Source organism: Mustela nivalis (assembly GCF_964662115.1).
Source record: "Mustela nivalis genome assembly, chromosome: 13".
NCBI lineage: Eukaryota > Metazoa > Chordata > Mammalia > Carnivora > Mustelidae > Mustela > Mustela nivalis.
This window is the reverse complement of record NC_139032.1, coordinates 47,039,702-47,176,731: the sequence shown is the minus strand read 5'-3', so window position 1 is coordinate 47,176,731 and position 137,030 is coordinate 47,039,702. Positions and strand designations below refer to the sequence as shown.

At 42.6% G+C, this 137,030-nt stretch overlaps 3 protein-coding genes and 2 long non-coding RNA genes across 7 annotated transcripts; 3 read left to right on the top strand and 2 right to left on the bottom strand.

The window, feature by feature from the left end:
• Nucleotides 1-1,615: 1,615 nt before the first annotated feature.
• CDKN2B (cyclin dependent kinase inhibitor 2B) lies at nucleotides 1,616-7,270 on the top strand. The gene is made up of 2 exons (XM_082695393.1): nucleotides 1,616-2,252; nucleotides 4,776-7,270. Exons 1-2 carry the CDS (start codon nucleotides 2,097-2,099, stop codon nucleotides 5,034-5,036), a joined length of 417 nt encoding a protein of 138 aa, XP_082551519.1. The 5' UTR covers nucleotides 1,616-2,096; the 3' UTR covers nucleotides 5,037-7,270.
• An 8,664-nt stretch (nucleotides 7,271-15,934) lies between these two features.
• Nucleotides 15,935-42,124, top strand: LOC309846484 (tumor suppressor ARF-like). The gene is made up of 3 exons (XM_082695392.1): nucleotides 15,935-16,239; nucleotides 39,510-39,816; nucleotides 41,986-42,124. The coding sequence occupies exons 1-2, from the start codon at nucleotides 15,990-15,992 to the stop codon at nucleotides 39,713-39,715; spliced, it is 456 nt and encodes a 151-aa protein (XP_082551518.1). The 5' UTR covers nucleotides 15,935-15,989; the 3' UTR covers nucleotides 39,716-39,816; nucleotides 41,986-42,124.
• Nucleotides 19,870-46,561, bottom strand: LOC309846496. 2 transcript variants are annotated; one of them, XR_014301960.1, is made up of 5 exons: nucleotides 46,472-46,561; nucleotides 28,342-28,411; nucleotides 23,252-23,455; nucleotides 22,845-22,959; nucleotides 19,870-20,740 (listed from the first exon to the last, which is right to left on the bottom strand). It is a non-coding gene; the product is annotated as an uncharacterized lncRNA (long non-coding RNA). The 2 variants fall into 2 exon arrangements; XR_014301961.1 differs by having other exon boundaries at nucleotides 19,870-20,737.
• An 86-nt stretch (nucleotides 46,562-46,647) lies between these two features.
• On the top strand, nucleotides 46,648-71,413 carry LOC309846493. Of its 2 annotated transcripts, XR_014301957.1 has the most exons (4): nucleotides 46,648-46,736; nucleotides 47,756-47,858; nucleotides 55,757-55,900; nucleotides 71,344-71,413. It is a non-coding gene; the product is annotated as an uncharacterized lncRNA (long non-coding RNA). The 2 variants fall into 2 exon arrangements; XR_014301956.1 differs by lacking the exon at nucleotides 55,757-55,900.
• On the bottom strand, nucleotides 65,936-109,979 carry MTAP (methylthioadenosine phosphorylase). The gene is made up of 8 exons (XM_082695382.1): nucleotides 109,417-109,979; nucleotides 97,618-97,704; nucleotides 96,069-96,127; nucleotides 92,737-92,904; nucleotides 78,584-78,686; nucleotides 73,852-74,091; nucleotides 69,439-69,561; nucleotides 65,936-66,857 (listed from the first exon to the last, which is right to left on the bottom strand). Exons 1-8 carry the CDS (start codon nucleotides 109,447-109,449, stop codon nucleotides 66,819-66,821), a joined length of 852 nt encoding a protein of 283 aa, XP_082551508.1. The 5' UTR covers nucleotides 109,450-109,979; the 3' UTR covers nucleotides 65,936-66,818.
• Between the last annotated feature and the right edge of the window lie 27,051 nt (nucleotides 109,980-137,030).

The window sequence follows — 137,030 nt, the reverse complement described above, 5'->3', positions numbered from 1 at the left end:
GAGCAGAGAGCTCCATGCAGGGCTCAATCCCAGGACCCTGAGACCATGACCCGAGCCAAAGGCAGAGGCTTAACCCACTGAGCCACCCAGGTGCCCCTATGCTTTTCAACCAGAAGTAGACTTCTATTCCTCTGGCCAGACCAAGGAACGGAGCCACCATCAACAAATAAAAGGACTTTTCTCTTTCAGATAAGAATAGAGGTTCAAATAAGAGGGAAAGATAGAGAAATTAAGAAACTGAAAACTAAGAAATGAGGGTAAGGTGAGAGGAAAAAATGGTTATTAATGCTGCCTCCTTCCCTTCCCTATCTGGGTGGATTTCAACTGTGTCTCTGTCAGTAGATCTTCATCCCTAACCACCACTTCTATGGGCTCCCCTATCTTTAAAGAGCGCATCCTTATTCTTCAATGGAATGGGAAGGGGGAGTCCAAGCTAAGGTATGCTAGAAGAAACATGTGAAACAAACTCTCATTTATGAGTAAGCAAGCAATTGCTCTTCCTTAGGCACTCCTCTGCACTCTGAACCAAAATTAATTTGTAAATAAGAACTGTTCCATGTTAGAAGAAGCTCAGTCTAATATAGTTCCACACCAAAGCTTTCAGGCAACAGATACATAACTTGTGGTTCTCTTCCTATTTTAATCAAACATCTGTCATAGTTTTTTAAATCTTTAAAGCAATGCATATGTTAATTCAAACTCACCTAGGAAGATTGGGAAGAAAAGCAATTGGCCTTTAAATCTTCAGAAGAGGATTTAATGACAGGTTCGGCCTGTTTAATGACAGGCCCAGCACCACACCTCTGTTTTATTATGCTTCATTATTACTGCATAAATTTCCTTTATTACTCATTATAAATAAAAATCAAATACTTGCGAAGTGGGTTTAAGTAGGTAAGAGTGCAAACAAAAATAATACTATTCAAATATCATGAAACTGGAATCTCAGGTTCTTAAAATATGTATTTATATTTTTTAAATGTCTCACATGTACCAGGTTGACATTGTCATTCTCAAACTAGGTTCGTTTTTTGGTGTTGTGTATGTGTGTATCCATTATTCAAAGATGAAAAGAATAAAAAGCACATTCAAAACAGGATTCTCAGGATTTTTCACTGTGACTGACTTTTCACTAATTCAACTAAGAAAACACAACCAAAAGAGAAGTGCTAAACTTGATGCAAGATGCGAAGCTACTGAAATTCAAATACTCCCTGGGGATGAATTTAACCGGCATGACAGGTGCAAAACTGTCATTTTCAGAAATCTTAAGGGAGACAAAGTTACTTTAAATGCCTTTCTCTTAGCCAGTCATTCAATTGCACAAGGAACGACTAAAGTTTCCAGAGTGAAACCACCTGGCACCGGATTGAAGGAATAGAAATCCTCTGCTCCGCCTGCTGGAGGGAGGGGATTAGGAGCCGAGTGCATTGATTCAACTTTTCCGAAACCTTGGCTAAGGTCTTTGCTGGACGCTGGGCGAGCAGGACTGCCGGCTCGGCGCGCCCGTGTCTGGCGCATGCGTCCCAGGACCGTCTGGCCAGGCTACCGTCCCCCTCCCGCCCCTCCCATCGGGCCCCCGCCGCGTCCCCACCCCCCCTGCCGCTTGCCACGGCCTCGTCCCTGTAACGTCATCTGCAGGCCCGGCCTCCCTTCCCGCACAGTGGGAAGTGCCTGCGCTGGCCAGCCTGACGGGAGGCGGAGCCTAAGGGGGTGGGGAATGCCCTGCCCGGCCGCCCGCCTGGAAACGGATTCATTCCCAGCCGGCTCTCCACCTAGCCGGAGCAGGCTCCGCGGAGAGGACGCTGCGACGCGCCCGCGCTCGGCGGCCGGAGGCGCCCTACGCTCGGCTGCGGCCACGGGAGGCGCTTTTTCCCGGGAGCCAGCCGGGAAAAGCCCAGTTTAACCACGAGTGGCTAGGCCATTGCACGGGCCTCCCAGCGACAGAAGGACAGCGAAAGAGGGCTGAAGCTGACCCGAGCTTTCCCACGCAGGGGAGAGGGCGCCAGGGCGAGGAGGGGAACAAGGGAGGAGTGTGGCGAAGCTCACGGCCAGCGGTGGATTATCCTGGCCGGTCTGCGTTTGTGGGCTGCGAAATGCGCGAGGAGGACAAGGGCATGCTGGGTGGTGGCGGCGACGACGCGGGCCTGGCCAGCGCCTCCGCACGGGGGCAAGTGGAGACCGTGCGGCAGCTCCTGGAAGCCGGTGCGGATCCCAACGGAGTCAACCGCTTCGGGAGGCGGCCGATCCAGGTAGCTGGGGCCCTGGGGCCTTGCCGGCAGGGGGCGCATGAACAAAGGGGAGCGGCCTCCGTGGGACGCGGCTGGGACCGAGACCTTCACCAACGTATCTGTGTCTCTCTTCGTTGAGGTGTGGAGCCCAGGTGTAAAGCAGGTTCTCCCCCACCAAGGATTCTAAAGAAACGGATTGAAAGAAACAGCTTCTTCAGTTTGTTTTTCTTTTTAGTAGCGCGAAAAATGTCCATATTCTCTCTCCCATCTTATGATCACAAACGCAAGGGAGAGGTTCAACTGGGGAGAAAAGGAGAGGTTATTTGGGGAGGAAACCCTTTGTCTTCTCTGTCCTTCAGTAAATATTCTGTCAACTTGCATTGATAGAGATAATCAAATGACAAATTATACAATCTGGATTAGATTTGAGGAATCACGCAGAATCATAGTGCATCAAAAAAAATTACCGTGCACTTCTCGGCTGCAATATGAAATTCTTTGTATTCTTTTCTCATAGAGGCAAACTGAATACAAAGAGATAAGTCAGGATTCCTCGACCACAGTACTTAATCCTTCCTACGTTAGCAGTGTCTCGAGTGTTACATGAGAAAAAATATGCTTCTATAGATTTTTGCTTAATTATCAGTGATTAGGTTACAAAAGCATGCTGCAGCAACTGTTAGGCAGAGGGTCTACATACATAATTAGCCTCTTAATTATTAAAATCCTTTATTCAATATATTTATGAATCCCTTTAATTAGTACTGGCATTTTTTAATTCTTTTAAAACCCAAGGTAATATTTTGTGCTTCACTGTTGAGTATAATGGTTAGTATTCATCTCAATGTCACATTCTAGAACCAAGCTGTTATTAAGGAATCTTATTATGTAGATTTTTAAAGAAATATATGTTCATTTCTTTCGCATTCTTAGAAAAGTGTTATAAGAAATGAGGGACAGCTTGGGGTGCTTGGGTGTCTCAGTCGGTAAAGCATCTGACTTCTCCTGGGGTCATGATCTTAGGGTCCTAAAATCAAACCCTGCCTCTGCTCCCTTCTCAGCAAATGTCTGGTTCTTACTCTCCCTCTGTCTCTCCCCCTCTCCAACCTCCCCTGCGTGTGTGTGTGTGTGTGTGTGTGTGTGTGTGTGTTCAAGTGCACACACACGAGTCCTCACTCTCTCTCTCTCTCAAATAAGTTGATAAAATCTTGGGGAAAAAAAGAAATGAGGAATAGTTTAAAGCAGCATAAATATTGTAAAGTAGTTCTTAAAGACTTCAAATGATATTAATAATTTCAAAAGAGATTTTAATTATAGTTTTAATCCATCATTCTCTGAGATACTCAGAACAACTTTTTCTTCCCTCTATATGTGAAATATCTGATACACATCACTAGTGGAAATGATAACATATCACGGTTTTTAAGGGAGGAAATGGATGTTTCTAATATTCATGAAACAAAAAGTACTATCTTAAATTACATGGCACATTTTTAAATACGTAAGCTCACAAGAACAAATAACTCCATTTTGGATATTTAGTTATCAAAAACTGTTTTATTTTTAAAATAAAAAAGTAAATGCTTGTATAATGTACATATACACAAGTGGATGCTACAGGTTTACAGCTCCAAAACATCTTTTTTTCTAAATAATGTATTGCTCTGATTTGACTAACATCTGAGCTCTTTTTTACATAGCAAATTATTTAGTATCTAACATTATAAAATCCTATTACATTATAAAATCCTGTACAATGTAAATATAGTGTTTATGTTACATGTTTGTTTACAAGGAAAAACTAAACAACTTAAAACATTGTTTCTACTCTAAAAAAACATTTTTTCTACTCTAAAGCATTATTCTCTCAAAAATATCAGCTCACTGCCCTCCTAAATATTTTTAGATCCAGATTATGGCTGATGTGGAAGAGACATCAAGGGAAATAATCTAATTCTGTAAAAACTTTTTCTTTCTTTCTTTCTTTTTTTTTTTTTTAAGATTTCATTTATTTGACAGAGACACAGCTAGAGAGAGAACACAAGTAGGGGGAGTGAGAGACGGAGAAGCAGGCCTCCACCGATCAAGGAGCCCAATGCAGGCCCAAATCCAGGACGCCAGAACTATGGCCCCAGCCAAAAGCAGAAATTCAATGACTGAGCCACCTAGGCGCCCCGTAAAAGCTTTTAAACTTAAATCCGCCCATAAATTATTTAACAAAATGTATTCCCCTGTTCTGCCGGAAATCAAAATTTTCTTTTTCACACAACAACTATTAGCGCTCTATTATCAGCTCTTGCTTGTCCCTGCAGCTTGGAGAAAAATGAAACCCAATTAGGGCTGAGTAAAGAGTTATAAGGGCGGGGTGGGGGACGGTGTCGGGATTTCATCAAAACAGGAAGCATAACCAGACTCCTGAGACTTGTAAGCGCCCCTGCATTAGGTGGCTACTCCGTGAACAGGTATTTATTTGAAATGGTTCTACCTGTCCCGGCCCAGGCCTTCATCTCACTGCCCTGACCACTCTGCTCTCTCTCTCTGCAGGTCATGATGATGGGCAGCACCCGCGTGGCCGAGCTGCTGCTGCTCTATGGCGCGGAGCCCAACTGTGCGGACGAAGCCACCCTCACCCGACCTGTGCACGACGCGGCCCGGGAGGGCTTCCTGGACACGCTCGTGGTACTGCACCGAGCCGGGGCGCAGCTGGACGTGCGCGATGCCTGGGGCCGCCTGCCCGTGGACCTGGCTGAGGAGCGGGGCCACCGCGCTGTCGCCCGGTACCTGCGCGCAGCTGCAGGAGACTGATGACAGGTACCCCCAGCCGCCCACAACATTTCTTTTCTCCCCTGTTCCCCACCCCCAACTTAGTGCATGGGAGGCTACAAAAGTGGAGCGGCGGAAAGCCTGAAAGCCTTCCAGGAGACTTGACTCACCGTCCCGGAGGAGAAGCAGACAGTGAATACAATTTTTTTTTTTTTTTTTTTTTTTTGTCTTTGTTCTTTTCCTCTGGATCCTGCCCTCACACTCACGGCGCAGCCAAACGCAGAGGTGATGCAAATGGACTTCCAGAGAGATTCAAGAGCTGAATGTGAAGCTCCCGGGTGTCGGGTGTCGTTTACTTTTCGGGGTTTTCTGGCAAAAAGCGGCCCATTAAGTCCCTAACGACCCCAGGTGTTTGCCAAACTTCACTGGAAAGACGCTGGCGGCAGAGTGGGAGGCGGCCATGATAGGCATTTGAGCTCGAGGCCGAAGACACGTTTGTCCCACTGACCTTGAAAGAGGGTACTGGAAGCCCCTACTTTAGGTCTGAGGCGCCTGGGGCTAGAAGGAGAACTCTGAAGACTGAGATGACAACGAAGATGCTGAAGATGAGTTCGACAGTAGACAGCATCAGCAGGTGCCCAGGGCTTTACAGGCTGTGTGTTGCCATCCAAGTCCCCTGCGAAGCCCTGGGGACTTGCACCCAGCTCCGCCGGATAGTGACGGGAAAGGAGGATTCCAGAGCCACCTGGAATTTGCCCACAGGTTCTAGGATCCCTGGGTCAAGAAGACACAGAACAGCTCTGGAGAGGGGCGGCTGCCAGCTGTTTGTTACTCAATCCACGGGAGATTCTTGGAGAGTTCAGAAGTCAGCGCACAGGGTGATGTGGTGGATTGCAGTAAGAGCGACTGTCACGATTAACTGTAACGATTTGCTCCATCTATATACGATAGGATAAAGGACTTCCCTCCCCCATGAGATGAAAAGATTTTGCAATATTTTGTATTTATGAGTTGTTCTTCAGTAACAATCTTACTGGGGAGGCTTTAAATAACAAAGTAACTTGCGCCTGGGGGTAAAGAACTATAGCTTTTAAATCAAGCTCTGGCACAATGCCAAAGCTTAGACCCTTTCATCCTTAACCTATTTATTTCTTTGTTAAATTTTCTGACTGTATCCTTTACTAGAGTGTGTCAGAGGATCAAACTATGAAATATTCCAATTATCTTGTAGAAAACTGATGCACTTACCCAGTAAACTCTCTTGGGGTATTTCCCAAAGTGTGGCTGAAAGAGTAAATTGAATATAAAACTGTTGAAAATAGATGATGATGGCTCACAGAATGTCTTCATATCTGCAGAACAAACTAAAAGTGCACGGCTTTGAGATTTAATGTCCAGTGTTGCTTGATTCCTTACGGCATTGGAACAACTGATACATCAATGCTTTAATAAACAAAAACAGTAGATTGGATTCTAAGATGTGGATATTTTGGTTTAAAAATGTATGATCATGGATTTACCACTAATTCCTGAGAAATGTTAAAGACTCAAAGAGGTTCATTTCTCTCACTCTTTGTAATAATTATTGATAAATGATACCAGCAACAATTGATTTTAAAACACTGCTATATATACTAGGAAAAGGTTTATGAATTGTGGGAGAGAGAGAGAGAAACAGAAGAAAAAAAACTAATTTGAGAGACCAAAAGAAGGGGATTCATTAAATTGAATTTAAAAATCTTTACTTCCCCATCAGTTCTTTATACCCAGATGAACACATTACTGGGGAAAGTTAGTTGAGAATCAGAGCATTTCTTATTGGGAAAAATGTGGAAGCACTTATTGATGTTAACTTGTTCCAGGCATATATTAAAATACATTTGTTCATTTAATATTTAAACCTGATAGATGTCATTTTCCAGATGAGAACAAGATAGAGAAATATTAGTTGATAATTTTTTTATAATAGGGTATAATTTTTCCAATGTTCAAGACATGGTTCAAGATTCTACCTGAAGAAGAGCAAGTAGAATTGGTGATCTGGAAAAATGATAGAAGTCATCTGAAAAAGCAATTCTGTGGACTGCCTTATGTAGAAAATACAAAAGTCATTGTCACTTAAAATATAAAAGGTCTGAGGTGCCTCATTGGCTCAGTTGGTAGAGCATGTGACTCTTGATCTTGGGGTCATGAGTTCAAGTACCACACTGGATGCAGAGATTTGATTTAATTAATTTATTTTTAAAACTGAAATAAAAGAGTTCTGCTTCCGTGTATATGTTAGCAGCTAATTACTCCAAATTCTGACATCCAAAGTTTTCATTATTAACAACCTATTGAGTCTTCTGTGAAAACTTGAATAATTTGAGGGCTGGTATAATTTCTTAGTGTTCAATTCACTAAGCTGCAAATAGACATGAACATGGAGATGACAGATGATAGATCATATGTAAGAAGATACAATTTTAATTTTTAATTTTAAAAATTAGTTGAAGGAGCAACAATGTCACAATACTTTCCATGATCTTCTCCTGTTCTACTTATAATGCCAGGGAAGAAAAAGGGAATGTAGTTAGGACCTGATTGGAAAATGGAAGACCTGGGTCCCAGTATTAATTCTCCAACTACACAACCTGAGTCTTGTGACTTAGATTAGTCTCAATTTCCCTCCTTTATAAAAGATAGGCATTAGACTAGAGTACTCCAAAGTTCCCTACCATCACTAAGGCTTTACCCCTTTATGAATTTGTGGCATAGATGACTGATTGAGGTCTTATATTTTATTAGTAATAATTGTGCCATATCACAAGTCGAGGAAAGATATATAGAAGAATAGAGAGGAAAGAATTCTGGAGCCCTGGGAGGGGGGAAAAATCTTATTTAAGCACCACCTCCACCAGTTACTTGAAAAATTACAGATAAATTTGTAAGAACTAGGAGCAGAAAGAATGCTTTGCAAATTAATAGTTTGAAAGTTAATGTCTTTCTCACTTTGTTTTCACCTCTCATTTTCCCTGTTGCTTTCTGCATTTCTCTTATGCCAATGGAAGCCACTAGAGGAATTAATTTATTAAAATGAGATAAGCAAGTAGAACAAATAGATTTATAAAGTAATACTGAAGTAGGCAATACAAACTAATATAAATGTTCTGAAAGAAAAAGTGGTTTTGGGGTTTTTTTTTTTAAGATTATTTATTTATTTATTTGACAGACAGAGATCACAAGTAGGCAGAGAGGCAGGCAGAGAGAGAGAGGAGGAAGCAGGCTCCCCGCTGAGCAGAGAGCCCGATGTGGGGCTCGATCCCAGGACCCTGGGATCATGACCTGAGCTGAAGGCAGAGGCTTAACCACTGAACCACCCAGGCACCCCTCTTATTTTTTTTTTAAGATTTATTATTTATTTGACAGATCACAAGTAGGCAGAGGCAGGCAGAGAGAGAGGAGAAAGCAGGCTCCCTGCTGAGCAGAGCAGAGATGGGGCTTAATCCCAGGACCCTGGGATCAGGACCCTGGGATCACGACCTGAGCTGAAGGCAGAGTCTTTAACCCACTGAGCCACCCAGGTACCTCTTGATTTCTGAGTCTTGATCTTGGGGTGGTGAATTCAAGCCCCAGGCTGGGCTGTAGAGCTTACTTAAAAAAAGGGAGAGAGAGAAAGTGTGTGCGCACGCCCGCGCGCGCGCGTGTGTTTGTGTGTGTGTGTGTGTGTGTGTGTGTGAGAGAGAGAGAGAGAGAGAGAGAGAGGGTACCAGAAAGAATAAAGTGCTAAAGGCGAGAAAATGCTAAAATATGTAGTCATTAGAAAGATAAGTAACTCCGGAAACAGCTGTCATGGATCTGACAGACCCATTTCTAAGGATCTGTACTTTCTGGTTTGTTTCTCTTGGATTCCTTGAAACTTTAGGTCCTTAAATTTTGCCTAGGAGATTGTAGAAACCAGCTGGTTGGGGAAGACGTCTATATCACCTAAATGTGCACCTGCCAGCTCTCCAGGAGGGCAGAGAAGAAGATGAAAGCAACAAAAGGAATACAAGGAGGAACTGCCCGGTGGTGTTTTGTGGAAGAAGGGCCAGTAATTCAAGAGAATTAATCAAATCAAAACAAAACAAACTTGTTTGATCTACATATTGATGGGAATTGTGAAATGATCCCAGGCCTAAAATAATGAGAATCTGCTCATTGCCTACTGCCTTGGTTTTCTATAAAACTTGTTTCAAGTTCAGCTATGACAAATAGGATGGCTCCTTTCTTGCCTCTTGACTCCTGTACTCAGATTTTACTATCATTCCTTGTATAAGGAAAAGAATTACTTTACTTTTAGAAGTGGTACAATTTGTATATCATTTATATTTAGTTATAGAATTATGCATAATATGTATCATGTATAATATATATAACTCTAAATTTAAGTATTTAAATTTATATGTATTTAATTTTAAAATTTTAAGTTAACTATAAATTTAAATATTTAAATTTACATATATTTATAACTTCATTATTAATTTTATCACAAATTTGCCTTGAAACTAGTGCTACTAGTGAAATGATACATAACTAGCATGGATTACATACTAAGCTCACTAATATAAGTCAACTGGTACCTCAAAACTGAGCATCCAACTCTGATTCACTAATTTTAAGTTTGAAATAAATAGAAACCAAAGGTTTTGCTGGGGAAAAAACCCTGAGAGACGCATGAAGATGACATGCCTACTCACAGCTATCCGTGTTATAGTGGAGGTGTACAAAGGAAGCCCAAACACCTGTTGATCCCTTTTCCACTCAGAAGCCCTGGGCATTAGATTTCCAGCGCCTGTGGGTCTGAGTTGCTGGGTTCCACCACCTCTCCTCGGGCACAGGAGAAACTCTGTAACCCCTGTATCTCCTCCCAAAATGCCACCTGGAGTTATAAACACTAACCTTGTCTAAAATATTTGGCCATCTTTGATTACTCTCTAATCTCTGGACTGCCTTTAATAGAGTTACCACAGACAGATCTATCCAGGATTGCAGGAGCCTTTTGATCTGCTGAAATCTCACCATATACAACAACAACAACAAAAGTAATGTCATCCCCTCTCTAGAAAAAAATTAAATGACATTTCATTTTACATTCACCTCAGGTATTATTTATATCTTTACAAAGATAGTGCTGTCCCTGCCAGTCATTGGAGACCTGTAAAGATAGGGACATGGTTCTCAATCTTGGCTCCATTTGAGAATCATCTACATAGAGAAATGTTTTAAAATTTAGATGTACTAACCATCAGGTCTACAGAATTAGCATCTCTAGGTGTGAGCTGTCCTTGGTGGTTACTTTAAAATGTTTGCTTGTGGTACACTTTCAAACAGTACAAAAAATAAACTTAAGTAAAAATCTCCTAAAATCTCATTACCCCTCCCCATTCTCACTACCAAGGGGTAATGACTATTTTTAAATTTTTTAAATTAACCTTCCAGAAATATACGTACATACAATTGCAAACACCTCTCACCCAATGCACACATTTGGAAAACATAAATGGGACCATACTATTCCACAACTTGTGGTTTTTTTTTAATTAGTAATAGATCTTTGACAACTTCCATTATCAGTACAGATAGATGCCCTTCATTTTTTTATGGCTGTATAATTTTATATTTTATGGATGAAACCCAGTTTAAAAAAGAAATTTATTGACAAACACATAATTTATCTCCTTTTTCCTTTCTTGCTTTTTTTTTTTTTTTGCTACTATATATGGCGCTATAAGGAATATTTTTGGCATCCTTACATGAACAATCTACAGAAATTTATAGGAGACAAACTTCAAGGGTTAAGAATACATCTCTCTCCAAAAAAAAGGAATACATCTCTCTCTCACACACCCATGCACACAAAGTGTGTGCATATGTGTGTCTTTGTGTCAAATCTTTCCAAACTTCTATGTGCATGTGTATATGTGTATGTCTGTATATCTTCAATATTACATATGAGTGTGTGTGTCTATATATATACACATATATATGTATACATACCTGCTGGTATGAGTTATTGAGTTGAAGTGCTGAGTTAAAGGGACATATATCTTTATATGTGTGTATAAACATTTATCCATATATATAAAAATACAAATATAAATACAAATACATGCATGCATGCATATCCCTTTCCATACATATATATCACTGTACATATATGGTATATCTATTTCTAACATGTTTATGTATGTGTATCTTTGCATACTTACATGAGTTATAGGAGAGGAATTGCTAAGTCAAAGGGACATATATGCATGTTCAATTTTTATAAATACTCTGAAGTTGCCCTCCAAAACAATCACACCAAGTTACAATAGTGTGAGTGATTGTTTCCTGATGACTTTACCAACATTAACACTCCTTTTTAAATTTTTGCCACACCCATAGATAGTCACCGTTTCTGTTACCTTTCTTTACAAATGAGTAAAACTGAGTATCTTTTCATATATTTTTCTAACCATTCGTATATGCTCCACTATAAGCTACCCATTGTATTCTTTGCTCATTTTTCTACTGGTTTACCTTTTTGTTCCTATATGTATTTATTTATATATTCTAAAACTTAATCTTTTGTCATACGTTCAATGATAGTTTTTAAATCTTGCTTATGGTGACTTTTGTCTTTTATCTTTGGGGTGTTCAGTTTGAACATGTGCAATATTATGGAAGTTTCTCATGAATCTGATCATCAGGAGTTACCTGAGAGAAGAAATTAATATACTGTACACGATGCGAAGGGGAGGCAAGTGGTACAAAACAAGTCATATTAAGTAAAATATGCTCTTCTATCTCTGCCTGTGCTGATCCAAAATAGAAAATAATTTTCCTCCATTAAAAAAATCTAAGATCTATGCCCTAAACTTATGAATAAGAAAAACACTGAGAGAGATCCATTATTTAGGCCAAAGGAAAAGAGCAAAGAAAATAAATCACATTCGGTGATTCTCTATTTGCACAAATGACCCACTGATAGCTCAGTCCCTATTGACTCCAGCCTTTAGTACAACAGAAGGAACACAAGGCTTGTAGGGCAAAAACCTTCTTGATGATTCCAGCCCTAGCACTTGCTGGCCATAGACTGTCCAAGATTTGAGCCCCTCTGGGCCTCAGTTTTCTCACCTGTAAAATGGAAGTAGTAATCCCAAATTCAAAGGGCCACTGTGAGGATACAATAAGTAATACAGGTAAAAGTGTGTGCACATACTAATGCTCAGTCCTTGATCATACATTTTTTTGAAGAGCACACAGCCAAAAGTCATTTGGAATTCCAAAAGTCTTTGTAATGCCACAAATTGGTTGTTTTGCTAAAGATTCATCTTCATAATTGTATTCTCATTAGTCTACTATTAAAACTGCATAGAATTGCCCCTGCATGCCACAACTTACAAAACACAGGTGTTGGGCAGCAGGGGAAAATCAAGATGGAATGTAAGTTTAAATTTTAAAACTTATATTCATTGAACGTGGAGCTTATTATAATGACCTTACTTAATGCTCTTACTCAAACGGCATTTCTCTGAAGTGGGCAACTTCCCTATGCCCAGAACAAGTCTGGGTGGAGATGATAGGGCTACAGGTTTTGCATCAACATGGGACTGGAGGAGATTATGCTAAGAGAAATAAGTCAAACAGACAAAGTCAATTATATGATTTCACTTATTTGTGGAGCATAAGGAATAACACGGAGGACATTAGAAGGAAGGGGAAAATGAAGGAGGAGAAATCGGAGTGGGAGAGGAACCATAAGAGACTATGGTCTCTGGGAGACAAAATGAGGGTTTTAGAAGGGAGGGGGTGGGGGGTGAGTGAGCCTGATGATGGGTATTAAGGAGGGCACGGATCTCATGGAGCACTGAGCCTTATAGCAAACAATGAATCATGGAACACTACATCAAAAACTAACGATGTACTACTGTATGGGGACTAACATAACATAATTTCTTTTCAAAGTTATACAGGCCCAATCAATACAGACAGATTCCTGAATTTAAATTTGTCAGCAGCCCCCACAGACATAATGGGATTATATGATATTTAATATTCAGTTGTCACCTGGGCTAGGTTACAGTACCAGCTGTTTTGTCAAACACCAATCAAGATGTTGCTGGGAAGGTACTTTTTAGGTACAATTGACATTTAAATACATAGACTTTGAAGAAGGCAGATTACCCTCCTTAATGTGTGCAGAACTGACCAAGGCCTTAAGTGAAAAGACAGGCTTTCCAAAGAAGAAACAATTCTTTCTCCAGGCGGCTTGACTCAAAACTGCAGCCTCAGCTCCTCCCTGGGTCTCCAGCCTCACCAGCCTGTCCTGCAGATTTCAGACTTGCCAGCCCCTATAATCAGGTTCGCTAGTTCCTTAGAATAGATCATACACACAGGCACATGCACACCCATCCTGTTGGTTATGTTTCTCTGGAGAACACTAATAGTTTCAAGAGATGTGCAACACATGTCTTCTTCCATGGTTTACATGGTTTACTGACAGAGCTAATCCCATGCCTGGAAACCCTCATTCTTTCACTTCTCCAAGGTTCCTTCAACCTTGGGAGTTCCTTCCCAATGCTCCCCTGTTCCAGCCCTACCTGGAACTGGAACAGGGCTGGGCTGGAAGAGGGGAGCATTTTTCCTCTGAGATGCTTTCTCTGAACTACCCACCCTCTAAAGTGCCCCTTCTCTGGGCCATAAAATAAAATCCCCTCACTATGATTGTATATTTTTACTAATTCATCTCTCCTCTGAAGTATTTTGGGGGGCATATTTTTTTGGTATATTTGGTATATTTTAGGGGGTATTCAGAGTATTTTGGGGGGTAGGGTCGTCGGTGTAGCGCAAGAGCGCAGGATTTGCTTCCCACGGAGTTTACAGACTACTGTAGGAGACAAAACCACAAACAAACAATTACATAGGATAATTTCTGTCCGCTAAATACAGGAAAAACAAAACCCATGATGATAATATGGGGCCTGATAGAGGGAGAGTCTCGGAGCAGGGAAACTTGAGAAGAGATCTGAAGGAGAAAGAGCTAGCCTTATGAAGAGCGAGAGGGGTTTCACTCCGGACCCAGGAGGGCCGAGTAGCCCCAGCAAAGAGCACGGTGTTCGGGAAATCCCGAGTGAATCCTACAGAAGAGCGGAGAGGTGCGTTTGTGAAGATCTAGACATTTGGAACAGCTATTTAAAACTGTACCTAAGTCTCACTTCGACCAGCCGGCCCGATCGACGGCTAAGTCCTGCGATGTGGGGAGGGATGGGGAAGGGGAAGAAGCCTGTCGACAGACCCGGCCTCTCGGGAGTGTGCGGCGGCTCGGGCAATGCAAACCTCCCTTCCTTCAAGTACCGCGGGGCTTGGCACCTGATCCCTAAGGCCCTGTCGGCTCTGGTGCTGCGGATCCTCGTCTGCAACTCAGCCACCAGGCCCGGGCACAAGTAGAAGCCGCAGCGCGGCAGGCCACCGTTAAGGTTCCGCGAAGGCTGGGCCTAGCTAGTCCCACATCCTCTGCCACACGCCCAGCCGGCCAGGCCGCGCCGGCAGCCAGCGACGCTCTAGATCGATCGCGACTGACTGCAGGCCGGGGAGGTTGGGGCACCGGGTCAGCGCCGCCCGCCTGAAAGCCGCGTCCTGCGCTCGACCTCCCGCCTTCGGGGAGCCAGCGAGCCCGCTTCCGAGCTCCATCCAGCCCGGCCGCCGGGGACCTGCCGCACTGCGCTCGGGAGCTGAGCTCCGCGTCCTCAGGCCGCCTCTGTATCCTCGACTCACCCCTCCTTTATGCTGCCGCTTCCTTTCCTTCCCCCGCTTTTCCTGTGCGGAGTGGACCACGGCGGGGAAGGGGGAGGGGGAGAAGGGACGGTGGCGGGCAGTAAATAATCCGTGGCGTGGAAGACGAGAGGCGGCGGCGGAGCAAGGGAGGAGCGCGGGGGAGCGACCACGCTGAGGAGTCTGGCGGCAAGAGCGAACGGAGCGGAGCGCAGGGAGGATGGCGGCGGAGGAGGAGGGCCGCGGGCCGGGAAACCGTGGCTGCGGGGAAACCGGGAAAAGCGGGGAGCAGCCCGTGGGGGAGGGGAGTGCCGCGGGCGGAGGAAAGAGGAAGAAGCGTTCTGATGTTGCGCTGCTTGTCGAAGGTTAAAACCGAAAATAAAAACTGCCTGGCTTCTCCGCCCAGCCCCGCGCCCTCGGCGACGCGGGGAGCGGAGAGTGGAAGGGGCGCCCCCGACCCAGCAGGGACCCCGGCGTTGGGGTTCGGCTCCACCTACCTGGTGGGGCGCCCGGCCCGCTTGCTCCCGCGGCGCCAGCGCCACTCAGTGTCCAGATGTCGCTTCGGCTGCAGGCAGCGGTTTCCTTTAATTTCGCTCGTTTCCCAAATGTAGAAGTGGAGCTTAGCGCCATTTCTTTCAAAACCAACATCCAGCCTCCTGAATGGCTGATGCGGCGCGGAGATGACCTTGCTTTTCCTTTCTTTTTCTCTTTTAAATAATCCGGTTTGGAGAGATGGAAGAGCCTTAGCCAGTGGCGCGAGGGATGAAAGAAGGCGGGTAGGGGAACCGGGGCGCGAGCAGGACTGGGAGCCGCCGCGAGGCGGTGGTTCCTGCTTACGACCGTGTCAGGTGACAAATGTTGCGAGGGGGCGGGGGCCTGGAGATGCGTTCTGGCGACAGGCCCTTGAGCTGTCACCTCGTGGGGCGCCGGCGCGGAGGGTGGGAAGGTGGGGGAGAGCGCGGATCGGGCGGGAAAGAGGAGGAGGAGCGGAGGCAAGCCTTGGGTGCTTGCGGCCCGCGCGCGCGCAGCCCTCGGGCTCCACCGCCGGCTTTTCCCGCGCGCGCCGGGCGCTGAACGGTTCTGAGCCCGGGGGAGGTCGGGGGGCGCGCGAGGGCGCGCAGGGAACGCGGGGGCGCGCCTGCGGGGCGGGGAGGGGCGGGGGGCGGTGCGTGGGTCCCCTAGGCAATCGGGGGGCGGACGCGGCTCTGCCTACCTCTGATGCCAAAAGGCGGCGCAGCTGTCGCGGAGCACAGCGGAGGTGGCGGCAGCGAGAGTATGGTGCGCGCGTTTTTGATCACAGTGCGGATTCGGCGCGCTGGTGGCCCGCCGCGAGTGAGGGCTTTCGTGGTGCGGATCACGCGGCCAGCGGGTGAGTGGGCAGAGCCGGGTGTGCGGGCCGCTGCGGCCCTGGTGTTAAAGCTAGTGAGGAGCCGTCGCCGAGCGCAGCAGCCGCATCCTGGAAGAGCAGGTAAGAAAGGCCTCGAAAAGTCCCGGGCGCAGTCGGCCCTTGGAAGAATTTGTTTGTTATGATTTAATACAGATAAACCATCTTCCGGACCAGGATAGGAGGAGGAGGTTTTTAGGGGTGGGAGCTCTCTCCTCTCTTTCCCCATTCGGGTTACAGTTACTTAGGGGTGTATGGCTCCCGATATATTGAGCCCAGAGCCCCCTTCACACGCCTCCTCAATCCCATGAAAACTCCCGGGAGAACCGGGAGATTCTATTCCACCCTAGAAGTCAGGCACTCCTGAATTTCCTGGGTGGGAGTCAGTAAACACACACACACACACACACTGAAGATGTATTTCTACGGCGCTTTACTTCGCCCTAGAGGAAAGTATTACTAACGGTCTCGGTTTTATGGGGGCCACCTGTTTTCTCCCCAGCCAGGTTAACCCTCTCGGCTTACAGTAGATGGAGGATGTTTTTTTTTGGGGGGGGGGGTCCGCACATGGCTTGACTTCCCTAAATAGCAACACTGATCGGAGGAGCAGACACTTGCCTTTGAGGTCAGTAGAGAGTTGGGCTTTGGTAGTAAGGTGGAGATCATATTTGGAGCCCTAACAGATTCAGACTGCTCGGGATGATACTTAGCAAAATGTTTAGCAAAAAATAGACCTTCAGTGGTGAATATGAGAAATCACAACCCATCACGTTCTAATCATCTCAGGCCACAATCAACACTTTTTTTAAAAATGAGGCCTACTTCTTGAAAAACAAAATCCTAGGTAGTTTTGTCCTCACATCAGACAAATTTTTACTCCGTGTAATTTCCTATGACCAGAATAATTGAAAATATATATTGCTACAATATCCAGACTCTTAGTTAGAATCTGGATATAAATCTAAAAGCAGCTTAATGAGGTTTCATTTTTGTGACCTTACTTGGGGCATCCATTTTCCCGGGAATAGATGTTTTGAAAAAACAAAGGCCAGGGGAGGGGGAATTATTTTTTTATTGTAACGTTAATAGGCCTTTGTCATATAAATGTAAAGCTTAAAACTGGGGGGTGTTTAGTTAGGTGCCTCAATTTACAAAAATTTCCAAGCAGGGGCACGTGGCTGGCTCTGTCCATAGAGCAGGCAACTCTTGATCTGGGGGTTGTAAGTTCGAGCCCCATGTTTGTGTAGAAATTACTTAAAAATAAATCTTTTAGAACATTTACAAACAACTTATAGAGTAAATACTTACTTTCTTTTTCATATTATTATGAAACTTCAGGTTTTTTTAAGAATTAGTAAGAGCTTGAAAAGAGCTTGAAAAACATGCTATGTTGCTGGACTTCATTTTATTATTTTTTAAAAGATTTTATTTATTTATTTGGCAGAGAAAGAGATCACAAGTAGGCAGAGAGGCAGGCAGAGAGAGAGGAGGAAGCAGGCTCCCTGCTGAGCAGAGAGCCTGATGGGGCTCTATCCCAGGACCCTGAGATCATGACCTAAGCTGAAGGCAGAGGCTTAACCCACTGAGCCACCCAGATGCCCCTTCACTTCATTTTAAAACATTAACAAGACTTTGTTTGTTCGCTTGTTTGTTTTAGGTGCTTTATTCTGACCAGCAAACGTTTAGCCACCGTATTTTTTTAATATCAGAGTTGTTACTCTTACTCTCTACTTAAAGCTATGTTACTTAAACTGTTAGGTTGCTTCTTGAAATCTGTAATAACAAAGTAGAAAATTTTAATCTATGTAATCTTAGTTATGTGTTTTCTATTTTTAGGAATACACAATGTAATAGAACTACTTTAAGTTAGATACAGTATTCATTTTATATTTTTTGAGATGTTAAAAATAGAAAAATAATAGTTTCATTGAAAGTATCCATTTATTTCTTGTTACTTGATTATAAATCAATTTTCAAGGATAACATGTGAAATTATTTTAAAAATGCATTGGCTATTTAAAAAGCCCAATTTTTAGTAAATATCTGGTCCAATTTTTAGTTAGGTGCCTCAATTTACAAAAATTGGAACTTAGAATGCAACTTAGAATAGCATATGTCTTAAAAAGATGTGCAGGGCACCTGGGTGGCTCAGATGGTTGGGCGTCTGCCTTTGGCTCAGGTCATATTTCCAGGGTCCTCAGATCAAGCCCCATACAGGGGCTCCCTGCTTGGCGGGAAGGCTGCTTCTGTCTCTCCCACTCCCCCTGCTTGTGTTCCTGCCCTCGCTGTCTCTCTTTCCATCAAATAAATAAATAAAATCTTTTTTTTTTAAGTTGTGCAATTACCCAACTTTATTTGTGAAATTATACACTATATGTGACATATGGAATTATTAATTATAAATGTTTGATTATATTTCAATAAATATATATTATGCCTCTGGCTATACTGACTTAAAAATATATATGGATGGTAATTACGTTGGGACTCATTCAGTTTCTTAAGAGCAATGCTAAAAATTATTTGTATGAATTAATACAAATATATAAGGTGTAATTATTTTTTATTTTTAAGGGTTCTGCAACTATGTTAATTATGACTTTTTATTTTTATTTTTATGTGACTAGAAAATGTATATAATAAAATTATATATAATATATATAACTAGTTTCTTATTCACACATGCCTGATGAATTACATTAATTGATTTGTTACTTCTATCTTGGTGTGTTTACAAAACAGTCATATTTTTGTGGCATGAAGTATTTATTTGTTTACTCCTATTTGGGAACCCTTAGGGTGTTTTTTTTTTAATCACCTTTAACAGCATAGAGTTCTCTCAAGGTAGGCACTGTACAGCTAGCATAAACCATTATTCCCAATGTGTTCGTGATCCCCAGGTTGTATGATGTTCTAAAGAAACAATGACATTTTGAGTAACCAAAATTGAATATCCATATACTTCTTTGGGGACTCTTGAATTTTAAAAAGTCCATTGTCATCCTAAGATAGAGAGGACATAACTTGGTCTATGTCCATAATATTTTATATGTCTCTTTAATTACATGTTAGTTCATCATTTGTAACGACTATGCTAGAGTTAAGCTAAACCATTTTTCCAACATGTGAATGACTCCTGTTAGTAAAGTGATCCAAACTATCTCAAAAATACTTTCTTAAATAAGGCTGAATATTTGACCCAGTATTTTTATTCTTTTTAGTTTTTATCCTTTTTGAGAAGCTTAACAATCTCACATCCCCCCTACATATTAAAACACCTTAGGCCAGAGAATCCTTCTATCTGCTACAAAATCTAACTTGAGAATTATTATTTCTGCATGAGAACTATTATTTCTACATGAGAATTATTATTTCTACAGTTTAAGTTATGTAAACAATGGGTATACTTTCACTTTCTAAATATAAAATTATAGTATTGAATAGCTTTTTTAAAAAAGCTACAGATTTCAAAATTCTCATTCTCACATCATGATCACTAATATTGTATCTGTTTATTGACTAATGAGCTTCATGCACTTGTTAAACACCCTACTGGCAAGGACAGTCTTATTGTAGGTATGAGGAACTTTTAAAATATTCATACATTTTTGGAGGCACCGTGGTTGGCTCAGTCCCAACGACACAGGACTCTTGATCTTGGGGTCCCATAAGTTCAAGCTCCACACAGGGCATAGAGTTTACTTTAAAAAAAAGTTTTTTAATCAGAAAAAAAATTCAAACATTTTATTCAGTTACTCTCTGGGTAGGTATTATCCAACAAAAGAAAGATTATGACAAAGATCAATGGACAAATAGTAGCAAGAATTTAAAAATCCCTTGAATACTAGCAATAAGATGATAAATTGCTGCACAAAACTATGCACTGGAATAATGGTCTGGAATATTCTAGACTCTGGACTATTATGGACAATCATTTTTGAAGAATGTTTAATGGACTGTGAAATGATGGCATTAAAGAGTAGGTGATTTTTCAAGATTTAAAACAGTAAACAATTCTTAGTATTGCTTTTCTTCTTTTTCTCTCTCAGAACACACACACACACTCACACACACACACCCTGTTTATGTACGAAAATATTTTGCTACAGTGCTTTCCTTAGATGGGCGGGGGTGGGGGGACTGGGAATGGTAATCTATAATTTCTTCGTTATACTTTTCGAGTTTTCCAAAGTGTCCTGACCATCACCAGTAAAAAAAATATATAGGTCATTTTCAAAGCCTGAAATGATCCGTGTATTACGGATGAACTAGAGCCTGCTTAGCGTTAGATTGGGGGAGGCAGTAAGGAAACTTGAGTTGTGCAAGTATCATGTGTAAGAAGGTTCTTGTAAAGTCTGGAGACAAAGCTGTGGCTTACAAGCCGCTTACAAGCTTCGTTTTTACCTAGAGGTTAGATGCATAGCTGTGCCTTTTTTCCCAAGGGCCTGGGTGTTAGGCCTCCTGTCACATACTTCCAGCCGGCTTCTAGGACTCCCTCTCACGGGTCCTCTCCCGACCACTTCACGCCGAGGCTCACCGCCTCCCAGAGCCGGGTGAGGGTTGCAGCGGGCCTCCCGAGGACCTGCTGGGGAGAAATGGCCCGCCAGCTAGCAGGAAGCGAGACTCGAGTCGAAGCTGCTGCAACCTCGCCTCCTCTGCCTCCCGGCTGCAACCAGCCTCCGGACCTTACCTCCTCCCCACCCGCTCAATTCCTAGGGACGCTGCGGATGCCGGAAATTTGATTGGCAGCTGGGGTAGAGCCCTCGAAACAAGAGTTGAGAGGCGGAGCCCACTGATCACCCCACTCCGCGAATGCACCCCTTCTGCTTTCAGCCGCCCCTGGGCCTCGTCTCACACCCCAATATTTCCTCAAGTAGGATTTGGTCAGAATAACACAAGGGATTACACGTTGAGCGGGAATGGGGCTTCACTAGGTGAAGGAGGAAGTGGGGGCAGGCAGAGGCTGAGGTGGTCTCCTGGTCTTGCACCAGGAGAGGCGCAAGGTAGGACAGAGGATGTCTCTTGGTCACCGCTCCAGCTAGGAACTGGCTAGCCCTTTCTTCTGGAAGGGAAGATCAGGGAGTGGGTCAGGTTGATTCTGAGACGCCGTGGGGAAAATGTCCAAAACTCTCGGCAGCCAATCCCTTCTGTGCCAGGTGGCGCCCAAAGAGAACTACTGAAAAACTCCCTCCTTGTTACTCTGTCTGCGGTACAAGACGGTAAGGAGAATGACCCCTAGTATTTTTCCAGTGATGAAGAATTTGCCTCAAATTCTTCTCTCAACTGTTTTTTTCTCATACTGCAGCTTTCCTCCTGTTTGAGAACTTTCCCTCCGTTAAAAAAAAAAAAAAAAAAAGTATTAATACAAGATCAACTTCTATGACGGTAAGCCAACAAATGGAGAAAACCTTGGGAATAAATAAAGGTTTTGTTCAGTAAGGGAAAGAAGGCCTCTCTATAAGGCTTTCCTCCAGCCTGGAAAATACCCACCGACTGGGGACCTGCACAGATTCACCAGGTCCTACTTCATGCTATTTCAATGTATTCAGCAAAAGCATTTACATTGACAATTGTTGAACTTACTAAGGGTCAGTAGCATTTGTTTTTTAGAGAAAGGAAAATTGAAGAAAATCTTTGTTTCTCATTGCAGGCTTTATAAAAAAGAAAATATAAAAATTTTTATCACAAGTGACTTAATTCTTCAACAAGATCATAGTTTTTCCCTTCACCTCAAAAAAAAAAAAAAAACCCTCAGAATTTATTTAAATACTTTTAAAGCCAGTAAGAAGAAAGGTTTTGTAGTGGTTCAGAACTACATGAACAAAGATATGTAATCTCTTAAACAAACTGAAACTAATAAAATTGTGCAATCAGAGTGGTGTAAATAAATATCCCTTTACTTTCTCAATTTAAGCATGAGATTAGTGAGAAGTCAAGGAACTAAGGCAAGACTTATTAACAGCATCATTACCTGAACGGCTGTTTAAAATATACACTTCTGGGGCTCACTCCCAGAAAATCTGATATAGCATATTCGATGTAAGTCTCAAGAATCTGCATTTTATTTTATTTTTTTAAGATTTTATTTTTATTTATTTGACAGATCACAAGTAGGCAGAGAGGCAGGCAGAGAGAGGGAGAAGCAGGCTCCCCACTGAGCAGAAATCCAGAAATCTGGATCCCAGGACCCAGAGAACATGACCTGAGCCAAGGCAAAGGCTTAACCCACTGAGTACCCAGGCACCCAAGAATCTGCATTTTAAGAAGCCCTTGAGGGGGAGTCTGTTACAGGTGCCCTTTCTGCAACATCATTGGCAAATATGGACAGTGTTGCTTTTTAAACCTTATTTTTGCTTATTTATTTTTAAATCAAGGCTTTGGCCTTTTAGGTAAGATTTAAATTTTAGAATTGGTCAAGTCACACTTTGAGTCCCAGGAAGGATACTGAGAGTCTGAGTAATCAATGAAGGAGCTAATTTCCTAAAAAAAAAAAAAGGAGACTTTTTATTATTATGTGATCCTTCATCTGAATTGGAAGATTATCTCTTAGATGCCAGATTTTTGGTGTCAGAACATATTCTGGGGCAAAGGATGTAGTAGAATATAATTATACTTGTGTGTTAAAGCCCTAGACAGAAAATTTCCACATAAACATTTATGATTTTTTTTGAAACACTGTACATACTTACCCCTGCTTACATTGTTGAATAATTCAAGATGGATAGGTAGATAGATAGAATATAAGGGGTTTCTTTCAGTTCATTTTATTATCCGAACAGAAACCAGGCTGGTAAAACCAACAACCTAAAATTATGTAAGAGAGGAAAAACAAAACAAATGTTTCACAGGTTTAAATGACATTTATCGATCACAGCAAAATCACAGTAAAATGTAGACGTAACAGAATAAAGCACTTGTGGATACAGAAATTAGGAGTCTCTGTATCTGTGTAACAGTACAATGACCAGAGAAGAAATATATGTAACTAATGCAAGCTAAAAAAATCATTAGCCATTATAAGAAAAACTAAATTATTATGCCTTCCAAATTATAATTTTCTGCATCTAAAGTACATTTTGTCTAATGTCATACTTACTTTGCTGGTGTATTAGGGAAGCTTCTGTTTTGCTTTCTTTTCTTTTCTCTCTTTTTTTTTTTTGAATGCCACCATTTTCTTGCTCTGAAATCTCGAGGCTGCCAGATGAACTGACTCAGCAACCGTACAACTCTTTCACCCAATTTAAAGAAACAGCAGCCATCCAAAGAACAATGACTCCCCCCAGATGCAAATCTTTCTTACCTGTGGAAGAAATAGTATATTTTAACTTTGAAATGATTGTTAAATGTCCACAGAACATGGGACACCTTGAATTTCACTCCATTCAGTTTACATTACATGCTGAATAACTGAAGCTGAATATATTTTATCTAACATATGATTTTTAAAAGAAGTTTATTGAAACTTTCTTCCAAAGGTTTGCTTCCTCTGTTCCTTCAAAATAATTATAAAGAGCTTAACAGTAATAGAGCACATCAACTCACATCATCTCCTTCAATTGTCACATTATCCTTCTGTTTTAGAGATTTTTATTTTCTCATTTTATACACTGGAGACTGGGGTTCAGATAAGTTGTTTTATGATCTGCTAAAAGTCATTCACTAGTAATATGCGTACAGTTGGACTGGGTTTGCTTCTTGTCCCCAAATGTCTCCACTTACAACTTTAATATATATATATATGTGTGTATATATACATATATATATATATATATATATATATATATATATATATAAGTATACATTATTTCCACTATGACTCAAGAGCAATAAATGGGAAACCTGTGCACAAGCATAGGACTCACTTAAAGCATGAGGTAGAAAAGTCACTTCCTTGGAATACATGACCTGGGATTAGATTGTTTCCTTTACTTACTAGTTGCACAGTGTTAAATACTCCATGTTTCCATTTCCTCATCTGTAAACCTGAGCCTGTAGCCTATAGCATTCATCTAATGAAAACTAGATGTAATAGTATATGTAAAGATACATTAAGAACTTTCAGTTGGCATGTATTTGCCAGTTGTTGTTAAAGTGCCAAATGAAACTATGCCCTTAAAAGCACATTAGTTTACTTTTACAGTAAATGCCTACTTAATTTGACTTTAATTATCCAGATTAGCTGGAAATTTCTGAACTCCATTTTAAAGAATGTACATATTATAATAAAAATATATTTATTAATTCAAATCCCTGCCATGTGAAATCAGTGTAAATTTGCCTACTTTTTTAAAACCCATACCTGTACAGAAGCCCTATATTATGGCCTTTATAGTAGGATTCTGAACTATAGTATTCATGAGCATTAAGTAGATATTAAATAATATTCATGAAGCTCTGTTTTCTAAGATGAGATATCAAATTAATTTTAAAAAGCTGAAAAAAATTTATTGATCTTCCTTCAATTATCAAAAAAAACTCAATATAACAATAATTTTGGGAGGGAGCACTGAGATCGTAGACTCTTAATTCCTCCAGAAGGTTGCTACCAGTTTGACATCTGAATCAATAGTCTTGGCATAGTGTTTTGTAAAAAGAAAAAAAAAAAATAGTATAAAGAATTTTGTGTGTGAGAGAGAAAGAGAATACAAGGAAAGAGGAATAGAAACATTAAAGTCATCCTCAGAACCTTCAGCATCTCTGCCTTGGAAGGTGGCATGCAGTTATTTAAATTTAGAAGGATAACAAAAAGGTTAAATATATTATGTTAACTTCCTTAAGGCAAAATTGACTTAGGTGTATAAAATTGGGGCAAAGTAACAAATGTATTATATTGTCATTACCAATTTATTTATTTTGTTTTATTTTTTAAAAGATTTTATTTATTTATTTGACAGAGAGAGCAAGAGACACAAACAGGCAGAGCAGCAGAAGGAGAAGCAGGCTCCCCACTGAGCAGAGAGCCAGATGCGGGACTCAATTCCAGGACCCTGAGATCATTGAGCTGAAGGCAGATGCTTAAGCAACTAAGCCACCCAGGCACTCCTCATTGCTATTTTAAAAATGGAGTTTAGAGGTTATCATCTCACCCATAAGAAAGAAAAATGTAAGGCTGTACTTTTAACCCAAAGACTCAAAGGAGAATGTGAGTGGAGATGTTACATCTGTAAGTAAAAGGTGCTAAACATGAATAGGAATCATTTCCTGATTTATTCAGAATTCATACATATGCATTATGAGGTTAATTCCTCCTAAAGGGCTTTAATCAAAAATTATTTCTTATAACAAAAATTATTTCTTATAATCTTTTATTATATCAGGTGACATTTTGGCTTCAGAAATCCAGGGAAAGAAAAAAAAAATGTTTGAACATAACAGTAGGACTATAGATCCCCCAAGAAAGCAGGCTACTCTTAAAGAGGGCAACCAGTTCTCCATTTGAAGAAGAAAGCTTCAACTTAGATGATTCCCCCTGAAATTAGAATATCCAAAGTCACTGTTAAACCCAATCAACCATGAACAATCAATTCCCACCCCCAAGAGTGAAAAATTTAATACAATATTATTTCTCTGTGAGTTTCAACTGTTGTTGAAACTGTTGTTCAACTGTTGTTCCCACTGTACCTGGTCTTGGACCTGCACACCAAGGAGTGCCGGTGGGTGGTAGTGAGTGAAAGGAAAGCACTGAACACTCACACACTTTGTTGTTACTTCCCATGATTTAATGAAGGTTTTGTGCAAGTTTTGTTTTAACACAGCTCTGTTCTCAGGAGGTTAGAATTCAAAGAAGACAAAATTAATCATACCTTGTGGAAGGGAGTTGGCTTGTTCAAACCACAGGTACCCACCAGAATGTGTAGTAACCACGACAGAAATACCCCAGAAGAAATTGACTTTGATGGCCTAAATCAGTAACATGAGATAGTAAATGTCAACTAGTGTCCAAGAAAGGAGGTTCTATTTAGTAAGAGTCTACTGTATGCTTAGATTTTTATATATCTGACATTCTTTATTCTTTATAATAGATTTATATATAATATAATATAGATTTATGTCTATAAATCTATAAAATAGATTTATATATAATATATAATGTAATATATTATATTATGATATAATATAATACCCTATGAGGTAAGCTTTGTTTTCCCCCCTTTTGAGAGGTGGGAAGATAGAATCTCATGATATAATGAGCATTGGGTGTTATATACAACTGATGAATCACTGAACTCTACCTCTGAAACTACTAATACATTATATGTTTATTAACCGAACTTAAATTTTTAAAAAGTTTCCATACTTGTTCAAGCCCACAGAGCTAGTAAAGGAAAGGTCAGGTCTATGAGGGTATTGAGACAGATTGTCTCATTACCATGCTTCATTTGTGTTCACTTCCAAGACAATTAAGGATATGTTGGACATTCTCACCAACCATGTCTGTCCAAGTCAGAGTAAGTAGCTGTAGCCACAGAAGAATTATGGAGAGAGGATTAATTTCAAGACTGCAACTAATATTTATTAACTGTGCTACAATGGTAATGTGCCACCCTTCCATTTTCTTATTTATAAATCAAGGGGGTAACTTTTTGAAAAGCAAATTTGCAATATGTGGCAAGAGCTCTTATACTTTTGGAAAAACTGCAATACTCTTTATTGTACCAATTAGAAACCCCTAAAATATCTGATATCACTAAGTAAACTATAGTATTATCTCAATAGAATGTGTTGCAACTGTTAAAAGTAGTGTTTATGAAGTGATTTTTTAAGAGAATTTAGGGAAATGTTCTAATGATAGGTGAGAGGAAAAGCTTATTTCAGAATTGTACTATATCTGCAAGAACTAATCAAGGAAAAAAAGAAAATATTTCAAAATTTTAACAGTTATTGCTTCTGCGCAGTGTAATTTTTCATTTTCTTTATTTATCTCATTCCTTTAAAAATTTTGATACATGGGAACTATAATCAGGAAAAAATTATTTAAAAATCATGGAGTGACTTTGAAAGGACATGAAAGTCCAAATTTCTATCATTATATGTATTATTAACCACCAATACGCCACTCAGAAACACAGTAGTTCCTGAAATGGAGATCCTGTCACCTCAGTCCAGGATTTGCCACCTGCTGGTGGGCAAAATTCTCAAAGAAAAGAAAACATTGCTTAGTTGCCCACCCCATACTCTACAAATCAATCAACAGGGAGACACACCAGGAAGAGTGTGGACCACTCAGACACAACTGTTGACCTTGAGCTCAAATTCTATCTCCTTGTGCATTGTTCCTTAAGCACTCTGGGCTTTTTTTTTTTTTTTTTTTTTTTTTTTTTTTTTTTTTAGATTTTATTTATTTATTTGACACACAGAGAGATTACAAATAGGCAGGCAGAGAGAGAGGGGGAAGCAGGCTCCTTGCCAAGCAGAGAGCCCGATGCAAGGCTCCATCCCAGGACCCTGAGATCATGACCTGAGCCAAAGGCAGAGGCTCAATCCACTGAGCCACCCAGGTGCCCCTGGGCTTTTCTTTTCTGATCTATGAAGGAGGGGTAATACCCTCTATCCCACAGGACAGTTTTGGGATTAGAATTGATATATGTAAAGCTGTTTAATGCTTGTCACATAGTTGGAGTTCAATAAATGGTAGCCATTGTGATTTTCTTGGCAATTTTGAATGAATTTCCTATTATCCCTATTTCTCTTAATTATATGCCGTATTACTTATTTTATTCCTCAGGATGAGGCGAATTCTCAAAATCTGTGCAAGTAAACAAATTATACACACAAATACATAGTATAGATAGATAGATGTACATATACACACAAGCTATGTTAATGTTTTAGTTTTCTTAACTGGCCAAATAGCAACAGATAGATATAAATAATTCACTTCAGAAACTTCTCAATATGCAAAAGCAGACATTTATAAAACAGCTGAATTCTGGAATGATTGTTTTCATGAGCTGCAAAGATTCCTCATTTCATAAGAATCCACTCTATAGATTCTTTTAACAGTTAACTCCCTACATGGATTTAAAGTCACATTTGTTTTGCACACAATTGGGAAAAGACATCTGCTATATAACATTTACTACACCTCTAAGCCGTCCTCAAAATGATCTTGGGAAGATGACAGATAATGCAGATTCTATACCCAGCTAATACTTTGGAAACTAAAGTTGAAAAATTGTGACTTACCTATAATTATGCATCAAGTTCATTATAAGTGAAGTCATTTTGAGTTTCGTGTTCCTTGCCAAAGTCCTGTCTGAGCAAAAAGAGAAAAATTATAGTAATTCTGAGTGAATGGAGATGTCATGGAGTCCCTAAAAGAATGCCTTACTTATAGCAAATATTCAGTAGTTGTGCTATATTGAATTCAATTAGAGAATATTACAAGGGAGAAGGAAACATCTTCCATCTTGGATCTTCCATAGATCCATCCTGGATCCCCTTTTCTCAGCAAACTTGTTGGAGGTCTGCTCTGTTTTCTCAGGGGTGTTGCTTTCATGTTAATGGTGCCTTTTCTTCTTGTGGGAAAATAAATAAAGGAAAACCTAGTCTTTAATTCTTTACCATTTTTTGTGTAAGGAAAGCCTTGCTTCCCATTTAAAATATCCAGATTGGACACTGAAACCTCAGAATTCTTATGCACGGGTTCTTCAAGGAAGGAGCATGTTTCTTGGTTGAACAGTAATCTTTTGAGGCACAGTCATTAATATACTTGCTTTGTAAATGGGGATATTGAAGCCTGTATAATGTATGGCCTGCTCGAGGTGATAGGTGGTAGAGCTAGGCCCGGGGCTCTCTTTTCCTTACATTATTAATTTCTTCTAAATTAAAGGGGCACATGACATTATTCTCCCATTGCCTTAGTCTTCAAATAATCCTGTCACACCCAGCATTCAATCCTAGAGCCCATCTCTAAAGACTTAACCCAGCTGTGTCCAGAAGCTCTTTTACGGAGCTTACCTTGCTCTGATAAGCTATTTCCTAAGAACCTCTCCTTAATAATGGGATCCTCTCCAGAACCTGAAATACAACATCTTTTCTCTGGTACCACAGGTATGAGGTGTCAGTTGCCAGAGTACATTTTCCTTCTCCTCTATCTTGATGGTAGACTCCCTTCAAGAGCTCATCCTGTTTCAAAACCACCTTCCCCCTCCAGAGAAGCAAACATGTTCATGGTTGTTACCAATACACCCTCTTGACTAAGGACCCTTCTTTTGCACCCCCAGCTTAAAGCCAAGCGCCTGACATACAGTATCTGTCTTCAGTTACTCTTTGTCAAAGTTATGAATGATGGTTTTCAGAAAGGCAAGTCTTGTCTAATAAATGTATCATATTCATTTAATTAATTAGAATGGCTAATGTATGCACATAGTACAAAATTCAAGCATTACAAGTTGCAGAATGTGAAAAAGAAAGTCTGGGGTCCATTCCAGTTCCTCATTTCTTTCCCCCACAGTTAACAGATTTTTCCATATCTTTCCAGAGATGTACTATGTATATTTTATTTTTAACCTCAAACTGTATTTTGGGCAACCATTTAATGGCAATATTAATATTGAATATGGTAAAGAGATTCATGCTTTTAAACACAGCTTTTGTGTGGGTTTCCCTTGATATCATAACCTCAAGAAGTACAAAGAATAGAGCAAGATAGATGTCATTTTAAAGATATGGACATCGAAGCTAAAAATAGTCTCAAAGGAGTTCAGAGTCAAAAAAGCAGTTCACTAGGTACATCAGGACTGTCACTTGGTCTCAATTCAGAGCTACTTCTCCAACAACTTTTATTTTCCAAATAAAGTAATATTATATTATATGTTTGCACACAATGCATATCATACCTTGCCAATCCTGCAATGCCTTGTCAGAATCAGAACCTAATTTCAAGATATTACCTTCTCAAATATCTTTGTATCTCTTTCTGGTGATGTGTTAAAGAGATAGTCACATCTAGAACGACAATCTGAGCAGCCCCTTCCAGGCTCCTCTGAAGGCTTTTTTTTTTTTTTTTTAAAGATTTTATTTATTTGATAGAGAGACATAGCAAAAGAGGGAACACCAGCAGGGGGAGTGGGAGTGGGAGAAGAAGCAGGCTTCCCGATTAGCAGGGAGCCTGATGCGGGGATCCATCCCTGGACCCTGAGACCATGACCTGAGCCAAAGGCAGTCACTTAATGACTGAGCCACCCAGATGCCCCGAAGGCTATTTTTCCATTTTATTTTCCAACTTCTCCCCATACATCCCAGTGAATTATTTTCTTTTCTTTTTTTTAATTAATTTATTTATTTTTAGCATAACAGTATTCATTATTTTTTCACCACACCCAGTGCTCCACACAATCCGTGCCCTCTATAATACCCACCACCTGGTTCCCCCAACCTCCCACCCCCCCGCCACTTCAAACCCCTCAGATTGTTTTTCAGAGTCCATAGTCTCTTGTGATTCACCTCCCCTTCCAATTTACCCCAACTCCCTTCTCCTCTCTAACTCCCCATGTCCTCCATGCTATTTGTTATGCTCCACAAATAAGTGAAACCATATGAATATTGACTCTCTATGCTTGACTTATTTCACTCAGCATAATCTCTTCGAGTCCCATCCATGTTGCTACAAAAGTTGGGTATTCATCTTTTCTGATGGAGGCATAATACTCCATAGTCTATATGGACCACATTTTCCTTATCCATTCGTCCGTTGAAGGGCATCTTGGTTCTTTCCATAGTTTGGTGACCGTGGCCATTTCAGTGAATTATTTTCAGTGTTCCCAAACTTCCCCACCCTTTCCACCAAATCCTTTGATTTGTAGGGTTACTGGGGCAGCACCATTGAGAGGCTTTCTTTAAGTAAAATAGGTTCTCTTGTTGTGTCATGATCTCCACCCTCAGCTGGGTTCTCCAGCCTAATGAAATATTTCTCTAAGTCCTACTCAGCCCATCCCTCTCTCCTCATCACAGATATTCTAAATCTTCACCACTCTCACTTCCTTTTTTAAACGTAATTTTCATTTAAGTTCCAGTTAGTTAACATACAGTGTAATATTAGTTGCAGGTGTACATCTTAGCGATTCACTAATATTAATATTAGTTTCGTGTGTACATTTAGTGATCGTATGATTGCTTACATACAATACCTGGTGCCCATAACAACTGCCCTCCTTAATCCCCATCACCCATTTCATCCATCCCACACCGCCCTCCCCCTGGTAACCATCAGTTTGTTCTCTATACTTAAGAGTCTGTTTCTCTTGGTTTGACTCTCTTTTATTTCCCCTAAGATTTTTTTGTTTCTTAAATTCCACATATGAGTGGAATATATGGTATTTGTCTTTCTCAGACCAACTTATTTCCCTTAGCGTAATACTCTCAAATTCCATCCACATCATTACAAATGCCAAGATTTCATTCTTTTTGATGGCTGAGTAATATTCCAGTGTATGTGTCTGTCTGTATGTCTTTATCCATTCATCAGTTGCTGGACACTTGGCCTCTTTCCATAATTGGCTTTTGCAGATAACACCACTGTAAACATCAGGGTACATGTATCCCTTTGAATTAGAATTTTGTATTCTTTGGGTAAATACCTAGTAGTATGACTGCTGGATCAAAGGGTAATTCTTTCTTTTCTTTCTTTCTTTCTTTCTTTTTCTTTTTCTTTTCTTTTCTTTTTTTTTTTTTTTTTTTAAGAGAGGAAGGGACAGAGGGAGATAGAGAATCTCAAAGCAGACCCTGGAGCCCCATGCAGGGCTCAATCTCACAGCCCTGAGATCATGACCTGAACTGAAATCAAGAGTCCGACATTTAACCAACTGAGCCACCCAGGCACCCCAGGGTAGCTCTATTTTTAACTTTTTGAGGAACCTCCATACTGTTTTCCAGAGCGGCTGCACCAGTTTGCATTCCCACCAACAGTGTAAGAGGGTTCCCCTTTCTCCACATCCTCACCAATACATGTTGTTTCTTGTGTTAATTTTAGACATTTTGGGGTGCCTGGGTGGCTCAGTCAGTTAAGCATCTGCCTTCAGCTCAGGTTATGATCCTGGGATCCTGGCACTAAGTCCCACATCAGGCTTCCTGCTCAGCAGGGAGTCTGCTTCTCTTGCCCTCTGCTGCTCTCTCTGTCAAATACATAAAATCTTTTTAAATATTTTAGTCATTCTGACAGGTGTGAGATGATATCTCATTGTAGTTTTGATTTGCATTTCCGTGATGATGAATGATGTTGAGCATCTTTTCATGTGTCTGCTGGCCATCCATACGTCTTCTTTGGAGAAATGGCTATTCATGTCTTCTGTCCATTTTTTAAGTGGATTATTTGGTTTTTTGTTGGGGGGGTAATTGCATTTGCTAAGTTCTTTATATATTTTGGATACTAGCCCTGACAAAGATATGCCATTTACTCTCACTTCCTAACCCACCATCTTATCCTCACTGCAAACAAGCCAGCCTCTTCGTTCATGAAAGGAAGTGCTTCAACTTCCTCCCTGCCCTGACCTTTTCTCCTTTCTCAAATCTAGCTATATCTTCTGTGTCCAAATTTATGACCACTCCCTGTGCCTTGTATTCCTTTTCTTTTTGCCTTTTTAGGGACCTGGGGTCCTCAGAAACACCTTATCTTTCCTGAGTCCTTCTAGCTGTCCTTCTCTTCACCTGGCACCTTTCCTTGTGAGTGCTTAGGTTCTCTCCACCCTTCCACCTACCTCCCGTCACACTATATTGCTATGAACTATCAAGGCTAAGCTGGGGAAAAACAGTCCACATAGTGTCCCCACTTCCTTGCCATCCCATACATCCCTGGCTTTCCTTCTGACAGTCTGAGCTGCCCTTCCCAGGCTCCTTTGAAAGGCTTTTTCCACGAGTTTATATCTCTAGCTTCTTGCCATATCCCAGTGAATGATTTTCAGTGGTCCCAAATTTTATGCCTTTTCACATGCTCTCACCTCTGCTTGGAACATCTTTCTTTTCCTTTTATTGTCTTCATACTCCTAGGCCTCTCTCCAAGGCTTGGGTCTGCTTTCAGCATCCATGCAGCCTCTGCCCAAGCCATCAGAAGTTTGGTTCCCTTTTCATTTTCTTGTGTCATCCTCTGCTTCCCTTTGCTCTTCAACACACATTACATGTAATGCCAATTTAATACCTACAACAACTGTTTGAAGCAAGTACTATTATTATCTCATGTATACGGATGGGAAAACAAACCTAGATGCAATAACTTTGTTCAAAGTTATAGAGCCTTAAATGAAAAGTACAGCTTTGAACTCAAGCAGCCCTACTCTAGAACCCATATGTTTAACACCCCACTGCCACCATGCCCCACCCTTAGCCTCTGAGTTTGTTGAATGAATGAACCTGTGTTACACTTTTTCTTAAAAAAACAGATCAAAATTGAACTAAGTTAAAAATTCATAGCATAGATTTGCAAAACTGCCAAGGGAGCACAAACCTAAATAAGGCCATGACATTCTCAAGGAGGAGGAAAATTAATTTTGGGAATGATAATATGGAACAAAGTTTAGGATTCATAAAGCTCTTTGGCTTCATCATCTCATTTAATCAACCTGTGAAATATATTATGAATCCCGGGCAATCTGAGGCTGAAAAACCCAGTACCAGGATCCTGGGATTTATATTTTATTTCTTCTAAGGTACTGGCCCTCAGGTCTGAGCTGATATGGAAGAGTAAGTTGGGGGTATGGTAGGTTCTCTAAAAGAAAAACCAAGAAAGTTTTACACTACTATTATCACTTATTTACACAAGATTTCTAATTTTTAATTTTATTTATTTATCAGAGAGAGAAAGGGGGAGAGAGCGAGCACAGGCAGACAGAATGGCAGGCAGAGGCAGAGGGAGAATCAGGCTCCCCGCCGAGCAAGGAGCCCCATGTGGGACTCGATCCCAGGACGCTGGGATCATGACCTGAGCCGAAGGCAGCTGCTTAACCAACTGAGCCACCCAGGCGTCCCAGTATCATTTTAAAACTCCATGTTTTGCTTGAACTAACAGCAACTGAAAGTGTTTTGGGGGCTTGAAGAGAAGTCAACCAGGGATTGAAACATAAATTTTGAGTAGGCTGTGTTATCTAGTAAAGATTAAGCGTGTGCTTTAAGGCACCAGCAAAGCCTGAGCGATCCAATTTTTAAAAATAATATATATTTAAAAATATATTAGCCACAGGAAAAAGTAATAACCACAGGTAAAATTAGAACCATGCTGGATTTTCTTTTGCTCTTAGTTCTGTTGAACTTTTCATTAAATATGAGGGCAGTGGAGGGTGTCCTTTATCTTTTCAGTGATTAGGGTCTTCTTGGCCTTCCCTTTCATATAATATTCATAATTCTATCCAAAGCATTTTATTCTCTGTGCCTCACAGCAAGACTATAAGAGAATCCTCAAAATATAAAATTTAAGAGCTAAGGTATTAGCTCAAGATGTGCCACGCTGTTCTAAATATGTTCATCAATTCATTTAAAACTCACAACAGCCCGATGAAGTAGGGACGATTCGTAGCCTCCCATTTAATAACTAAGATAACTGTGAGCTTTTTCCAGTAGGAAAAAGAGATGGTTGGGGTTGGGGGGGGGGTGCGGGAAAGGAGCGGGAGTCTTTCCAATGGGGGAGCGCGCCTTTCCGCTGTTCTCCCGGGAGGCTCTGGACACGAGGTGAATGTGAGAGACTCTGACTCACTAAGCAACTCTGTTTCTAGAGCTCTGAGCACCTTTTTTTCTTGTCTAGGAGTAATTATGTATTAAGAGCGGAGTCTGTCAGCCCAATAACTCTCTCGCCAGCTTCCTATCTGCTTGTTGGCAGAAATCTCCATCATCTCTGTTAAAACAGACCTCATCTTCTCTGAACCAGCCCCTGTACAAAAAGCACTAACACTGGGCATTGCACAAGTTTGGGAAACCTTCGCCTTCGCCATCCGTTTCACAGGGTGTGGGGGTGTGTGTGGGGGGTGTGTGTAGTGAGGATAGGCTGCTGGCAGGTGGGCAAACTCCCCCAAATGAATGTTTGAGCAAGGATTTTTAGCATGGTGGACTCAGCATGTGAACCCAGGTGTTGGAACGGTAGAAGGGGGACAGTTGTCTAAGAGTAGGGAAGCCTCACAGTGACACGGCAGGGCCCTGATCACCCGGAGTTTGCTGTTTCTCCTGATGAAAAGAGGAAGCAATGCTTCGTCTACGACATCAAACACCCTGGTTGGAAATAAGCGGTTAGGAATCCTGCGCGGCTTTCAAATGCGAGAGGTTGTGCAGGGGAGGAAGGAAACAGGAGAGCAAAGTCGCCTTAACCCACTGAACTCGCTCTGAGACCTCGAGCGAGTCTCAGCTGGGGGCAGGGGGAGCACAGCGCCGGGAGGAGGGCTGGCGACGCGGGCGGGGGCCGCGGGGTGGGGGTGGGGGCGGCGGCGGCGGGTCCCGGGCGCCCTCCCCCAACGGCCTTGTCACGCTCCCGGCGCCAGCCTCCCGGGCAAGCCCGGACAGCAGAGGCCCCGCGAGGGGCGACTTCGGGCGGCGGGGCGGGCTTCACGTTCACAGCGAGTTCGAGCGAAGGGCGCCGCCTCGGGGAAGCAGAACGGCGCTCTCCGGGTGGGAAGACTCCCGCAGGACTCCTCCAGCGGGCAAGAGTCTGGGGGTGGCTTCCGCCGGTCCCGGAGGTGGAGAGAGGAGGGGCGGGCTGGTCACGCGAGGCTGGGGCGGGCCACTGGCGCCCGAGTGCAGCGGAGGCGAGGGGAGAGGGGAGGGAGCCAGCCAGGGGGGCCAGCGCTGGGGAGCCGCATGGAGCCCTCCGCAGACAGGCTAGCCACGGCCGCAGCCCGGGGCCGGGCTGACGAGGTGCGGGCGCTGCTCGCGGCTGGGGTGCAGCCCAACGCGCTGAACCGCCAGGCTCGGAGCCCGATTCAGGTGGGTGAGCCAGCCGCCCTGCCGGAGGAGGGGGAACGGCGGGCGACTTAGGAGCGCAAGGTTTGTAAGACAGTCGGAACCAGGCCGGCGTTTCGATTCTCCGTGAAGGGGAGACTTCTTGGTGAGTTCTCAGGTGGACTTTGGAGCCGAGACCTCCCCGTGTCCACGTCCTGGGGGCTTAGGAAGCCACAGAGCAAAACGAGGAGGCACGTGGGGTGAAGATTCCTAGAGTGGTATGGAGATGGGGGGGGCGATGAACCTACTCGTGTTAATACAGTCCGAGGTATGTTCTTTATCTGATACACGGTTGCGAAAGTTTGCGGTAAAAAGCAAGATTTTAAAGAATGGAAGGTTTGTTTGACCCACTAGCCCGGAACTCAAAGATCCCCGAAGGGAGCTGATCATCTGCCTTTGGTGGTGGGGGGGGGGTGTGGGGGGGGATTGCAATGGAAACCTTCTGCCGTGTAAATTGAATAAATATCAGTTGAAATTATCCAGAAGCAACTATATATTATTGTGTTTATTTTTACTTTAACCGAGTAAGGAAAATACATGCTTGTTCTAAGAATTTTGGTAACACAGATATATATGAAGAAAAACATTTGTGTGATCTTGTCTGAAATAATGTCAACTTAGTTACTATTTTGAAGGTATCTCCTATTATTTTTCTTATTTTTTACTTTCTTGCTATAGATTGACTTATTTGGGACAGAGTTTTCAATTCCTCACCGTTCAAAAATGTCGTTTCTCCCCTCCTCACTTCAGTTGTGTGTAGGAGTGGAGGTGGGGGGGTGTTTATTATTTGTGGTGGTTGTTTGCCGTCACTAACTTCCTAAATCCAGGCTAAAAAAACGATTTCTTCTTGGCAGTCACCACCCTAGTTTTATTCCCAGTGTCGATAGTGATTTCTGATTCTGAAAAATTAAATGTATGTGAAACAAAGACTTACTGCACACATTCCAGCATAACAAGACAAAGGAAAGTAACTGTACCTGCAACTTCACGGATTTCACAAGTCAATCTTCCCTTTCCTGAAACTATGCTACACAGGATAAATTTTATACTTTAAAATACAGATATAAAAATAAAACCAAAATGCCTTAAAGTCTGAGATTATTTGGGATTTAAAGTGTGAAAAGATTTTGAGAGGAGAGAGATCGTGTGATGGTAGAAGAAAAGCATGAGTCCTTTAAAAAGTATGCATGCATAATTCCTAATTTCCCTAAAATTTTGCTTGGTGACTGTGAGTTTAACCTTGAAGTTCTGGAATATGTTAGAAGAGACTTCATGTGTTTAAATCAAAAAGAAAAAAGAAGAGAGAATTGGATAATTAGTTTTAACAATTTTTTTTTTAAACTAGGGAAGATAAGAACATAGAGAAAAGGGGTCATGATTTTGGTTTAGAATCCTAACCAAACTTGTGTTTAATATAAAACTAATTAGTTCATAGAAAATTTTAATAAAGGTTAATATCTTACCAAATGGATTTAAGCACTCTACAAAAATTCATTTGATGTTTTTCTTTTTGCTTTGGATTGCTATTAAAATATTTAAATGTTAGGTTTCCTTTCATACTTCAATACTGCAAAAATATAATGAAAACCTGTAAAATCAGTTAAATGATGACATATTTCATTGGATTCAAAAAATGTTTCATCTATCATGTTTTCATCTGCATTATACATAGACATGAGGTTGACTTCTAAGTAGAGGTTTTAGACATGAGTTTTCTAACTCTGGCACTTGCCTTACAGCTCCCAAGATTATGGCATCCTTGGGTGTGGTCCCTTTGTTCTAGAAACTGACACTGTAATCTATTAGAAGTCTTGCATAAATAAGTAATGGACTAAGTTTTTCTTTTAAAACACTGAATTGTTCTAAACCACTGCAAGTTTTTATTTTTGTAGCTGTAATTTGGTTCACTTATATTTTCTATCTTTTTGAAAATTAAATCAGTTTCACTTTCTCTAGGACAAGAATCAACCACTATAGTATAACTTAATATGTTTCCTTGGTTTAGAGAAATTAAATAATTCATGTTTAATGTAGAATGTAGTTAAAAATAAGGAATTTTTCTTTATACAGTCACTGTTGTCTAGCTAATATCTAATAATGGTTGACCTAAAAAGAATTGTCTTTACTATCCACCATGCAACACTCAAATCTTAAGGTTGCTGTGATTGTGGATACTATTTAAAAATTCCCCTTTGGTAATGACTTTGTTTCAAAGATGATTTATGAACAAAATGAGGGGAGCACCTCCTGTTTGATCTCAGAGTTAAACTTGGGAAGTTTCTTAGTTTCCTATTTCTGCTGTAACAAATTACCACAACTTTCGTGTCTCAAACCAACATAAATTTATCATCTTATAGTTCTGGAGGTCAATAGTCTAAAATGGATCCATAGGGCTGCATTTTTTTTTCTTTGAAGTTCTAGAGGGAAATCTGTTTCCCTGTCTTTTCCAACTTCTAGTGACCATCAGCATTCCTTGGCTCATGGCCCCTGCATCTTCTCTCTGACCTCCATTCTTAGTTCTTTTTCCTGTAACCTTCTTATAAGGAAACTTATGATTACATTGGGCCCATCCTGACAATTCACATTAATCTTCTTCAAAATACATAATTTAATTACACTTGCCAAGTCTCTTTTCCCATGTAAGGTAATATAGTCACAGCTTTCAAGTGTGAGTTAGTAGACTTTTTTGGGAGCATCATTTAGCTTACCACAAGAAGGAATTTGAGGGCTGGTCAGAATTCAACGTTTTGGGAAGCTAAGTGTAAATTAAAAATTTTATAAGAATTTAAAGGTCTGTTGTTGTTTTCATTTTCACTTTTTAACATTTACCATGTTCTGGGCTTGGATATACAGCAGAAAACCATATAAAATCTCTGGGCCTTACATAATTTTGTATCAAAATGAGAGGGGCAATCAAAATGAAAGAGGAGGTTAGGCTTAGAAGCCAGTTTGTCTTTCACCCTTTTGTTATTGTTTTTGACTCTGGCAATGTTGTGTGTGTGGCTGGAACTCTGCAAAAGTTTGGAGGATATAATGGAATTCAGTGTGTAGAGAAAAATGGAATCAGTAGAACTGGCTAAGGGAGCTGGTAACTGAAAGCAAATAGAGTAACTAGATACCTGTGGCTTGTACTGGGCATCTGCACAGCGTGGAGGCTTCACAAATAGCTTCTTTATTCTTTTTTTTTTTTTTTTTTTAAGATTTTATTTATTTATTTGATAGAGAGAGATCACAAGTAAGCAGAGCAGCAGGCAGGGGGGGGGGGAAGCAGGCTCCCTGCTGAGCAGAGAGCCTCATGCGGGTCTTGATTCCTGGACCCTGAGATCATGACCTGGGCGGAAGGCAGAGGCTTAACCCACTGAGCCACCCAGGCACCCTAGCTTCTTTTTTCTTGCCCCTACCACCCGTCCCTGCCCTGACCACTCTGCTCTCTCTGGCAGGTCATGATGATGGGCAGCACCCGCGTGGCCGAGCTGCTGCTGCTCCACGGCGCCGATCCCAACTGCGCGGACCCCGTCACTCTCACCCGACCTGTGCACGACGCGGCCCGGGAGGGCTTCCTGGACACGCTCGTCGTGTTGCACCGAGCCGGGGCGCGGCTGGACGTGCGCGATGCCTGGGGCCGCCTGCCCGTGGACCTGGCTGAGGAGCGGGGCCACCACGCAGTCGCCCAGTACCTGGGCGCAGCCTCGGGGGCCACCGAAGGTGGTAGCCACTCCCATTCAGAGGTTGCGGAAGGTCCTGCAGGTGAGGTGGCAGAGTTAAGAGTTAAAACTCGGAGAGCTTCTGCAGCCCACTGCATACTTCTTTTTCAGAAAAGAACCTTGGCTTCGGGAGAGCAAGGTCTTGGGTCTCGCCTCAGCTCTCACGCTGCCACCTTGTAAGACAATTCCACTGTCCCAATGGACTGCGTCGCTTGGGCTGCGGACAGGAAATAGCCTAGATGGATTTCCACAAGTTTAAGCCTATCCCACAAACCGTGCCCCTATTCCCGCAAACACTCACCGTCTCCCGAGCTCAAGCCCTAGACTGTAATATTGATGACTCAGGAGGCTAGGGTGTAATGGCCCCTCTTCCTCCAAATTAGCAGGCAGCAGCATCCATTCAGCTACCCTCGGTTTCCACATTAGCATACCCAGATAGCTGGACCAACCCCACAAGCATTTGCACGTGGCATCGTCTGGCAGAAATCCATCTCCCCCAACTCTACTGCAAAATTTGACTAAATCTGACCCTCTACTCTATGCGGTGGTGTTTTCCAGAGCTGCCCAAGGGAGAGAGTTCTCTCCAACCCTGGCAGTCTGTACACGGGGATTTGCTACATTCACTGAGAAAGAGACCCTCTCTTAAGCTTTATCCTCTCTTCGAGAGAGATCGCTGAGAAAGGGAGATGGCCATGTGATCCTCTTTGCCTTCTCCTTCTACAACCACAAAGCGGCCTTCTTCTCTTGCGGCACCCCTTCTCCACCTCCAGTCCTACTTGCCCGAAATACCAACTTAACTGATTTTTTCTGAAAGGAGAACTATTTTATATATATGAAATTAACATGATATTTAAGGTAAACCGTGACTTTGAAGATTCCAAGATCTATCCCATTTGGGCTCAGAACTGGGGCACTAGACCCTCTGGGCCTTAGTGGGGCCTGAGAATTCACAGGGGAGAACCCTAGACCGGAGATGCAGCGAGTTTTGCGCTTTCGGCGTGGGAAGTTCGATCTCCTTTGGCCTGCCCACCCTCCCTCTCCACCAACCGCAGTTCGCCTCGGAACACAGCGCAGGGCAAGGGACCAATCGTAGCGTCGGTTGCGCGGAGCAAGAAGGGGAGGAGCTGAAGAGCCGAGAAGGATTGGAGGACTAACTGGGCCATAGGCAGAGAGAGTAACCCTTTATAAGCAAAACTAGGAGCTCTGACCCAAGCACACAAGTCCGTCCACTCCTTTCTTCCTACTCTCCCCTCCCTCCCTCCTTCCTCCTCTTTATTCAACTACATAATCAGCTCCATTTTAGAAGGGACTTAAAGTAAATGAGACAAAACAGGAGTCCTGCCCTCATAGAGCTTACATTCTGGGAAACCTACTTTAAGCAATAAACGTATTTTCAGAGATTTAGTTTGTTAAGACCAATGTGACGGATACGAGTGAAGTCTGATCTGGAAGAGGGGCTCAGAGTGTCAGAGAGCCTGACTGATGAAAAAGAGATTCGCTACTGGAAGCCTACACACTCTCAAGGGCAAAGCCCGGCGGTTTGGGAGGACAGAAAGGAGGGCTGGAGCGTGCACGCAGCGCCATCAGAGAGGAAAGTCAAAGAAAGGATGTTGGGTCCAAACCTGGATTTTGTTTGAGAAACTTTAGAAAGCCATTAGCGGGTTCGGGCGGAGGACCCTGGGGGGAAAGATGACAGGACTGGAGCCTAATGTTCCTATACTGCCCGGCCGCTCGGGCTCCTCAGGGGCCCCCAGCTTACGCGTGTCGCTGAGTCGCTCCGCGCCAGGTGGTAGAGACGCCTGCCCATAGGCGCAAAGCTGATTTTCATGGCCGGCGCCTGGCACTGTGTGTGGCATGCCCTCAGCACGCCTTATATACCTGGGTTTCCCTATCGCAAACCCTCCTCCGGCCCCACGTGGCCGCGCCCTGCCTGCCCTCGCCTGGCGGGCCCGGAGCTCGGCGAGCTTCGCCAGCCGCGCAGTGGACGCGATGCGTTATCGGCGGGGCTGGGGAGGAGGGCGGCTGGCAAGGTCCAGCCTTCACGGTCAGACCTGTGCTGAGAGGTGGTCGACCTGGATTAGAGGCCAGCGAAGCCGGCTGAGAACCTTGCTCGTAAGCGTCGGAATACAGGATGGGGGAGACCAAGAGGGGAAGGAGGGATAGGTCGCACATTTCTAGTTTCTAATGTGTTTTTTCTTTCTGCCATCTGCAGACCGCCAGGACTTCAAGAATGATTGAGATTTAAAGACACCTCAAAAATGGTCTGATCTTCAATCAACCAAAGTGAATTACCCCATCCCACCCTTGCTGGCTTTAATTGGCATTTATCAAATAAAGCTTTTTAAACTGTAGACTGCTTTAGATAAATCTGCCTAATTCGCCCCCTAAATTTCCATTTGTATTTCCATGTATACATTGTTATAAAAGAAAAAAAATCAACACTGTTTCTGCCTTTTTATTATTGGGCTGTAATCTTCTGGAACAAGTCCCCCCCCCCCCCTTTTTAAGATCTCACTTATCTATTTGACAGAGATCACAAGTAGGAAGAGAGGCGGTGAGGGGGTGGGGTGGGGGGCAGGTTGCCCGCCGAGCAGAGAGCTCGATGCGGGTTTGATCCCAGGACCCTGAGATCATGACCTGAGCCGAAGGCTGAGGCTTTAACCCACTGAGCCACCCAGGCGCCCCTGGAACAAGTCCTTTAGGCCTCTGTGGGCAGTTCCTCTTTCCAGCCTCGCACCCCGCAGGACACTGTTGTTATTACAGACATTTAGCGAACTACGGATCCGAAACTTAAATGGGTTACATGGCCTTTCCTGTGTCAAACGGCCATCAAGTGGTAGTGCCAAGATTCACTTAAAAAAAAAAAAAAAAAGGTATTATTTTGTTTACTCATTTATTCAGCCAACATTTATGGAGCACCCCTTATGGAACCTCACCATGAGGAGGGAGGAGAAAGACATCAATTAACACATGACTACACATTTTAACACCAATTTCACTGATTGGAAGCTAGTATTTTTTCCCCAAAAGACACGTGTAGGCTGCAGTAAGAGTACACAGCATGGACTGTTATGACTTCTGGATTTCAGATGATAAAATGTCAAGAGCTGGGTCTTAAGATGGATGAAATGAGGTAAAAATTTGGTGAAGAGAAACTCTATGGAGACCTCGGACTGACAGACTCACACTACTTACCTGGCTGTAGGAGCTGAGCCTCTCAAGGTTTGGGATATTTTGCCCTAAGCTCTGCAGCAAGCATGTGACAGAGCCAGCACAGGGTGGTCCACAACCACAGAGCCGGCTCTGCAGCCTGCTTGGGGGTTTGACTAACTGCCCCCAACCATGTCCCGCCCAGCTTTTGTAAACTCCCCCACAGTGGCTCCAGAGGGCTGTGAAGTAACTACTGAACACCACCCAAACCAAAAGCAGCTCCAGCTTCTCTACCACAACAGGGGGAGGGACATGGCTCCAACTTCAGCTGAGACCCAGCTGAGGTCATGCTGCCTCCTTTGCAGTAGCGGTACCATAACTCCATGACTTATTTTTCAAGGTGCAATTCATATAACATAAAATTAACAATTTTAAACTGTACAATTTGGTGGAATATAATAAACTCACAATGTTGTGCAGCCATCACCATTTATCTAGTTCCAAAACATTTCGATCACTTCCAAAGGAGACCCTACACCTGTTAAGCATATTCATTAAATCCTCTCTGTCCTCAAGACCTGGGCACCACTAATCTTTTGTCTCTATGGATTTATCTATTCTGGACATTTCATATAAGTGGAAGCATACAATATGTTGCCTTTTGTGTCTGGCTTCTTTCATTTAGCTTAATGTGTTTGCTGTTCTTCCATGTTGTAGCATGTACCAGGACTTCATTCCTTTTTATGGCTGACTAGTATTCCATTACTTACTTCATCTCATTATGAATATTTGGGTCGTTTCCACCTTTTAGCTCTTGTGACCAGTACTATATTCATATACAAGTGTTTGTTTGAATACTTGTTTTCAATTCTTTGGGTCATATCCCTAGGAGTAGAATGACTGGCTCATGTAATACTACTGTGCTTAACCTTTTGAGGAACTGTAAAACTGTTTTCCACAGGAGCTGCACCATTAAATATTCCTACAACAATATACCAAGGTTCCAATACCTCCATATCCTCAATAACATTTGTTATTTTCTGTGTTTTTCTTTTTTTTTAAGAAGCCGTTCTAGTGGGTATAAAGTGGGATCTAATTGTGGGTTTAATTTGCATTTCTTTAATGACCATAGATATTGAGCATCTTTTCATGTGTTTATTGGTCATTCACATATTTTCTCAGGAGAAATGTCTACTCAAGTCCTTTACCCATTTTTAAATTGAGTTGTTTTTTCTTTTTGTTCTTAAGTTGTGAGTGTTCTTTGTATATTATGGATATTATACCTTTATCAAACATATGATTTATAAATATTTTCTCTCATTTTATGTGCTGTCATTTCACTTTCTTGATAGTGTCCTTTGATGCACAAAAACTTTAATTTTGATTGAGTATGTATGTATGAGGTAGGACTCTAACTTCATTCTTTTTCACATGGATATCCAATTGTCCTAGCACCATTTGTTAAAGAAGCTATTCTTTGCCAATTGAATGATCTAGGAGCCTTGTCAAGAATCAATTGCTATAGAGGTATTATTGGCTTATTTCTAGACTCTCAGTTCTATTCCATGAAATGTATGTCTGTCTTTATATCAGTTCTACACTATTTTACTTTAGCTTTCTAGTATGCTTTGAAAATGAGAACTGTGAGTACTCCAACTTTTTTTTTTCAAAATTATTTTAATCTGTTTTAAGCTTGTATCTAGGGTCCCTTGCAATTCTATATACATTTATGGATCAGCTTTCCCATTTCTACCAAAAAAAAAAAGGTCACTGGATTTTCATGGAGACTGCATTGTATGTGTAGATCATTTTGGGTCTTCCATCTTTCAATATTAAGTCTTCCAAGTCATGAACATAGGATGTTTTCCCATTCATTTAGTCTTTAATTCCAGCAATGTTTCATATTTTCAGTGCACAGGTACTGCACATGTTTGGTTAAATTTATTCCTATTTTATTCTTTTTGATGCTACTGAAAACTGAATTGTTTCTTAATCTTTTTGGGTGGTTCATTGCTAATGTATAGAAATACAATTGATTCTGGAGTGTTGGTCTTTTATCCTGCAGCCTCACTAAAACTGCTTATTAACCCTAATAGTTTTTTAGTGGATTCTTTAGGATGTTCTACATATAAGATCATGATATCTGCAAAGAAAGAGAGATTTACTTATTTCTTTCCAATGTGGAAGCCTCATTTCTTTTTTCCTTGCCTAATTTCTCAGGTTTAAAACTTTCAGGACAATGTTGCTTGTAAAACTTTGAACAGAAGAAACAAAAGCAGGCATTCTTTTCTTGTTGCCTGATATTAGCAGGAAATCTCTATCTTTCACCATTATGATGTTAGCCTACAGTTTTTTCAAAAGTGCCCTTAATCAGATTGAACAAATTCTGTTCATTCCTATTTTGTTGAATTTTTTTTTAATCACGAAAGTGTTGGATTTTCTCAAATTCTTTTTCTGTATTGACATGATGGTATTTTTTTTTCTTCATTGTATTTTAATATATTACACTGATTGACCTCTATACGTAAAAGCTTTGCATTTCTGGGATAAATTTTACTTGATCATGGTGTGTAATTATTTTAACATTCTGTTGGGTTTGGTTTGCAAAGACTTTGTTGAGGGTTTTTTTTTTTTTTTTTTTAAATCTATATTCACAAGGAGTATTGGTCTGTAGCTTTCTTTTCTTGTAATGTTTTTGCCCAGTTTTGGTATCAGGGTAATGTTGGCCCCATCAAATGAGTTAGGAATTGTTCAATATTCTATTTCTTAGGAGAGCTAGAGAAGAACTGGTGTTAACTGTACTTTAAACATTTGATACAAGTCACTAGTGAAGCCATCTGGTCCTGGACTTTTCTTCAGTCAGGAAGTTTTGAGGACTGATTCAATCTTTTGTTATAAGTCTGTTCGCATTCCACCCCCCCCCTTTTTTTTCTTTGAGTTTAGGTAGGTTGTGTGTTTCTAAGGAATTTGCCTGTTTTATTTAGGTTTGTTAGCATTCATTGTTCATAGTTTTATGATCTCTTTTATTCCTTTAAGGTTGCCAGTAATGTCCCCATTATGCTGTGTATAAGTCCTCTGTTTCTTGATCAAGAGTTCCTTGGTTGCTGCAAACCTGCAACTACTTTCTAGAGTTCCCACAAAGTCAATTCTGACGCTGATCTTTTTGGTGCTTCTGTTTAGGGATGGGCTCTTGGCGCTTCCAACCCTTCTATTTGCACTGATGTCACTTCTATTTTTTGTTTTCTATTAAAGTATAAAGGCCAACTGCTTCTGATCGGCCAAGTTCCTTCCCCCATACATCCCGCCTGACTGTGATTCAGTGCCCCACTACTGACCTTACCACCATGTGGGTGTCTGTCCCTCACCACTTCTCTGAATATATCTAGCTCTGATACTAAGCTATGTCCCTTCAAATGTTTCCCACATTTCCTTCTCTCCACCCCTCTCCGGATTGTAGGAGCTCACTCCTCCTTACTCAACTGTCCTGCGCGCGCGTGCGCGTCCGCCAGTCCCCACACCCACACACTCACACACAGTCACTCTCCTACCCTTAGCCAGCAGGCTCCGCTGTGGCGTGGGCGCCTCAGGAACTGCACGGGCGCCTACTTGGAAACCCCGGGGGCCCTCGGGTCAGGCGGCGCTTCCCTCCGAGGCCCGCTGGGGCCGCGAGCTCGCCGAGGCTCCACGTGCGCGTCTCCCCGCACGCCACCCGCGCGCACGCCGTCCCGCGCGCACGCCCACGCCCGCGCGCCCGCCCGCGCCTTCGCGGAGGGATCTGGGAGTGAAGCTTCGGCGTGGGCCTGGGTCGCATAGGTGCGTTTGAGAAACGCGAGGTGGGCTTTCCACGGATAGAAAAGGAAGAGAGGGGGAAAGAGAGGAAGGTGCGAGAACGGGAGAGGAAGAAAAAAGAGCGAGGCGCGGCAGCAAGACCGCAGCTCCGCGCTGAGACAGGGGCTTTCCCGTGGTAACCGACCAAATGTCCGAGCCAACCAGCCGTGGGGTGTGTAGGGGTGAGGGGAGCGGGCGGGCGGGCGGGGAGCAGGGATAAAACAGAAAAGGCGGTGCTGGACTGCAGCATTTTGAAGCTAAGGCTGGAGCGCAGCCTGGCCCCGGCGGACTGGGAACCGGGAAGCGGTCCTGGACGCGGCCACGCCTCTGAGACGTAAAGCGGCGGTGATCTAACCTGGGCCCGCGCACCCCCAAGCGGCCGGACGCCAAGGGTTGGCTCCCCACCTCTTGCATCTCCGTTTCAGGTCTCACAGCCCTGGTTTAAGCCCTAACACTCAAGTAAATAAGCAAATAAAAATATTTAAAAAAATTTTTTTTAAAAACATTTTTTTTATTTGACAGAGAAATCACAAGCAGACAGAGAGGCAGGCTCCCCCGCGGAGCAGAGAGCCCGACGCGGGGCTCGATCCCGAGACCCTGGGATCATAACCTGAGCTGAAGGCAGAGGCTTTAACCCACTGAGCCACTCAGGCGCCCCGCAAATAAACATATTTTTAAGTGAATACTTCATTAGCATAAGCCACCTTTTTTCCCACTCGAGCTTTTCTTTAAATGAATTGTCTGAAGGACCGTTTTCTGAATTCTCAATCCTCTTTTCATCAAATTGCGGACACAATACTCGGGCGTTGCCACAGTCATATCTGTAGATAATTTGGTCTTAGAAAACTGTTTCTCTTGAGAGGTTGCAGCCAAAGAACAAGTCTGAGAAAATAGCTCTTAAATGTTTTCTCTTTGAACTACTCTTTTGAGATTAAGTTATCTTTAAAGTTTCTCTAAACAGTTTTTCTGAGAACAGTCTATCCCTAACTTCTTTCTCCATTTAGATGGATGATGTAGCCACTCCAGATCGTACTTGCACTCCTGTTTACTAGGGAAAAAAAAAAAAAAAAGTGAGATCTGAAGGAGAGATAGTGAAGAACTCTCACTGTAAGTAATTTTCCCATTCACTAATTCATTCCAGAAATAATTACTGAGTATCTGTTGTATGTCAGACACTGTGTTAGGCTATAGGAGTAAAGGGCTCATAATCTCAAAAGAAGGATTAAAAACAAAACAGGAGGTATATGTGGTGGTTATAAGTTTTCCTATGTTCTGTTCTAGTTCTTACTGCAGGGAAAAATTATTAAAAGACTAAATCCATACCTGTTCCCCCACCAAGCTGAGCCTTCTTGATTTCATAAAGATCACCAAAAATAATTTTTAATGAGCAAGAAAACAAATCAACATGTTCTTCTTCCCAGAAGACGCTAGTGATAGTATTTTTTCTTTCTTTCTTTTTCAAAGATTTTATTTATTTGTCAGAGAGAGAGAGAGAGAGAGCGAGAGAGAGCGAGCGCATAAGTAGGAGGAGCAGTAGGCAGAGGGAGAACCAGGCTTCTTGCTGAGCAAGGAGCCCCATGTGGGCCTTGGTCCCATGCCCCTGGGATGCCAGGACCTGAGCCCAAAGCTGACACTTAACAGGCTAAGCCACCCAAGCACCCAGTGCTTTCTCTTTATTGGAGATGAAAGAGAAAGACAGAGAGAAATCGTGTTCCTCTCATTATAAATCATTTAATGGACTGATTTTTTATTGTTTTCACTGGCTTAGGTGTGAAAACTGTTGTTACAGATGAAATACGAAGTTAGCAACCCAGGAAATAAATCTGAGGATTCTTCTAACCCAACTTCTAAGTAACCAAGTCTGATAAATCTTTATACTATTTTAAAGCTATTTTAACATGTAAAAAGTTTTTTTTTAAGATTTTATTTATTTATTTAACAGAGAGAGATCACAAGTAGGCAGAGAGGCAGGCAGAGAGAGAGAGAGAGGAGGAAGCAGGCTCCCTGCTGAGCAGAGAGCCCGATGCGGGACTCGATCCCAGGACCCTGAGATCATGACCTGAGCCGAAGGCAGCGGCTTAACCCACTGAGCCACCCAGGCGCCTGTAAAATGTTTTTTTTTTTTTTTTTTTTTTTGTGGTTAAAGATTTTATTTATCCATTTGTCAGAGAGAGAGAAAGCACAAGCAGGCAGAGTGGCAGGCAAAGGCAAAGAGAGAAGCAGGCACCCCGCCGAGGAGGGATCCCAATGCAGGGCTGGCACCCAGGACCTTGGGATCATGACCTGAGCTGAAGGCAGCCGCTTAAATGACTGAGCCACCCAGAAATCCCTAACATGTAAAAAGTTTTTATTAGTTGCCATACTCTCAAGCTTTAGATAGGAACAGTAAGGCAAAATAAAATTTGGCCTTACACATCAAGGAATCTATATAGATGGGAAACTGAGAAAACTACTTTGCATTCAGCTAAACAATAATCAAATAAAATGTTTTCCTAAGGATCTTTGAAATGAGATTGATGAAAGGAGGGAAGAGAGAAATGGGAGACTGTGTATATCTCGTTTTGCCAGGGAAATTACCTCAAATAAATAGTTCTCAGAAAGGGGCAGTTGTCCACTGGGTCCACCACTGAACTAAAGGTGGATATTTCTGGAATGTGCAATCAGAAAGTGATCCAGTGCAATGAGAAAGTGAGGGACCAGTCAGCCCCCAAGCAGAGTTTTCTGCTTTACGGAAGAATAAAATTAATAATTTCTATGACCATCCTGAATGAAGTAGATCAATCATGTATAAAGTAAAAGAAAGAGAAGGGACTCGATTTCACAATTTCAGTTAGAAGGTAGTACTGTCCCAGGAAATGGGTCTTTGATGCAACTGTGTTATCAACCCCTGGGCAAGGTTAAAAATAAGCCTCTATGCAAATAAGATCAATTTTCTTTTCATTCTTTTTCTCTTGTGCAAAGTGTTTTTGTAGTGTCAGAGTGTGGATAATATTGCTGAAGGGGATAAATTTATATAACAACCACAGAGAAAAATCAGCAGTACTGATGAAAAATTTACAGGGACATCTCTTTGATTCAGTAATTCTATCTCTAGAAATTATTCTGAAAACACATTTATATGTGTGCAAAATGGCCCATGTGTAAGAATAGTAACTATAGTTTTGTAATAACAAAACACATAAGACAATTTCAAGGGCCATAAATGGGGAGGGATTAATGAATTTATGAGGCTTCCCTAATATTCATAATATATAGCTATTAAACAGAACGCAACAGATCCAGCAAAACTGTGATTTTCAAGATACATTGTGAGAGTAAAAAAAGAGAGTGGTAGAGGAAAAGGTATGTAAAATAGTTCAAATTAAATTTTAGAAATATTTGTATATGTGCTGTTCATACATAAAATATTTCTGGAAATACATGCAAAATATTGTTGAGTGTTACTTCAGGGGAAGGACATGGAGAGCTGGGGGCCGTGTGGAAGGAGATTTATTTTGTACAGAATATAATTTGCGACCAGTTTTAAAATCAAGTGTTTGAACTACCTAATACAAATAAATAAATAACTATTAAAGTAAGCCAAGCACTGGTAGCAGGAAGTTTTTCTAGAACTGACCACATTCTATTTCATAAGAATTGTGTAAATGTCAATGTTGCATTAACAGGAAGATAAAAAAAGAAGAGACATCAGGGTATTTCAGTTAGTGAGGCCTTATCTAAGCCTTAGTTTCCTCATTTGTAAAATGGGTACAAGGGTGACTATTTTTCAGAGTTGTTGCCTGGATTAGACATAAAAATTATTATACATATTAGTTCACACACACACACTCTCTCTCTCTCCCCTGGCTTGAGCCTTCAGTTTACCCAAAATAGTTCCCAGAGAAAGACCAAGCTGGACTTGAAGCAGGAAGAATTTAAGCATACCACCCAACTTCTCACCAGCATAGGATTTAGCATTAGCAGTTAAGTCCCACCCCCTTGGACTTCTGTTATTAAACAAACATTACCTTTGCAGTACTGAGCGAGGTACTTAGATACAATGATGAGCAAGAAAAAACTCTGCGCTTTAAACTATATTAGGCAGTTTATACATGAGTGAATGTGCATTCGAGTCATACAGAACAAAACTACTGTTTCCTTTTGCTGCTCCACAGGGGGATCTGCTGATACTCTCATAAAGGTGGGGGAGATCCTTTAAGACTTGTGGTTTTGTTTGGTGCATGTTGCTTCTCCCCTTATATGATATGCATCATAAAGTCTGCACTGTTCTGTAGCTGGCTAAAATATCAATATGTCTTGGAGATTTTTATAAGTCATAAAGATTCTCCCCTATTCTTTTAAACTGCTAAAGATAGCCTATCATATGGAAAAGTGTACCAATTACTTAATCATTCCCCTACTGATGGACATTTGTTTTCAATTTTTACAAGTATATGATGCCCTAAAGAACATAGTTATACATGCATCTGTTTCATATATTCAGACACTTACTTTTTCTTTCTTCCTTTTCCTCTGAGGCTATTAGTCCTTGGTTATATACATTACAAATGTCTGCCAGCTTGTTGCATGTATTATTACTCTGTGCATGGTATTATATACATTGAATAATATATATTCAACTTACAGAATTTAAATTTTTTTGATTGAAACAAATGTGCCAACCAACCTTTAAAAAAGATAAGTTTGTTGTCATGTTTAAGGTATTTTACACACCCAGGATTGTACGCACACATTCTCCTATATATTCAGTTATTATTTGACATTTACATATTTTATCTACCTAGAATTTACTTTCCATGTATGTCAAGTTGTGGTAAGCAGTATAATGCTTTTCCCCACAAGATGTGTGTGTACTAATCTCTAGAACCTGTGAATATATTAGGTTTCAAGGCAAAATGAAATTAAGGTTACAGATGGAATTAAGGTTGATAATCAGCAGATTTCAGATGATGTATTAGTGTCCTATTCCTGCTATGACAAATCACCACACATTTAGTAGCTTTAAAACAGCACAGTTTTTACACATTTAAAGTTCTGGAGTTCAGAAGACTGAATGAAGTAAGTTTCACTGGGTTAGATTGAAAAATGTAGGGCTGGTTCTTTCTGGAGGCTCTGGGGGGAAAGTCCCATACCTTGCTTTTTTCAGCAAGTGGCTACTTGTATTGCATGACTTCCTCTGCCTTCAAAGCACATCTCTCTAATCTCTGCTTCTGTCATCATATCTCCTTCACCTTCCTGTTGTCAAATCTCCTTGGCCTCTCTCTTATAAAGATGCTTGTGATTATATTTAAGGATTATATTTAAGGATGCTTGTGATTCTAGCTCACCTAGATAATCCAGGATAATTTCCTCATTCCAGGATCCTTAACTTAATTACATATGCAAAGTCCCCTTTTTTCCATAAAAGTAACAAGCATAGGTTCCAGGAATTCCAGGTATTTGGGGGGACACTAATCAGTCTGCCACATATAGAGAGTTTATTCTGGATTATCCAGATGGACCCAACATATTACAATTCTTAGGAATAAAAGAGGGAGCCAGAACAAAGAGAACCAGAGAGATAGCAGTGTGAAAAGGACACAGCTTAATGTTCCTGGCTTTCAAGATGGAAGGAGGATGCAATAAAACAAGGAATGGGGGTGACCTCTAGAGAGTCACCCACAAAGACAAGAAACAAATTATACCTAGAGTCTCAAAAGGGAACACAGCCATGTTAACACATTAATTCTAACCCAGTAGACCCATCTTAGCATTCTTTTTAAAAACTTTAATTTTAGGAGAAGCCTGGGTGGCTCAGTCAGTTGACCACCCAGCTCTTGCTTTTGGCTCAGGTCATGATCCTAGGGTCTCATCTCAACCTACATCAGACTCTTTTCTCAGCGGGAACTCTTCTTGGGATTCTCTCTCTCTCTCCCTCTGTCTCCCCTTGTGTGTGTGTTTTCTCTCTCTAGAATAAACAAATCTTTTTAAAAAATTTTTGTTTATTTTTAAAGATTTTTACTTATTTATTTATTTGTCAGAGAGAAAGAGAGAGAGAGGGAGCACACAAGCAGGCAGAGAGGCAGGCAGAGGCGAGAAAGAAGCAGGCTTCCTGCTGAGCAGAGCCCAATGTGGGGCTCGATCCCAGGACCCTGGGATCATGACCTGAGGCAAAGGCAGTGGCTTAATCCACTGAGCCACCTAGATGTCCCAATAAATCATTTTTTAAAAAGCTTTAATTTTAATAAGAACACTTAACACGAGATTTACCCTCTTACCAGTGTTTTTTAAAGATTTATTTATTAGGGTGCCTTGGATGGCTCAGTTGGGTAAGCAGTCTGACATTGGCTCAGGTCATGATCTCAGGGTCCTGGGATCAAGCTCTATGTTAGGCTCCCCACTCAGTGCAGAGTCTGTTTATCCCTCTGCTCCTTCCCCAGCTTGTGCTTGTCCTCTTTCTCAAATAAATAAAATCTTTAAAAAAAATTTTTTATGCATGCGGCAGGTGTGGGGAGAGGAACAGAGGGAGAGGGTGAGAGAGAATATCAAGCAGACTCCCGACTGAGTGTAGCGCTCCACATGGGGCTTTTCCCCACAAATTTCAGCTCATGACCTGAACCAAAGTCAAGAGTTAGATGCTTAACTGACTGAGCCACCCAAGCACTCCTCTTAACAATATTTTAAGCAAACAATATGGTATTACTGACTGTAGTGTTGTAGAGGAAATCTCTAGAACGTACTCATCTTGTGATTACTGAAACTTTACGGCTGTTGATTAATAATTACATTTCCCCTTTCTCCAGCCCCTGGCAACCACAGTTACACATTTTGATTTTATGAATTTGACTATTTTAGATACCTCATGTAAGTAAAATCATACAATATTTTGTCTTTCTGTGACTGGTTTATTCCACATAGCATAATGTCTTCAAGGTTCATTTATGTTGTTGCATATGGCAGAACTGCCTTCTTTTTTTTTTTTATTAACATATATTACTTGTTTCAGGGGTATAGGTCTGTGAGTCATCAGTCTTTTTTTTTTTCTAATTTTTTTTATTTAACAGAAAGAGACACATTGAGAGAGGGAACACAAGCAGGGGAAGTGGGAAAAGGAGAAGTAGGCTCCCTGCTGAGCAGGAAGCCTGATGTGGGCTCAACCCCAGGACCCTGGGATCATGACCTAAGGTGAAGGCAGACACTTTACCAACTGAGCCACCCAGGTGCCCCTGTGATTCATCAGTCTTACATAATTCACAGCACTCACCATAGCGCATACCCTCCCCAGTGTCCATCACCCAGCCACCCCATGCCATCCACCCTCCTCTACTCCAGCAGCCCTCAGTTTGTTTCCTGAGATTAAGAATCTCCTATGGTTTGTCTCCCTCTCTGGTTTCATCTTGTTTCATTTTACCCTCCCTTCCCCTACGATCCTCTGTCTTGTTTCTCAAATTCCTCAAAATACTTACTCTGATTGACTTAGCATAATGCTGTTAGCATAATACCCTCTAGTTCCACCCACGTCCTTGCAAATGGCAAGATTTCATTTTTTGATGGCTGCATAATATTCCATTATATATGGACACCTAAGTTCATTCCATAGTTTGGCTATTGTGGACATTGCTGCTATAAATATTTGGGTGTACATGTCCCTTCACATCACTACATTTATATCTCTACGGTAAATACCCAGCAATTGCCCTACTAGGTATTTACCCCAAAGAATTCCTTTCTTTTTAAAGGCTTCTTTTCCATTGTATGTGTATACCACAATTTCTTTATCCATTTACTGTTGATGAGTATCTATGTTGTTTCCACATCCTGGTTATTGTGCATGGTGTTACAATGAATATGGGAATGCTAATGTTTTTTAAGATCTTCTTTCAATTCTTTTGGAAATATCTAGAAGTGGGATTGCTGGATCATGTAGTTTAATTTTTAATTTTAATCTTCATTCTATTTGCCATAGTGGTTACACCATTTTGCATTCCCACCACCAGTGCACAAGTGTTCCACATTCCCTATATCCTCACCCACACTTGTGGGTTTTTGTTTTGTTTTGTTTATAATAGCCACCCTGACAAAGTGAAGTGATATTTTATTGTTGTTTTAATTTATGTTCCCTCGTAATTAGTGATGTTGGAGCATTTTTTCATATACCTGATAACCATTTATATGTCTTTAGAGAAATGTCCATTCACTCTTTAGCTCTTTTTTTAAAAAAGATTTTATTTATTTATCCAACAGAAAGATCACAAGTAGCCAGAGAGGCAGGCAGAGAGAGAGGGGGAAGCAGGCTCCCCGCTGAGCAGAAAGCCCAATGTGGGCTCGATCCCAGGACCCTAAGATCATGACCTGAGCAGAAGACAGAGGCTTACTCCTCTGAGCCACCCAGGCTCATTTTTAGCTCATTTTTAAATCAAGTTCTGGGGTTTTGTTACTTTTTTTTACTATTGAGTTGTAGGAGTTTCTTATATATTTTGGATCTTAACCCTTTACCAGATATATGGTTCACACATATTTTCTCCCATTCCATAAGTTGCCTTTTCACTCTGCTAATTGTTGCCATTGCTGTAGAGAAGCTTTTTAGTTTGGTATAGTCCCTCTTGATTGTGATGTCTTTACTTTGTTCTTCTTTCTCAAAATTGTTTGGCTGTGTCCTTTGTGGTTCTATTTGAATTTTAGGATTTTTTTCCTTCTGAAAAAAAAAAAGCCAGTAGGATTTTGATAGGGAATGTTTTGATTTGGTAGATTTGCTTTGGGTAGCATGGACATTTTAACAATATCAATTATTCTAATCCATGGATACAGGATGTCTTTCCATTGATTTATGTCTCCTTAATGTCATTTATCAATTTTTTTAAGTAGGCTCTGTGCCCAGTGTGGGGCTTGAATTCACGACCCTGAGATTAAGAGTCACATGCTCTATTGGCTGAGCCAGCCAGGCACCCTTCATTATCAATGTTTTGAAGTATTCCATATACAAGTCTTTTTTTTTTCTTTTAAGATTTTATTTATTTATTTGACAGAGAGATCACAAGTAGGCATGGAGGCAGGCAGAGAGGAGGATGCAGGCTCCCCGCTGAGCAGAGAGCCCTATGCAGGGCTCTATTCCAGGACCTGGGATCATGACCTGACCTGAAGGCAGAGGCTTAACCTACTGAGCCACCCAGGTACACCTCCCATCCCCATTACAAGTCTTTTATCTCATTAGCTAAGTTTATTTCAAAGCATTTTCTTCTTCTTCTTCTTCTTTTTTTTTTTTTAAAGATTTACTTATTTATTTGACAGACAGAAATCACAAGGAGGCAAAGAGGCAGGCAGAGAGAGAGGAGGAAGCAGGCTTCCTGCTGAGCAGAGCGCCGGATTCGGGGCTCGATCCCAGGACCCTGGGATCATGACCTGAGCCGAAGGTAGAGGCTTTAACCCACTGAGCCACCCAGGCGTCCCAAGCATTTTCTTCTTTTTGATGCTAATTGCTAATGGGACTTTTTCTTTCTACATAGTTCACCATTAGTGTATAGAAACAAACTGATATTTCTACATTAACTTTGTATCATACCACATTACTGAATTAATAATTCTAATAGTTGGGGGGGTTTGTTTGTTTTGTTTTAGTCTTCACAGTTTTCTACATGTAAGATTATGCCATCTGCAGAGATAATTTTAGTTCTTCCTTTCCAATTTGGGTGCCTTTTATTTTCTTGTTTAATTGCGGTGGCTAAGATTTCCAGTATTATGTTGAATTGAGGTCGAAAGAATAGGCATCCTTGCCTTTTTGCTGATTTTTCAGTTTTAGAAACAGCGTTCCATATTTCACTGCTCAGTTTGATGTTAATTGTGGGCTATACATATATGACCTTTATTATGTTAAGGGAATTTTCTCTAAATTCCTAGTTTATTGACAGTTTTATCACAAAAGGGTGTTGAATTTTGTCAGATGTTTTTTTCTGTATCTATTATTATTTAATCTTTTTTAAAAAAGATTTTATTTATTTATTTGACAGATGAAGATCACAAGTAGGCAGAGAGGCAGGCAGAGGGAGAGAGGGGGAAGCAGGCTCCCTGCTGAGCCGAGCCTGATGTGGGGCTCAATCCCAGGACCCTGGGATCATAACCTGAGCTGAAGGCAGAGGCTTTAACCCACTGAGCCACTCAGGCGCCCCTATTTAATCTCTTACTGTAGGTCTACTCAGATTGTCTTTTTTTTTTTTTTAAAGATTTTTATTTATTTATTTTACAGACAGAGATCACAAGTAGGCAGAGAGAGGGAGAGGAGGAAGCAGGCTCCCTGCAGAGCAGAGAGCCTGATTCGCGGCTCGATCCGGGACCCTGGGATCATGACCCGAGCCGAAGGCAGAGGCTTTAACCCACTGAGCCACCGAGGCGCCCCTACTCAGATTGTCTTTTTATTCTCAAGTCAATTTAGAAATTTGTGTGTTTCCAGGACTTTGCCTATTTTATTTTGAATATCTAATTTGTTGCATAGAATTGTTCATAGTACTCTTTTATAATCCTCTTTATTTCTCTGACAAGAGTAATATCTCATTTTTCATTTCTAATTCCAGCAATTTGAATGCCGTCTCTTTCGTCTTGATTAATCAAGCTAAAGTTTTGCGAATTTGGTTGTTCTTTTCAGAGAATCAGCTTTTTAATTCATTTTCTGTATTTTTTCCTATTCTCTGTTTTATTAATTTCCATTCTGATCTATTCCCTTTCATCTTGCTGTAGGTTTATTTTGCTCTGAAGCTCTCTTCATTTTTCTTCGTTCTTTTATCTCTGCTCTTCAGGTTGTATAATCTCTATTGAACTTTATTAAAATTTGCTAGTTATTTCTTCTAAATCAAATTTACTGTTGCTGCCACTTTAGTGAATTTTTCACATTAGTCATTGTACTTTTCTACTCTAGAATTTCCTTTTTTAAAAAATAATTCCTATCCCTTTATTGGTATCTTCTATTTGCTGCAATGTGTTCATCATACCGTCTTAACTCTTTAATCATGGTTCCCTTCAGTTCTTTGAACATGTTTATAATGGCTACTTTGAAAACTTTGTTAAACTTGACATCTGATTGCTGTACAGGCAGTTTCTGTTGTCTGCTTTTTTCCAGAATATGGGTCATACTTTCCTGTTTCCTTGCATGACTAATTGTTTTTATTGGAATCAGGACACTTTAGATAATATATTGCAGCAAACTGAATACTGGTGTCTCCCCTCTGCTGCTCCTTATTGTTCTTTATTAGTTTGGTAACACCTTATTTTATTGGAGTCTATTTGTCTCTTGCACCAGTAAGCTTCCGATACTGTTCTTTAGAGAGCATATCCTTGGGTTATGGGCACAGTCACCCTGGGTTAATAGTGGTTGTTTGTTTCTTAAGATTTTATTTATTTGACAGCGAGAGACAGGGAGAGAGGGAACACAAGCAGGAGGAGTGGTAGAGGGGGAAGCAGCCCCCCATTGGGCTCTCTGCTTCCCGATGAGCAGGGAGCCCAATGTGGGGCTCAATCCCAGGACTCTGGGTTCATGACCTGAGCTGAAGGCAGACGCTTGACTGAGCCACCCAGGCGTTCCCAACAGTGGTTTTTTTCAAGGTTCTCTATGGATGTCCCTTTCTCTGGTCATACCCAGCTGTTAAACTAATTGCGGGGTGATTTTTTTTTTTTAATTGCTTACAACAATACGCTGGGGCATACATGCTTATAAACTATACCAATGAAATTGGGACTCCTTCGAAAGAGTAGTTCTGAAGTTGGTTACTGATGTTTGTTCTGATCCCAGACAGTCTTCTGTCAGCAATGTTTTTCCTGGACCATAAGCTGGTCCATTTTAGCTTATATGCCAAATGATTCTACCAATATCATCCAAGTTTCCCTTCCCGATCATCCAAATTGCCCTTTACTACTACCTTCACTGTTTTGGGGGAGCACCCTTAGGCCTGAACTTCTCCACACTCTGTTGCAAATGAAGGCAGTTCCTTTAGTAAAGAGCTGGAGTTCTCTGGTTTATTACTTACTCTTCTTCAAGGCAAAATCTCTTTAAGTTATGGCTATGGAGCTGGAAGTAAGAATAATGGCAAGCTTCTCTCTGAATGACACTCCCAGCTGAGGAGCTGAATGCCAGTGGTGGTGGCTGGTTGTGGGGATGGGAGGGCAGTAGTTTCAGCTATTTTTTTTTTTTTTGCTTGACTCTCCCTAAGTTACAGGCTGAGGGAAGGATGATTAGTGTCCCTGTATTCCCAGTAACACCACATTACAAAGTAGAGTTCCTCAGGGGCTGGATCATCTCTCACTGACACTTGCCTTTAACATAGCCTCAGTTGTAGACAGGTGGGGGACAGGATGAGAAATACATCCTGCCCCTCCTGGGATGATAGTTCTCCATCTGGAAAGGATGATGAAGGGAAGATGAAACTCTGTGTTCTTGGCTGCACCTGTCTAAAGTAAAGTTTCCATCTTGCTGAACTGGAAGGGAGGAAAGGGGAAGCAGATTTTTCAGTTCAAATACTAAAGATGGCCATCCTTCCTAGTATGTTCTAGTAAATTCTCTTGGATGCGTGTTTATTTTGTTGCCAAGTGTTCTTCAGCCATATCCAGAAATTTTGATTAGTTGTTTTGAAATAATTTTCACTGATTTTGCTGGTGAGATTGTCCACAGAATTCCTTATGCTGTTATGCTGAGAGTCAGAGGAATGCTACCCATCTTCTTCATTTCCTCTTTCTGGAACATGTATCCTCTCCAGTAAGATTTATACTGGGACTTCTGCTATGTCTTCCATCTCAATTTCTCTCTGTATTCTGAATTTATTTTTAGTTTATAATCCAGCTAACCAATTTTCTCTCCAACTCTAATGTTCTGAATTACTCTTTTGAGTTTTTAATTGTATTGACTATATTTTTAAAATTTCCTTTAGTACTGTTTTTTGTTTGTTTTTAAAGATTTTATTTATTTATTTGGCAAAGAGAGAGAGAGAGAGAGACAGTGAGAGAGGGATCACAAGTGGCGGGAACGGGATAGGGAAAAGCAGACTCCCCACTGAGCAGGGAACCCAGTGTAGGGCTCGATCCCAGGACCCTGGGATCATGACCTGAGCTGAAGGCAGATGCCTAACGACTAAGCCACCCAGGTGCTCGCTTAGTTTTTTAAAAATCTGCCTGGTATTTTAAGATAGAGTCTCATTGTTTCCTTATATTTTCTTTTCTTACAGCTTTGTTTCTAACCATTTATCCAGTATGTATTTCATAGTATATATCTGATCTATTCTTAAATTCTAAAGAATTTCTTGTTTACTAAACTTGTTTGCCATGACTGATTACTAAATTTTATGAAATGCTTTCTGTGTATGTATTAAGATTTATATAATTAAATTTTATTTATTTATTTGAGTGGGGATGGGACAGAGGGAGAGGGAGATAAAGAATCTCAAGCACGCACCACACTCAGTGCAGAGCCTGTCGACGGCTCGATCTCATGCCCCCGAGATCATGATCTGAGCCAAAATCACAAGCCAAACGCTTAACTGAATGAGCCAGCCAGGCACCCCAAGATATTTGAACTTTGAATATTCACTGCATATTTGGTGCCATGAGAGAATTTTAATTTATTTTCAAATGTGTACTAATGAAATTGCGGCTCCCTTAAAAAGAGTTACCCCTTAGAAGTAACATGGAAATACTCATGGAAGAAATTATATGGTGTATGTGAAATGCTTCAAAATCACATGGGAGGAGTATAGGGGGTGGGAATATAGAAGCAGCACATTGGCTATGAGATGATAATTCTTGAAGCTGGGTAATAGATAAAGGTTCATTACTATTCTTTGTATTTGTGTATACATTTGGAATTGACTTTCCTGTTCCTTCCTGCTTTAACCTTGTGATCTTGATTCTTACAGGGAGGGAATTTGTAAACTAAAATGAGGTTAAAAAGAGCAGTTAATGAATGCATCATCACATTCCGATGTGTAGACTTTTTAAACCTGAATCATCTATAAAGCTGAGGGCATCGTTTGAAAACACTGACAACTTCCTGTTAATTTTCCCTAAATGAAATCATCAAATGCTTTTGTTTTTATTTAAAAAAAAATGTGCTCTGCAACAAAATACTTAAGAAATCAAGCACACATTTTTTAAATTACACTTAGGTATTGAATTCTAAAACACTTAGGTATTGTACTTTTTCAAAAATTATTTCCTCAAGATCCTGCTGATATGATCAGCTGTTCAATTTCTGTGTGTGTTCAGCTTACTGAGTGAGGTAAAAACAACAACTTTTTATTGATTGCTCATTTTTAAAAAATATTTTATTTATTCATTTGAGAGAGAGAAAGGCAGAGAGCACAAGCAGGGGGAGAGGCAGAGGGAGAGGGAAAAGCAGAATCCCCACTGAGCTGGGAGCCAGACATGGGGCTTGACCCCAGGATTTGGAGATCATGACCTGAGCCAAAGGCTGACGCTTAACCACCTGAGCTACCAAGGCACCCTTACTGGTTGCTCATTAAATGTAAGGCATCGGCCAGGCCCTTAGGAATCAGTCTACCATTTGTAGAAATATACAGTTTCTAGGGGCAGCTGGGTGGCTCAGTTTTTAAGTGTCTGCCTTCGATTCAGGTCATGATCCCAGAGTCCTGAGATCGAGCCCCTCATCAGGCTCCCTGCTCAGCAGGATGCCTGCTTCTCCCTCTTCCACTCCCTCTGCTTGTGTTTCCTCTCTCGCTGTGTCAAATAAATAAATAAAATAAAATCTAAAAAAAAAAAAAAAGAAACCTATAGTCTCCTTGGGAAGACAAATTACATGACAAGATGAACAAGGGAAGGATGTAAGTAATTGTCAAGGCATCAGAATAAATTTTATATGCCTTTTTTGTTAACTCAAAATTCGGTACCCAGAATTCCTAATTCCTTCCATTTTAGTAATCTTAAACCCTGAAGTGTAGTAGTAGTAATCTTAAACCCTTAAGTAATATTAAACCCTGATTAATCCCTACCTCTAAGATAGCAAGGGGACATAAATTGGAAAATTAGAAGAGAACAGGTAGAGGGCTCTAGTAACATTCATTAAGGCACCAACATAATATCTGTAAATATATTCATTTCTTTCTTGGTAAACATGGACTTTTGGTTTCTGCCATGCCAGGACGCTATGATACTTATCATGAATTGAACTGTTACAAGGAGCCAAACTCTAGGCGTAGGGAGAAGTGATTTGGAAATGGAAGCATGACTAAAATCTCCACAGGCAGAAGTGTCACAGATTTATATATTTAACCAATATATATAGTAATGTTTATGTGTCAGTTACTATGCTAATTAGACAATGAATCAAGCAATTATAGTGTGACAAGTACTACAATAGAACTTTAATAGACAAATACTGTAACAAAACAGGGTGTTTGGGGAACACAGAGAAAGGCCAGCCAGCCAGTGAGCCAGAAGAAGGAGGGTGGTGGTGGACCAGAGTCTTTCAGGTGGAGACACAACAAAGGGCAGAAACAAGAGGGAGACCAGCCGGCTTGGACCTGAGGTCTCAGAGCTGCTCTGTCCCATACTGGAGCCATTTAGACATGTGTGACTGTCAACCACTTGAAATGTAGCTAATTGAGAAACTGAATTTATAATTTTATTTTTTTAAAGATTTTACTTATTTGAGAGACAAGAGAGTGAGCGGGGGATGGGAGAAGGACAAGCAGACTTCCTGCTGGACTCCCATCCCACAACCCTGAGATCATGACCTGGGCCGAAATGAAGGGCTGGCTGCTTGACTGACTAAGCCCTCCAGGCACCCCTGAATTTATAATTTTAGTATATGATTTTAATTCAACTGAAATTTAAAAATTGGTGTTTCAGTATACTTGCAATGACTTGTGTATATGGATCTACCTTTCCTTTTTTTTTTTTTTTTTTTTTTCAATAGATTCTAGGAGTGCCTGGGTGGCTAAGTTGGTGAAGCGTCTGCCTTCAGCTCAGGTCATAATCCTGGCATGCTGGGAGACCTGCATTAGGCTCCCTGCTCAGCAGGGAGTCTGCTTCTCCCTCTCTCTCTCCCCATCTCCCTCTCTCTCTGTTTTCCCTGCTCGTGGTCTCTCGCACTGTCAAATAAAGAATTTAAAAAATTATCTAAAAAATAGATTTTATTAAGTCCAGAGCAGAAACCACTTTTTTTCTTGACAGAGAGAGAGAGTGCATGCACGAGAGAGCACAAGCAGGGGGAGCAGGAGAGGGAGAAGCAGATTCCCCACTAAGCAGGGATCCTAATGTGGGCCTGGATCCCAGGACACTGGGATCATGACCTGAGCAGAAGGCAGATGCTTAACTGAGCTACGCAGGCACCCCTGGATCTACCTTTCATAGTAAAATTTATAAAATTTAATACAGATCAGATTATTGCTGATAAAAATTAAGCATCTAATTTGAGATGTGCTGTGATTCCTAGTGTGAATGTGGGTTTTGAAGAGTCAACAGTAAATCTATGTTTTTGGTCTGAGGGATTGGAAGGATGAAACTGCCAACAACCAAGATGAGGGAGTGCTGAGAGAGATTGGGGGTGGGGGTGGGAGGTTGGGGACTGGAACAAGTCACTGAGGAATGAGTGAAGATGGAGAAGTCCAAGACTTGAGGCCTGGATCAGGTAACTTTAAAAGATCTGAGAACAGCAAGAACCAGAAAAGACTGAGTAGCAACCTCTGAGGTAGAAAGAAAATGGAGTGTGGTGTCCTTGGAAGCCATGTGAAGAGTATTTATCAAGGAGAAGGGAGGGATTAAATAAATGTATCATATGCTGCTGATAGGAAAAGAAAGATGAAGTCTCAGAACTGACCAGAAGATTTAGTAAGGCGGTGACCTTGACAGTGGTAGTGGCGGTGTTGAAAGTGGGGTGCTGGCAAAATCTGGATTGAAGTGAACTGAAGAAACAAGGAAGAGGAACTGGAGACAGAAGAGATCTTTGGGAGCTATATCCCAATGAAAGGCAAAGCAGTAAGACAAAGAGCACACTGATTTGTGTCCAAGAATTTTTTTTTAATGGGGTAGGTACAAATTAAAATTTTTTTAAACTTTTGCACTGGAAGAAATGATACAGTGAGGGAAAATTTGAGCATGGAGAGATAGGCAACCACTAGAGTGAGGTCTTGGACTAGGTGAGAGTCACAGAGGAAAGATAGGATTTGATTCTCATGTACACAAATATTCGTTGAACTTGTGCTGAGTACAAGGAACTGAAGATCCCAAGTGAAAAAGATGAAGTTCCTGCTTTTATGGAGGTCTATCAAATAGGGAGATGGGGAAGTCCTTAACTGAGAGCCCTTTCAAATACTTGAAATTGTTTTCCTTTCAATGGTTAGAGATACTCAATTTATTTAACCATTACTTATGTGTTATGATCTTCCCAGTGCTCACACCCTTCATATCTCAGAGATTATCACTATGCTTTTTTTTTTTTTTAAGATTTATTTATTTGAGAGAAAGAGAAAATGAGAGGGAGGGAGGGACAGAGGAAGAGGGAGAAGCAGACTTCCCACTGAGCAAGAGGCCCGACTGGGCTTAACCCAGGACCCTGGAATCATCGCCTAAGCAGAAGGCAGATGCTTAACTGATTGAGCCACCCAGCAGCCCCTATTACTAAGTTTCTTATCAGAAACTTTCTAGGAAAATAAAGCATAAATATGCTATCCACACATCTGAACTGCATTCTTATTTTACTCCACATATTTTCTGATTTCCACTTTAACCAGCCATGATTCCATACTACTGCATAAAGATAATGCATCATTTCTTTGAATTGATGTACCTTATTTAGATGCCACCATTGAGAATTTTAGCCATTCCTAAGCTTTTGCCTATTACAAACAACTCCAGAATGACTGGGGCTGATGTGCAAAACATTTCAGATCTCAAATATAACCTTGGTATTCAGCCTTCTCCATCTTTTTTGGTTACACTCTACATATGAACTATTCTGTTTCATCCACAAAATTAGGAAAAAACAATGCAAAACAATGCATTACCAATAAAGTTTTCTAAGTAAATGCAAATGTACTTCTCAATAACTTGGCACTATTCCAAAGGGCTAAGTCCCTAAGCTACAACTTTTCCATTATGCCCATAATCCACTGGGGAAACTGAAATACTCAAACCAATTGCCGAGTTCCCTTAATTGTATAGCTTAAAAAAGAAAAGTTAAAGATGATGTAAGTAAAACACAATCCAGGAAGAAATGCTCAGCCAAGTCCTCAAGAAAGAGGTATCCAGATGATTATATTGGCTTTGTTTAAGGAGTGGCTGATGGGTAAAAACAGCAAAACAGAAAAATACTCCATATGAGAAGTCTGAAAATTAGGTTGCTAGAAAAGGCTACTGAAAGAAGAAAGACATCCCTGAAAGCCATCAGAGAGACCTGTATTTTCTGAAGGCAGCAAGAAAAATGCCCACATGTTTTTGCCTTGACATCCTCAGAAATGTACTAAGAACGAAGGAAAGAAGGTACATATGGTATTATAGAGTAGTGCAGGGCTTACAGCGACAGGAAGCCCTGGATTCAGGCCTGTTCTATCATCTGTGTATCTCTAATGTGTGACCAGGGTTGGATCCCTGTGCTGGGGAGTGCAAGACTCATAATCCCATGTAACCCAAACAGCTCAATATCAATGCTGGGGAGTAACTGGTTTATTTTGTTGTTTACAATTAGCAGCTTATTATCTCGAAGACAGTCTCCTAGACACAAAACATTGACTTTACAGACTCTTTAAACAGATAGGCTATATGACTAAAGGACCAGTAATAGACCACAGTGAATAGTACTTAACTCTGAGGGAAAAAAAGGATCTCCCTGTGAGAGAAAACAAAACACAATCCTATAAAATGAACAACAAAAAGCAGAGGAAGAAGCAAACTTCCATTTTATGAAACACTCCAAACCACTAACGCATGTAAAATAACTCACTAATGCATAAAAAGTAGAAACAAAGGTCAAATATTAATTTAAAAAATACCTGACACACTAGCATGTATGTCTAGTCTCTTATAGTTTCAGACTCTCTGAGGATTAAACACCCAGCTTTTCTCAAGTTGTTGCAGGCCCAAGTATCGTTCTCACTCTACAGTTATTAATGATCCTCTTTTTTAACACAATCTGAAGACAGAACTCAAACAGAACTCTTCTTAGAATTACCATCTTAAATTCTGCTTCACATCAGTATGTTTTCAAGAACTGGACCTTTTTATTTTTAAGACAACTTTATTATTTGATTATATTCATTGTAGAAAAATGTGAAGACACAGAAAAATATAAAGAAAATTAAAATGATTCAGTGTCCCAACCCCAAGTACAGTAACAAAAGATTATATATCCATTTCTGATATTTTTGATTTATGTAGAACTTTAAAACAAAATTAGCAATGCAAAATGTGTGCACATTTCCTTTTTTCATTTTGTATTATAGAGCAACCATTTCTTTAGGACATTAAATATTATGTGAAAACATGATCTTCAGTTTGCTGCTTCACAACCCAATTAGAGCTATGCTGTAAGGTACTTCCAACTGTTGGATATTCAGATTGTTCTGAATATTTACTATTATAACTAATGGTGTATTAGAGGTCCTTCCCTATATATAATTCTTTGTACCTCTGATAATTTTTTAAAGATAAATTCCTAGAGTAACCAGCACAAAGGGTATACGTATTTTTAAGTCTTTCGATACATTTTAGCAAACTGCCCTCCAAAAAGACTACAAATTTATAGTAACACCAATAAATAGCCTAAGAATTCCCATTTCTTCTTTGTATTTCCTTGGTAACATAGGAACTGGATATTACCTCCCAACCTTATTCTTACAAATTTACTGGGGGAAGGGTTGGTGGGGTCTTATCTTTTTTTTCCTGAAGGGTCAGAATTTTTCCACATTTACCAGTCATTTCCGAAGCAGTCTAAGCCTTCGAGAAGGCTTCTCTGATACATGCATGTCTTATCATGTTCTTCCTTAGCAGGCAAGGGTAGGAGGGCTGCATGCCTTTTCCATGTTTTTTCCAAGTTAAGCCGAAATTTCTCAAATGACTAGAATTAGGAAGTCTTCCTGTCACCTAGGCAGCCATGTTGGTTTAATGTCTTGGTAATAGAACAGAAAACTGGGCCATATTCTAAAAGGAAGAAAACAGGCACAGGTCACATTTAACCAAGCATTTGCTGTAGGTAGTGATTCTGAAGATGAGGATAATCGCCAGGAGTATTTAATTAAAAATCATATTTTGATTTCAGAGACTGAGGAGTCATGGTATACACACATTCAATAAACTCCCCAGGAAATTCTCAAGTTCACCAAACTTTAAAAGCAACCAACCACATGTGGGACTAGTGATAGCCCCTAACTCTTAGTTCCTCTCTCTCCTTTCCTGTAGAGTGAGTTGTGCTTATTTCAAGAGGGCCGTTCAGATTCTCACGGACCTCCACCCCTTTTCACCTCACTAGGATATGTTTCATACACCAACCTCCAGCCTGGATTAATGTAAATCAACCTCTGTCATTCACCTTATGCCAGTGGATAAAAATCCTTGAAATTTTAGTACATTAGTATCTCTAAACATAACAGGATCCTCTTCATCACTCTAAGTCTTATATATCTTTGTAAACCATGGCTGACCATATAGTGGGTGCTCACTTAAGTGTTTCTGAAATGAATGAGTGAATGGATAATACACATTTCAGTGTAGAGGGGACTGAACATGCTACCCCAGAATACCCCAGAATAAGGGATTATTAGTAGGGTGTTCCTTAATGCAATAGAATGGAGGCCGTGAGTCTCAGTATTGTCTAGAGCAGCAATTCTTCATTTTCTTTCTTTAGATCATATATGTCTTTGAGAATCTGATGAAAGCTATACACATTAACCCTCTTTAAAAATACATACATACATAAACATTATTTTTACATACTTTCAGAAACTTCACAGGAAAGGAGAACATGAATTTCTACCATTCAAGCATTTTTTTTAAAAAAGATTTTATTTATTTGATAGACAAGATCACAAGTAGTTAGAGAGGCAGGCAGAGAGAGAGGAGGAAGCAGGCTCCCTGCTGAGGAGAGAGCCCGATGCGGGGCTTGATCCCAGGACCCTGGGATCATGACCTGAGCTGAAGGCAGAGGCATTAACACACTGAGCCACCCAGGCACCCCATTCAAGCATTTTTTACTTAAAAATGAAGCTGAAACAATAAATTTATTGCTTGAGAAATTATCTTTAAATTCAAAAAAGATTGTGGTTAAAATGGGGTCAGTTGAAAAACTTAAAAAAAAAAAAACAAAAAAAAAAAAACCACAACAGCCCATCACAACCTGCAGGTGACAATTGCCTTTGCAGTAGCAAAGTATGAGTCACAGTTCCTATAATCAATAGCTTGCTTATTTAGACAGGCTAACGTTCTGCTGTTTCTATTACACTGCACTCAGGGCAATGTAACAGTTTGCAGTTTAAACTGACTTTCCTCAGTTCTTAGAAATTAATTTATTTCTCCTTTCTTCATAATTATAATAAGGCTTGCCTGTATTTCAGTTATGATGAAACACTTCATGGGGGAAAGAGGGGCTATCATTTACTCATTAAAAAACATTTAGCTTCTAGGTCTATAGGCTGAAACCAAACATGTGTTTCCTGTCCCTTAGGGACTTTAAGTCTAGTGGGAAAAGATGGAATACAAGTTCCAATATTCTTGACTTGGCCAGGGCATAGAGCTGAGAGATACCTTGTTACATGGAGGAGGACTGCAGCCTGCTGTATCTGCTTGTGACAACCGGCTCTTTGTATCTATCAGTGGTTTGGTATTGATAGTCTGAAATTAGCTGGGCTGCAGCACTTCCACTAGTCATTCGGTATCAATTAAAATCATGGCTCCTCAGTGCCCAGCAGCTGTCAATCACTGACCATCACACAGTGTCTTCATCATACTAAAATTGTGGCTCTCGTTCTATGGCTCCTTGGTGGTTAGCAGTTCAGGCAAGGGAGGGCTTTTATGAACTTTTCAAATCATCTCTCAACTACTTGTCATAAGACCCAAGTGTCTAGGTGTGTTCTAGACCTTAGAACAGGCTGGCTACCTTCCCTGGATATTAGGGGAATGTAATATCTAACTGGCTTGAGGCAACACCTTATCCAACGTGGTTAATCAACAGAGTCACAAAATATCCAAATATTCCAGAGATGCATGTCTGAGCTTTAGCACTCAGTTTAAATTATATTCTGGGAATTAATACTAGAGTTGAAAAGTTACCAATGTTTATCATTAATCACTGCCTTAGTCTGATACAATGTCAACACTAAGCAGACATTCCTTGGCACCGTTTTGGTATTCCTATTAGTGCTTTGGCTTTAAAGGCTGCCTACACTTTGCCAAAGAGCAAACAGTTTTGTCAGCAATGTAAGCCATGTACAGAACAAGCACTCTCAACCTCCTGAAGCATTATTTAGGGATGCCCTGCAAAGCAGGGCAATGTTAAGAGGTTAGCAGACTAGATAGTAAAACTCTCACCACCTCAACTTGCACTACTTGCCCAAATATGTAACTACTCAATTTCACACTGGTTAGTATGGTGGTTAAGAGCATGAAAACTTGTAGAGAATTTCTGGACTAGTAGAAAATACAAGACGAGCGGCCCAAGGGTGAAATGCAAGTAAGAGAGAAAGGCAGCTGTGCAAGTGTCTGCTTGCAGATGGCCGACGGTACTTACCTTCAGGTTATGGAGGGTTTCTGACCATTCCATGGACCCTATCTGAGGTATGGTAGTGAGGAGCAGACTTTTGGCTTTATTGGCATTTTCTTTCAGGGTCTTTAGGACCCGGTCCACCGAAACCTAGAGAAACAACAGCACAGGACGTTACTGGCAATTTATCATCCTACCATTCTCCACAGAATATTTTCCTGAGTTCATTCCTGATCCATAAAGTCAGTTTATGCCAATTCCAATCCCCTGAACACCAGTTCTGCATTTTTCAAGGCAGACATGGTCCCAGCCGGGGAGGTCTTGGGAGAAACCCAATGACATCTCTGAAAAGACACTGTCTCAGATGTATAATGTGTTAGCATGGTCTGGAAAGATGTGGCCAATTCTCCTCCTGTCCATAGTAAAATGGATTCCAGTCTTAAAATTGTTCCTACACTGGCTAACCAATCATAAGATAAGCACATGGCTCTTCTTCTTCTTCTTCTTTTTAAAGATTTTATTTATTTGACAGAGATCACAAGTAGGCAGAGAGGCAGGCAGAGAGAGAGAGAGGAGGAAGCAGGCTCCCTGCTGAGTAGAGAGCCCGATGCGGGGCTTGATCCCAAGACCCTGGGATCATGACCTGAGCCGAAGGCAGAGGCTTTAACCTACTGAGCCACCCAGGCGCCCCAGCACATGGCTCTTCTTGAGAAGACTTTGAGTTAATGAAGAGAAATGCTGGAATCAGAGTATTATCACTTCTACAGCTCCCAGTGAATTAATGAATGGGTGGCTTACATCACAGAACAACAAAAATCCCAAACCAAACAAAAAATCCACTTTAATGAGCTTCCTGACAGGAAAACTGAACACCAGTTTTGACATCTAAATTGGATCAAATCTCTGGAACCAGCGGTCAATTTACAAAGAATACAGAGGACTGAGAAATCTGTTAAACTACCCCAAGGAGATGAGTTCAGTGATCCAAAAGGTTTCCTGTGGGAAACTCTAGAGGACAGTTTCTTTTCAGAACACTTGGAAGTAAAAAAACTGTGATACTTGAGATAACTAGAAACATTAACTATGCTTCGATGTATTAAGGAATTAATGCTGGTATGTGACAATGATAAGATGGTTATGTTAGATGTTTATGGCTAAAATCATGGATCAGAGTCCAGATGAAATATAACTGGCCCTAAGCTGGTATGTTCACAAATGAAGCTGGATGTTGATTTATAAAAGCTCATACTGTCCATTGACTTTTTGTATGTGACTGAAATTGCTTCATAAGGATGTCGAAAAAAGTTGTGAATATAAAATCAATGATCAGAGGTGGAGTACTTGCCACACCTCAAGGGTATCTGAGGTTGAGGGGCACAAATATTACACGTTTCTATTTCCTGGAGTTTATATAAAGTCCAGATCCGTCCCACAAACCTGAGGTGTGTTTAAAAAAACTGATGAGCAGTGGAGCAGGTGGGAGTCCCATCACTGTGGGAATACAGTGCAGTCACCAGATGGGTGCTGCCAGGAACATGCAGAGGCTTGCTTGAAGCAGTCTTCCAGGCTCATGAAGCAGGCTCATGAAGCACCCAAGAAATTTACCCTGTATTTATTTTTTTTCCTTATACTTTTCACATTTTTCTTTTGACTGATATTTCTTTTTTTTTTTTTTTAAGGACTTTATTTATTTGAGAGCAAGTGAGAGAGAGTGCAAGAGTTGGGGGAGGGTAGAAGGAAAGGGAGAAGCAGACTCTACTGAGCAGGAAGCCTGATGTGGGACTCGATCCCAGGACCCTGGGAAAATACCTGACCTGAGATCATGACCTGAGCTGAAGGCAGACGCTTAACCAACTGAGCCACCCAGGCACCCCTTCCTTTGACTGGTATTTCTGTACAGATTCTGATCTCTTTTTCTTGTCTTTATTCCAGGTGCTGGGCTCCACCCAAAATGCCTGTTGTACTAACCTCCTCACAATAAAATCTAAACCCTCTGTTGAAAGTCCAGTTCACATGTCAAGTTCTCAAACATTTCCGCACACCCTCCCCCATCCATCATAGTGGCCATGTGAACTACAGAAGCTATAGGAGCTGCTCTACATACAGGATTTGGTCCCATTCTCCCAGAAATCCTGCAAGGTCAGAACTGTAAGTAAACAACCTCCACCCCTCACCTCAGGCTCCATCCCACCGAAGAGTAAATGGATCAATGAATGTGCCCAGTGTTCCAGGTAAATGGAGCAACAGGAATCTGAAGGTGGGTGTCTTCAACTCGAAAATCTTTGTACCGCCTCAAGCTGCACATCTGGTTTAAAGCACAGTGACATGCATGGCTGGCTGATGGCGCCACCTGCATCTGTGCTTTCCTTGTGGCACTAAGCATCATCATCTGCCTTCATGCCTTACCGCTGACACACAGCTCAGTCTCTCTGCTTTCAACTCAGGTGGCTCCAACTGACAGCTTTCCAAACCTCACGTAGTAAAGGAAGCACCATGTGCTCTGCAGAGGAGACAGGTGTCACCAGACTGAGCAGAAAGCCACAGGCAGGAAGCAACCTGCTCTCTGGCAGTGGCAGAGGCTGGAGCCTCCTGCTAACTGGAAGCAGCTTCTCAACACCATGAAGCTGAGCCGTCCCTTAGGTGACCAGAGCTGCGAAGTTAAGACCAGATGCTGCTGTGTCAGGATCTCGAAGTTTCTTACACACAAAATACCCCAGTGTTCAGCAACAAATTTATTACACTGAGGAGTCGGTACAAGGTATTCACACAAAACAAAGAACTGTGTTCAAGTCCAACCAAACTCCATATACACAGATGGACTGACAATAAGGGTATCTTACTGTTTTATAGGAAAACAGACAGTGCAACAAGCCGCTCTGAGACGGTGGGAAGGAGAAGAGGTCACCTCCCATAAATGTGCTCACAACAGACAACCCCACACTTGTTCTTTACTTTAAAACCTCTTGACTGTAATTTTGGCCCTTCCTCTATTTTATTTCTTAAAGATTTTTAGTTATTTGAGAGAAGGTGCGTGTGTGTGCGCACGCACAAGCAGAAGGCAGGGCAGAGAGCCAGGAAGAGAGGGAATCTCTAGCAGACTCCCTGGTGAGTGGTGAGCCTGACAGGGAGCTCAATCCCATGACCCTGAAATTAAGAGTCAGGTGCTCAACCAACTGAGCCACCCAGGTGCCACCCTCCTCCCCGGACAAGACAAATGATCCAGTTCCTTCAAGTGAAATGCAAGGAGTGAAAAGACAGGGCAATATTAGATGAAAGGAGATTTAAGAGGCAGATTGTTTAAATGCAATATGTGGATTATAAGGAGTACGAGGTTATGTCAGACAAGAAGGAAAATGTAAACAGTCTGGATTTGGTTATACTAAGGAAGTAATATCAATATTTTTTGGTACAGTAGTGGTATTGTAGTTATTTTATTATTTAATTTTTTAATAAAGGCCTTCTGGAAAAAAAAATTTTTTTCCTGGAAAAATACATCAAAATCATGACGGCAGGGGAGAGAAAAGTGAGTAGGAGCATATATAGGACATAAGACTGGCTGTGGCTGGTAACGTTGTATGATGGGTAACTGGGGGTTCCTTATACTAGCCTTTCTCCTTTTACTGACGTTTGAAGTTTTCCACAGTGAACATATTTATTTTGGAAGCCTGACTGAAGTGGTCCAGTGTCTTCACATACCAGCTAGACATCGGTATCTTTCCAGCCCAGAACCCCTCACTGACCTCCCCTGTGAAATACTTACATGGTCTACACGGTGCTGTCTCCCTCCTTCCTCTCCACCCCACCCAAGTGTGCCTGTCTTTCCCACCACCCTTCCACCGGAAAGGCTTCCCAGACTTCAATTATTTGGTTGGGTCAACTGGCTATGTGCTCCTCACCATACCAACTCTATAGCCCTGAGCTTTCTTACAATGGTTGGCTTATCTCTGCCCTTCCTCACTAACCCTCAAAAAGCCCCAGAATAGTCGTTCCTCACAGGCTTGTCTCTCTGCTGTCACAGTCCCACACCAACATCATGCAGTCATGGTAGGTTAAATAGAGAAAGTACTCTTACCAGGCAGAGGTAATGAAAACACACACAATAACCAGTAGCACATGATAAGGAAATTATAACCAAAACACACTTTCATCCTTAAAATAAGGCCCAATCTCACTATGATTCCCGTCACACCTACATGTTCACGATGTACTGTTTATCTGTGGATAAAAGTGTCTTTTTCTTCTCTGTGGAGATCTTTATATCTTTAAAAGAGAACTATAAAGAAAATACCTGACCATATATACAGGGCTGACTTTAAAACCTGGCAGAAAGGCACTTTCTGGAACTAATACAAGAGAACAAATGGTGAAGACACTCTCTCAACAGCTCCCAAAGGGCCCGGAAACCCAAGCCGTACATGTTGGGAAGAGAATTCCACCTACCGCTTCCTCGTGCTCCTTCCAGCAGTCATAATCTGTTGCCATGGCGATACTTGCATAGCAAATCCCAGCCTCCTTAGCGAGGACCACCTCTGGAACTGTGGTCATGTTGATAACATCTGCTCCCCAGGTGCGGAACATGAAGCTTTCTGCCCGGGAGCTAAAACGAGGTCCCTCAATTGTGACCATCGTCCCTTTTGAGTGGCATCGGAGTCCTAACTTTTTAGCAGTCTCTATGAGGACCTAGAAAACAAAGAACCACAAACTCAAAACATACAAACGTAAGTTAACAGCTTACTATTTTGCTGTTTTTTTTTTTTTTTAAAGATTTTATTTATTTATTGGACAGAGAGAGAGAGAGAGAGAGAGATAGCAAGGGAGGGAACACAAGCAGGGGGAATGGGGCAGGGAGAAGCAGGCTTTCCGCTGAGCAAGAAGCCAGATGCGGGGCTCAATCCCAGGACCCTGGCATCAAGACCTGAGCTGAAGGCAGACGCTTAACAACTGAGTTACTCAGGCACCCCAACTATTTTGGTTTTTTCCCCCTCATGTTTGACAAATGGCTAGTACCTGCAGTCCCTCAGACAGCCTGGAAGATCACAGAAGGATGTTTCCTAGATCCTCACCCCACCATATAACCCTGTTCCCCTGAGCCCTTGCACACACAGCTTACAGCTACAAGAGCAAATAGTGATTCCTCAGCAGCTTGAAGAGACTAAGCTGGGTTGGGAACATGGACTTGAGTCTGAGTCATTCACCCCATAGGCTGAGCTTATAAGGTGCCAATCCTATTCACATCTCCTCAAAGACACGTTAAGAATGATTTCCAAGCTCCTGACTGGTCTTAACACAAAATCTAAAGACTTTTATTGAAGCTTTTTTTTAAATTAGAAAATGATTTTGGGGGTTCCTGGGTGGCTCAGCTGGTTAGTGTCTAACTCTTAATTTTGGCTCAGGTTATGATCTCAGGGGTATGAGATAAAGCTCTGTGGCTAGCTCCAAACTGGGTGTGGAGCCTGCTTACGATTCTCTCTCCAATCTCCCCACCTCCAGAACAAAGAAACTGATTTCTTCATAATCTCTTTTGTCTGCTGTCTCTCCCAAAGGCAAAAACAGAATGCGACTGTGCTGGTTTCTTCTCTGTAGGGATAAACTTATCATGGCATCTTACTTTAATGGCAAGGTCACGCATGGGTTTTAATTATTTAAAAGTTTGATCACGGGCGCCTGGGTGGCTCAGTGGGTTAAGGCCTCTGCCTTCGGCTCGGGTCATGATCCCAGGGTCCCGGGATCGAGTCCCGCATTGGGCTCCCCCCGCCCCTCTGCCTGTCTATCAAATAAATAAATAAATAAATAATCTTTAAAAAAATAAAAAAAATAAAAGTTTGATCACTTTCTCCAGTGACTAATTAATAACACACATCTAATTCTCAGGTTTTAATTTCTAGCCTGTGCTTTAACATTCCTTTATAATTAAAAAAAAAAAAATTTAACTGTTAACCCACTTAAGTACTGCCAAAAATTCACTTAATCTTTGTATGTTTTCATTTTCTCATCTGTAAAATGGGAATAATGAGATTGTATTACAGAAGTACTGTGAGGATTAAATAAGCTAAAGAATAATACAGCTAAGGATTGTGTCAGGCACACTGTAAACACTGGATAAAAGCTAAACCACTCTTCTAACAATTACTAATCCTGGCACCTTCTATACTTGTTTGCCAAATAACTGGCAAAGATTCCTGAAGTACTTTATATATAAAATGGTGTGACTCAACGTCAATAAAAGGCTCCAATTTAGGCCAAAGTCTAGCCTGCACATGTTGGAACCACATAAGCAAATTAACCTATTTTTTTAAAAAATAATTTTCACTATGATACAGCAATGTGAGAAACAGTTTTAATAAGAGCCTTGGCAACACCAAATTTAGAAGTGTGACAAATCACAATGTGTAAGTTGATGTTATATCATGTTTATTTATACTATGTATGCTGAAAATAAGATTATGCTTAATAAAAACTTTCCCCTTGAGTACAGGTTATAAATTCAAGGGCCTAAATCACTCCTCCTTCACCTCTCCCTCTCCCACCCCCAAATTAAAATATAGCCAGCCCAGTCTCATCTTCATTCAATGTCTTTAAAAATCCTGAATAACCAAGCCATATATTTTGGCCAAACTTGACCAATGACTCCAGAAATGACTGGAGGAATACCACAACCACCTTGTACACTGGGCTGTGGCATGTTCCGTTCTCACATCCCCCTAGCTGGGGGTGCCATGATGGTGAGGAAAAGGAAGTGAAGGATTATGGATGTGGACGAACCACATCCGTAAGACATGGGGTCTTATCACCTGAACCAGCACTTTGCACCCCCACAACCACAAGAACAGACAGCTCCAACATCATGTTATCAGTAATACAAACCACAGGCTGAGAGATCTGTGGGTCTGAGGCAAACATGCTTTCATTTGCATGTTTTTAGCAATAATTAAATGGAGCTCCAGAGTCTACCACCATCCTTCAAATATATTAACAGTATCAGACCACCAAGCTATATATATTTATGTGTCTAGACTCTGAAAGACATTGCTTCCGATTACCTCCTAAAATGATTAGAGGTGAAAATATTTTGGGGGTAGAAGTGACGGGGACAAAATATTAACCCCACATATGTGACAAATGTTTTTTCTACCCAGGCTCTGGGGAACCATTTCACCTCCCCAAGGGAAACCACAAGCTTCTTTGGGTGAATTTTCTAAAAACATTCTATCTGCATGTGGATATTGTCATATTTACCTCCTTATATATAACATATGTGGCAGAAATCTTGTTCACCATTTGACAATTCACCTTGACAATCCTTCCTCATCCGCACACAAAAGTACGTTATGTACTTTGTGAATGTTTTAAGTTAAAGTGATCATCGCCAAGGGGCAGCACCATCTACTCTACATTTCTGGACAATATTTATAAATCTCTTTCAGAGTAGGTAGGAATAAAGTTATATTCCGAAGGCTTATTTTCCCCATTTTCTTTTTAAAATTTCTTTTATTTGACAGAGAGAGCACAAGCCCAAGCAAGGGGAGTGGCAAAGGGAGAAACAGATTTCCCGCTGACCAGGGAGCCCAATGTGGGGCTCAGTCCCAGGATCCTGGGATCATGACCTGAGCTGAGGGCAGACCCTTAACCAACTGAGCCACCCAGGCGCCCCATTTCTCATTTCCCACCCAGGTGTCCCACTTCTTAAATCGCCTTTGCTAGCATTCTTTTAGTCTTTCATGGGAGAGGGTGGGGGTCCCCCCTGGCTTGGCTAGACCAAGAATAGCTGAGTTAAAGTGGTCTCAAGGGAGGCCAACTGCTATTGGAAATGATCCCCAATTGCCAAGCCACCACATTTGCATGTTTCCGCATACATCATTAGTATTTCCCCTCCCTCCCCTCTACTGCTGGTACCTGAATTCAGTGTTTTCTATGGTACATGATCTCAGGCCTATTCTTAGGCCACCCCCATTTAGAAATGGACAAGAATCTTACACACATCTAATTACCCCCGGAAAGCAAATGTATTATGTGGACAGATCTGCGTTCCAGAGGAAAGACTAGCAGCAACGTTCTGATATATTCTGTTAATAATTACCTAGAAACATATATATCCCAAATACCCAAATACAAACTTAACCTGCCATTTAAAAAAAATAAGTAAAAAGTATTTTCACACAAATCAGAATCAACAAGCAGTAGTCTATCTAAAAAGGCTCTCCCTAAGTCCTGGCTTCAGATTTCTTCTGAAAGACTTTGCTTCTGATTACCTCCTAAAATGATTAGAGGTGAAAATATTTTGGGGGTAGAAGTGACGGGGACAAAATATTAACCCCACATATGTGACAAATGTTTTTTCTACCCAGGCTCTGACCCAGGCTCAAGACCACCGTGAGGTTAAGAAGCCCTTGTTGTTAACTCTAAGTTAAATACTTTTACATAATTATGCAAGGCTGAACACAAAAGCTGCAATAAATCATCTACTTTCCATATGCAGTGTTTAAAACTATCTGAATGAGTACAATGCTTAGATAATTCCACTAAAGGGCTATCCCCTTAGTTCAAAGATTTTACTGTAATCCTGGAGTTCAGAAGGCTGGAGAGTAATAGCCAAACTCAGCTCAAAGGCCAATGATGCCAATCTTTATCAAAAACTGAATTCTTAAAAGCAGTTAGCAGTTGCTGATGTCTCATAACTGGCAGGTACAGCTGAAAGCACTTTATAAATCACAAATCACTCATTCATCCTTCACACAGTGCTGTGAAGTATACATTCTCATTACCTTCACTTTTCAAACGAGGAAACTGAGGCCCAGTGGCATTAAATAACTTATCCAACAAGACACAACTATTAAGAACAAGAGTAGAGATTTGATCCCAAGTAATCTGGCTCCAGACTGTCCACTCTTGACTAATAGGCTGTCCTACACTAAATGATATAAAAAGTATTCCGACAGCAAAATCAAAACCTATGAAAAAGATAGGCTGCAACTTTGAGTGGCTCAGCTTATCAATGACTGAGAGTAGTGGAGGCAGTACTAACAAAGGGAAAGTCTTCTAAAAACCTTGTAGAAGAAGCAAGCTGGAGTGGGGAAGAGGGCCACTTGCTTGTTAGCTAATTAACTGAACTCTCTAGATGCCACCCCAAGCCCTTATGACTTATTTTGGCACACCTTCCAGAAAGACTACGAACCTCTCTCGTTTTGGGGCAGAACGGCTCAGCCATGGGAATATGGCACACTCCTCTGGTACAGGAATGACTTCCATCATAGAAGGTCTGAGGCCTTTTAGTGGTCCTACAAAATAAAGTGAAAAGGTTTTGTTTTTTAAAAAAGCCCTCAGTCCATCCTGTGGGGGCCGGTGAATCCACAGTACCTAGGTCAACACCTTGGTCCTTGCTCTAGAATCAACAGCTATGGATAAGCTGAAGGAAACTGCTGGAAAAGCCGCTTACAGGATGGTGTCCGGCTTTTCTGGCTCTGGGTTGGTAGCAACATACTTTCCAACAGGAATTTAAGTGTGTGGTCCGGTGACCGACAGGACAACCACAGCAGATTGTAGGTACAACTCAACTTTGGGCTCGGGAGGCCCAAAGAAGTCACAATCACTGTAGACGTAGAGGGGTTGTGCAGTGAACCCCATAGATATCCACCACTTAGATTCAACAATGCAAACTTTGTCACACTTGCTTCATCTGTTAGCTTTTCCATGGTTGCAAATCTCAGACTTTGTTGTTTCACGCCAACTTCAGAAGAACCAAAATATGTGGATTTTTCACTGTAATGTCATGGTCACATTTGATAAAAATCAATTCCTCAATCCCAACTAACAGAGGAGATGCAAATTTCCCTGATGGCCTCAAAAATGTCCTTTTTTTTTTTTTTTTTTTTTACTTATTTTTAATTTTTTAACTAGTACTTTTTTAGTTTCAAGTTCCAAACAAGGTTCTAACCTTGCATTTGATGGGCCTGTCTCTCATGAGGGTAGTTCCTGCCCTCCATCCCTGACCTTTGGCCCACTGACGAAAAGAGCCATTTGTCCTGCTCCACTTTCAGGAATCTCGTTGCCACCTCATTTAGCTTATTCCTCTACCCACTGTAATTAGCTCTGAAACCTTAGTTCAAAAACAGCCAAGTCACCCTGCAATTTTTCACCTGAAGTTTTCAGAATAAAGCACTTTCTGTGTCCTTTATATTGTTCTCAACTTGAACTCATGAGTAATATAGGAAAGAAAGTCTTTATCTTTCCTATAGAGGGGAGGGCCGGGGAGGGACAGACCAAGGGAAAGCAGGGGAAGCTGGATCATTTCATGTCTCCTTCTGGGAGCGGGAGGGAAGGGAAGAGCATGGAGAAATCTAATGGTTCGATTTATCCAGCTGGTGCATCCACCTACCAGAATTCATCAGTTACTTCCATCCTGTCACAGAGAAAACAGTGACTCTTAGCTGGCACCAAAGCCACTTGGCTCCATAATGAAGCCTCCATGCTCCGCAGGGATGAAAACCTGCCTGTGCTCCTCCCAGCCCTCTGTCCTCTGTCTTTGGGGAAGGCCCAGTTGACCCTCAAGCAATTCCAGAGGGGGTTGAAGAACAGGTCAAATGGCTGTCATACTCCCCATGAACAGAGGCTTTCCTCTTTTGGTGAAACTAACCAATAAAATGGTGCCACGTACTCTAGTCCTGGCTTGGTATCAGCCTTCTGTGAGTCAGGTATTAGCAATATCCCCATTTACAACTGTGATTAAGTAGGAAAACGGAGCCACAAAAACCTCCAGCAACTATATCCCCATAAATGTTCATGCAACAACACCCCCACCTTCTGTTTCTCTCTCTTCTCTTTCTACTCCTTCTTTGCCTGATCATTCCTCTTTGTTCTGACCTTCGACCTTAAGACAAAACATGAATTAGTTATGCTTTATGTTATGTCACATAAACACAGTGCTAATTAACTACAGTTCGTTCCCTCTGTCAAGTGGAACATCTTACACTTTTCTCTTTAAGCAAAGCTCTTTAACTACTAGCTACAACTGCTGTATCTGTTTGATTCTCTATTTCCAATCATAAAATGTAGTTCATCCACCCATATGCACAGGCATTGTGACATGGAGTCAACCAAGATGTCCAGACGATTGCCAGCAGCTCAGAAGCAAGGTCGGAAGCTAGAGACAAACAAGGAGCCAGCCCCAAGGAGAATCTACGGTTGAGGCCAGAGCCTCAGAGAACTCAGCCCTGCAGTGGCAAGTGAAGGGCTGCGCCCTGAGAAAGACATGAACACTTTAATACCAATATTTCTAATGATTTCAGGGCTGTGCTGTCAAGATCCAGGAGAAGGAACGTGTGAGAAAACATCTCTTCACACAGCCTGCCCACCTATCTGTCCTGTTCACATAACTAACTTAAGTGTCAACGCATTCAATGAAAGATTTAACGACTTAAACTAAAATCACTGTAAACAGCAATACTCCTGTCCAGCATAAAATGGTAAGGCATGATTGATGCTGAATGCAATTCTGACCAAGAGCAATGGGATTTATAATCATGAGGGGCAGGGGGAATGGAGCACATTTTCTTCCCATAAAAAGTACAGTGTATAAATATATTTTCTCTTCCTTATGATTTTCTTAATAACACCTTTTCTGTAGCATACTTTATCATAAGAATATAGGACACAATGCATGTAACAAAGTATGTAAATCAATTATTTATGTTATCAGGCTTCTGGTCGACAGGAGGCTATCAGCAGTTAAGTTTTTGGGAGGTCAAAAGTTACACATGGATTTTCAACTGAATAGGGCTCAGCACCCTTATCCCCATGATGTATAAGGGTCAACATTCATTTGTTACAGCAGCAACAGGACACTAATACATGCGCTTATGTGGTTTAAGATTCAGCCAACCCCAGCTATGGCTTCCACCAGTTATAAAGAAATGATGCTGAAGGTTGGCCCCAACTCTAGCTTCATTAGCAAACCCTCCCAGCGAGGCAAGGGGACTGCGAATTTCACTTCCCTGTTAGCTTGGGACCCCAAGGGAAAACACTCTGGGACTGACTGATTTGGCTGGGTTTATCGCTCACTCAGTAACTCCGTGCCTCAGAGAAAAGTCAGTCTGATCTCTCTACCTCAATTTGTATCCATTTCCTCACATTTAAAATGGGGGAATAAAGAATACCACCTGCCTTCTAAAGGTCAATGTAAAGACTGAATGAGACACGGAAGGCAAGTGCTCAGCACTAGCAACCACCATTTATGGAAAATCTGCTTCTGTACTTCTCAAGTGCCCACCTTAGGACTTGACGCATGTATGGACCTCAAGTTGAAGGTCCACAAGAAAACAGTCTGAGGCTCTCAAACAGGGACACATACTAAGGGAACTGAAGTGTGCACACGAACAAAAAACTGTGCATGGAAGAGTGAAGGAGGCAAAACTGTGTTGTGTACTGGCAAGAGCAGTGAGTTCAAGACTTCCAAGGAGAGAACTGAGCACTTTTCACACACAGAACAGCGAAAAGCCCAGAAAAAGACAGACTGGTAGGTTGTTGAATCGGCTGATAACTGACTAGAAGACTTGAGTCGGCTCTCGGACAGCCATTTGTTAGTAATTTTCCCCTGAGGAAAAGTGGAGCCGCAAATAACAAGAACACTTGTCCTACAGCAGAAACAAACACAACTGCACATCTGTGAGGCAGCACATGTCCCCAACAAGCCTCAACATGCAGGAACATGACTCAATTAATCTACAGGCAAAGCAGGGCCGACGGCTGATTATAAGTAGTGTGGTTTTGGGGAAATGATTCCACCCACATCACTTAAAAGGTATCTAAACAGTAATGCGCATGGACAAACTCAAACTCAGTTTCTAAGAAACCAAAATGAAACCAAAAAAATCCTCCCAATCCCTCTTTTCTTTTTTTAAAGACTTATTTATCCCAAAGACAAGGAGAGGGAGAAGGAGAGAATGTGAGCAGGGGGAGGAGAGAGACAATTTTCAAGCAGACTCCCCACTGAACTCAGAGTCTGAAGCAGAGTTTGATCCCACAACCCTGAGATCATGACCTGAACCAAAATCAAGACTCGGACCCCCAACTGACTGAGCCACCCAGACGCCCCCACACCCTCTTTTTACTAAAGCCTGAGTTCTGAGGGAAAGTGGAAGTGTTCTATATAGCAAGGCATCACGGCCATCCTGCTAGTTCCTCTAGCAATTTATCCCACAAGGATGTTCATACAAACACAAAGATAACTGGGCATACCAATGTTAACCAACTCAAGTTAATACAAACAGGAAACTGAAAACAACCCACTTTCACTCAGAAAGCAGCTTAAATGAATCACACTGCCAACAATGGAAGAGAGTATGTAAGGAGGAACACAGTGGCATCTGACAACACGTGTGAGAAGCTGAGAGAGATGGTTTAAAGGGAAGACTGCACATTGTGAGCTAGAAGAAAAAAACTGTTCTTTTTCTAGAATTCCTACAGAGTCACACAAACATTTTTTTGTGTGTGTTAAAAAATATATAAATGGTAGGTAATATGGACAATATGCTCCATTTAGTTAATGATGATAGATCTTTAAGACATTTCTGTATCAGCACATAGAAATTTATTTAAGGTTCTGAATAGAAGGCCATGGATATATCAGTATATTTAAGTTATTATACAAAAAACAGGCAATTAAAAATGGTACAACTTATATCTCTGAATAAGCTACCTTATACAGGTTCTTCAAAAACCATCAAGGAACTGATGCAAAGGCCTCCCACATTTCAAGTTTAATGGACAGATTTCACCCAATTTCCCTTCAAAGGGCTATGGTAAGGACACACCCACTGGAAACAGAGGAGGGTTTCACTTTTTACCATATACCCTCCTGTACTGTTTTCATTTTATCTCATTACAAGTATGTATTACTTGTAAATGCTCTAAAACACAGGTTAGGTTGGACAGCATTTTAGTTTTAACATACACTGTAACACCAAAGACAATTTAAGTTAAAAATTTTTAAAGTATACAAATAGAAGATAGCAAAAAAAAAAAAAAAAAAAAGTAAGGCCAAGTCACCAACTAGTAAGATCAAAAGAATATTTATATTCTAGGAAATATGCATAATTTTAAGATCAATATGATTAAGAATAAGCTTTCTAAATTTCCAGGTGTATATATATGTGTGGGTATGCACACTTGGACAGCACTATTGTGAGCATGTTTACTTATCTTTATTTAAAGATTTTATTTATTTACTTGACAGAGACAGAGAGAGAGAGGGAACACAAGCAGGGGGAGTGGGAGAGGGAGAAGCAGGCTCCCCACTGAGCAGGGAGCCTGATTCAGGACTTGGTCAGGACCTGAGCCGAAGGCAGACACTTAATGACTGAGCCACCCAGGCATCCCTGTTTATTTATTATTTATTTATTTGAGGGAGCTAAGCACAAGTGGGAGGGGCAGAGGGAGAGGGAAAGAGAATCTCAAGTAGACTCCATACTGAATGCAGAGCCCAACCCGGGGCTCAATCTCACATTCCTGAGATCATGACCTGATCCAAAACCAAGAATCAGAAGGTGCTCAGCCAACGACACCACCCCGGTGGCCCTGTTGTGAGCATATGTATAAGTGAAGAGTCAAATCCTAGAAGATTTAGGTCATGGAGTTAGGGTTCCCATCTGGAGGAGAAAGGTAGAGTGCTGAGGGAGAAGAAGAGAGTTTAACACTGCAGTGGGGAGAGGAGCCTGGGTGGCTCAGTGTGTTAAGCATCTGACTCGATTTCAGCTCAGGCCATGATCTCAGGGTCCTGAGATCGAGCCCCAGGTCTGGGTTCTCAGCCGAGAATGGAGTCTGTTTAAGATTCTGTTTCTCCCTTTCCATCCTGCTTGTACTCTTCTCTCTTAAATAAATAAAAATAAAACTATAGGGGCACCTACATGGCTCAGTGGGTTAAAACCTCTGCCTTTGGCTCAGGTCATGATCTCAGGGTCCTGGGATCGAGCCCAGCATTGGGCTCTCTGCTCAGCAGGGAGCCTGCTTCCCCCTCTCTCTCTGCCTGCCTCTCTGCCTACTTGTGATCTCTGTCTGTCAAATAAATAAATAAAATCTTAAAAAAAAAAAAAAAGCCAGTAAAACTATAGTGGGGAAAAGTACCGGAAATTTTGACACGAACAACATGAATGGCAACCCATTATGACATGGAATGAAGCCGTTCTCTTCACCAGAAGGGACTGAGAGCTTCTAAATTTGGACACGTAATGAAGATCCCTCCATTGCTCTGACCTAATGAGAGCTTACAGTGCCACAGGACATGAGTAAAACCTGTATTTATATCCCAGTGAGGAGGCAAGACTGTTTAATAAACATGTACAGTTTTCTCCTCCCATTTCATACTTTTCATGAGGACTTGCGAAACAGGGCATGCAGACCGGCAACATAATAGTAAAACCCTGGCTCTGACATACGTGCTAAGTAAAATCTCCATGGGCCTCAGTTTTCTCATCTGCACAAGGGGGGTCATAAAAGGTATATCCACAACGTTTCCTAGTGCTGTGATAATTCGCAGCACCAGGAACACAGGACTACAGAAGCAGCTTTGCTTCACCGTAAAGTATCATGGACATGGCTCCAGGTCAGTGTTATGTAACTTGAACAAATCCTGTTTACAACTTCATCACATTCCACAGGATAGCTGTTCAACCACTGCCCTAGGCTGCTCTTAAGAAACAACACAAACACATCCTGGTTACATGTGTCTAGAAAAATACACCATTTGGTGCTTTTATTCTTAGAACTATAAACCACAAAAGGAAGGCTTGTTGGAAAGGCATAAATATTTTAAACCTTACTGAGTCACACGGCCTTTTAAAAAAGGGGCACCTGGGTGGCTAAGTTGGGACACTCAGTTAAGTGTCCAACTCTTGACCGTGACTCAGGTCATGCTCTCATGGGCAGTGAGATGGAGCCCCGTGCAGGGCTCCAAGCTTAGCACGAAGTCTACTTGAAGATTCGCTCCCTCTGCCCCTGAATCGCATGCTCTCGCTCTCTAAAAATAAATAAATCTTGGAAAGAAAATAAAAAAGAGGGGCGCCTGGGTGGCTCAGTGGGTTAAAGCCTCTGCCTTCAGCTCAGGTCATGGTCCCAGGGTCCTGGAATCAGGCCCCTCATAGGGCTCTCTGCTTGGTGGGGAGCCTGTTTCCTCCTCTCTCTCTCTGCCTGTCTCTCTGCCTACTTGTGATCTCTGTCAAATAAATAAATAATATCTTAAAAAAAAAGAAAAGAAAAGAAAAAAGAGTTGTAACTATCTCTACCAGCAACAGGTATGTGAAGGTTAATTACCCAGGACCTAAGAGCATCTGACACGTGGGAAGAGCTTAATATTTTCTTTCACTTCACAATTATCCAGAAATAACAACTTCACGTTCAAAAGAATAGACGTAACCAGTTAATAAACATTAATACTTCACTGGGGAGAGGGAAATGGGCAGTACAAAGGCTATGTTAGAAACTACGGCGGAAGTGACAAGATATTTCTAAGTACATGTCAAAAATCATCAGCATTGATGAGAAAAGGAAATAGGAAAAAATGACATCATATTACAGTTAAGTGCTGAGGTGTTCTGCATACAGAGCTTAGTAGGACACTCATTCCCCCTGGACAGTGATGTGAAGTCTGGGCTGGTACTCATCACTGCTTGGTAAAACCCCAACCAATGGGGCACCTGGGAGGCTCAGTGGGTTAAGCCTCTGTCTTCTGCTCAGGTCATGATCTCAAGGTCTTGGGATCAAGCCCCTTACCTGGCTTTCTGCTCAGCAGGGAGCCTGCTTCGCCCCGTACCCCTGCCTGCCTCTCTGCCTCCTTGTGATCTCTGTCAAATAAAATCTTAAAAAAAAAAACAACCCCAACCAAATAAAGGTTCTGAGGCAAGCCCTCCCAGAGACATGTGGATGCTCCATTTTCAGCACCTTTTTTTTTTTTTTCTTAAGTGGGCTCCATGCTGGGCATGGAGCACAATGTAGGTCTTGAACTCACAACCCTGAGATCAAGACCTGAGCTAAGATTAACAGTTGGACACTCAACGGATGGAGCCACCCCGGTGCTCCAGCACTTTCCTGATCATGTCTTTCTCTCGTGTTTCCAGGGAGTAATGTCAAAACTGGCTTTGCAGGAGGCATGCTGGGCAGAAAAAGGGTTGGGAAGAAAAGCACTGACCAGATGAAAGCAGTGGGGATGGAGAACAGAAGGTGGTTCAAAGCAAGCACAGGTATGACCCAAAGACAGACTCTGTATGCACCGGCGACGCAGGGCCACAGCAGCAGCGACCAAGTGGACAGCAGCACCGCTGTATCAACCTAGCAACTTTCCAAGTAGGGAACAGGGAACCAGGGTGGGGTGAGAGTGAGAGTGAGAGTATAGGGATGGAAGATATGCAAGGAGGAGAATCCATTTTTTTAATTTTTTTAAAAAATATTTTATTTATTTGACAGAACGAGTGAGCATGCACATGAGCAGGGGTAGCAGCAGGCAGAGGCAGAGGGAGAAACAAACTCCCCAGTAAGTGGAGAGCCGATGCGGGGCCCGATCTCAGGACCCCGGGATCGTGACCTGAGCTGAAGGCAGATGTTTAACTGACTGAGCCACCCAGGCACCCCCCAAGGCTAATTTAATTTTGAGTTATAAAGCATGAGGTATCTATGGGACCCTGTCCTGGATCCAGTGGCCAGTGTGACTGTGAAGGGGGAGGGCAGGACTGAAGTCCATGTGTGAGGGGTGGGTGAGGTCACAGGCTTTGGACATTAACCGAATTCAACATCCACAGGTCCCACCTACTAGCAAATGACCGGTATGTTTGAGTCTTAAGTTTCCTTGACTATAACCCAGGAAAACTACCCTCGTATGTGGTGAGCAGGAGTAAGTGATTTGTGGCACTTAGTAGTAGTTCAAAACTTCGGAGCTTATCAGCAGTTTTATTAAGAGAAAGGACATAAAGTCAGGCTGCAGAGCAGAATGCGGGAAGTCCCGGGAACATGGGAGTAGCCGCCTGGCTCCCAGGGACAGGTGCAGGCAGGAAGATGACAGAGGGCAGGCATGCAAGTAAACTGGTGAGAGGGAAGGGGAAGAAACATGGTCAGGTTAGGCCAAATAGCTTCTGTTTTCACATAAAGAAGAGACATTTTCAACCAAGAGTGAAGGAGATGGGGAGGATGCCGTGGGAACAGTGAAGATTTTCAAATAGCTGCTAAGAGGCATGGGAAAAGAGCCAAAGGAGGGCTTGCTGGGCAACTGCTTACCATAACTGCAGTGAGTGCGGATAAAAATCCACACCCTGCCCCAGAGGTCCAAAGACTGGTGATTAATGGACATCAGAGCACACCCCAACCTTCAGGCCAGTCCGCGACAGGGGCGGGGAACAGCAATCTTACATCATGGCACTGAATCCGAGAGGGGAAGCCCAGAGCTTTGGGAGGGGAAACAAAATGACATCATCCCTTACTGTCATGTTTTACAGTGGGGACTTTCCTGTGAATAAACCAGCAAGTATTGCCCCCACACTTAATCAAAGCTTTCCCTAATGGAGCAAGTGCAGGACTCTCTGAAAAGGGAAGACATCACAGCTCAGACATCAGAGCACAGCGCCCTCACCTAGCAGCAAGGACGCTAAGTGACCAAAGAATCTGGGGGCAGAGCCAGGAAACAATTCTGGATGTTCACACTTCCACACTGGGGCTTCTCCCACTGCATTCTTCCAGCAGAATCTAACTGGGGGCCTCAGGCACGGCAGGCCAACGTGGGAACAGCATTGGGCAGAAAACATTTGCTGGCAGGGATCACACCCTGATGTTTTTCATTGTAATTTTTTGGTTGTATTTGTCTCATTAAAAAAAAAAAAAAGTCCTTATCTGTAAAACATTCCTGATAAAGACCACTATTAGGAAGTAAGAATCTGGGCACCTGGGTGGCTCAGTCGTTAAGTGTCTGCCTTTGGCTCAGGTCATGATTCCAGGGCCCTGGGTTCGAGCCCCGCATTGTGCTCCCTGCTTGGCAGGTGGGAAGCCTGCTTCTCGCGCTCCCACTCCCCCTGCTTGTGCTGTGCTCCCTCTCTCACTGTGTCTGTCAGATAAATAAATAAAATCATAAATAAATAAATAAATAGATAAATAAAAACAAACAAACAAACAAATAAATACATGTAAGAATCCTATCCTTGTCCTTAACAGATATGTTTGCTGGGCACAGCCTGAGAGAGTTCACACAGCCCTTGTGGGTGAATGGGTCCTACTAAACTGCATCTTTTAAAAAAACAATTTAATAGAATGTGGGCATCTTTTCCAAGAGCTTGTAGATATCTGGTGAATTCAACTCCTTTCCACAGTAACAATCAGGACAGATGGTGAGGAGGTCGGTCACATGTGGAACTGCTGGAATCCTCTACCCGTGGCTACCTTGCACAGTGTGGAGAGTAACTGGGGGTGACAGAAACACGCTGCACATACAAAGGTTTGTACCCCAGAAGAAGCTCCAAATTATGAATCTTGGGGCATCTCTGTTGTAAGATCCTTTTAAAGTATAAACGGTCTCTTGGGACAGACAAAAGGTCAGACAAATTCTTTCCCGGGTTCATATGGATTGTGGAATGACCAACCGGAAGAGAAACAAGTTCCACTTTTAATCAGGTTTGATCCCGAATTGTCAAATGACCTGTGGCTCTAAAATAAGGACCTCCACTGAGGCAAAAGAAATGGATTCATCAAACCCCATTCATCAGGAGGTATGAGGCACCAAAGACACTGCGGGCGAGCATCCTCCAAGTCCTTGGTTATCAGGTGCTATTTTAAATTTTGGTTTGTGAGGAACATAACCCAGGGAGCCCCGGACCCGGGGCCAGGGCACAATCAAGTAACCTATCCCTCTCCAGTAAGAATGGGAAAATCACAAAACCAACAACACATTTCTGGTATTTAAATTCTAGAGCAAGATCCGTTTTGCTTTCTACAGCTGCCCTAATCACAAACACAAGATTATTTTGACTTTAAATATTAAGTAAGGCATTTCCTTGTGTGTCTGAGGAAGAGAATGCACAAGGGCACACACCCCAAAAATACCTGGAGCCACTCCCCTCCCCACCGGTCTGTTGTCCTGCTCTCTCCAGGTCAGCCACACCCAATTCCCCTTCTCTCAGGCCCAGGCGTTCAGCTCCTCACAGGCAGGAACACAGCAGAGAGAAAACCAAATTATTTTCAGAAGACAATGAGCTTATTAAAAGAGTTTCTAGCCCATCAGACTCCTTTAAAGGTATATTCCGTTTTTAGAGTAGAAATCCAAATGTTTTTTAAAAACAACTATGAAGTCAGAGCCACCTGTCACTCTTCAACCTAGATGGCCTCTCAGGTATGCACAGCAAGGCTGAGGGACCAGGTCGGTGGAGGTCTTCCCTACTCTGGGCACCAAGGGCAGAGGAAGTAATGTGCTTTAGTTCTGCCGTCTAATAAGCGAGAACAGCCACACTACTCCATCTTGAATTTTTTTTGTTTTTAATATTTTATTTGAGAGAGCAGTGAGAGAGCACACAAGCAGGGGGAGCTGTAGGCAGAGGCAGAGGGAGAAGCAGGCTCCCTGCCGAGCAGGGAGCCCAATGCGGGGCTCGAACCCAGAACCCCAGGATCATGACCTGAGCCGAAGGCAGGAGCTTAACTGACTTGAGCCACCCTGGAGCCCCCCCACCCCAATCCTGACTCTTTATCACACATTTATGTTAGGGAGAGTAAAAGGATCCCTCTCAACCTCTGAAGGCCCTGTTAGCACGAGGATATTTGTTCCAGGAGAACGTGCCAGAAGAGTGGCAGTAATAAGCAAATGTGTTTCCAGGTCAGACCCTGGAGAACGGAGCTCAACTTTGGATTCTGAAGATAGGGCCACGGGCCACTAATATGTCTGAGGCTAAACAGAGCCAAGACAAAACCTGATCCAGGGCTCCCGTCCCCGTGGCTTTAATCCACTGGGCGGCTTCACAGAATGCTGGGGTTTCGCTCCCCAAGCTGGGGCGGGGTGTTTGGCTACAGGCAGCTCAGCCTCTAGCTCAGCGTGGGGCACCAAGAGGACACATTGGGTGCCTGCCTGAACCTGATTCACCTTCAACAAAGCGCCATTATTAGTACAACACAAGAAGGCCACTACTCATAAGGCAAAAAGTGCTGATTCTCTTCTCTTATGAGACACACATACAGTAAATCATGTATGTGCCCAAGCCTGGTGAACTGACTCGGCCAGCAGCAGTTATCATTCAGAAACAGCGACCAGCAGCAACTGACCACAAGCCACCCAGTACAATCTTAAATTTTCCAACAGATGCATTAAAAAAAGGAAAAGAGGTAAAATTAGCTTCAATATCACATCTAGGCCAATAAATCCAAAATGTTACTATTGCAATATGTCATCAATATAAAATTTGAGATTTCTTCTAAATGACATTCCCTTAGGGTTCCTCCTCTTAAGAGAACGTTTCTTCTGGGGCGCCTGGGTAGCTCAGTGGGTTAAAGCCTCTGCCTTCAGCTCAGGTCATGAACCCAGGGTCCTGGGATTGAGCCCCGCATCGGGCTCTCTGCTCAGGAGGGAGCCTGCTTCCTCCTCTCTCTCTTCCTGCTTCTCTGCCTACTTATGATCTCTGTCAAATAAATAAATAAAATCTAAAAAACAAAACAAAACAAAAAAACAAGTATCATAAAAATACTAACCGAGCAACTACAGGCATGTGTATGTGTGTTAGGGGTAAAGTGGCAAACAGGGTCTTTGCCCTCACACGACCTATGTTCTAGAAGGCAAGATGAACAATACATACATGGTGTCAGGTGCTGAAATAGTAACAGGAAAAATGACAGGTGAAGGGCATGTACGAATTTCAGTCTGCCCCCATTATTTATTAGGCTGAACCACCAGAAACTGCTGATATTCAACCATTTCTAACCTAGAGAATGGTCAGTTTCATACACTTCCACCTAACAGTTTCACTCCACCAGAAACCATCAGGAATGCTTCTGATGGACTCTAAATTAGAACAGTTCCCTGATGGACAGAAAACACAGAGAACTGGACTGAATCCACTTCCCTCCTGTGGAAGAGGTGGGAGCAGTGCTTGGGTGGAAAAAACTCGGCAACAGCAGATGGGGAACGTAGGATGGACAGAAGTGATCGTCTCCGGACTGCAGCAGGAGCCACTGGATGGCTTAAACTCGGCGCCCTTTCTCCCCGCCACCGATTCAAGGCGCAGAGTGTAGTTACCTGTCTCCCTCTGAAATACCACTCTGGGAGGTGGTTCCTTTCACCAGGAATTGTGGGGGGACTGGGGGCAATGGAAAGGGACCCCTAGGAGACCACTCACTTCACTTGTGATTTCAACTACTTTATTATTATTTTTTTTAAAGATTTTGTTTCTTTTGGAAAGAGGGAGCAGGGGGAAAGTGGGGAGAGAGCGAGAGACTCTCAAACAGACCCCATTCTGAGGGTGGAGACTGATGCAGGGCTTGATCTCACGACCCTGAGATCAGGACCTGAGCTCATATCAAGAGTCGGGATACTTAACCAATGGGACCCACTCTTCAACAATTTCTAAATTCAGAAAAAGTCTAGGATCATGGCAGTTTATTACTGCTGATTTTTTTTTTTTTTTTTTGTAAAGGAACGTTATATATTACTTATACAATTAAATAATAAAAAAGCCCCTAGCTCTTGAACCAACTGGTCGATCGTAACACCATGTGAAGACAACCAGACATGACAAGGCTGCCAATATAATGCAGAAGGGAGGGTTTTTGCCGAGAACGTGGACCTGTCTCCTCAGGTCCAGATTTACCAGCTGTTTATAGCAAACACGGGGGACAGGAGAAGACACTGACACTTAAGGAAGCAATCTGTAAAATCTGCTATAGGGACGCTACAGGACAAGAGAAAGAGTAAAAGGTGGTGGCTGAAACATTATTAGCTCGCACATGTCATGACTGGACCCCCTCTGGAATCTTACTTGAAAAAGACAACTTAAAAAAAGTCCCGGAGACAACCGGGAGAAGGGGAGTGGAGTCCAGACAGCGGAACTAAGGAAACATGAAGCCATTTGCTTGTGTCTACGGGCGGGCGTTCTTATCTATTCACATTACAGACCACAGCGAACTGAGGAATGGCAGAGCGGGGAACTGGTCACCGGACAGCTGATTCTTCCTCTGGTCTGCAGCTGTTTAACAACTTCCCACAAGGCAAAACTTCAAGCACATCCATGGGCCTGCCCTCCGCTCCTTCCCAGGCCCCCATACAACCTCCATTTGAACTGGGAATAATCTCCCCCAAGCCTTAAGCACCTTAGAGGGCCTGCTCACCTGTCGATGAACTGATCAATAATGACGATATCACCGGGCTGAATCTCCTCCCTCAAGGAGCCACAGGCCGTGGTCACTACGATGTGTGTGCAGCCCTCCTCCTTCAGAGCCCAGATGTTTGCCTGGTAGTTGACTTTTGAAGGCATAATGGTATGCTGTCTGCCATGCCTGTGGGAAGGAGCACATGCAGCCAGTGAGCGAGCGGGGCACTCGAATGCTGTTAGAAAACTCAGTTTATGGCGGCGCCTTCCAGTCCTTTTCATTAAAGCACTTTTATGGGCCGAGGCCAGGGCATAACTAGCCTACTGTAAATACAAACCACTTGGTCTTCATATGCAGGCCACCTTTATGTGGTATGTGTTTATTTTCCTATCAAGAGCCCATATGGAAGATGTACTGTGTCTGTCCTCTAGCAGCCCAACACCCCAGAATCTGAGGCAGATGGTTTCACACAAGCCACAACACGGAAAACAAGAGGTGCCAGTGAAGACAGACACAAAATCGAAGGAGAAACTCAAGCCTCCAGCTGACTCTCTTCATTCCTTTGTCTGATCACCCAAATAAGTTAGTAAATAAACTCAAAATTAAGAGCTCCCAGCTGTTAGGACACTAGCAGGTTTCGTCCAAGAACTAGTCACCTCACTCAAGACCACGGTTAGTGGCTGAATGGTGCCCCCTCCCCCTGCCAGAGTTCATATTTTAAAGTCCTAATTCCCAGAATGCAAATGTACTTGCAGAGAGGGTCTTTCATATGGTAATGAGGTTAAAAAAAAAAATGAGGTCCTTAGGGTGGACCCCAATCCAGTGTCCTTATAAAAGGAGGAAATCTGGACACAGACTTGCACCCTGGGGAGAAGGTGGGATGACACAGGGAGAAGATGGTCATCTGTGAGCCAAAACAAGAGAGGCCTGGAATAGTTCTTCCCTACTCCCCGCCCCCAAGCCCTCAGAAGAAACCAATCCTGCTGACACCTTGATCTTGGAATTCTAGCCTCCAGAACTGTGAGCAAATCTGTGTGTCCATCCAGTCTGTGTCGGCTAGAGCAAACTAACACACCCACCAACGGTTTCCTACCACACTTCAAATACAATCCAAACACCTAACCATGGCTCTCATGTCACTCAGGCACCAGTGTCCTAACACAGCCTCAGCTCTTACCCCATGTCAGCCTCACCGGCCTTCTCACTCATTCCTGCTCAGGTTTCGAGCCCACCGAGGTCTCCACTCCAAACAGAGAAGTGCTTTCCATGACCACTGAGTCAAAGTACACCACTATCCCCTTTTCTTTCTAGCCTCTGATGGTAACTCAAACTACAGCTCCTTTTCCGTGTCTATCTTTCCTGCTAGAATCAGTCTGAGAGGTTGAGGCCCTCGTCTGTGCTCCTCTCTGGGACGCAGAACACAACCGGGAGCATCAGTAAATGGCCAGTCAAGGGAACCCAATTTCTAAAATTATTTTTTAAAATTCACATGTTAGATGACAGGCTTATTTAAGCAGTATTTCATAGAGTTAAAATCATTCTGGCCTGCTTGAAAAACTACCAATACAATGGTGTAATTGTCCACCCCGGAGAGGCCAACTGTCAAGTCCAGTGTCCTTCACGTGTGATAATGCAGAAACAGGCTTTCAGGAAGTAGGTAAATACACAAAAATCTCACTTTCTACAATGACGATTAAGTTTGGGCTTTGCAGTAAAAGCACCTGAGTTCAATCCTAGTTTTACCGTTTACTAGTGATGTGACCTCCTCATAGCCACTCCACGCTCTCCATCCAATTTTTTCCACATAGAAAATGGTTAATCATATTACCTACACCATAGGGTTGTTATTAAATATCTTTCATCATCCCATGTAGAAGGAAAACTTTATTAGTCTTTTCTGTTCCCCAGCAGAATTGGGAAAAACATCAAAACGCTTTGACCGTAATTTCAGACAGGCACGGCCTGTCAGGGTTCTTACCACGAGCGCACAGATGACCTCTCAGAAGGCGGAGGTCCATGAATGCACACACAGTGTCTGCATTTTCCTAAGGCTGGTCTCCAAAACACTAATAAGAATTTTCAAAAGAAATTCAAAAACCCAAAGTCATTAAACACTTGCATTCGAGGGACAAACACAATCCAACACAGTTCAGTTCAACAGGCAGGAGTGTGACAAAACCCTCACTGGAGGGCCACACCACCAGGTGCTTTCTGTTGGGAGCCTGGAAAAAACATGAATCAACCCTCCAGCAATGACCCCGGACCAACAAAGAAGGCTGCCTGACATTGACCTCATGAGACCATCTGAAACTAAAACTTAGTTTCACTGGATTCAGCAAGTCCCTTTTGTTTCCAAAATGCAGTGTGGCAGACAGACTCTCGGCTGATCCCCATTCTCGTGCTCAGTGTTGTCGTTCCCTCCTCCCCCACTGCAGGTGCACCTGTGATTTGCTTCCTGCCAATGGGCTCCACCAAAGGTGCGGGGTGGGGGGGCGGTCACTCCCACGATCAGGGGCCACCTCGCCAGCTGGCCCCAGAGAGCCCCTCCTGCTGGCCTCCGGGAAATAAGCCACTGTCACAGGAAGGAACCATATACAGGGACCGTGGATAAGCCTACAAGAGCCGAAGGCCTCAGGCCTACAACTGTGAGGAACTGAATTCGGCCCACACGCGGGTAAGCCTGACTGAGAACCTGTGGCTCCAGAAGAGAACAAGCCCCTGAGGAAACTTTGTGTGACCTTGCGTAACCCTGAGCAGGGGTCCTAGCTAAAGTCCTATCCCACACTCCCCATGCTGAGAAAATGTGGGACACCGTCCGTGTTCAAAGCGGCTCAACCTGTGGTAATTTGTGCACAACATGAGAAAACGAATGTCTGAGTGCCAACACTCCCTCCCGGCCGGTCACAGTGGAATGGCGCTGGTCTTGTCAAGGACACAGAGTGTGGATATCACCGGGAACCCGCTCCCTGCAAACCTGTAGCTATTCTATTACCACACAAGGGGTCGTGAATAAAGCAGTTTATCTTGTTAATTAGAAGAAAAATAATAAACTAGGGAAAGCACCTCTCCTCTCACAGAACTGAAACCAGAAGCTTCAATTTTGGTCAGACCCTTTCTATTGCCTCCTGATTAGTCCAACCGCTTTCCCAGGCTAAGGGGAGTGGGGTGAGCTCTCTGACCTCCAAAATCACTATAATTTACCCCAAAACTGTAAGCAGTAAATAAAGGTGACAAGATACTCCAAGTCTACCATCCCTAAAAACTCAAGAGCACACCACCACTCTCTCCAGGATCTCAGTTAAATTTAAACCCTGTTAGTAGCAACATTCAAAAAGCTTAAAATAACTTACCTTGCAAGGAGGACGCAATCAACATTCTTGATCTTCCCCAAAATTAAGGCATCAGAAGGCTGAACGTAAGGAAGAACGGTTACAACCCAAGGACTTGAAAACATTCACATGTAAACAATTTAAAAAACTGCCATTTCAATCGTTGGGCCATAACAAGATCCACAGAAACCTGTAAGATACACTTGAAGGAAGTAAGGGAGTCCAGATTTGACCGACATAATCCCCCCATAAACACCGAGCCCTCTGCAGGCGTGGGGTTTACCGGAGCCGGAGGGGGCCTCAGGTGCGTGGGCAGGTACCACTTAGTAAGATCTATTTGTAGCAAGCACCCCGGGGGACTCTGGCGTCACGCTGGTCAAATACAGATGTGTCGAGGATATCGGGCAGGTCCGAGAGGGCAGGTGTGAGAGCGCAAGGCAGTAAGGAGGGAACTGTCACAGAAGTGAAGAGCTCGGCCGCAGAACCGCTTGCCATGTTCACCAAGTCTAAGGTGGCCATGGGATGACCTGAGGTAATGGACGGGGAGGTCCTGAGAACTGGAGAGGGGTCAGAAAACACTAGGCCATGAGATGAGCTAAGCTGAGAGCAGGACGTAGAGAACATGAGGTCAGTCGAAGACCTGGCTGGAAAGGAGGGCTGGGTGGCAGCTGCCGGGTACAGGGATCCTCGGAGGACGGCCAGAACCACTGTGTCTGGAAGCAGCACTACGGAACGAGGGGAAGGCAGACATCTCATCCTAGCTGGGAGAAGCGGCAGCCCCATTTTAACAGAAAAGGAAAAGTGTCTTCTTTCCAGTTTGGTCACGCTATTGCTTTCTGGATTCTCAGGAAATCCCCCCACCCCGCACTCAGCTGCCCCTTGGGCCAGACTTACTAAGAAAAGGCCACTTTGCATTATTTGTTCCAGCTTGCTGTATGTCTGCATAATTAATATGGAAGACCTATAGGCCCCGAATTAGAAGCTAATTTGAATGCCAGTGATCTGAAGACGCACAGTTGCTATCTCAGAAAGGAGTCTCTGGCTTCTAGAGATAAAAACTGAGAAGTTATGTGTGCATGTTCTCAATCCTGTGAAGTCCCTCACAGGCATTCTTAGGGACTCTGTCTCAGCTGGTAGAACCAATGACAGGACTGCTGGGCCCTCAGCCTGGGGCAGACAGCCCTGCACTGCCAAGACCAAAAAAAAAAAAAAAAAAAAAAAAATATATATATATATATATATATATATATTTGTATTTTTACAAATATTTGTAAATAAATTTATATAAATATATTTATTTGTGTGTGTGTATATATATATATATATATATATATATATATATATACACATATGACTTTATTTATGTGTAAGAGAAAGAGTGAGGGCACTAGCAGGGATAGTGGCAGGCTGAGGGAGAAGCAGGCTCCCTGATGAGCAAGAAGCCCCATGTGGGACTCAATCCCAGGACCCTGGGATCATGACCTGAGCCAAAGGCAGACGTTCAACCAACTGAACCAGCAAGAAGAAAGGGAAAAGCTGGCACATCTCCGCAGAATGGATGCATATTCACCTTGCCAAAGGGAGTATCCACGTATTTTTCAGTTCTTCCTTCTAAGATTTCTGGATCATCCAGGCCTGTTCCACCAATTATTCCAATCTGAAGGAGACAATAAAAAGACAATATATTTGGTCATTTTTCACTAGAAACAAAATCATTAATTCAAGCAAATCCATTTATTCACATACATACACTCATCTCCATTCCTGCTAAACCCTATAGCTTTTGTTTTTTTTTAAAAATTAGTTTCAGGATAGAATTTAGGGATTCATCAGTTGCATATAACACTCAGTGGTCATTACGTCAACCTGCCCTCCTTAACAACCCTCACCCAGTTACCCCAGCCCCCTACCCCTCTCCTGAAACACTCAGTTTCCTAGAGTTCAAAGTCTCTCATGGTTTGCCTCCCTCTCTATTTTCATCTTATTTTGTTTTTCCTTCCCTTCCCCTATGTTCATCTCTTCTGTTTCTTAAATTCCACATATGAGTGAAATCACAAGGTATCTGTCTTTCTCTGACTGGCTTATCTCATTTAATGTCATACCCTCTAGGTCCACACACATCATTGCAAATGGCAAGATTTCCTGGGGCTTTTTGATGGCTGAGTAATATCCCTTATCCATTCATCTGTCAGTGGACATCTGGGCTCTTTTCATAGTTTGACTATTGTGGACATTGCTGCTATAAATATTCAGGTGCACGTGCCCCTTTGGATCACTATATTTGTATCTTTAGGGTAAATACCCAGTAGTGCGATTGCTGGGTCGTAGGGTAGCTCTATTTTCAACTTTTTGAGGAGCCTCCATGCTGTTTTCCAGAGTGGCTGCACCAGCTTGCATTCCCCCCACAGGGTAGGAGGGTTCTTCTTTCTCTGCATCCTCACCAACATCTGTCCTTTCCTGACTGGCTAATTCTAGCCATTCTGACTGGTGAGAGGTGGTCTCTCACTGTGGTTTTGATTTCTATTTCCCTGAAGCGAAGTGATGTTGAACACTTTTTCATGTGTCTATTGGCCATTTGGATGTCTTCTTTACAGAAATATCTGTTCATGTCTTCTTCTGTCCATTTCTTGACTGATTATTTTTGGGTTTTTTTGGGGGGGGGTATTGAGTTTGCTAAGTTCTTTATAGATTTGGAAAATAGTCCTTTGTCTGATAAGACATTTGCAAATATCTTCTTCCATTCTGTAGGTTGCCTTTTAGTTTTGCTGACTGTTTCCTTTGCTGGGTAAAAGCTTTTTTTTTTTTTTTTTTAAAGATTTTATTTATTTATTTGACAGACAGAGATCACAAATAGGCAGAGAAGCAGGCAGAGAGAGGAGGAAGCAGGCTTTCTGCTGAGCAGAGAGCTGGATGTGGGCCTCGATCCCAGTACCCTGGGATCATGACCTGAGCCAAAGGCAGAGGCTTTAACCCACTGAGCCACCCAGGTGCCCCTGTGTAAAAGTTTTTGATCTTGATGAAGTCCCAGTAGTTCATTTTTACCCTTGCTTCCCTTGCCTTTGGCGATGTTTCTAGGAAGAAGTTGCTGCAGCGTTGCTGCCTGTGTTCTCCTCAAGGATTTTGATGGATTCCTGTCTCACATTGAGGTCCTTCATCCATTTTGAGTCTATTTTTGTGTGCGGTGTAAGGAAATGGTCCAGTTTCATTTTTCTGCATGTGGCTGTCCAATTTTCTCAACAACCGTTTGTTGAAGACCTGTCTTTTTGCCACTGGACATTCTTTCCTGCTTTGTTGAAGATTAGTTGACCATAGAGTGGGGATCTATTTCTGGGCTCTCTATTCTGTTCTCTTGATCAATGTGTCTGTGTTTGTGCCAGTACCATACTGTCTTGATGATGACAGCTTTGTAATAGAGCTGAAGTCTGGAATGGGGATACTGCCCACTTTGGTTTTCTTTTTCAACATTCCTTTGGCTATTCAGGGTCTTTTCTGGTTCCATACAAATTTTAGGATTGTTTGTTCTAACTCTATGAAACATGCTGATGGTATTCTAATAGGGATTGAACTGAATATGTAGCTTGCTTTGGGTATTGTAGACATTTTAACAGACTTTGCTCTTCCATGAGCATGGAATGTGTTTCCGTCCTCAATTTCTTTCATGAGTCACATCCTTTACCTCTGTGGTTGGCTTTATTCCTAGGTATCTTATGGTTTTGGGCGCAATTGTAAATGGGATTGATTCCTTGATTTCTCTTTCTTCTGCCTCATTGTTAGTGTATAGAAATGCGATGGACTTCTGTGCATTGATTTTATATCTTGACACTTCACTGAATTCCTGTTTGAGTTCTAGCAGTTTTCGGGTGGAGTCTTTTGGGCTTTCTACGTAGAGAGTCCTGGCGTCTGGGAAGAATGAGTATGGCTTCTTTGCCAATTTGGATGCTCTTATTTTCTTTCTGTTGTCGGACTGCTGAGGCTAGGGCTTATAGTGCTATGTTGAACAGCAGTGGTGATAGTGGACATCCCTGTCGTGTTCCTAACCTTAGGGGAAAAGCTCTCAGTTATTCCCCATTGAGGAGGATATTAGCTGTGGGGTTTTTGTAGATGGCTTCTGTGATACTGAGGTATGTTTCCTCTACCCCTACACTGCAGAGAGAGGGGGTTCCTGCCGGTTCTGCTGCTGGATGGGCGGCTGCTTGCAGAGCGGTGGCCTGATCCTGCTGTGCTTCTGTTTATTACAATCCCAAGCTGAGAGCCACTCCTGGGCTCTGATGGCAGCCAGCTTCCCCACTCTGATGCCTGGGAGCTCTGCTGCCCTCAGGCACCCCCGGTCTTCCTGTGACCCTGGAGATCCTGGGACCACACTGTCACCACCCAGGATTCCTCCCTGCTTTGCCACCCAAGTACCTTTCAGGCAGGAAGTCCCTCACCAGAACGGTCTTCTGAAAGTTCGGATTTTTGTGCTCCACTGCTCTATCACCTGCCAGTAGCCGGTACCCGGTAGCCGGCGGACAGAGGCTCCCTCCGCGCCCCGCCCTAGTCGCACTTATCTTTCCTTATAACACTCAGATTCCCATCGGTGCACCTCCTGTCTTGCAGAAAGTGGTCGCTTTTCTATTTGCAGAGTCACAGCTACTCTTCGATCTCCAGTTGAGTTAGCAGGTGTTCAGAATGATGTGAGAGCTGTCTGCCTGAACTCTTGGGACCACGCGACCTTGGGATCCTCTACTTCTCCACCATCTTAACTCCTCCCAGCCCCAGGCGTTTTTAAAAAACTGCACATTACTGGAAAACAATCACCCATTCAATAAACATCTGAGGGCCCTCAAACTTCAGAGTTAGCCAAAGCAGGGGTCACGTTTTGCTTACCATACAATTAACAAATTAGCACAGAAAGATACTTTAGCTAGCTTAAGTTACAAAACCAAACCTAAAATACAGGCACGGGGTTGCAGATAGTACTTTCTAACCAATTTTAAATTTTATTTTCTCTACTAAATGGAACAAGGAATGTTCAAAAGACGTCCAGGACAGAAAATATTCTGTATGCCCAACTGGTCATGGGTCTTCCTCATTATACCATTTGATAAAGAAAGGAGAAAAATTTCTTTCCTATGCCACTAAAATCAGAGTTGTAAGAGTTCACGGATAGAAAAGTCTGGAAGAGCATGGAAAGTTGGTCTCGTGTATATTTATAAAATCAAACTATTCTTCCTATCCATGTAAATATAAATAAGTAATGCAGAGGCAGTTCTGAATTTTTTTTTTTAAGTTCAAGAGTTGTGTTGTATTTTCCAGAGATGAACTCATCAGCCCTTGTCTTCCAGGGGCTAATCCGAGTTACAGGAACCTGGTTCTGCAACTCCAGAGTTAATCTGATTTGGTGACTAAGAAACACAAACAAGAACAATTACAAAGACAGCTAAATATTAACTGAATGTCAACTAAAAAATTAAATGACGGAAATAAGGCTTCTTTGAGCTGATACTTCCTAAAGGAAAATTAGTATTTAAACTATCAGTGACAGGTTAGAGAGAGGACACTTTCTTAGAAACCAAGTGGAAAGTGACCTGAGCATTTTTTTTTTCAATGCAAAGCTTTAAATCTATTACCACTTGAGCAAAATTTCTACTCATGAAAGACAGCAGCTCCTTGAGAAAAAATTCCAGGTTAAGAAGTCACTAACACCTGAATAATTTTTAGATCAGGTTACACAAGTTGATTTTATAAGTATTATGAATGGCTACCTCTCTGCCTCCCCCCACCCCCATTTTCTGGAAACAAACAAACAAACAAACAAACAAACAAAAAACAGGAGGGACAATTTATTGAGATCTCACTGAAGAACTGCTAGTGACAGGATTCAGAACCTTAAAAGCGTCCTCACCACTTCCCAAAGTGACTAAACCAGTTTTTGAAGTTGGTGCCACCTTGTGGCATGTTGTTGAAACCACAGCAGGTTACACCCGGGCAACCCCACCTCTCTCTCCTATCTTGCCACCACAGATCATCCTAAAACCAGCCAGTATGACGGCTTTTAAGCCAACAGAAGTGTTCATTTAAGTCAGTACACTTAAATCATGCCCATCCACTAGAAAAAAATTGTAAACTGGTTTTATACAATCCTAACCCTCCTTCCAGCTACCTTCTCCAGTTGATTGTTCATCTCATACATCTCTGCACCATCACCGCAGGTCACAAAACCAAACTGCTGACTCTGAAATTATTCTCAGCCTAATCTTGGGGGATTCTGTTGCTCTTGAAAACCTTTGCCCCCCACCCCCCAAGGCTTTATTACCAGTTGGACTTGGCTGTTTCTGGATGCACCCTGGGCCATGGCATCTCACACTCTGGATTCAACACTGGACTCTCAAGACCTGTACATACACAACAAAACTGACTCTGTTGAACCACCTCTCAGTTTGGGGCAAGCTAGCCCAGCACTGTAGCAGTATATTAAGAAATGCCGACCAGGGGTCCTGCCCAAGTTCAGTGCCCTTGAGCCCACGGTCAGCTGCCACAAGCTTCAGTCACAGCACCTCGACTGCATGACTGCGTTAGGTAGCTGGTAACTCAGCCCTCCAGAGGAACATGCACTGGGCATGAAAGCAAGAGCTGCTGCTGCGCCCCCCAGAGGCTGGGATGGGGTCTCTGGCACTGGAATTATCTGTAGGTGAGCCTGTCCAGTCACCCAAATGGCTCCAGAAAATCATACAGGCACACAGGACAAGTGTAGCAGCTGCGTACTGCCACACGGGGAAACGGACCTCTATAACCAGTTTCCTGCAGCAGAGGGAGGCCATCCGTGTCAGGATGGGGCAATGTCGCCACCTGCTGGCTCCACAGCAAAGTACAACTACGATGGAACTCCCAAGCACCCTGGCCTAATTATGTGTCACCTTGCAGCCTCTAAATGCAATAGCTGATCCCTACCTGCCTTGCTAATAAAGTCACTGTGTCTGAGTACTTAGATGTCCCAGGCACTGTGCTAAGTGCTCCAGCCACTTTACCTCATTTGATCTTCACAACCATCCCGTAAGATACGCCCTCCAGTATTATACCCATTTTCCCAAAGACAAAGCAAAAGCATCAAATTAAGAAACTTGAAGAACAAATTATAAGAAGGGAACCATGTCACACTCAACTGCTATGATGAACTGTCTCCCAATATCCCCTTTATTACAAATAATTTGTAATAAAAAAGGAGTCCTTTATTACATCACACCCCATCAAGAAAGTTTTACTCTCTCCATGTACTGAGGAAACATGCTGAGAGAGGTGAAGTTCTGGGCCAAGGTCACAGAGCGAGAGATCTAAGCAAACACCTCAAAAGAGAGGGGCCTCTCCATCAGTGACCTCATACACACTCGGGAAGCAACGACACGACCTTAACAGGCCTCCTGGGCCAGAAGCTTCAGCCCTTTAGTCCAGGTTATCCTAGACTGCCTAGAAATATATTTGAGGACTGGGATGGAATTTCTGGCCCAATCCTGCCCAGCCAGGACTTCCATACATGAGATAAAGTTCTGAAACAGAGAACCCCTGGTCAGTCACAGTCACTGCCAACTTCTAACAGCTACTGGTTCATCCCACACTTTCTCCCTGACAGACCACTGAGTCAATTTCCTTTAAAAGAGAAGAGGGTTTGACTTCCTCCCTGAGAGTGCAAAAGCACTTTATCTAAATGTTGGCTTAATCTGGCCAGAATGGTTATGTCCAGCAAGGCTGAAAGGGCTCCTATGAACCCCTACCCTGTGTCTATTTCCCCTAGTACCTGGACCCAGGAGACCTCACATATCCCAACTGGTTTCAGTAACCCCTCACCATCACTTTGAGGCCCAGATACACTACCTTAAAGAACCTAGCACTCCATGATGGCATTCTCAAAACACAGAAGCCCAAGCAGTTGAGGCTAGCTCATGCCAGGGAGGTGGGCTGCCTCTAAGGGCCTCACTCACAATGAGGCGCAAGGACCAGAGCTCAAGCTGGCGGCGATCCCTGAGCACTTCAGGGCTTCAGCTCTGGTGCCACGGACATATCTGGCAAGCCAACAGACAAACGTTCTTCCTTTACTGAGCCAACCTGGCTTCAAAGCCTCCCAGGAGAACTTGTAAAATCCCGGAAGCCCAGCTGTGTGGGGAGAGACTGGCCAAATGTCTCAGTCTGGGTGGCCTGTTCCAAACCTGCAATACGGTCCACAGAGATTGCTGGTGGCTCGATTTCCGACAAGACACACCTCTCTGTGAGCCGCCCCTGTAGGTGCTGCTTACAGGCTGCACTGTCCCTACCCCAAAACCTACGTTGAAGCCCCAACACCCAATACCTCAGAATGTAACGATTTTTAGAAAGAGGATCTTTGATAATTAAGGTTAAATGAACTCCCAAGGGAGAGCCCTAATCCACTCTGAATGGTGTCCCCTACCTTGATCTTGCCCCTCCCACCACCTCCAGGCTCCAGAGAAAGACATTTCTGTTGGTTAACCCACCCAGAGTGTGGTACTTTCTTTGTTAGCGCGGCTCTAGCACACTAACACAGGAATATGATATTCTGGTCAGAGAAAATGTTAGGGCTCAGAACTCCATTGCTTTTATTTAACAGACCTCCCCTCGCAAAGTCAGGATGTTACTCTAATGGACACCCTCTTGAAGAAACAGTTTGCCTCCTGAAATTACCAGTTTTGGAGAAGGCTTTTCCTCAACACTTCCTGTATTCTGTAGAGCTTTCCACTTGCCGGACAACGGGAATCTTCCCAGGGCTCCCCCTAGGGCAGCTCCTGGATCGGAGAGTCTCTCGGGGAGCTTTCCATACCAAAGCTCGGGTCCCAGATTTTAGAGACTCCATCAATTGGGCAGGGCAAGGTTTGTTTTCTTAAAGCTCCTCGGGTAGTTCAAACATGTTCCCGGCACTGAGTACCCTCACCCCCAGGGCCTAGACCATGAACTTCCACGGTCTGGGCTAGCTGAGCACTCCCGAGAGAGGTCCTATCTGTGTCCTAATTCCCAGAACCTGCACGTGTTACCTCACCTGAGGAAGTCAAAGGTCTGGGGAGAGGGAGATCACCCTGGATTATCCGGGTCAGCCCTAAATGTAACTGTAAGTGTCCTTATGAGACAGTCACGTAAGGAAGAAGGCAACGTGATTTCTAGAAGCTGGAAAAGCAAAGAAACAGACGCTCGCTTGGATCGTCCAAGAGAAGGTGCCCTAGCACCCAGGCTTGAGTCCAGCAGGGCTCCTCCTGTACTTCTAACTTCAAGAACTGTGACAGAACACCTGGACAGGCTTTTAAGCCACCCAGTCTGTGGTGACTGTTACAGCAGCCACAGAAATTCATATGCCAAGAATCACCTGATAAGGTTGCTTAAAAAATGCAGATGCCTGGGGTGCCTGGGTGGCTCAGTTGGTTAAGCATCTGCCTTGGGCTCAGGTCAGGATCCTGAGGTCCTGGGATGGAGTCCTGTGCATCGGGCTCCTTGCTCAGCGGGGAGTCTGCTTCTCCCTCTGCCTCTGCAGCTCCCCCTGCTTGTATTCTCTCTCTCTCTCTCTCTCTGGTACATAAATAAATAAATAATCTTAAAAAAAAAAAATGCAGATGCCTCGCCCCTTCAAAGCTCTCTAGGTCGGCAGCAGTCACACTCTCGCGGACATCTGAATATACTGAGGCTCTTAAAACCCAGACTGCAGGGCTTCCCCTCTGGACCCCCGATTCGGCAGGACTGGGATGGAGCCTGAGAAGGTGCATTTCTAACACATCCCCAGGTGGGTGCAGATGCATCACACACTTTGGCCAATACTGCCTTAGATGCTTCTGAGACCCAGACTAGGATACCGCCATCACAGTCCCAGTGAAGCACGACGGTCCACTGCACACAAACATTTCTATCTCCTGTCTGCTCATCTGTACTGAGAAGGTTAGGATTTTTCCTTACTCCGTACAATGGTGAGAATCAAGTGAAATGACACATGAGCATCTGTCACTGTTTCCGTCTATGCTCCCACATCCAGCATAAACAAAATAAAAATAAAGATCCCTCCAGGCAACAACAGAAGGCCCCTTGTCTCCTGCTCTTTCTCTGTCACTCAGGACACACACCAGGCTGCTCTCACGTCTCCTCACCAGGCAGTCTCTGGTCTCAGGGATCTGGCCCAGGTCCCTCACCCGGGCGTGTACCAGCTCTCCTGGGAGTGTCTGGGAACCCATGGGGACATTTCTGGCTGCCACGAGGACTGGGGGGCGGGCTACCGGCACTTTGTGGGGAGGGGGGCAGGATGCACCACAGGTCCGGCAATGCTGTCCTGCCCAAAACGCCACCGTGGCCCTAAGCATAAAAATGAAGGCTCGCTGGTCCTCTGGCTTCCAACTGGGACCAATGGGTCAGCTGTCCCCTGGTTTCTGAGGGTCACTCAAGGACTTCCTGCATGAAGGCCTTTGCCAACCACTCTTAAGCATCAAAAGGAGAGCTGAAAAGGCCCATTCATTCCAGTTTAGACGCCATGACTTATCTGTCTCTCTTCATACCATTTTGTTAATAGCCCACTACCCACTTTTGATGGGACCATATGTCCTCCTTGTTGTAACAACCATGATTAATAAGGCTTATGTCTAATCCGCCAGAGCAAAGGCTGGGCAGCTGCCTGGGGGAGCAACAGGCCACTGAAAGAGCCCTTCAGAATGTTCTGTCAGGGTGCCAAAGACCTGTTTGGCCCTCTCATGGTCATGCAGACCACCTCCCCATGGCTGACGCTGGGGGACGCTGTCTCCCCGAGGTCCTCCCAGACAACAGCTGTCATTAACACCACGGGAGAGCACCCAGGGGGCACCGGGTGGGGGCGGGGTGGGGAGGTGCATGATCTCTCTATTCACACAATAAAACAGGGCCCAGAGACCGTATGTCCAATTTCAGAACCGCCTCATAGCATCTGGTTGGTGGAAGGCCAGGCTCTAGGCCCAATTTTGTCACTATCCAGGTCCAGCAGTGTTGTTCTGGACACCTCCGTTGACCTCTCCAGGCCTCAGCTTGATGTCTACGAAAAGGGGTTTGTGCAGCTATGTGGTCTTCAGAATGTTCCAGCTCTCCAGTCTATGATCTGGGGACAGAGTATGGTTTTTATGACCCTGGTTTGCTCTGTGCACTAGCACCTGCTGTCCCCTGTATTGGATGCCCCCTCAGCAGTCTGGGGCATTCAGTGTTGCCATCGTGGAGCCGTCACCTTTCTAAGCTCAAAGAGTAATCAGCAGGGGCGCTTGGGTGGCTCAGTGGGTTTAAGCCCCTGCCTTCTGCCTAGGTCATGAGCTCAGGGTCCTGGGATTAAGCCCTGCGTTGGGTTCTCTGCTCAGTGGGGAGCCTGCTTCCCCCCCTCTCTCTGCCTTCCTCTCTGCCTACTTGTGATCTCTGTCTGTCAAATAAATAAATAAAATCTTAAAAAAAAAAAAAAAAGCAATCAGCAGGCAGGCCTAGCACTGTTTGTCCCTCTTAATTTTACACTCAGCAGCTCGCCAAGACCAAAAATATACGTCATTCAATATTTACAGCAGGGCCCTAATCAGCGCCCATTCTGCAGTTAAATGCACCGCGCTAATTTGCCCTGGAAGCTACGCCGCTGAAGAATGCCAAACAAGACTGAAGTGAGACCATGTTCAACATCATCCCTCTGTGAGCCAGGCAAAGCATAAAAGATTCCTCTAACTCTAAGGAAAGAACAGAGGGTCGCTGGAGGGGAGGCGGATGGGGGATGGGGTAACTGGGTGATGGGCACTCAGGAGGGCACAGGATGCAATGAGCACTGGGTATTACATGCAAACGATAAATTGCTGAATTCTCCCTCTGAAACTAATACAGCATATGATCATTACATCGAATTTAAATAAAAAATTTTTGAAAAATCATCCCTCTCTGCTTTTAATGTCACTTTAAGCATATTCCTGCAAGGAAAAGGTGATCACCTCCTGCTTACCCATTAGAAGGGGTGGCCTAATAAGACCTATGACAATAGCAGCTGGAGAAAAGACAGGGAAAATTAATTTCTGCTTCCCCTCCCCCTTAGAAGCACTGACATTTACTAAGTTTCAGTCATGTAACAGACGGATCATTGTAACTAGCCAGGCAGACCCTGCAGGAAAACCCCACTTAGAGAAGGACCCCTAAGCTTCAGGTAAGCATCATAACAGTGTTCTGCCTTGTTCTCTGCTACTGATAAGGGAGAGGTGTTCTGCCAGTATTTGTTAAATCCAAGATTCTTTTCAAAAGGAAAAACGAATTTCATGTCTCTGAGTAAGAAAGCAACACTCTCCACCCTACACCCCTTCTCCTTGTTAAGTGTCTCATTAAGAGCCTGATAAACCCATCATTCTAGCTGAATACACAGGGCAGAGATCTGCCTGCTCCCAGAAGAGACGAACACAGAGGCGGGAATCGGGAGCTGATTCATCAGGAAGAATGAAGACCGATCTACCCCAGACATTTCTATCCCACCCACCAAGAATTTCGAAAGTCAAATTAACTGAGTTCTTGGCCAATCAACAACCTGGAAGAGATCCTGGGTTTTAGCATCAATTTTTCCATTGCACTGTAATACTACACACTCTCTCCCAAGACACCAACCAGGATTTAAGTGTTTAAAAGCCTCAGGGAAGCTTGCTGCACCCTTCAGAACTCATGCACTCCTCTGGCCAAAGCTCCCACAGAACAATGACGCCTTGTACAGAGACCTGTGCGATCCGAGGGCGCAAGGAAACTGATCTCTAACTTTCAAGGTTGCAAACAATGCAGTTTAAACCCAGAGGCCTCCAATCAGGGAGCGGCCCTGTGCTCCATTTCGGTGAGGTCCCAAAGTCTCAGAATTCCCCAAGCGTTGCGCTGCAGGCAAAACTTCAGGCCAGAAAAGCCCTACGTTAGGAAGAATAAGAAAAAAGCCGGAAGCCTGCAAAAAAAGCAAGCACCCAGTTCACGTGGGCTCAGCGAGCCGAGTCGGAGCGGAAGACTTGAGTCCCGCAGGCACTAGGAGTTGGTCTCAGCAGCTTCAGGCGACCACCCCGCGCGGGCCCGGGGGAAAGGAGTAGTGCAGGGGAAGGCTGGGGGGCGGGCGCAGCCTCCGCCCCCTGCTCTTCTCCAAAGGGGCTTGCCCATTCTCCGCGCGGCGCGGGTTCGCTGAGCCCAAGGTGGTGGTGATGGTGGGCGGTGGGGGGAGACTGCAAGCGTTCCCTTTCCCCCAACCCCCGTCCCTGGGCAAGCGACCCCGGGGCCGGGCCCCAGACCCTGGCCGCGGTGGTGGGGGCGCACAGGCCAGGCGCGTGGCCCTGGGGCGCGGTCCCCCGGGGCGGGAGCGAGCGCACAGAGCCGGGCGGACCGCAGCCGCCGGGGCGGCTCCTCTCACCTTCACTGCCGTGGGGGTGGCACCCGAGGCCATGTCTGCGTGGGGTGGCGGCTGCGGTGGCGGATTCGCGGGGCCCAGCAGCGGAGGAGGTCGGAGCGGCAGCGCGGGACGAAGCAGTGCGGAGTCCCGCGGATGGCCCTGGCTCCTCCTCTTCCTCCCCGGGACAGCTGGATTGGCTGCTAGCGTGGGATCGCCCCCGCCACCCCCTTACTCAATTCGAGGTTCCCGCGTCCCGCCCCTTTTGCAGACCTTTCCGGTTCTCCGTGGTTTCTTTCTCCAGCTCGGTTCTAAGTAACGGGTTCACGACTAGGATAGTAACGGAGATCGTTGGTTAGCCTTGGTGTTGGCCCACGCTCTGTGCGTGCCCTTGAGCCAGATCCGTTAACTTTTGCGAGATCCCTACGAGGAAGAGCGCCACCCCGCACTCTGCACACCCGTAGCTGCGCTCTCGGCCTCCCGGGGGGAATCAGGCCGGTCCGCCTTGCAGAAGTTCTCGCGGGAGGGAGACTCCTCCGGAGGGAACTGGCTGTGCGCCGACCTTCCTTCCAGCTGCGGACGCCGGGCGGCCGCGCCCTGCTCTTCCCGCCACCGCCACCAGGGGCTTGCTGCTGTCCCTAATTGCAGGGGGACCGCGCAGAGATTGGGGTACCCCAGACTCGGGCATGACAAAAAGGAAAGAAACAGAGTAACCTGCTACCGGGTAACCTTTTTGATGTGCTTAGTCGTCTTAAATTTATGAGGAGGAGGCTTTTAAGAGGGTGAGACACTGCCAACCCCCCAGTTTGGCTTGAGGCGGCCAAGGCCATGTTTGACCTCTCCCACCCCGGCGGATGTCCGGTACACCTAGATTCAAAATCCAGACGCGTGGGTTCATCGCTCCACACTCGTCGTTCCCGCCCCCTCGAGCGCACCGCACCAGCTCTCCACTTGGATAATCCCTTCTCAAAGTCCCCACCCCTTCCCTGCTGGGATAATCCAGTTCATCATCCTCTCCCTTGATGGATTAAGCTCTCCAAAACGAAATGCTGGATGGCAGTCGTGTGCAGTCGCACAAATACTGCACATCACCCGGGGGTGGGAGGATGGCTGTGGGAGCATATACTGCCCTCTTTCCCTCCAGCAGCGAAACACGGACACCAGACACGAGCACAATTTCATTTAAAATAACCCTGGGGGCCGGGGGCGCCCATACAACCTGTTTACCGAAATAGTAAAGACTTTCACAACATTGTTATATTTTGATCTAGGTCTAACTTTTCCTACAGTGTAAAGTTGGTGTGTGTGTGTGTGTGTGTGTGTGTGTGTTTTAATTTCTCTTAAGTTATAAAATGAAATGGCTAAGGAATAGAAAGTAGAAGATTGGGGCGTTCTTTTGAAAGGGCAGAAGGCTGGAAGTCCCTCAAATGTGTTTTTTTAGGAGCCTTTCTGCTGATTGCTCTACTGGGGAGCAGGAAGCCCACTGATCAGCAGGGAACTATTGGGGAGACCTGCTACTCTCGGGTTTATGGGGTCTTGGTGATTAGGAGTCCTTGATCAGTTTCTGTGCTTTGATGTGACCAGCAAGTCCAGTTTCTACTCAGTATGGTGTCTCTAACAAACGTTTGACCCTGTAAACAGTTTACATTCTGGAAACATTAGGAGACCCTCGGAGAAGGAGGTGGAAACTCGGAAGGGGGTAAACTGGCTTCTGGACTTTTTTACTGTAACTTGCAGTTTGCACTCAATCATTTGCTCTTGAACATGGGATGTCTGTGAAGGGAAAGTTGTCCCAAATCTGTTTTTTTTTTTTTTTTTAAGGGATGTAATTAATAAGCCATTACTATGGGGAAATTAGCAATTCTAGACAAAATTTAAGCAATTTTCTAATCTCTTATAAGAAACCACGCACCCACCCACCAGCTGGTTGTCAGGCACTGTGTGTATGTGTGTGTGTGACAGGTAGTTCAAGACAAATTCACCCACCTCCCAAGGGGACTCCTGCACTTTTCATCCTTATGTATTATGAGAAAAAAAGCATGCAAATACTTAGGAGCACGGGACTGGCAAATTACAGGTCATTTGAACCTGCAACAGCCATTACAGTTTTGGTTTTTTTTTAAAGATTTTATGTATTTATTTGATTTTTTAAGGTTTTATTTATTTATTTGACAGAGAGAAATCACAAGTAGGTGGAGAGGCAGGTAGGGGGGGGGGAAGCAGGCTCCCTGCTGAGCAGAGAGCCCGATGTGGGACTCGATCCCAGGACCCTGAGATCATGACCTGAGCCGAAGGCAGCGGCTTAACCCATTGAGCCACCCAGGTGCCCCTATGTATTTATTTGAGAGTGAAGGTGAGAGAGAACATGAAAGTGGGGTGAGGGGCAGATGGAGAAGCCGACTTCCTGCTAAGCAGGGAGACCAACATAGGGCTGAATCCCAGGATCATTCATGACTCTGGGATCATGACTCGAGCTGAAGACAGATGCTTAACCAACTGAGCCACCCATGTGCTCCTACAGGGTTCTTTTCATAAGAATTCATTTTAGAAGAATGTGTCAAAATAAGTTGTCAGAAAGTTAAAAACATAGTAAATGAATACAGAGTCAGCCTGTGTCAGAAGACATACTTAGCGGGGTGGCAAAGCTAATTCAAAGGAGGATGTAAGAAGCTGAAACCACAGAAAAGAGAATGTTAGAATAAGATGGCAAAATTAGATACAAAACTGATTTATGTTTTACAAAAAAATAAAACTGCAGCCTTTAGGGTTGCCTTGTCTACCAACAGATACCATTTTCAGCTTTGCAAAAAAAAAAAAAAAGGCAATCAATCATAACAAATAGTAATGTATTCAGAATCTGAACACTATTCAATAAGAAAAATAAAAGTTAGAGCCCTTAAGTTAGGGGTCTGCAAACCTTGTCCATTAAGAGGCAAAAATCAAGGAGTGTGTGATGCTTGAAAACGTAGACAAGGTCTAATTAAATAAACATAGCTATATTCTAATACAGCTTTATGGAAACTAAAATTTGAATTTTATATATTGTTTACATATGAAAAAATATTATTCTTCTTTAGATTCTCCCCACAACCACTTACGATTGTAAAAATCATTCTTAGTTTGAATCTATGCAGAAACAGCTGGATTGGCTAAGGGTGAGGGCCATTGTTTGCCACCCACCCTGGAAGCAGATGACCCTTGGGCAGACTTGTTGGATAGGCCTTAATGTGTCTTTGAAAAGATAGACAGTAATCTTTTTGGCTTATTTCCCTGTTTTAGATAATTTCTCCTTAACAGGTCCTAGAATCAATGGAAGACAAAATTTTTAATTGTTTGTGGTCTCTTTTTGATCAGTGTGGGGAATTCTCAACAGGACAACAGGTATTTCAAGAGTCTTTCTATGAAAGTAACATCTTGCTCTGCCCTAATGTTCTTACCCCATAAATTCCCTCTGTTCACCTGTACCCTTGTTTTTCTAAGATAATCCTAAAGGAATACCCAGGCCACCTCACAACAATTCTGATTACGACACTGGACAGATGTTTCAATAGCTTCTTCCTTTCTGGGTAGTCCCTCATGCACACCTCCCCAGCTTCTAGCTCCTAGCCAGCAATGTACGGAGATGGTGTTGCCCATAGATGTCCATACCACGTCTCGAGTAATGGTGGTTCACTGTCCCACGGTCATTTTGTAGGGGGAGAACCTCCACTAGTTTGTGTCTTTAAATATGACTATACAACATGCTATTTTTTAAAGACTTTTGAAAGATTTTTAAGCATCCCAGGATCACCAAATATCCAAGAGGAAATTTCACACAAATTCGTGCAGTGTATCATCTCAGTCAACCATAGCAGCTTTCCCATCGAATAATCACATCTCTTGCTCCTGCCCAGCGTGTCCGTGCTGGATGGGGACTCCTCAAGTGGGCGTGTTAAAGCTGTCGAATTGTGATGGCTGAAACAACTCACAAAATAACAATTCTAAATAACCAGAGAGTGCCCCTGCAGAGCCCCGATTTCTTGTGGGTTCGATCTTTTTTACAGTATTCCTGTATCACAGGTACTATGGGTAGGGACGTTTTGGCCATTCCAGGCTGGCACTGGAAGCTAGGGAAAGGTACTCTGGATGTAGCAGGACACTGTCAACAAAATATCTTCAGAGGACAACAAGAAAATTAATAGTAATAATAATACATTTTAACAATTGTTGCCCCTTCGGATTTCCAGCTAGTCAAGCCCTTGATGAAGGCACAAAAAGACTCCCAGAGATGTCTGAATTGGTAGAGATTCAGGTTCAGAAACCTTAATGTCATCATTGTATACAGTGTGGCCACTAAAAAAAAATTAACCCCAAATAGATATAACAAACCTTAACAAAATTGTGTTCAGAGAAACTTTTCCATAGGCAGTGTTCAAAATAATTAACTTCTCTTTCCCCAGCCATGGGGAGTAGTGGTTCGTGTTTATTAGGATAAAAAGGAAAAGGTGTGTAAATATGTACAAAACCAGCCTTCAGGTAATGTTTTGTAAAAAAATATAAATATATATATATATAAAATTTGGTATGTACATAAAATATTTATCTATAATTAAAGTTCTTTAACACTCCTGATTGTAGGAAATAACTGAATGAATTAAACTATTTTATTAGTTTCTTAAAAATACAGTTACGTATCTTCTCTCTGACACCATTTAGTGTAGGCCGTAATACCATTTAACATGAACATTTTGGTACTAGAGACTGGGGTTTATTTTGTCACAGAAGGCTTAATTAATTTGATCTTTAATAAATTGCTTATACTTCTCTTATAGGTCAGTGATTATTACTTAGACTAAAATTTTAAGAAAAAAATAAAGAAAAATGCTTCATGCTCCTGTTGTCAGAGTAAAGAAGCATAGGTTTAAGTCACAAGAGAAGAAAATAGTGCTTAAATCTAATATTTATAATGCATTTATTGCAGGACACTTTGTAAAAGGAATTAGAAATTAACTTCCTTAAAAAATATCTGTAACACATTTTAGATAGCAATCCCTAAGAATGAACTTTAATGAAAGCAGAGTGTCCAACAATAAATATAACTTGGCGTCTGTATTTCTGGTTGAAGGAAGAACCACATGCTTTGAAATGAGACAAGCAAGTCAATTCCAACGGTCTATATTTAACTCGGTGTGCTGGAGACAGCTGGCGGTGCCCCACTGTTGAACTGTCTTGCTGCAACCCAGTCAAGTGCTATTCACCCAGTTTTCTCCATCTCTTCCTTCTGTTCCAAGTCCATTTGACCCCAGAAATGGGTAGAAATAGCTTTCATTCCAACTCATCTTATCTCTTCTTCAGTGTTCACTATCCTCTCATTTCTGGAGACCCTATGGAAGATGACTCAAGCTGCATATAATTTGGATTTATGGAAGAAAAATCATGTCTAGCTTTCCACTGTCCCTAGAATAATGCTCATCAAGAACATACTCTGATTATCGGAATGATCCTCTATCTTGGAATCCCAGGAACCTCACATCGTGTGGGGCAGATATTATTATTTCTGTAATGGGATAAGCATTCTACAACCTGATGCACCTCCCTTGGTGAGGGAGAGGATGTTTGATCTTGTTCTAAGGAGGCAAGAACCTTCCTGTGCTCCATATAGCAAAGGAGCAGGAAGTTGTAATGTTCAGATATATTTTAATACTGCAGTTGCAACATAATCTGTTCTGATCAGTGTGTCACAGTCAGAGCTATGACAAGTATTATGCAGGGAATCTTTGTGTCCTTTCAAAATTTGTGTGTCAAAATCGTGACCCCCCCCCCCACCCTGGTGCTGAGGGTATTAGGAGGTGAGATCCTTAGGAGGTGATAGGTCATAAGGGTGGAGCCCTCATGAGTGAGATTAGTGCTTGTATTTTTTTTTTTAATTTTTAAAAATTCTAAAAAGATTTATTTATTTACTTACTTACTTACTTATTTTAGAGAGAGAGTGTGCAAGTCGGGGTAGGGTCAGAGGGAGAGAATCGCCAAGCAGACTCCCTGCTGAGCACAGAGCCTGAGGACTTGGGGCTCCATCTTATGACCCAGGAGATCATGACCTGAGTTGGAAGTTTAACGGACTGAGCCACCAAAGCTCCCCAGGGGACCAGTGCTTTTGTAGAAGAGACCCAAGAGAGCTCCCCAGCCCCTTCTGCCATGTGAGGACATTATGAGAAGATGGCCATCTGTAAGCCAGGAAGCAAGCCTTCAACAGGAACTGAATTCGTCAGCACCTTCGTCTTAAACTTCCCAGCCTCCATAATTGCAAGGAACATTTGCTTAAGCCGCCCCGTCCGTGGCGTTTTTGTTACCGCAGCCCAAACTAAGGCAATGAGAGACTCAGAGATTGGGTCCTTGAATGGTTTCTGCTCTTCATTCTGCTTTTAGAACTTAAAGCACGCCTAGGGGCAGCCGAGAAAAATTAAATTATTGGAAATTAATAGCATATCTTTCACTGCTAAATCCATGTATTTTCTAGAAATAAAGTCTTTTTTAAAAAAATAAAGTCTTAGGGGCGCCTGGGTGGCTCAGTGGGTTAAGCCGCTGCCTTCGGCTCAGGTCATGATCTCAGAGTCCTGGGATCGAGTCCCACATCGGGCTCCCTGCTCAGTAGAGAGCCTGCTTCCCTCTCTCTCTCTCTGCCTGCCTCTCCATCTACTTGTGATTTCTCTCTGTCAAATAAATAAATAAAATCTTTAAAAATAAATAAATAAATAAATAAAAATAAAGTCTTAAAAATAAACTGGGGGTGGGGTCCTTTTTGTCTTCTGTGTATCTTCAAAAGCAGCAATAAAATAGTTAATCTTTATTGAAAACAATCTGTTCTTTTAATCCTCACACGCTGTTCTAACCTCCATTCCACAGATAAGATTAAGAGACATTGGTTTACCCTGACCTTTTTCTTTCTTTCTTTCTTTTTTTGGGCTGATCTGCCTTTAGCAAAAGCTTCCTTGATTGTTTGGGGCCTTCAGGTCTTCCCTGCCCCATCGAGAAGTCAATCAAATCTATTATTCCTGTTAAGTTGTAAATGTCCAATAGTGGTTTAAAATGTACCTCTCGGGCACCTGGGAGGCTCAGTGGGTTAAAGCCTCTGCCTTTGGCTCGGGTCATGATCCCAGGGTCCTGGGATCAAGCCCCATGTCGGGCTCTCTGCTCAGCAGGAAGCCTGCTTCCCCCTCTCTCTGCCTGCCTTTCTGCCTACTTGTGATCTCTCTCTCTCTGTGTCAAATAAATAAATAAAATCTTAAAAAAATAAAATAAAATGTTACCTCTCCCGGGGCCTGCAGGTCGTACAAGATTAAAGCAAACTAGCATGATCAAACTCCGGATAGGATGTGAAGTTGGAGAAAGCACAAGGACGGGAGTTAGTGTCACTGTTGTCACATGAAGTTTTCTCAAATTTTTATAACTGGGGAACTGGGATTCAGTCCTAAATCTGTCGTAACAGCAAAGCCTGAACTCTTGATTCCTACATTATGCTTCCCACCGTGCACTGGTTTTTAGCTAAGTTCTGAAGATTGAAAGATGCGTGACTTCTACACTCTCAGCCCATAAGAAACTCCAGTCTGGCTGCAGGCCCCAGAGATTATGAGACGGAGTGGTACAATGAGGTTTGAGACGGCCTACTCCGTCCCTTGAGAGTATAGAGCAGGGCTCATTACCTCCTCTTCCTGGAGAAAGTGATATTTGAGCTGGGTCTGAAGGGATGAGCCCAGAAATTATGGAAGTGATGGGTGTGTGTGTGTGTGTGCACGCGCGCGCAAGTGCGTGCGTGCGCGTGTGTGAGGGTGTGTGTGTGTGTGTGTGTGTGTATGTGAGGGTGGGTATGAAAGGAACGGAAGTTGCTAGAGAGAGTGGTTCAGGTGATTAACTACCATGTGGCCCATTAAGATCTGGAATGAAAATGATTGATTTGATTTGATTGTTTGATTATTAGGAAGTTGTTGGTGACCTTTATCCTTAGTATGAACAAAAATTTGTGGTTTCAGATCAAAGCCAAAAGAAAAAAAAAAGGAAGGAAAAGCCAAAGCCAATGAGATGACATTAAAATAACTTTACAGAGTTGTGGCTGGTTAGAAACATTAAAAGAAATTTATGCTGGTGGTGGTAGGAAACTTGGCCTACTCAAATCAGGAAATAAAAAGGAGTAAGAAAGAATTAAATAAGAACCTAAGAGGTATAAATTGCAAAATCATTACGAAGCGTATCAACTTGAAGGCCCTGACTGATGCAGCCATTGTAAAAAGACTTCGGGGGTCTACCTGTAGCACTGATAGAACCATGTAGAAAGCAGGTAAAACTCAGGTCCTGGGACCTGGTCTGAACTCTGACCTCTCTACCTATATGTGGTCATGAACACATGATCCAGGAAGGTCTGCTCACCCGAATAGTGAACTATTCCCTATACTTGGGTAAATATGGGATGACCTGGTTTGCTTGGGACAATTGTAGTTGATCTCTGATATAAACCAATTAATGCATTTTAATTCTTGTTATTATTACCACTTTCCCTCACCGAAGTGTCCCAGTTTAAAAAATAAATTTTATGATATCCCTAAGTAAGTGCCTTGCAATCCCAGGGAAAGTTTTAGATGAAATTTAGAAACGAAATAAACATTATATTAATACCTTCATGTTAAATTTCTGTTTCTTATTTAAACTTTGTAAAGTGTATCAAATGCATCGAGTTTTACAGATTAGCCTTATAATTCAAATTTATTTATTTATTTTAAAAAGATTTTATTTATTTATTTGACAGACAGAGATCACAAGTAGGCAGAGAGGCAGGCAGAGAGAGACGAGGAAGCAGGCTGAGTTGATCCCAGAACCCTGGGATCGTGACCTGAGCCAAAGGCAGAGGTTGTAACCCACTGAGCCACCCAGGCACTCCTATTATTCTAATTTAATGTACAATTGATTTCAAGCTAAAAGATAAAGATAATTTCACTATACATTTTTACGCAATATTGGATTATAAAAGATACTTTGTGTAGCCAATTAATTAATCAATATTTCCTTTAATTGGATGTTTGTGTTATTTCTATTTTGTATAAATATTTGTTTAAATGTAATTTTTTTCCCAAGGATAAATTTCTAGAGGTGGGAGTGGGGAATCAAAAGGAGTGGGCATTTGCAAGCACTTCATAGAGTCAAATCATCTTAGAGAAAACTACTGCCACCTTGCACTGCTGGGAAGAAAGTGAAATTGTTTCCTTCACACTCACCAATAATAAGCATTATATTTATATATATAAAATCCATTTTGTGGTTAACCTGTATTTATTTAATTCCTTATAAGTTTGAGCCATTCATATATTTCAGCATTTTGACTTGCCCCGTATTCTGAAATTAAAACACATTAAGCAGGGACTCCTGGGCGGCTCAGTGGGTTAAAGCCTCTGCTTTTGGCTCCAGTCAAGCCCCGCATCAGGCTTTCTGCTCAGCAGGAAGCCTGCTCCCCGCCCCCCCCCCCCCCCCCCGCCGCCCACCTTGTGATCTCTCTCTCTGTCAAATAAATAAATCTTTAAAAAAAACCCACATTAAACAGATAGATACATGTATAAACACTTTCCTTCTAACTCCCCATTTTACATTCTAATTCTAAGGAAATAGCTATCCTTTCGAACTGGAACTAGCAAGAAAACTCACTATCTGAAAGGACATTTACTGAAATAATATCTACCATGTCAATTATATTAATTATGTGTCAATTACATTTAATGATTTAATCTCCTAAGAAAATCGATAAGGTAGATATTATTGTGCCCATTTTATAAAGAAGAAAATTCAGATTAAGGAATGTCAGGTCATTTTCCATTTTCCACAAAGATGAGACACTGGGTCACGATAAGATGTACATAGATTTGTATATGATGATTTATATGTACATATGTGTATATGTATGATGTATACACATATATGCATATGACACATATACCTATATATGTATATATACATAATATATATCTGATGATGGGGCTAGGGGATTTTCCATTTTGAACAGTCGAATTCCTTGGTGTGTCTTCTTAAAATGGTGAAATTTGACTTTATACCTACTTGAAAAAGCTGAATGTTCTCTGATGTTTCTTAATTTTTCTAGAAAGTGACATACTTCAGAATAGTGAATTTGCAGTGCAGGGTTGGGGCAGCTGGATGAGGAGGACTTGGGGCGAAGAGTGATGGTCCGAGGAAAGGAGTGCCAAGTGAATCCCTGAGTCTTGGTGTCATTGGCTCCAAGTAGGTTTTTGTAGGTTCCAGATGCTCAGATCTAAGCAATAAGTTAGCAACTGAATCATGTGAGCACTTTACTTTAAATGTGGTAATTTACAATTCAAATAACAAGACTGCACATTTTAAAGGAAATGTTTTCAGAATGCTTTCCATAAATATTTGGTTTTCTCTCATGACCTTTGGTTCCCTTTTGTGTTGGGGAACAGTCTGGGGCTGTTGCGTTCAGTTGGTTGAGAGCCTTGACTTTTCGGTGGTGACCATACTATTTTTTTTTTTTTAAGATTTTATTTATTTGAAATAAAGGCAGAGAAAGCACAAGCAGAGGGAGGGACAGAGAGAGAAGGAGAGAGAAAATCTCAAGAAGACCCCTGAGTTTAGTGCAGAGCCTGACGCAGGGTTCGATGCCAGGACCCTGAGATCATGACCTGAGCCAATGTCAGATGCATAATGGACTGAGCCTCCCCCAAGGGACCTCGTGATTATACTATTTTGATAACATTTATCAGATAATCAAATTTTCTAAGAAATAATCTCAAGTAAGATAAGCCATGATCAACTTTCTTCCCTGGACAAAACTTACAAAATGCCATTATGAGCCTTTGTGATTGCTGGTTATAAATTAGAATTCAGTGGTTCTTGCAACTATTCATGGTGCAGAAGTAATGATTTCTGTTGGGATGAATAGACAAAGTTGGGAAATATCTGAATGTAAAAGAAGCTGCTGCTATTGAAATCTTTGCATTTCCTTTCTGGCCTGGTAAATCAATCTAAAATTGATTTACTATATTTCTGAGTAATATAGGTAATTCTATAAGTACTTAAATAATTTCATTTAAAAATATTTTTGTTCTTGGAAATTCTTTGCTTATAGGTGTTATAAATTTGTCCTATCAGGAATGTGAAATGCTTCAACATGAAATAAAATATGTAAAATTTTTGAAAAACGTTTAAAATACTGAATTGAATATAATTGTAAAAGAGAATTGAGGAAAAGTATTCTGTTTATTATGGAAATATTAACCAATAGTAGTTAATACAATCATCAGTGAAAAACCAAAGATAATATTTCTCATTGTACCCAATATAGAAATAGAACAACAATTTGTAAATCGAACATAAATGCTTAAGAAACACTTATGACTTGTTTTTTATTTTGTGGCCCTAATAAATTGAAGATTAATTTTAAAACCAAATAAGCACTTCTTTATACATACCAAGCTCCAGACTCCATCTGACTCCAGAATATGAAACATAAAAACAACACACAGTGATTATTCCATCCAGAGCAGAAACTGACCAGATTGAAGAGCATCAGGAATGGTCTGGAAGTGAGGAAAAGAGACAACAGACACCTCCTTCATGAAGTTTGGATGAAAAAGGAGAGACACTGAAACATAAGGATAGGAAGTCAATGTTGGTTCTCCTCCTCTTTTCTTTCATGATGAGGGAGTTTTGAATATGTTTGTAAGCAGAGGGAGAGGAGTTCACACAGAAGGAAATAATGGAAGATACGAATGAGAGGGACGTCTAATGAGGCAGGGTCCCAGAGTATCCCAGAGGAATGGGATCAGACGTTACTGATAGGGAGCATAGTTCGATATCAGAGGAAGGAGATACGGGTCTGAAAAAAGAAGGTAAGACAGGGGGCTCAAGATAGCTGTTGTGAACCTATAGGAGATCCCTCCTGATTTCTAATATTCTCAACAAAGTGAGAGATAGGGTTACAAATTGGCTTTGAAGATAGATGGCATACTTTCGGCATGGTTGAGAGACCATGTCAAATTATGAGCCACAAATTTGAAATGGTACCGGTCTGCAGGGGTGTATAATTTCCCCTGGTAGGCCCCTGTTGTCCGACTTGCTAGAGTCTCAAGTAATGGAGGGTATTGGGGATGACTTTGCATTTTCAACCATGGGAATCCAGCTTTACAGGGAGCAGAAGCCAAGGAGGAGCTCAGTGATGCTGAATGAACAGCTCAAAGAAGTCTCAGCTTTGTTGAGGCGGTAGAATGAAGGGTGTGAAAGATGGACAGAGGGCAGGTTCTGAAGGGAGATATTGAAACTCCAGGTTTTAGAAGAATTGTAACCCCAGGGCATGGCAAGATCCAAAAAGTGAGCAACTGAATCAAGTCATCAGATAGGACAGAAGGTGTTTTTTGTGTGCAGTGTCTGAGATCATTCTGCAGCTCCTGGAACGATGACAGAGCTTGGGAAAGGCCTTGAAGGTGGTGAGCCAGGATCCAGTTGCTGGAGGGGCTGGCAAGAGACAGCCACAAGGCTGGTCAGAGACCTCTCAACAGTATTAGTTTTACAGGCATCAGGAAGCAAGCCAATCGGGAGTTGGCAGCGAGGAACCAGCAGTCCCGTGATATATGGGGAATGCTACAACATGTGGCCTCCCCTGGAGAGAGTTATGGAGGGAAATGGTTGACTAGGTTTCCATAAAGGCAAGGAGGTGGAAAGGGTCATCCAGAAGGAGGGTGAGGCTGTAGAGGAGCTTATTAATAATTAAATAATCATTTTACAGAGTGCAGTGGAAAAATGTATTTATAAAGTGCTGAAGGAAAATGGAAGACAGGATTTCTTAATCAGACTGGTCAAGCTCAGGAAGAATCAGGACAAAGTTCCCAGAAGAGGTGATGAAAGACAACCCCTAGTGAGCTAGGTAAAGTGCAGAGGGAGGAGGTAGGGGGGAGGAGGTGTCAAGTTTCAAGTCCATGGATACTATTTCCCAGAGATATGGCAGCTCTGTGGTACTGCTGTAGATTCCAAGTGGCCGAATTGAAGAGTAGGTAATGAGCGTCGGCCATCGCTGACGTAACTTCTGGTCAAACTGAAAATGTCTCTTCTTGGCCAAATGGAGCACAGGTGAGTAAAAGGAAACATGGTGTTGCTGAGAATTCCAGAGATCTCCCCACAGATTTTATACCAGACGTAATATTTTATTCTAGACCATCTGCCCATAACAGCCAGAAATAAATTAAGACGTTAGACACAAATCTTGCTCCAAAAGGAACACACTCCTGTTAAGTTCATTCAGCTTTTTATTGAAAAGTTTTACAGTTATAATGCACTTAAAGTAAAAAGGAAGCAAAGGGTTGTTCCAGGGTGCGGCCGCGACTGGGTCCCAGTCATGCTCAAGGTGCCCGTCCACTCTCTACTCCCCCTCTTTCTCCCGCCCCCTTCCCTTCCCTGTCCCTCTCTTCCTCAGACTATTATTAAGGCAGGGGTCACAGATTTGATACAACTGAATTTATGGACTAAATCTAGGGACACTTTAAAACAGATCCTTATGTCATTTGCCTTGAAATTCTTCGTTATTCTTTGCTTGTTTCATTGGTCAGGTTTGTGTCCCAGTCATCTTGCACAAAGCATGGGGCTTCTGCAGAGTACGGCTTCTACTCAGTCATTAAACGAATAACCGACTGAACGGCTATTTGAATAAATAAGTAGAAGAACAAACACATTAATTATGCTTTTAGTTTCAGGAAGAATGAAAGCTCAGAAATGCTGGCACTTGAACAGCAGGGGGCAGCAAAACTTAGCTTTTTTTTTTTAACTTAACAAGTCAATATTGTCTTATTGACTTTCTACGAGAAAGACAAACGTACACACATACACACAGAGGTGCTCTAAAGTCAATTCTAAAGTGACAAGTGGACTCTACGTGGGTTGCTTCTAACAACGCAAGTGCTTTTCCACAGTCCTCTCTTCAAGGACCTCAAACTGTTCATACTGCACTATATACCAATGGCCAGCAGATGGCAGTACTTCTCAGGCTCAGGATTACAGAACAAGATTCTAAATTAAGAATAAAGCATTTAGAGAGCACGAAATCTTTATTTTTTAGATTGCATGCATGTATGTATGCGTGTGTGTGTGTGTGTGTGGTTATTTGACAGAGGGTACAGGGGGAGGAGCGGGAGGATAGAGAAAGAATCTCCCATCCAAGTACTAACCAGGCCCGACCCTGCTTAGCTTCCGAGATCAAACGAGATGAGAATCTCAAACTGAGCACAGAGCAGGGCAGGAAATCTTTATTTTAAAAACTAGAGAAGTAAAATCAGTAGGAAGTAAAGGATGAAATCTTCTAGGTCTGAAAGAAAGGTAGAATTTTAACCATAGGTACATTGTTCATTTGGAAGCAAGGCGATAACGAAAACGTTTTAAAAATGTCAAGTGTAAGTCTTACAAAAGGTGAGCTGTAATTGATGGTAATCATTTGGATTTTACTGTGTGCTTTTAGAATGTTCCTTTATCAGATTTTTCAATGATCAGTTCATAGATGTTAGCCAAGGGAAAGACACTCGCCCGCCTACACAATGCTGCCAGATTACTGATTAATAGCACTAAATGGCTTCCTGCGTTGTCCCTTGGCTACCTTATTTGAGTGTCAATAGAATACTCAGAGGCTTTTGCTTTTACATTTTATCGGGTCTTCACCTTTTTTAAACATTTAACTACTTTAGTTGGCTTTTAATAATTAGGTTGAAAGTAGGAACAACGTCTGTAGTTGGAGTACTTGAACCACAAGGGCAATCCCAGACCAGCTGGCTCGGAGAGGCACGGCGCTTGCCCGGATTCTGCACATGGGATGGGAGACTTGCATCTGGGTGAAGGAGCAGGGGCCGGTCTAGCACTTGGCTGCTTTTTCGATCCTCCATTCCTTAGCTGTGCAGATAAACAATAACTGCTTGGATGGGAATAAAAAGTATTCTGTTGCATTTCTGCGTGTAATGAAAAGTGCCCCTGTCTTAGGCTGTTTGATTTCCCACATGAAGCCCAATTTGGATTTTACTACAATAACAAGGGGCACTAGAAAAAACAGAAGGGCATATTTGCTTAAATTGCTGTTTGCACCAAAAGAAACTCCCTAATGGGGTTATCACTGGGTCAGGCTGCACTCTGTTTTTTCACCAGGGCTGAATCGAGGGAAAATGGGTTCAGAAAGCAAGGCGGGTTTAGAGTCTTTGAACACCACTATTTTAATAAAGTTTGGCCTTTTTGGCAAAACAGGCTCTGAGCTCTTCTGTTTGATTAGCAACTGAAACATACATTGAAAAGGGTTCGCAATCCTGAAGAATGGTCGGCTACCAGGAAATGACCATTAGATTTCAATTTGTTTCCAAAGAATAACACTGCTCCCTGCAGGAGGAAATATGGTCTGGAAGCGTGGCCTCTGACCCTACGCTATTTTGGTGTTGAATATTGTCACACTCTCGGCTTCAATTTCCTCATCTGTAGAATGAGGAGGATAATAGCCGATTGGGGTGAGAGTTCAAGTTAACACTTGTAAAACCTTGGGAATGCAGTAAGAACTGTGTGTGTTAAGGGTGATAATGATCTACCAGGCACTGCTTGAGGTGCTGAGAAAACAGAAGGATAAGACGGGAAGCAGGCTGGTCTGGGCGTCAGGGGCTGGAGAGAGAAAGCCCACTGTGCCACTGAGCTATGCTCATCTCTGAAACCAAGTTGCAACTTCTGAGTTACATCTAATATTCACTGAACAAATGTAGGAAGCCTGTTACATGGGAAGTTCTGGAAAATTCTACCCTTTAGGGAGTCTCTTGGCTATCTTAAGTACCTGGAGGAACGGGACACTTGAATGAAGAAGACACCACTTTTGGCCCCCAAGGAGTTTATAACTTGGTGGAGGAAATCAGTCTGCAAATAAATAACTGTAGTTCAGTGCAGAGGCACATGAGCAAACTCAAGGGGCAGAGTAGGCAGCTCCAGGCCCAGAAGAAGCAGCCATGAATTCTGATCTGGGGGGAGGCTCAAACAATTAGGTTTTGGAAAGAAGGAAATGAGAGTTCATCTCCCCCCCCAAATTTTCTGTGAGAATGCCTAGGAATAATTCCTAGAGAAGAGATACTATCTTATAGATGGACAGGACAAAATAGAGATGAATACATTCTAACCTTCCACTTTATATAGAAATTAAATCCTAGCAAAACTCCCATAGCTCGAAGCAAGTAAATTTTCATTCCGATGCCAGGTAGCAGATGCTCATTCATTTCATTTCAAGATCACTTTGAGGAAAACCAAACACACTGAAGAAAATGTATCTTAACGTTAAAATTGAGAGCTGTGAGATCCTTCCTCTACCTTTGTTCAAATTAAGTTACAAATCTTACACCAAATCATAATGTATTTACAAAACATCTTCTAAACTTCTAAATTTTTTTTTAAATAAATTTAAGACACTATTTTTTTTTAAGGGAAGTCTCAACCAGCATCGGATAATATATGTCATGTATATTATGTATACATTTTCTTCCTCAGTATAGCAGTGCTTCTTTAAATACATATACATAAAAGTTTCCCCCTTACTATAGCATTAAAGATAGTAAATGTAATTAAGTGTTTTGCCTTTTGTAGGAAAAAAAAATCCCATTAGGAGAATCTTAAAATGCTTCATAAAAATGCCCTGGAGTAGATTTTAACCATTGTTCTCTTCCTCATCCGGCCACTCAGAGGATGCAAGACTGAGAGTTGAAATGACTTAATGCCAACTTGAGAAGCATCAACAAAGCTTCAACTCTGTCTGTCGACACCATTCTGTTCCAGAGGCCACACTGTCTAACTCCTGGTCACTGGTTCAGAAGGCAGTTCTAGAGCCTCTAAATGGATTTGCTTGGCCGCTGGTACACGGGGAGGATAAATCAGTGATTTCCTCCTACGTGCTGAACAACTTGCTGGACATCTTATACACTACCCGGGTCACCGAGATGAGAATCTTGGGGGGAAAAAAATCTGCCAAGTCCGAATAGTTGTGAGCACTCGCACTCCCAGAGAATAAAAGCAATTTCTGGGATGCCTGGGTGGCTCATCATTAAGCCTCTGTCTTCGGCTCAGCTCATGATCTCAGGGTCCTGGGATCGAGCCCCGCATCGGGCTCTCTGCTCGGCGGGGAGCCTGCTTCCCCCTCTCTCCGTCTGCCTGCCTCTTTGCCTACTTGTGATCTCTGTCAAATAAATAAATAAACTCTTAAAAAAAAAAAAAGCAATTTCTAACCCAAATGTAATTCTATGGGGCTTTATTTTAGCTGAAAATTAATATTTATGTCTTCATTTTTTCCTTCTTTTCCTGTCTCATATTTTTGTTGTCATTGCTTAGGACTTGTAGGAAAAATCCCTGAAATATTTAAATCTGAATATATTAAAAGTAAAAAAATATATATTGATTTGTAGGAATGAACTAGCGAAAAGGACTAGTTTGGAGTAATGAATCCATATTTGGGGTCTGCTAAAAATTCACCGCATCCTGCAAGAGAAAATCAGTGGATTCTGTCACTAAAAAGGAATTTAAACTGTACTTACGCAGGATGGCGCTCAGATTTAGCTTTGGTTATTGAGCGAAAGTAGAAAGAGAATGCTACGGAACGCCTGGGTGGCTCAGTTGGTTAAGCGTCTGCCTTCAGCTCAGGTCATAATCCCAGCATCCTGGGATCGAGCCCCACATCAGGCTCCCTGCCCAGTGAGGACCCTGCTTCTTCCTCTACTCCTCCCCTCTGCTTGTGCCCGCTCTCAAACAAATAAATAAAATCTTAGAGAGAGAGAGAGAGAATGCTATGACATCCAGCAAAAATGTTCAAGGCAGGATTTCCTGAAGGATTTTATTTATGATAAGTGAAAAAAAAAAATACCCAGTTGTTGTAAGACCTTGTCTCTAGCCAGTTCCTCTGCATTTATCCACACAGGAAACATGATTTTCTGTGATTTAATTGTTGTTCTTTCTCCAGCATGGGAGCATTCGCCTGTGATGGAGTGCAGTGCTCACCCGGTACATTGAGAGCACGTGAATATCGTCTTTGCCCCAGCATGGACGGTGGAGCTGATTGTTCCAGAGAACAGAGAGCGAGACAGCTCTGTTAACGCTGTGTAAATCAAGCTGTAGCGGAGACTAGTCTATTGTATCACATCTTCACTGGCATGTGGATTACTAATAAACCAGTTTGGCTCATCTGACAGGCTTAAGCTAATATTTTGATTGTTGTTTTTTGTTAATTCTCTTTACAATTTATATCTCCTTCTGTGTGAAAGTCACTGCTCATAGCCTCTGAATACTTATTAGGATATTTTTCTTAATACACTTGAATATGGATATCAATCATTCTTCTCATTTGATGAAAGTATTTTTCCTTTCAATTATTGTTTTGTGATTTACAAATTTGTGATTTTATAAATTTCTCTCTAAATTGTCCTTTTAATTTCTACTGTTACATCTAGGTTGCATCAAGATAGAATTATCTTGTATTTTTTTTAAAAGATTTTATTTATCCACATGAGAGAGAGAGAAAAAGAAAGAGAATAAAGTGGCAGGGAGAGCCAGAGGGAGAGGAAGAAGCAGACTCCCTGCTGGGCAGGGAGCCCAACTCAGGGCTTGATTCCAAGACCCTGAGATCATGACCTGAGCCAAAGCAGAGGCCTAACCGACTGAACCACCCAGACACCCCAGAATTACCTTGTTCTTTATTTTTCTTTTTTATCCTCACATGTAGATTCTTAACTTTGGAGTTTATTTTGATATAGAACATAAGGAAGATTTTTAGAAAAATAACATTCTAGCAAACTACCACGTTAAACAACTATTATTTGTGTTTTTGAGATAAGGTATTATAAATAAGGGAGAACTACAGCAGGATTCTATTCAGAGGCTGAGAACAGATAGCTGATCCTCTGAGTAGAGAGCAAAGAGTTTAGAACCGAAGAGCATGTTGAGGTCTCATTGTCTCCTTGGCTTAGCTGATCTAATTTATCTTTTCTTTTTATGAAATTAATCTTAAGTGCAGACACTGTTGGTGCTCCTGAATTAAGGATGCTTAATGTACTTAGTGCAAGCTAGAAATATTGATTTCTTAATGTATTACTTAAACACATATATTATGGCACCAATTCCTGGCAGAAACTATTTTAATTTAATTATTTTAATGAGTAAAAAATAAAAGTGCTGTTTGCAGTTAGAAATATAAGTGTACTTAGCAATAGATAAGGTTATGATCCAGAAATTCTAGCAAAATACATGTCTCCCTTGGTTATTTCACTCTAGACACAGAAAGACCTTGTCTTTGGCTTTTTAAGCATTTCATTTCAGTACATCAAACATTAAGTATCTCCTCTGTGCCAGGAACGATGCTAGGGTGCTGGGGATAAAAAGATAAATAAGAAAAAGATTTTGCTGAGGCAGTGGAAAGCCTACTTGTAGACAGGCACATAAACAGATAATTGCAATGTAGTTCAAGTCCTGAGATTCAAAGCATTTAACTGCTTGTGTCCAGGATTTTAAGGGAGGTCCATCCTTTATTCTTTGTAGGACTATCCTCCTACCGTCTTGGATACTGTCTCCAGTCTGACAGAAAAGGGCTTTAGAGACACATGGGCTCCCCTCCCACTACCTTAGCCACCCAGTTCCTCCATCTGCTTCATCACCACCTACTACCTAAGCACTCTATCCCAGGAAGGAAGCCGCACTTAGAATTAATTTCCCCCTTTCCCTAAGAGGCTGTGGGACTAATGATCGTGTCTCATACCCTCACTGGCCTTAGTCACCACAAGTGCAAGCCTCTCAGACCAACACAGGGCCTCTCATCCATACATTTCTGGATAGTCCTTTATCTGAGCCACTCTCCTGTTCCTTCCCAAACTGCTGTCCTTTCCAGTGTGGCCTTTGGAACTCAGAGCTTGAAGAGCAACATCTCTCTTCCCTTCAAACCCTTCTCTGAATCCCCTTCCCACACTCTTCTTCGAATACCTTCACCTTCTCGCTCTAAGACCTGGCGGCCATGTTTGCTTCCACACCCCGCGTGTCCGTGTCCCAGGGGTGGGAATGGGAAATAGGTATTCTTGTTTCTCATCCCGGCTTCTCCTTCAGACACGCCAGCTCTCTTGTGGTGGTATTAGACTGCTTTCATTTCCTACCCACCCGTCATTCTGCTTCATGCCTGGCTGATTTTAACAACCGGCTCACTGCATTTCCAACCATGACTGCTCCTGACATCATTTTTGGTGATTTCAATGTCTGTGCTGTTGGTTGGTCCCCAAATCAGCTTGCATATTTGAATCACTTGAGGTTGTTATTAAAGATGACCTGTGCTCAGGCCCGCCCCCAACCCCAGAAATACTGACTGAATTGGTCAAGATGGGATGCAGCAGGCACTAGGTTGGTTGGTTTGTTTGTTCAGCTCACTGGATGATCTGAACGTGCAGGCAGGATTCCGAACCCCTTACTTAGGGCATCAATTCCAGTATTTTTTTTTCTTTTTTTTTAAAGATTTTATTTATTTGAGAGAGAGACAGTGAGAGAGAGCATGAGCGAGGAGGTCAGAGAGTGAAGCAGACTCCCCATGGAGCTGGGAGCCTGATGCGGGACTCGATCCCTGGACTCCAGGATCATGACCTGAGCTGAAGGCAGTCGTCCAACCAACTGAGCCACCCAGGCGTCCCTCAATTCCAGCATCTTAACCTCACGCCAATGGCTCCTCTCCACCCACCTCCCACCCACACCCACCTGCTCTGGCCAGTTACACCTTAGATCTTATTATTACATCAGTAAACTCCAAAATGTGGTTTTCCATCACCCCACTCTGTGATATCCACAGGATCTCTTCCTTACCCCCAAACACCATTCTAGTATTCAGGGATCCACTTCATGACCTCTCCCCTGCCCAATTCTCCCCTCTTGACTTACTTTCTCACCCAGCTTAGATGCCACAGAATGTCACCACAATGACCTTGGATGCCTCCTCAACTCTTTCGACCATCTCCACCTCCGCTGTACTTCCCTGGCAAAACCCAGACCCTGGCAATATTCCTCTCTGTCTTCCGCACACCCGCATGCAAGCAGCCCAAGTAGATGGGATAGGAGAAAGGACATTTTCTTTGCATGCATCGCCACACAATCCACCAGCCTCCTTGTGCCACACCCTCATCTTCTGTCCTCCCATTGGTCCAAAGAATGAGCAGCTCCTGCTCTTCCTAAGGACCGTCTCTCCACTCTGAGCCCATTCCCTGCACCTTCACTTCTCTGCCTCACGGGACCATCCTCGTCGGTACAGACAGACCTCCCATCTCAATAGCGCAGTAGCAAACCTTTCCTAGACCTATTCTCACGCTCTGGTTCCCTTCCTGGGCTCCTCTTTGCACAAAACTTAATAGACTTTCCTGTATTCCCTGTCACACTCTCTGACCTCACGGCTCTAACTCACTTCAGTAGGGATTGGTCCACACTGCTTCCCTAAAATTGCTCTGCGAACATCACCAGCCATCTCCATATTGCCAAAAGCAGTGGTCGGTTTCCTCCTTCTTCTCCTTCCCCTCCCTGCCCCCATTCTCCTCCTCCTCCTACAGCATAAGTGATTCAATGTCTCTGTAGTTATGCTGTGCTCACAAGTGTAGCTCCTCCCCTCCGTCACCACACAATGCTATTATAACACCGCTGACTCTATTCTCTGTGCTGTGCCTTTTATTCCTGTGATGTATATCATTTCATAACTGGAAGCCTGTATCTCCCACTCCCCTTCACCCATTTTGGCTGCCCCCACCCCCTCCCCCTTGGCAAGCATCAGCAGTCAATTTTTAATCTTTGTGTTATGCAACTTCCCAGCATATTTGGCACGTATATCATCCCCTTGGAAACACTCCTCTCAGCCCTCCCTGCACACAGCACTCTCTGGGCCATCCTCCTGTCTCACCTTTTCTTCCTTCCCAGCCTCCAGAGCCGTCCATGTTGGAGTGGTCCAGCTGCAAGCTCTTGGTCCTGCCCTCCTCACAGGCTGTAATCACTCCCTAGCTAAGCTCATCCAGGCACCTGGCTTTAAGTAGCATCTTCTTGCTGGTGAGAACCCCTCTCCCTCTTTCCCCCTCAGATTCAGACTTGAAAATCTCACTACCTACTGGATAGTTGCCCTTATATGCTAAAAAGCATAACATGTTAAAACCAAAGTGATTGAATTTTCTTCTCCCATCTGCACTTTACATAGATTCTCTTTTTTAGTAAATGGCATCACCCTTGCCTGAGGCACACAGTCAAAGGTCTCATCTCGATGTCACCCTGGGGCGCCTGGGTGGTGCAGTCGGTTGGGCTTCTGACACTTGGTTTCTGCTTGGGTCATGATCTCAGGGTCTTGGGATGGAGCCATGCATCGGGCTTCCTGCTCAGTGGGGAGCTTGCTTCTCCCTCTGCCCCCACTCCTGCTCGTGCTCCCCCTCCAATAAATAAATACATCTTAAAAAAAAACCTCAAAACAAAACAAAACAAAACCAGTGACTCCTCATGGGAGTCTGTGCCATCTAAAGCCATCTCACCTGCCTATGAACGCGACTGCAGTCACCATAGCGGCGCTATTGTCCACCTTGTGAACACAGGATCTTTGCTGACCCTGGCTGGTTGAACCAGGGGTGGGACCCTGGACAAAGAAACAACAATCTGTTGGTTGATTACTGACCAACTGGTTGGCTGGGCTTATAAATATGATGAAGAAGGGCAGGAGGACTCAGTTAGGTTGAAGCCTGCTGCTGGATGTGATGATGCAGCTGGGAGCAGAGCATCATTACTGTCTGGTTTGGAGCCTTAGAACATTTAGAACACCTTGAATTTCCAACAGGAGAGGGCTGGGTAAATACACGGTATAGAATTTTATATAAAGTTACTAAAATGATGCTGTCTGTATACGGTGTGTTGTTGAGTGAAAGAAGCCGAGAATGAAGTTGTTGATGCTGTGTGACTCCAATTTTGTTAATTTTCCTGTGCCCCATCTCTCCTTCTTCCTCCCTCCCTCTCTCTCCTTCTGTGTGTGTGTGTCTGTGTGTGTTTCTTTGTATCTCTCTCTTTGTGTATATATATATCTCTTCATATCTATCTGTCTGTCTATATCTTCTCAAGGGAAAAAAAAACCAAATACACCAAAAATTTAATAGGGCTTCTTTTTTCCTGGATGGTGACAAAAAAGATGATAGGAATATCCCCCTTATTGGTGATTTTATTTTTTCTTTATAGTTTTACAAACTTTTTCAAATTAAATTAATTATAATAAAAGTCCATGGTACCTAGAAACCTTTCCATGGAAAGAACACTCCAAGATTTAATGCATTGTTTGAAACTACATTTATACTTCTGCATTATATACACATTACATATGAAACTATATGATTAAATATTATATATAGCTATGTGTTACATATGTATTTATACCACCGAACAAATTATAATATATTGCACTTACTATATTTATACACACACATATACAACTTCACAGATTAGTGAATTCCTTGGAAGCTTTGAACTGCTAGTACTTTAGTTCAAATTCTGAAGTATGATTTTATGATAATTCCTTTAAATGACTGCCAAACATTTTTTTTTTTAATTCTAAAGAAAGTACAATAAAGATAAATAACTCCCAGGGCAATTATATCATTTAATGAAAATTAAAGAATTTTTTTCTAAGATTTTATTTATTTATTTGACAGACAGAGATCACAAGTAGGCAGAGAGGCAGGCAGAAAGTGGGGAGGTAGCAGTCTCCCTGCCAAGCAGAGAGGCCCATAGCAGGGCTCGATCCCAGGACCCAGAGATCATGACCTGAGCTGATGGCAGAGGCTTAACCACTGAGCCACCCAGGTGCCTCCATTTAACAAGAATTAAAGAGTTGAAGACCAATTGTTTAAAGACTGAAGTGTGGAATAATGGGAGCTTCCTTTTAACATTATTATTCATTTTAAAAATTCAAATATATCCCAGGTAGATTATAATGGCCTCCTCTTTAACCCCTAAATGCTGCATGCACGCAAAGTAGAAAATTGAGCTAGTCCACAGTAAATCTCAAAGATTAGCCTAGGACTGACCATGGTTTGAAATAAGTTTAAAGACAATATGAAAAACAGTAGTAAAAATACATTTGGAGTTGAGAAATGAAACTAATGGATTTAGTTTCTTTTTAATTAGGAAATCCTTCTGCTTATTTAAAATTAAAGTTTAGGCATTAATTGTTTTATTTGCTTATTTGTTAAGTATTTATAGAACATCCACGGTGTCAAGGGCTAAGAACACAGTGGTGAAGAAAAGATGAACCACAGCTTCTTGAAACAGACCATATATTAGTCCGCTGATTGCACAATTTATCAGGGAGTTGAAATGATGATGTATATTAGGAAGCTGAAGTGGGGCTGAATATTAAATCGGACCTAAAGTATAGGATCTCAAGAGATCTTTTCTTCTAAAGAAATATTTAAAGCTTCTAAACCCTATTCACCTAAAGCCCCCTGCCAGGGGGTGAAATCCGTTTTTCTTTGTGGCCTAGATGAAAACTGATTGTATAATTAGTCACTGACATGCCTTGAAATTCTGTACTAAACATTTCCCCAAAGATATCCCACAGGAATGACAGCAAAGCCAGATATTTGCCAGCCTCCAGATGGTGTGTTTCTAATACCACCCTCTCCCTACCCCCCACCAATGTTAGGGTCCAAATTATTTGTCTAGTGATAAGTGGTCAAATGTCCACTGGTCATGCTGAACCAACAAACACATTTCTGTGGTAGATGCTGGATAGTAGGACAAGGAAAAGGGAGAAAGGCTAAGGAAAAGATAAGAAAATCAGTGGCCCATTTTTACATCCCTACTATGGGCCAGAAGGATTGCAGGTTGATATCGAATCCTCCCAAGAACTCTACAGCACAGATATTATCCTAATTTAGAGATGACCAAATTGAGGTCAAGAAACACAGAAGGATTCATTCAGGGACACTTAGCAAACCCACAGTAGATCTGTGATTCAAATTCAGCCTCTTTCAAACTCCAGAGCTAGGACTGCTTTAAAACATTTCAGTGCTAACAGCAGAGTGTCTTCACAGGGAGGAAACAGAGTAACAGGAGAAGGTGTGGATATATTGTAATTACCCTACAAACACACGAATGAAGGATGCTAGCAAACACAATTTATGACTTTATAACTGCCTAATCTGATTTATTGCCATTTTAACTGCAGTTTGCTTTTTTAACCCTCCTCTACCCCAGTCCTGCCAAGAACCATTTCACCATCTGCCCTACGCAGATGGGTCGTTGAGGATAGGTAGAGTTTGGGGTCTCAATTCTTCATTCTGTCATGGCAGATTTGTATCATTCCCCCCTTGCCTTGCTCCCATAGGAATAAAGTGTATTTTTCCAGCTCTTCAACTTTGGGCTTGGACATGTATGTACCCCATTTCGGTGATAGAACGATGGTGACAAAAGCAGTCACCAGAAACACACCTGAATGGTTGTGGTTGCCCTTTGGTGCTCCAGAGTTCCACCTCGAGAAGATCACGCCTCACCTGGATAGCTGTTTCTCTGCCCGCCCAGCCCCTGAACAAAGACACTTAGGACAGACTTGAACCTTCCTGGCAGCCAGGAGCCAAGGCCAGCCTGCCCACAGCCTGAAATTAGCCTGGGGGAACCAGCCCCTATCTTGTAAAGATCCCCACGGGTAAGTTGAATAAATGTTTATAGCTGTAAGCCACTGAGTTTAGGGATCATTTGTTATGCAGCAATCTCGTGGCTCTAGGTGACTAACAGAGCCATCAGGAGCACGTAAAATTCTGGAGGGAGAAGAAAGATACTTTTCCTGATTTTAATTCTTTCTGAATCAACGAGACGGAAAGCCAGAAATGAAGGACCATGAGTAGGGGGACTTGAACTCATGGTCCGAGCACATGGGAGAACAGCTCCTGCATGTTTATTTGCATGAGTTGGGGAGAGCTAGGTGAGGGATGAAGGGGAGCCCCACCAAGGGAGAAAGCTGGTCCCCAGCCAGACTCCTAAGCTTTGCCCTGGGAGCCAAGCGACTGTTGACTGTCAGAGGGAGAAACATGATAAGGAAAGAAGGATTAAAGCATTGTCTCAGCTCTCAGCTCTGCAGCCTTACAAATGAAATTAATAAATCGCTGAAAGTCCTTTTTATGTTACTAGGTGCCTTCATAATAGTAACCACATCTCATTTCCCTAGAGAATGATATCTTAAGCCAACTAGGGCTTAGAACTCCTTAGATATATTGGCGTAAACTTTGCTCATGAAGTAAACTATAGATTAAAGTCACTGGAACAAAGCACTAAAACTGAAGGTGCTCGCGGCAATTTTAGTCTCAGTATAGATCATCGCCCGCTGAAGGATTTACTACAGAAATATATTATTCAGATTCATGCAGGTGAGGATTTATAGTAATATTTAGTAAAAACAGGCATGGGGCTTATCATGAAATAGACCATGTGATATGTCTGACATGCCTAAGGAATTCGGCACGAACACTAAAGCTCGGCTACATGGTGCCAGAGACACCAATATGAGGTGGTTTTCTTCCAGAGACACAACTGTTTGATTTATAGAGAGAAAAACAAACAAACAACCCCCCCAAACCCCACAAAACCCACAAAAAAACAAAAACTAAGACAACCCCCCAAACAAAAAACAAATACCACTTTAGCTCCATTAAAAACATCCAGATGCTGTCCCCAGTTTTAAGCCATTTTCTGATAGATTTAAACCATTTTCTGATGGATTTCTTTACTTGGCTAATTCCTTTTTACTGCCTTTTGTTGTTGTTGTTCTTGGACTTCGTACATGGAAAACAGTACTAGGGCTAAGAGGATACTTTTGCCACTTGAGTTATATGAAGAATTTTTCCCATGATTGTGAGATGATGATTTTCCAGAAAAACGCCTTTAATATGAGCCCGTCAATTTTCTAGTTTTTGAAGTCATGTGCTATGTGCTATACAACTGTCAAGCCCAGTCAGCCAATGCTTCACATCCCGTTTTTGGTAGGAGTGGCAGGAAGAACAATGTCATTAAAGAAAACAAACAGAAGTTTCATTTTTTTGTCTTCTTCGTAGTCCAAAAGTAAGACTATCTTACAACAAAGTATTTCTGTATTCAGGTAATTAGCACCCCTTGGTTGGGACTCAAAATTTTTCATCTAAAATTCAGGGGAGTAATAGTATGCCCTTGTATTGGTTTCCTATTGCTACTGCAACGAAGTATCACAAATTCAGTGGCTAGAAACAACACACACTTATTTTTCAGTTTTGTAGGTCAGAAGCCTGATGTGGGTCTCACTGGATTAAAATTAAGATGTTGGTAGGGCTACATTCTTTCTGGAGATCCGTTTTTTTTTTCTTTTCTTTTTCTTTTTTTTTTTTTTTGCTGTTAGTTTGTTTTGTTTTGTTTTGCCTTTTCCAGCTTCTAGAAGCAACCACTCTTTGGCTTGTGCCCCTCTTCCCTTCTCAAAGCCAGCAAGAGCCAATGAAATATTTTTCACATTGTATCACTCTGGCACTGACTCCTCTGCCTCACTGTTCCATGTTTAAGAACTCTTGTGACTGGGGTACCTGCTTGGCTCTAGTCAGTGGAGCCCACAACTC

What these genes read in the sequence shown, in the direction of transcription:
- CDKN2B (XM_082695393.1), top strand. Translation starts at nt 2,097, where the DNA reads ATGCGCGAGGAGGACAAGGGCATGCTGGGTGGTGGCGGCGACGACGCG. An exon ending in TCGGGAGGCGGCCGATCCAG is followed by an intron (nt 2,253 to 4,775) that starts GTAGCTGGGGCC and finishes CTCTCTCTGCAG; the next exon opens with GTCATGATGATGGGCAGCAC.
- LOC309846484 (XM_082695392.1), top strand. Translation starts at nt 15,990, where the DNA reads ATGCCAAAAGGCGGCGCAGCTGTCGCGGAGCACAGCGGAGGTGGCGGC. An exon ending in GCCGCATCCTGGAAGAGCAG is followed by an intron (nt 16,240 to 39,509) that starts GTAAGAAAGGCC and finishes TCTCTCTGGCAG; the next exon opens with GTCATGATGATGGGCAGCAC.
- MTAP (XM_082695382.1), bottom strand. Translation starts at nt 109,449, where the DNA reads ATGGCCTCGGGTGCCACCCCCACGGCAGTGAAG. An exon ending in TCTGCCCCAAAACGAGAGAG is followed by an intron (nt 74,092 to 78,583) that starts GTTCGTAGTCTT and finishes TTTGTTTTCTAG; the next exon opens with GTCCTCATAGAGACTGCTAA. An exon ending in GGAAGGAGCACGAGGAAGCG is followed by an intron (nt 69,562 to 73,851) that starts GTAGGTGGAATT and finishes TTGTTTCTCTAG; the next exon opens with GTTTCGGTGGACCGGGTCCT.